Source organism: Netta rufina, assembly GCF_964035555.1.
Source record: "Netta rufina genome assembly, chromosome: 16".
Taxonomy (NCBI): domain Eukaryota; kingdom Metazoa; phylum Chordata; class Aves; order Anseriformes; family Anatidae; genus Netta; species Netta rufina.
In genome coordinates this window covers 10,760,668-10,904,846 of record NC_140140.1, presented here as the reverse complement: position 1 = coordinate 10,904,846, position 144,179 = coordinate 10,760,668, and the positions used below count along the sequence as shown (strand labels likewise).

Genomic DNA, 144,179 nt, shown 5'->3' with positions numbered 1-144,179 from the left:
TGGCTTAAGTGTTTACAACCACAGCTACAGCTTTTTTCCTTTTTTCTTATTTTAAGTTAAAAAGAATCTGTATGAGAAGCAGAGACATGCACTTCAAGGATTTGTGAGAACCTGTTAGCATACCATATTGCCTGGTGACTCTCCTCACAGCAGAACGCGTGAGCAACAAGAATGACTTCTGAATCATGTAATTTACATTTTGTTCACCCACATTTGCAAAATATTGCAAAATAGCTTTGTTTAGCGCTCTTATATAACTGCTAAAAAACAAAGAATGCACTGCTTCGGTGTTACATTTCATCAGATTTCTGCCTACAATGACCACTGTACATATTCTTGCATGTCTATGAAGCTAGAAAGACTCTACCACTATTTACAAAGAACAGTAAAAGCCTCATGTGAAAGGAAAATTTTTAATTGCTAACTGTCAATGTGAATATGGGTCTACACCCCTCTTACCTTTGACCAATCATAACTGGAAGCATATGCAAATATATTCCCATTATGGTTGAAACAACAAGCAGATATTGGCTGGTCAAGTTGTTCTGATGTTTTTAGCTTTGTTCGTGCATCTTTATCCCAGAAGCTGAATCTACCATCAGATCCCACTGTTGCAAGAGTACCATGGACAGGGTGAAATGCTATCCCGTTTACCTGCAGAATCATACAAAATACCACGTAAAGCACCACACACATACACAGATGATCGGAACACTCACAACATGTGCTAAATCCTGCAAGTAAATACAACTACAGATAGTCTTATCTTTTTAAAGTGTTTCAACAGATATGAATCAGAATCAGATATTTCTTGAAACAAGACACTGAAGCAACAAGGAAAGAATCTTTATTGCAGTACCTAAAACTTCAATGGATATTTCATAATATACTAAGGATTGGTTCAAAATCATCAAAATTAACAAGTGTGGTCTCCACCAAGATTACACAATAAGTAGCTGATTTAGCTTCTGTTTTAAAGGAATTGCAAAAGTTTCTCTTTCCTGTTCAAGTATGATCATGACTGCACTTTAAGCATTAAGTCTAAGATAACTTTACACAAAATAAAAGTTGATGGAGAACAAATTCATAGCAGGTTTTACATTAAAAACATATGCTACCCTACCGATACATGCTCAGTGCTTACCGCATAGATATCCTGAGGTGCTGACGTGTTTGTTCCATTGGAGCGATGACATTTGAAAGTGAAATTATCTTTTGCACTGAAAATAAAAAAGTGAAGTATTTTTATATTCTTCATTGTAAATTGAGTAACGAATAAAGGATAATTTAAAAAGCAATACTCACGGATTTGGGGGGTTGATATAATGAATAGCTACTCTTCCTTCAATACTTCCAAGGGCAAATCCGGTAGGTTTATTCACTTTGTCTTTAAAAATAGCAACACAGCGATGCTAAATTTGAGAAAGAAAGTATTTCAGAAACTTGAGGGACAGATTTTCTGAATGCTGTTTTGCATAGGGACACAAAACACTATATACAATAATGAAAAGTAAAGCACAAACAGAAAAAGTCAAGAGAAGTGAGTCTAATTCTACTCAGAAATCAGGCCGTATTATTTACATTTCTGAATCCTTATAGAGATCAGCTATAGAAATTTCCTCATGAGAAAAAAAAAGTCTATATACTTAGCAACTCAAGTGAAGAAAAGATCTAAAACATTACGAATACTAAATGACCCAAACTTAAAACCTACAAACATCTATTTCTATGTTTCATTAGAATACCAGATATTAACGGAATGTAATCAATCCCACCTTCGTGGAATACAATTGCCATTGTACTTGGAGGCTATAACCACTTGCAAAATTTCAAACCACCAGTAAGCAACAAAACTATGAGTTGTAAAACAGACTCAATAGCAGGTTGTCTTCCAAACCCTCTAACTCTTGCAAAGGCCCTGCACAGAACAGGTCTGCAGGACATGACAAGGCTCAATTTTAATGCTGTGCACATGAGTATATAAATTTATTTACATCTGCAATAATTTTGTAATTCGTAGGCAAAATGTAAATTTGTATTAAATAATTTTGCATTTATCTAATGAATGTTTCAGAAATTATTTGTACTTCACATACAATAGATATCAATAAAGATCAATGAAGGAAGAAGGAAAGAGGTCATCTCAAAACACTTGTTGAACTCAGGGGTCTTGCATGAAACTCATTACACACCATGCAGTCCCACCATAAGACGCAAACGGACTCAAAGGTGTAGGCATTGGTATTTTATTTTAATATACCACCATAATAGAAGTCAAAGTAGGCCATGTGCCCTACTAAGATGAAGGATGCCATCTTTGAAACAGCTTTTTACCACAACCAGGAAGTTCAGAACGTCAGTCTGTATAAATACACTTGTAATAAATATAATCATTTACCTGGTGTTTAAGAGGCGATTCTATTCTTCTAAATTCAGATGGTTGGTTCTCTAACTGATAAACTATCAAACCCCTTTCAGCAGTGGCCACAGCAGCCATAGGATGAACCTAGGTAAGATTATAAAACAGGTTGGAAGAGAGGCAGTTGTGTTCACAGCATGACAGAAAACTCATGACAAAGAGTTTATTTTTTTGCCGAAATCCCTGAAGAATTTAAAGGAATCAGACTATTTTCAGGGCAGGTGGGAGGTGAAGTGTTCACACGTAGGCTTATTTTGTAACAAAACGCATCAGTTCTTCCCTACCACTGAGAACCATATCAAGAATCTTCTAATTATTAGATGACTTTTCCAATACAAATTGCAACAGTGGTACACAACCTCATCCACAACCATCGGTAGGTCAGTTCTAGTGGTGACTTGTCTTTGTGATGTTAAAAAGATTCCAAGCGTACTTTGTGTAATGCAAGTACCTGTTTTCCAGGGGCTTGATCAAGAACATCAACATATGTTTTATCATCAAGTTTACAACGAGATCAAATGATAAGTCTGCATATAGTGCTAACCTACAGAAGGCTCAAAGACTGCCAGACAACCTACTGATGCCAGTTTTACTCTATTTCATGGCTTACCACATCTGCACAGTAACATCTTTCAGGGAGCTGCAGTGTCATCATAGGTGTTGGTGAGCGGGTATCCCAGAACTGATGGAAATAAAAAACAAACAAGTTTAGGCTTGGAGTTGAGGATACACCATGCAAACTACTTTAGAAACGAGAAGGTAAGTGTTACCAAGTTGTTTCATTCCTGTCAATAGTCAGAGAGAGTACTGCAACTCTCTGTGAAGTAAGCTTATTTCATTTACCTGCCTTTTGTATCAGTGTGTTTAACAAAATATTTTCACTTTAGACTAATATTTTCATAAGCAGATTATTAGCGTGCTTTATTTGTTCACGTAAAAATCACACCTTCAAAGTTTTATCCCAGCTTCCTGTCATCACACAGCTGTAATTTGGTGCTTTAATCCAGTGGATAGTCTTCACAGGAGCGTCATGCTGAAAAAGAAAAAAAGATAAAATAAACATACTAAGGTAACAGCTCGCATTTCTTGTTTGTGTTCCTCATATTTTTACGTGTATTTACACTTTTTAAACCATTCAAGAAAAACAATTATTTTAGTCACAGCAGTTAGGATAAAGGTTGCAGGTCGTGACCTTACTGTGTTCTTTAGTGTTGCAAAATCATCCACAGAGGAAAAAAAATGAGTCCTGAAGCAAAGAACTGCAAACAAGTCAGCGATACAGTCAAAGCAGAAATACAAGCTACAAAAAGAAGAGTTTTCTACTTATTTATGGAGTACATTACCAACCATGCTAAGGAAAAAGCTTTTGTTGTGTTTTTTCCCCCCCCTCTTCTTATAATGAATACATAAGAGAGGCCTACGTTAACTACACTAACAAGATTTTTAAATCAAGGATAAGATATCAGCAAAAAGCTGGTATTTGTGAAAGTAAATTTAACAGCATTTTATTATTTTCTTTACCCTAAAAATTTTAAGTGGAAAAAGGAAGGCTAAACCAATCTATAATGTAATCAGGAGATAAATGATAGCAGGTACTAGGCACCTAAAACAATGCAAGAAAATTGAAAAAACATGTAGGCTCAGACTACGTAATTAGCATGCAGCAAGGTGACTTACCAATGTCACCGCAGTGATGGAAAGAGATCTCAGGTAGAGGAGGAGGAACAGCTGCACAGGCTACTCAAATCACTTTGATTGCTTATCTCCCTATCCATAACCACTTCAGTAGCTCAACAAAACAAAAGGCATTCTACAATCTCTTTCTCATATAGCAGCATCTACTTTGTAAGCGCTAAACATTATCTTAATTAACTAAGAAACATAGCTTTTAATAAAAACAGAGAAGAGAAAAAAATTATATCGATTAGCTTGGGACTTACTTGTGCAATCTGAATAGCTTGATTACTATTGAGATCCCACATTTTGGCAGTTTTATCACAGGAAGCAGTAAATACTTTACTTCCATCCTGAAAAACAAGAAATAGCACAAGAGATTAAATATATCTGCATCATGCAATACCTACCAGAAAACTGTCAAGTCCTATTCTAATACGATAACATTAATGTGACATACACAGGGATTGTAAGACAAAAGAAACATAACGGAAACTTCTTTACAATATGCCAAAACAGTTCAAAACAAACTTCAAAACAGGTATTTCTTCATGCTTGGTACCTACAGAGCAGTAACAAAGATAAGGTACAATGCAAAAATAATGCAAAAAATATTCAGTATGTAGTTAGAAAGCTTTTTTGGGGGAGATCCTTGATTTTGTTACTGCTTTTTTTTTTTCCCCCTTGTACTTTGAAACTTTATGTAAACAGTCCTGATAAAACTTTTAAACATTTTGCTGGTCCAGTCCTGACTAGTCAATTTCAGACTGTGTACTTTTGCTGTAAATATACTCCTGCAGAATTCCATGGGTTTGTTAAAATCTTATAAAAAAAACACATTCCATATTGTGAAAAATACACATTCAATGAAAACTCAGCTTGAAATACAAGGTTCTTCACTCAAGGCCTTTTCTAAATTCTGTTTTAAACCAAACAAGAAAGCTGTGCTAGCTATTACCTAGCTTTAAATAACTCCTTAAACACTTTTACCTGTCTCATCTCCCACATCGATCTATTCTATTACAACATGCTTAGCACACATTAACAGTAACATAAGTGTATACAATAACCAGAGGATGCATCACACATGGCATTTACATCTCTGGAAACCACATGCCAACTTATTTAGGTTTATAGTTAACATTGATGGTCTATTTTCAAATAGGGACATACATCGCTCCAGCAGCCATCTAGTACAGGCCCTGTGTGCATCTGCTGAGCCTTTGGAATTGTCTGTCCGTTATCCTGAACCTCCCAGCAGCGAACCTGGAACAGGAGACACAGATAGAGATGTAACATATTAGTACTATCAATTTCTCATCTTAAAGATGCCAGCCTTAGCTTATTATACGATTACAAACACCAAACTCTTTTTTGAACCAACTGAAACCTTGTCTCCTCTATGTTCACCTAAAGACCTTCACCTAAACAGGCATCCACACTCAGCCCCACAATTCCACCTCTGAAGCACCTTATGCGCCTCAAGTAACACCTCGCAGTGCTCTCCTGTGGAACCCCTTAACTGCCAGCTGCAAGCTGCCAATTGCAGGGTACCACCCAACAGACCAAACAGAACAGTTAAAAGCTGCACTCAATTCCTGTTTTCCCCTCCCTGTTTGTGCCAATTGGGATCAAACACTTGGATCCAAACAGAAATTTCAGCAAGGCTGAAATTAGGAGCTTGAATATAGGAGCTTGATTTTTTTGGAGACTATCCTGTCAAACAAGCTAAGATTCACCATTGCATGCATCGCTCTTCCACTGGGCAAATTATAACTATGTCAATCTAATTCTATAAGAAAATGAAGCTGAAAAAGTAAGAAAAAAGCAAACAATGAAGTAATAAAAACCTAATAGGAATAACATTAATTACATATTCTGAGCAGAACTTTAAAACCATAGGCAGAGGAACAACTTATATGAATATCACAACGCAGTCTCTCAGATAAAGCTGCTACGTCAAAATTTGTAATGCCTAGGCATTAAGAAACAAATCTTGCAACTGCAAAGAGAAAGATTTTCAGTTCCCCTAACATAAGTCTTTAGGGCCACATTTTGCACTTTAGGCACAAATGCTTTCACTTTACTCATCTGTAGGCCTCACTGCGAGTACTTACATCATTTGCCCACGACCCTGCTATTAGGAAGTTCCCCGGCAGTGTCGGCGGACTGAACGCTAAACAAGATATGCTGTCATCAGGCGGAGATGTGACTTCAATATCCTGCAAAGCACAGGAGACAAAATAAAATTAGCCATACTTGAAGACAGTGTCACTGAGCTCCTGTGGCTCCTCCGGGATGAGCTGGGTCGCACTGCTGCGACACACCACGCAGGAGGGTTCATGCTCGTACCTTCATCGGGTTATGGTTATCCGCGGTGGTACTGCCAAACATGCTGGTACCTCCAGTCCCGAACCCCGAGGTTGATCCGAAAAGACTCATCCTTGCTCTGCAAACGACAAAACGTCCCCCTGAGCCCCACAGGGCACCCCTCACACCGCGTCCCACCACAGCCACCACGCAGAGCACACCCCGGCCAGTAGGCAGCCAAATATACAAAACCACGGCAAATTCCAAAGCAGAAAAAAGCCATTTCTGGCTGCAGCCGAGTCCCCAACACCCCCCACCCCCCGGCAGCCCCCAGCCCGCAGCCCCCCTGCGGGGCTCGGCCTACGCCGCGGCCGGCGGGGCGGGCAGGAGGCCCCGCGGGCGGGGCACCGCCATGTCGCGGCCGTCCCGTTGCCCCGCGGCCGTTCGGGGGCCCCCCCGTTAGCCCCGGTCCCCGTCAGCCCCTGCCCCAGGGCCGTTGCCGGGGCTCGGGGCGCTGCCCGCGCTCACCGAGGGGCCGCTCCCGGGCCGGGCCAGGCCGCGCTGAGCCGCGCAGGCGCCGCGGACAGCGGGGAGGTGGCGGCGCCTGCGCCCGGGCCGGGCTTGGGGGCGGGCAGCGGGGCCCCGCTGAGGGGGCTCGGGGCTGAGGGGTTGGGGGTGGTTGTGGCACCTGGAGCGAGTGGTAGCGGGTGGGGAAGCCCGACACGTTTAAATGGGAGTTAGGCGGTGGTAGAACATTTCTCTGAGGGGTGTGGAAACTCGCTGTCATGAAAACAGCCTGATATAAGGCCGGGTGTAGAATCACAGAATCATTACGGTTGGAAAAAGCCCTCCAAGATCACCTGGTGCAGCCATCCCCCTACCACCAGTGTCACCCACCAAACCCTGTCCCCAAGCACCACGTCCAACCTTTCCCTGAACGCCCCCAGGGACGGTGACCCCAGCACCTCCCTGAACAACCCGTGCCAATGCCTGACTGCTCTTTCTGAGCAGAAATGTCTCCTCATTTCCAACCCGAACTTCCCCTGGCACAACTTGAGGCCATTCCCTCTGGTCCTATCGCTAGTTATCTGTGAGAAGAGATCAACCCCCAGCTCCCCCCAACTTCTTTTAAGGTTCTCCCCTGAGCCTCCTCTTCTCCAGACTAAACAACCCCAGTTCCCAGTTCTGCTGGTGTATTACTTGTGGATCGAGATTATTTGTGCACCCAGACACTGGAAGTTGCTAGTAGGCAGTAACACTGCTACAGTGCAGAAAATAAAAAGGAATTCGAGTTCCTTTTGATTTGGATACTGGTGGAGCAGGAGTAAAATATAAAGTCTACTGAAAATATTATTCGATGACTCTGTGGATCAGTTTTAGAAATATTTTCTGTGTACTCAGTTTGGTTTCTTCATGTAAAATACATTATACGCTTTAATCACTGCAGTTTCCGGCTTCTTTTTACTGTTTTAGGGCCAACTTTAAAAAAAAAAAATGAACAAGGGATTTTGTTATGATGTGCATCATTAACAGGGTTGTTTATTAAATTCTTAATCAGTAACATCTGCTTGCTTACTTGTTCATTGAAAACAAATAGCAATTTGGTTGCAGAAACATTTATAACTGCTAGAGATATGCAGTAACGAAGAACGATCTCTGACTTTTAGGTTTGAGTTTACAGTGAACACAAAATACCACAGCGCTGTACTTAAAATTATTTTCAGGAGACATTTACCAAAAAATTGTTAACAAAGCCTTTTACTCTTCAAAAATTAAAAAGACTGTACAGCATCATTTTCTGCTTTAAAAGAATAGATAACCATAATCTATCTGTAGTGATAAACTGAACAAGAAGCAGTCAAGAAAGTATTATCAAGAAAAACAGTTAATTGGCAAACAAGCATTCATAACCATCCACCAAATTGCAATTTGTTTGGTAAATAGACTCTGGAAAGATAATCTGATGAAAGAGAAGTTAAAGCTTGAATTTCAGCCTTCATTTTAGATGCTGCCATAATTTCCAGCTAAAAAAAAAAAAAAAAGAACAAAATGCGTGATGCTGTAACCACCTCATCTTATTATTTAAATAAGAATTACACTTGTTGGATGTGCATATAGAGCTACAAAGTTAGTATTACTGGAAATGGTGCTGCAAACTCCCTGCCACTGAGCTGAGATTATTGTATGCTCATGTATATACCTCACAGTAACACAAACAAATAACTTATAAGGTGAGTATAAACAGCAAGTGGAAGGTACACAATACCTTTTCTTCCTTTCTAATCATTTAACACAATAGGTGATTTAAAAGTTACAGGCAAGATCAGAGGACAAGTACAGGATAAGAAATTGTTTTAAGTGTTCCCCTATTTCTAAGTATGTAATATATTCTGCAATATTTAAAATAACATTAAAATCCCATGTACAGCTTATGATCATCAGATGACTAATAGCAAGAAGGCTAACAAAGCTGCCAGTCCTGGCCTGTGAACAATTGAGCCCCAGTGATTCAGAGAGACAGTGGACATGAATTTATCAATCTTGCTGCCGTTTAGTGCTGCAAAACCTTTCTGCTACACTAAGAGCTTATAAAAATAAAGAAAAACAGGATTGCAGATGACAGGATTTGTTTTGTGGGGAGAAAGAAACAAGAAACAATAGGTTTGTACATGCCTCTTTCTTCCACATTGGCTGACAAGCAATGTAAGGTCTCTTTTGTATACTTGCTAACTTATTTTGATCTTGCTTTGTAAGTGGAATCAGGACATCTTTGCATATATTTAATCTGAAAAGTAAATAATGTTGTTAAATTTTCTCTTATATTTCAGAAATACCAATTCCAACTTACTTCTTTATAATAAGCCAAAAATAATGTATGAAAACAATAATGGGTGTCAGTTGTTTGTTTGTACATTAAGTCAGATTGTATTTACTATCTATGAAATAGAAGAAGAATACTTCTGTTTCTTTTGGGTAATAACTAACCTCTTCAGATCAGATGGAAGGAGACCAAGCCACTTTACAGATGGAACAGTGAGATGATGGGCCTCAAAAGACATTGACTGAAACAAGAAGAGTCAACTACAACATTCAGTGACTTTTAGTTTAAGTCATTTGAGATATATGCCTTCCTAGATCACAAATTTTATTGCAGAGGTGGTTAGTGGTTTTTTTTTTTTTTTTTTTTTTTTTTTTTTTTTTTTTTTTAATTATCAGAATGTTACATGAGAAAATGGTGCAGCTGGAGTTTACCATATCCCCTTACTGAAAACAGATTCTCCTTTAAGGCTTGCGCTATTCAGCCACAAGAGATTGTAGCCTGAATAGGTTTTGATTTTTGTTTGTTTGTTTTTCACAGTCAGTATGAGTCTCCCAAACAAAACTGAAGCCAGGAGAAGCAATGACAATTACAACTGGAAATTTCTGATATTTTCTGCTGGAAAGTATCACATTATATAAAAATAGCCCAAACATAAGGGCATCTGACCCAGTATCATGGCTACAGTAACATCTAAAGGAAAACTGTAAAAACAAATATGCAATAAATGATACTTCTCAGAATGCTATTCCTACTCCTAGCAGTTTGTGACTCCAACGTTCTGAGCCAGAAGTGGTGTTATAGTATTTAGTAGTGTTTGATTTTGTCTGATTGCTTTTAGAATCCATGAAAACTTCTGAAACCTATAGCACACTACAGCAGAGTGGACTAGATGATTTTAGAGGTCTTCTCCAACCTAAATGATTCCGTGATTCTGTGATTTAAATTACATGTTGTACAAAGGAATACTTCCACTGTTGGTAATGGAATTGGCATATTTGAGTTTCAGTTTGATACATGTGTTACTCTGCAATTGAACAAAATAAACTTTTAAAGGAACCTGAGGATTTAGTTTAATCCTTGAAGATGGTGTTCTCTTAGTTTACATGCATTTCTAAGGTTAAAAGCCTGACGGGTCACCTGAACACTTGGGAATTCTGGCTCCCTGTATGTCCTCGAGGCATACATTATGACATATATTTGACTTTGTACATAATTGTCTGACTAGTTTCCAAAGGGTTTTTATGTGTTTTGCTCTGTGTGTGAGTTTTTATGTTTGTTTGTTTTTAACTTTGGATGTTTTCTCCATTGGTCTCCCAAACAGTTCACACATCTGCTCCTACTCTCTGCCCTCCCCTTAGTCTGCCTGCCTTTCATGTTGTTTTCTGTACCTCATCTTTTAGCAATGTATTACAATATGTGTTCTTATTCCCTTTGCTTCTTCCTCCATAATGTTCCACACTAAAACATGTATTCGTAACTTCTCACCCCAAAACAAAATCTTTACCAAGACAACAAGATTTTATGGAGAATCAAGCAGTTCACCCATCTCACAAGTTATGTTCTTTTCATTCAGCCTTCATTTGTCTTCTAAGGCAGAAACAAAAGAAAATGAAGAACACTTTTCTATTTGGACTTCCTGAAAACTACCTGTACAGCAGGAAAAAACTGTGAAACATGGTTAAATGAAACACCTAACATTATTATCCAGTTTCTTTTTGTTGCAGAAAGAAGCTGTTTCTGCAGATACAGAAGGCCTAAAAACTGTGTCTGTGCTGAAACAAAATGCCAAAGGTAGTAACTACTCTAACTCATACTACATTCAAGCTTCAAGGCAGGACTAAAAAATAATATATTTTGAAATGGAAAAATTATACTCACCACAGATCCATATTTATAGATGCACATTATTTCTATACCTAGGTTGGAGAATATAAAATATCAAATGTCTGTTTATCACCACGCTTAAGAAGACTACATTAAGAATTCACTTTTATGGCATAACAGTTATGACATTATGATTAGTGAAGTTCTTTATGGTTTAAAATTATTTTTAGTGTATGTCAAAATAATCAGAATTTGATGTATCATCTATTCATTCATCTTTATGTAGTAAAATGTTTCACACTGTCCACACATAGTCATTTCAGAAGCAAGGATAATCAGCTCTCATACACGTTGTCCAACATCGGGCAGGAAGATTGTCCTTTTTTTTTTTTTTTTTTTTCATTAATCCTGTGTAATCCATATCTCTTAACACTATTGCTTTATAGCAAAATTATAGCAATTACTTTCTTAAAGTTCCTGATAAAAATCTCATGCACTTCAGCTTGGTCTAAATTTCAGTTATGAGATGTTTAAGAGCTTGAAAAAAAAACAACAACCCACCCAGCTGTGTATTCAGGCTTTGTTAAAACACTGTGTGTACTTTACTTATTTCATACTTAAAACATATTTTACATGTAAGCAATTCCATTAATTGTCAGCAGCACAGACTTTGATATTTTGTGAAATAAAACTATGCCTATCAGATTTATTTCCTGATTCGATAACTTATTTTTCTTTTTAAACTGTGCTGCTCTGCTCAAAATTTTCTGCAATAAAAACAAAAGGAAAAAAAAAACAGTACATTTAGTAACATTTACCAGATATTTACTAACATTTACCAGATATTTGAATAGTGCAAATATGCATTAATTAATGCAGTTTTTCGATGTATACTGAAGAGTACCACCAATTCTTGTTTTTAGCTTAAAATTCAGCTATTTATCTTGAACTACAGACACCAGAGACTGTGGTTTAAAGCATACCAGCTACAACTCTAAGTTTTTTCACCATTGCTGTTTTCTCCGTAAGTATTTCTTCACAACAAAGGGCTCAGTCGGTATCCTAAACATCTCTAATTTTTAACTGGTTGAACCAAGAAATAATTTACATAAAGTTGCATTTCAAAGAGTATTTACAAAACCAAGTATATGCTATCAAGCTGTTCTGCAGTTGAATCATCAGAACAAGGTTTTGAAGCTTATTTCACACAGCAGCAACAACATATAAGCTTCAGGAAGTCTGACCCATCTTAACTTCCCCTCAGCATGGCCACAGAAAAATAAAGACAAAAAATAAAGACAAACAGTATTCCACGATATGCTCAATCTGGTCATGTTGCCTCTCAGACAGTGGGAATGAAACAGTGCAAAATAATCCAGATTTCATGCCACATTCCCACTTCTTATGGGAAAAAAAAAGAAAGAAAAAAAAAAAAGGGCAAAGTTCTGCCACTGTGATATTTCTGATATGGCAGAGTGAAAATTAAAAAGCGTTTACTTTTCAGTAACAAAGGAAGTTCCAGATTAGTCTATGTCTAGGATTTGCATTTCAGTTTTTGGGCAGATGATCTTCAAAACATATAGATAGCCTGTGGGCTATTCTTTGATACAAGTAACTTACAGATAAATTCTGCAAATTTTGATAAGTTAAGACTGACCATTGAGTCTGCAGTTCACAGCTGTTCATGTTCTCAGTAGAAAACAAACAAACAACCCCACCAAAACTATGAGATGTGAAGTACTTCCAGTATGTCCAATACAGCAATATCCAGGTAACTATTTTGAGATGAGTCCTCATATCTTTAGCATTCTCATTTGCCAGCACAGCCTCAATTTTAAGATTAATTTTGTTCCTGCCGGCATACAACTCGTAGTTTCTAGATTTCACTGCATAAACTATTGACATCATGAGTGCTGAATTATTAATATAAGACTATATAAACTACTTTAAAAATAAATAAAAGACTCACTTTGTTCAAAAATACAATTTTCTTCATATCTGTCAACCCTATGAATCATACATTTCCAAAAATTCTGTTTTATACCAAACCAAGCAATGTTTATGGAAGTTCCTGTTATTTCTTTTGGTTTTACAAAAGGAGCAGTTTAACCAACTTCTAGAACTCTTATCAGAGCTACATTTTTGAAAGTATTTATCTAGGACCTCCTGAGACTTTAAATAGTAGTCAGGTGCATAACTCTTATTAAAATCAGTGGAATTGTACAATGGGTCATAAAATTCCACGATGCTTATTCTCATTTCTAGACCCACAGGTCTTGTGAAAATCTAGTTCTAATATTCTAGTTCTAATTGTATAAAAATATTTTTTAGGTACAAAGCAAGATTTTATTAAGACCTCAGAGCACAGCAAATCATCACAGACAGTAAGAGTACATTGAGTGGGAATCAGGCCAGTACTGATGTCTCAGTTAAAATTCTGCACTCCTCGACATATTCTGCATAAATCAGAAACTTTCTGTTTGTGTTGGATTACCCACTCTATGCCGTAAGTACCTTCCCATAAAAGTGAGAAACTAGATTCTAAATAAATTTTGCTTTCTTTTTATGTTACTGAACCTCTACAGATTTACCATGTGGATCAGCATCCATAAGGGTGAAAACAGGAATTTGAAATGTATCCCACAGCTTTCTGACCAAAAGGCGTGTATTCAGATCTGGTATGCCTCTTCCCTAAGGAAATAAAATAAAGCAGACAGTTTTAAATTAATTAAAACAACATCTGGCTACATATGTGTTTACATTTGCCATTTAAAACAAGCAAACAAAATGCTTGCAGGAATATTTTTCCAGCAGCTATCTCACAGGGAAAATGGTACACTCTTATTTTCTCTCTGTGGGAAGGGAAGAACGAACAAGGGTTTGGGAGCAGCACTGCAGATGTCCTGGATTATAGGCCCTGTAGAAGTATCATACATTTCTCTGTGTAAGCTCTGGGAGTTGACACACAGATGTACTCCGGTATCTGTATAAGCTGGCATAAAAAGAAAAAGGCCACTTTTTTCTTCCCAAAAATACTTAAGGCACTAAAGAAACAATATAAAAAAAGTTCTTGATATGACTGACTATAACGGGTAGCTGATACATATATAGTTTTTTGCATAGTGTAAAGCCTTCTCTATTCTGATGTCTAAGAAGATGATATAAAATGTAAGTTGCATACCGTAATCATTATACATGGGGACAATTTAATGCAGAAGTCATCATCCAGGAGTCTCTGAAAAGTTGCATCTTTTTCTACGATTAATATAAATTTGGCATGTGAGTTTAAATCTTTTATGTTAAGGCTACCCGCATGTAAAATGATCCATTGCACCAATTAATTCAAATTGAATGCTCTAAAATACATACTCTGGAGCCAAAAGCAGTATTCGTGACTCAATTTCAGAGCCAGCAAGCAGAGAAAAAATTACCAGAACATTGTTTAACTTGGAATACTCTTTGTTTTTACTTTATATTTTCAGTCTACAATGAGAGTTTTAGCTCAAAGGATACTTTTAATTCCTTGAACATTAGATGGCACAGTGATTGCCTAAAACAACAAAAATTAAATTAATCATTTATAATCGAGAAACTGATACATTTTAAAATAACAACATTAGGTAATGAAGAACACAATTACATCCTAAAACAACCATTCATCTTCTTATATACAAGATCGATCTTGACATTTTCGCTGCTTTATAAGCGCATTCAACCATTTATATCCTGTTCTATTGTATGGTCTTATAGAAGTCCTCCTGTTACAACAAGATGCTTTTCAAAAGCATGTTTGTGCTACTGTCACCGAAGATTGTTCATCATATGGGCATTACAGAGATAACAATGTCTTGATTCATTTTTTTTTTTATCTTTTTTTTAGCCAAAAGAAAAGTCATCTTGATTCAAAAACTGAAAATTTAATACAGGTTTAAAACATTTAGGCATTCTTTTTGGAAGACCATTTAATCCTTTCTTTTATTAACCTATAACCTGTTTTTATAACTATCTTGGAGCAACAGTTTTAAGACACAGTGATGTTTACTTTACACCTCATATTAGGATTGGCTCAATCTGGCAAGCATATGGATGAGAAAAAGGAACTGGAAGAAGAACTTGGCAAAAAAGTATGTATACATTGAAGTGTGTGGTCTGCTTTTACTCCTGACTGCTAAATCACCTCCGGTGCCAGTGTGGAACAACTCAACAAATAAAACTATGAAGAGCTGTAGAAGAGTATTAATAACAGGGGTCTTTATGCTTTACTTAAGACAAAGTATAATAGGCAGCTAAGGTCGTCTTTCCATTTTGGAAAATCACCAGTTTAGGCTTACAATGAATAGATTTTCCAGTAAATCATGACAACAGTCAGCAAGTCTAAGTTCTGCTCCTGCTTTCATAATCTTTTCATCTATGGGAAATCTTATAGGACCAGATTAGTTGAATCTCATCTCCTCAAAACACTTCTGGCTCTTGACTACTTATCAAACTGTGGGTATAGACTTCTCTTTAGCTCACTACTGCCTTTGATAACCTCTCCCCAAGTCCACACCATATATACAGACCTGTCCTCTTTACATCTGTTTCCTTCTCCTTCACATACCCTAGACAGTTTCCGCAGCTCTCATTCGTGTTCTTTACCTAGCACACAGCGAGAGGGACCATAAGCCGTACCTGGGTTAGAGTGAGGCAGATGGGGACTCACTGGCTGGTAGCTGCATAGGTAGCACGATTACAGGTCTGTATAATAAATGTATATAGCACACTGAGCTACAAGAAGTGCAGTCCACAAAGGTAGATGGTGATCTATGTAAGTTCCTTCCAACTGAAACTATTCTATTTATTCTAATTACTGTTATTGTTATATAATACATACTGTTGCACCACAGGTACAATTCACTTTTGTACCATCTTCCTCAGTATAACTTAAATTACCAGCAACAAAACCTTTAGTTGTAGACAGCTGGAAAAAAAAATAATAAGTTGTATACAGTAAATTGTAAGTTATATGCTTTTATTTTACTGCATTACACAGGCAAAACAAGAAACGTGGGGAGGAAGAGGTTAGGGGTGGGGGGGGAGAGGAACAACATAGTAAGTAGTTATCAGCTAAGACCAACCTTTTAAAAACCAAAGCAACATTGCTGTCATCATGTATATAAAGGTGTATTTACAATAAGTTATGTTAGCAACTGCATTTATGGATACAAAAGAATTCTTGTAAGCATGAAATAAAAGTAAATCCAAACCTTACACCTCTGACTCACCTGAAATTTTCACTTAAACCACAAGTTAGCAAATCATTCAAGTATAAACTGTGAAACAGATGTCTTGTAGTCTATGAATTTTCTCTGAAGAAAGGAACCTTTTGAGTGTTCAAAACCTAATAAGGTTTCATTTGCACAAATAACACTTTCTATTTTAACTACATATTTCCTAATAATCACTTTTTTCTTGATATTTCAGCTTTCAGTATGATCTATATGATTCGGAAATAACGACAGAATCAAAACATTAATAATAAGCCACTTACTATATGTAGACTTCTCCGCGGTATCTTAAGCATACAAGAAATGTCATTGATTATATTGTCCACAACACTCTGGCTACCAAACAGTTGTGTATCTGAGTAATATATATCCCTATCAAGACAAAATATGTATTTGTAATTATAATACTGAAGTAGTCAGCTTATGAGAACAGAGAACAACATTTTACTGAGGGCATAGATAATAAAATCAGTGTATAGCATTTCACATAGAGAAATCTGTTATCCTAAAGGTATATATCCTAGTGGCTGTTTGTTTTTCACAGTGGCATTCTTAAAATAAAACTTTATCTGAAATTATAGAATTGCACTGTTACCTTTTAGTTGCATAAGTATTGTTCTGCACCATCTTGTAGATCATAGATAATATTTTGAGCATCAGAGCTGAAAAAATACACTTCAAAAATTTTAATCATATCAATTTTCAGAAATGCACATACTATAATATTTGTTTATATTGACCCATATTTGTGTCTCAAAACATAAAACACTGAAACATGAATACAATTTGTGCATGCATTGTAACATGCTGTGAAAATACAGAGAGGTTGTGCTAACAGACTCAATAATTTCTAGCATAATTAGAAAAAAAAAATGATGGAGTTAAATTAGGGAATATATGCCTTGTTATCAAGGCCAAGAAATTAATTGACAGATTAAGAAAAATAAATTAGCTTATTGTCCATATTCCAAGATCACTCTACCAGTTAACTTTTTGAAGAATGGTTATATTTTTATATGACAACCTTGTGTATATGCCTCCAGCTGGTATTCAGTCAGGGAGTGTAGAAACTATAATAACTTTGTATTGATTTCACTGTCACCCCATAAGTTAATAGAGAAAAGCTGAAGCGCTGGTCATAATTGCAAGTTTTATTAGTCTTACACTTCTAAAGCACAAGACAAAAATTATTTGTTTTACAAAGTTTCAAACTAAAATACAAGAAAAAAAAAGTTAAGAATTCTGAATTTGAACTTTTGTTGGTTTTTTTTTTTTTTTTTTTAACTTACCAAACTTTGTTGCTGATCTAGGGCAGTCACTTCTGATTTGTTTTGTAGTACAATACGGTACCATCTGTAGACCTACAGAATCTTTAAATCTGATACATTGCAAAATACAGTAAAACTGTAAACTTGTGAATTGAGGATATGTAAATTACTCTAATCAAGATAATTCAGACTAAGACCGCTTTCCTAAAATCATATCTGCTAGCTCTATTTTCAAACTGAGTACAGACTACTAACAAACGAATACATAACACGGGAAGAAATGTGATTCATTGCTAGTATACAAGTCAAATTTAACATAGTAACTTTCTGGTGTAGAATGTATGAGAAAGTGTAATTATTTAATATTACAATAATATGATCTGATTATTATCAAAATAATTAGATTTCATTTTTGGAACTTTTGGAAAGAAAAATGGGGGGCATCCTATTCTCTAAACAGTTCATTTGTCTAAATGAGCTCCACCATTTAATTTTTAAACATTTCATACCGGAAGGTAGGTATGAAGAATCACTTGTTTTCTTAACAACAGCTCATTTTAGTATCTTATTTTAATGACAGTCCTGTCTATAACGCATTGTTTTTCATTTTAGATTTCTGTACATACTTTTAAAAAGTATCGATGGTTAAATGAGCATTAGTTTATACAAAACCACATAACATTTCTAAATTTTTCTGTCTAAGGTTTTGCTCCATGCATCCTTTGGGTGGCAGAACACCACAGCGCTGTGTAAGGCACAGCAGCAGCAAACAGTACAGTGTAGCATCTGCCTTTCTGCTTCAAAGCAACTTTCTTGCCTTTGTGCTGCAACATTGAAAACGTGTGTGTGCCTTGTTCCCTACACTGTAACTGCACCGAATGAAACTTTGCGGGATTGCTCTGTTAGGGTAAATAAGGAACACTTCACTTTAGAAACGTTATATTTAAGATCAGTTTGACTCACACAGATAGCTCAGAAAGAAAACCTTAACCTAGCTGTATATCAGATACAGATTTTTTGTATATCAGATTTTTCCTAGTACTGCATTTATCCCAACAGAACAGTTTTCTGTAAAATCTTTCCACCTATGAAAACTGTATTTATTTATGTATTTATTTTAACATAAATTTGCTCAATGGAAACCAATTGTACTGCTTTAGGCCTGGTATTCTCACTGATTGACCTCATTCTCAGGTAAATATCTCTATGTTTACAAGGAACGTTTCAAACATGAAATCATTCTCTCATTTCCACAAGCTCCTGCCCTGCAGATTCCAGTTGTGCAGATTAGGAATGGAAATGCTGCCTAAATAAGGAAAAATAAGCCCCACTAATTATCTTTTCTACCATTCCTGTTACACTGGGGGGAGGGGTGCTTTTTATTTTTATTTGCTTACTTATTTTTATTTTAACCTCCTCAGAAATCCTGTTGTATTAAACAAGTATGCACATCATTTTGTAATGGAATGAATAAGTAAGTTTACATTTCTCCACCATAAATAATGTTTCAGGTTTTTAAATTTGATTGATGAATCTTATTTTTAACATACTGTGATGTTTTAATATGAACATTTTTCCCCCTATGTATTCTGATGGCAAATAACATCTCACATTTGTTTTTCTACCCTGGAATGCCATTTTTCCCAAGACTGCCAAAAATTGCTAAGTTTTGTTACAGTTTTTGATTTTTACAGACATCTGAGTGAAACACTTTTTGTCAAGCTACCAGGATAGAAACGACTAAATTCACTAGCATTTCAGTTAACTGATTACCTTCGGGCCCTTCAGGTTCTCTGATTGACAGAAATTTATTGTTCTCATTAAATGAGTATTTCACCAAAGTGTAATGCTTGGAAGGTTTGCTGTGCTTTTGCAATTTGAATGTTTGTAATGTGCCCACTTACAAGCACCTCTGCAATCTTATTGATCTAAATATCCTTTAACCCAATGATGCCCAAAACCATTACAAGACAAGAAATAGATTTGTTTCTTCCTTTATCATTTTGCTTCCATATTATAGAAAGCAATTACTTTCTTGGTTTCAGGTATTTTCAGCTGAAATGAGTGCCTTGGAAAAATACTGTTGCACAGGCAACTTCTATAGATCTGTGTTATAAAGGACAGGTTGTTTTCCTCTGATCCTGTCTAGGTAAACTGGCATGAGATATGAAATTTAGATAACAATTCAGAAACTTGTTTTACTTTATTTGGCTAGTCATGGACTTGGAAAAGTACACGGACACAACATGAAGGTAAGAGAACAGTATCTTCTCTGAAGAATACAGAGAGGATAACTTCATCACTGTCATTTGAAGAAATAAGATACCATGAAGAAAAGCAGAGAAAAAGAAAATGGGAAGCACAGAAAGTTGATTGGAAAACGAAATTGCTAGCAATTGTTTCCAGCCTAAAATATTTTTATTTTTTTAATCAAATGAAATGTATTATTTCTGTTTTCTACCGTATCCAGAAAATTAATGTATATAGGACCTATTTCCTTTCTGACCCTTTTACAGAAGTTTTACATTCCCCTTTATGTTAATGGTCTGCTGTTATTTGACTAAATGCACAGTGCCTGTCTGTGCAGATTGAGTACTAAACACCACTTTTTATTCGTCCATTATTTTTTTAAGAAGCCAAATTATATATTGACTCTAATACTTACAGAACTACATAAGATTAACTTTTCTAGACATTATACAATCAAATTTATATTAATGACATTTATAATAACATAAGGCAGGACTTTAAACTATATAAAACTTACTCAATATTCCTCCAATCTGATCTCCTAGTCACTGTGAGAACAGGTGCTTGTTTTTTGGACAAGCTTTCAAATACATCTTGAATAACATTTTCAATTGCTTCAAGAACTTCAGAACTGAAAGAAAGAAAATTAGTGATACAATTTATATTATTAAATATAGTTCTATTTTACATTCTGATCATCTATTGCCATCCTTACAGAATTCATTTAACTCAAAACTGCTTTAAGAATATATTTGTTTCAAAAATATGGAGATCAAAAATGCTTGCTTTTGAATTTTCTTTTCCTTAGCTTCCCAAACATATTTGATTTTCTATTCTGGATGCATGACTGAGAACACAATTAAAAGTACATTTCTATTTAATCCTTAAACCATCAAATTTTTCACCAGATGAACTTTTAGACCAAGTGGCTGCTTCATGACTAATGATTAATGTTTTACTTTACATGATGTAATATTGGCTTTGGCTATGATTTGAGCTAAGTTGTTTTTAAATGCTGTAAATTTAAAAAATGTTCAACAGTACAAATACATCCTGTTGCACCATTGCACATTAACCTTTTGATCTGTTGCCCTAAACAAACTGTTAATGGTTTTAATTATACGAAGGTTCCATCTCAACAGATGCACTGTAAAAAGCATAAAATCTGTATCTTTCACCTAAAAAGACAAAGTAACCTTGCAAGCAGATCCCTTACATCAAAACTGTAGGCTGGTCTCAGTGTTATGACAGATGCTTTTTATTTTCATAAGCAATCTGATGCCAATATTTCAGCTGTCCTTAAAATTACAGCTGTACTATATTCCCTTGTAAATGTAAGTAGGAATTAAAAGAGTAGGAAAAAAAAATATTTTAGTTCAAAGATTTATCAGCAAAGTCTAATTTTGTTTTTAAGTAATATATTAAGAAAAGATGAGTCAATACCAGTGCAGACCACACCAAATGAATTATCCTAGTGTTACAAAATCAGCAAGAATAATTTTTTAAACCTAGCTATGAGTCTCCTTAAACAATAATGAGGTGTCATGAAAGCTCTCTTCTATCAGCTGACTACACTTCTTCCATTCTGTAGCTCAGCTTCCACTTACTATTTGTTCTCCAAAAAAAAAAAAAAAAAATCCAGTTTTAGCAGAACAATTTCTAGAAAGTATTAACCTTTTCTTTTAAAACATTATTCATAGTAGTATCTGTATACTGAATGAAACTACTAGTATTCCTAACATTTTTGTCCAATAAGATTAAATTGTTCAATGAACACAATGAAAGATATTTTTCTGTATTCAGATGAATAATCGCAAACACAGAGAGATTCCCTGACTCTCAGACTCACAGTCTGTTCCTTCAACTTAAAATCCTACATATTACTGCCATATCCAAAATAGACATTCTATTAAGTAGAGAGGAAATGGTCTGCTGGTGAGCTAAATGCATAATACAGCAAAGGGTAAGAATAAAATTGATAAGCAAAGCTGACTACAGTACAGGTCAACTCAACAAAAATTAGAGTTGAGGTTAACAAAAATATGCAGAGGCAGATGGCTGAAAGAATGGCTAGGCTGCTAGGAAATCTGAACTATGTCATTGTTTTGATACTGTCTTAAAATTCATACACATTTCAAAGTTCACTACAGAATATGAAAGTCGAGGTTGCTGTTCCCATCAAAGTTTCCTCATTTCTTGGCCAACAGAAGCTGTAAATGTGACAAAGTGGGCAAAGGACAGCAATTTTCTTTGTACCCCTTGCTGATATTTCATCTCCTTTTGCAGAGATTAATTGAATTTTAATAAGCAAACACGCAATACTGGCCAATTATGCCTACTTAAAATACACTCTGGTTTAGCTAATGGTGAAATCTGAGCTGAGAAGGGCAGGCCCTGTATATCTCATAGGGTTTCTCTGCTCTTTTCTCACAGGTTGCAGCATGAATGGATGCTAGTTTCTTTATAGCACAGGAAACACAGGAAAACATCTTCAACATTAATAGCATAAATTACTAATTTTATAGAACCTGTAGAGAGCAAGAATAATAAAAATACACAAGAGAAACAGCTACAAATAAAGTCTGCAACGTAATAAACCAATACACTCCAAACTGTAAATGGCTAGAACCATTTCCCATACCCTGCCACAAAGACCAAGAACTGTCCAAGTCATATTATTATTACTGTCATCCTTTTGCTCTTAAAATACTTCTAAGATGTCCCCTGTCTCTTTTAGCCTCAGGGGCTGACACTGTGCATGGGAGCAGTCTTTTTTTGTTAGTGACATTCAATGTGTTTGTTTTATCATCCTTTTCGGCATTTCCATCTGTACCTACAGACTTTTTGAGAAGTCTGAAGAAAGAGAGATGGTGCTGGCACAGCACGAAAGCTGCTTCTCCCTGGTGTTTTTGTAGTGGGTGCATTTTTCACTTTTGCACAAGTACTACCAACTGAACTACCACCACAGAAAGATGGCACAAACACTGCTTTTCACAACATTTACCTAGGGACATGGCTCCTATGAGCAGATACACTTGTTTCCCCGAGGCCAGCTTCATTCCCTGCTGGCGCCTCAGAGGAGCACACACTATGGTCCTCTGTGGCACCTGACGCAGACCAGCCCAACCTCCCTGGGGGGGACGAAGCCATTTTAAAGAAGGGACCAAAGAGACCGATGGATTAGGAAAGTCTATTCTGGCCACTGGACCTAAAACTCATTCTTTGAGGTCAAATTGAAGGGCCAGCTGGTCAGGACAAAAAGAACATGGCAGTATAAATTAGTCAAAAAACATCTTTTCCTGGCCAACTGAGGGCTTTTCCCGCCCTTGCTAAGGGCCGGGAGTGGCCACGCCCGCCCACGCTGACGAGGGAATCTTCCCGCCCTTCCTGGCTGACCAATGGCTTTTCCCGCCCTTCCCAGCTGACCAATGCCCTTTCCCGCTCGATTTGACAGACAGCAGCTGGCCCTGCCTTTCCTAACGGCTGGGGTCCTTTTCCCGCCCTTCCTGACTGACTGCCACAGCCTGAACCCCAAAATGGTGCCGGGGCCGCTGTGGGGCAGGTGTCTAAGCACAACACCTGTGGCACCCAAATGTTTGAGGCCAGTGGGATAAATCTGGTCAGACTGGCCAGAAAGTGGCTGAATGGCTCATCAATACTTTTTTTGTCCTTTCTGGAAAAAAAAAAAAAAAAGAAAAAGAAAAAGTGTTTTTTTTTCTTCCCTCCGTATCAATTGTCTCTTTCTGATTGTTCTCATTAGCTGGAAGAAGTCTGAAAAAGCTGAACACCCCAATACCAGGCTGAAAAAATCATTTCCCTTCCTCTAAATGGAATTCGACTTCTAATGAGATTGAATATTTAGTATTATTTTTATAATTTGCCTTCAGCATTTGGAAGATTTAGAATAGACTTGGGATATATTTTCTCCATACACTGTTATAAACTTGTGTTCAGAACAAACACTCAACCTGAAATTCTAAGTGTTGTGAATCACTGGTTTCTGAGGAAGTTGAGATTTAAGACAAAACTTGTTGAATGCTCTAAGACTTTTGGCCAAACAAGGACATTAGTGATTCATGTGGAGTCCTCAGCCAGAGGGCATCGTTTCAAAATCGACAATACAAAGCGAGAGATAAACTGTGAATTTGAAAAGAAATCCCACATGCAATTATTATCTTGGTGCACTTCATGCCAGTTTTCTTTAGGTGTTTGCCTACAAAAATTCTAGTCTCCTTCTCATCGGAAATTTTTGTAGGCATTGTTTAAAGTTTAAAGAGAAAACACAATACTTCTTGGGAGACCTGAGGGTCCGAGGCATGCAGCAGTGCGAGACCAGCTCCCATCCGATGGCCGAAGCCTACAGCCTTACTTTTGCTGTTATTTTACACCAAAGACTATTCTCAAATCCTAAGTATGTCATAGCAACTGACTGCCTGAAAGCAGTCATTCTGTATGAGCAGTAACTTAGGAGTTAAATATCTTAAAGACTTGTTCTTTCCAGAGAAAATTTTAATAAGCCCACCCCTGATAGCATTGTCTTTTACCCAGAGCAGTCAGTAACGCTGGAAGCTGTGCTGTATCTAGCTCACCAACAGCACTTCTAAAGGTGCGATGCTTAGGCCTGTTGTTAGCAAGTTAGATGACATAGTGCATAAAATGTTGAAGACGGCATGTTTCTTCTTCTGTTCCATTTCTTCTCTGGTACTGACAAGAGTAAGCAGTCCAACTCCAGCTTGAGTAGATAATTTAAAAATTATGCATTGATTTATTTGAGGAAAGCCTCAGGCTATGTAGATACGAATACAAGGTGCTTCAATTAACAGAGGCAAGCAAAAGAAAGGGGAATTAATAAATTGAATTTTTCATTTCTTTCATGTTAGATCTTTGGCCTTTAGGTACCTTGAGATCACTCCGGAAATATTTGTGTAAAAACTTTGTAGCTCTTTCCAACAATTCAACATCAAAATCAGATTTTTGTTTGATATAGGACTGACAACATTATATCCTGCCCCTAGCAAGAGTTTGCAAACAAAATTATATATATCAACTTGAGAGAAGCTAATTTAATGCCTTGCCCCTTTTCAAAGCAGCAAACAGCAAAAAAAGCCAGACCAAAATGCTCAGTGCTTATGCCAGAGTTAACAAAGGAGAGAATAAAAAATATACAAATATACAAATATATACAAACATATACATAAATGTATATACATTTTTATATATGTATAAGTAAACACATAAACTAGTATCAAGAATATGTCCAATGTATGAACAACAATCAGTAAATGAACTAGCAGGTTCATTTCCTAAAGCCCTCTTTATTTATTTATTTCTCCTTTATAAACTTTGCTTTATTTTAAAAAATGCTTTTCAATTGCAAATACTGACTGCTTTTTTATATGAATTAGAGGGAGAATGACTAGGAAAACAAATACGAAAGCATTGTTAAATGTTAAGACAGAAAGAAAAATGTGAAAAATCAGTACAATGAATGCAGTTTCAACTGCGATGTCTTGCTCCTACAAAGCTGTGCAGTAGAGGGCACCACAGATGGCATACAGAAGATTACCACTTGAAAGCTGTTAAATCCTGCAGAATAATTTCACGTCTTTGATAAAACAGATATGATAAGTAATGAAACATTTTCAGATTTGTTTTAAAAGACAGACTATTACCAGTAATCCCCTTAGGATTGCCTCCTGTTATAAATGTATGCTCTTATCAGAATACTTTTGAAAAAACCTGTGCTGTGAAATTGTATGAGATGTCTAATGCCAACTTCTAAGTACGTTTTTAACTGTTGAAGAGGAGCCTATCTGGATCAAAAGCTGTTGTAATCATTACATACTGCATAATAAAAGAGCTATATAGTACAAAAAATGTGTGTTTATTTAGTGCCAACTTATTAAATAGCTTGATTCTGACTTTCTATATATAAAGCACTGCATCAGCAGAACAAATATTATATAAAATATATAGAACCATAGCATGCTATTTTCTTTTCTTCACAGCATGCCTTATCAAAAGATTTTTCCTCTTTTCATGTGTAGTTCATATCTTACATTAAGTTTACATGATCGCCATGCAAGTATTTCTCGCCAAATGGTCTGTCCTTAATTGTTTTAGTGGACTGGCAGGCATACCAGTGGACCTGATAGGTTTATTTTCAATTAATGTCAAATCCTGTCTTTCACTCATGTTTAAAAGAAGACCAATCTCTCCAAATTGTAGTGATTGTAAGCAGAAGTATTTGGGCCAGCTAGAAGTGTTAAGGAGATAGATGGAAGCTTAAAAACTACAGTGAGAACAGGAAAAACAAAATCCCCACCAGCCATTTAAGAGCTTCTTGGGAGTATGCCTACTATGTTCCAGCAAGCTTCAGTTTCTTTCCGGCTCCCTTGGCTGTGATCTGGACAATTGCTGGAAGGACAGACATTTTGTGAGCCAGCAGATTTTACTGTGAATAAGTTAGGATGAAACAGGAGCCAGATCTATCACCTGCCAGTTACATGAAAAATTACTGATCTTTCTCAAATGAGCAAAGCCCAGAGGAGGAACAAAAAAAGAAAGAAAGAAAAAGAAAAAAAAAAAAATATATATATATATATAGTCATTCTCTGCTAACAGCCAACAACTTCAAATGGGATATCTCCTTTTAACTAACGTTTGGTTAAATAAGTAAATAAATAATAAAAATAATTAAAAAAAAAAAAAAACACAAACGTTTACATATTTTCAGTTTACCTAGCTCTGGAGGGAGAAACACCTGCAAAATCCTTATTGCAAAATATTTATTTATTTATAATTCTCTGAAAGAGATCCAAGTCACAATCATGAGAGGAAGTGCTTTTTTTGTTACCATCCCTTTTTGTTGTTGTTATTGTTTTATCTCTCAGACAGAAATCAACACTAACAGGCTTTTCTTAAAAGCAAAAGTAACTTTCATTTAATCTCTGTTACTGTGAATTTCAAATCCAACATTTTCTAGTTCTCTTAGGGGCAATAACGTATTTTGGGTGGCAGGACAAGACAGGTTTTTGAGGCAAAGAAACACAAAGTGAAATAAATGAAAATATGTCTTTTCATAATTTAGTACCGTAAGAGTTTCATTGACAATAATTAAGCTGCAAACAGAATTAGTTGTCTGAACATTCAAAGACACAAACTTTATGTGCTGAGAAGTTTGAGCTTGCCCCATACTATCACAGCCACAATTTCTCAATCCTAAACTGGTCTCACACTAAGATAGGGCACCCCTGAAGCCTCCTGAATCCTTAGGGATTCTTTCTCCCTCTGTAGTCCAAATTACTATATCAACTTCTCACCCCTGCAGCAATTTTAAAAAAGGAACTGCATGCTGTAGGCGCGTACCCTCCCTGGAAAAATTAAATAATAATAAAAAAAATCAGCTGCAGCAGCTTTAAGGCTTGGAAAAGTTACATGAAAATGAGAATAGGATTTTATAATGAGAAGTTGGGTGTTCCACTACTTTTATTATTCTTTTGAAGAGCATGTTGTGAAGGAATATAAAGAGAGAAGATATTTTGAAACATCCAAGCCTCTATGGAAGTGACTCAGCTGAAAATAGAACAAAGATTGCCTTGCTGTTGAATAACCTACACGTCTCTCACATACAAATAATAAATATAATAGCAGGCAAAATGTTAAACTCTTTATCTGCTGTATTCTGTATCAAAATCCCATGACAGCTGAATAATAAAAGAATCAGGCAAATAAATGGCACCACCCTTTACATCAACTACCTGTCTATTTCTAAAAGAGATAAATGCCTAAGATTTGCCTATTGCCACATTTTCCATTGCTAGGAATGGGAATCAAATGAGAACGTGGGCTGAAGTTTCTACATAACAGCTAAATAAATAAATAGAGTTGAACGGCTGGGGGACTGTGAGTAACCTACAGCCAATTCCCTCCACTCTATTTGCAATTGCTAGTAATCAGCTGCCACTATTGTCCACACGGTAAGAATCTGACAAGAGCCACTTGTCAACAGTGGTAAGTTTTCAGGTAGCTACATATCATGGAAGTGGTAATAGCATCTAATGAATTGATTTGTAAACATCTCTATACTTGTAAAATTCCAAATCTGGTTTAACTGAACATTGAATAAACATGTTATTAGGAAAAATTCTGATGATTAGAAAAATGTGTTAAAGGGGAAATATGATGAAACAAACAAATGAAAGACATTTGTGTTAAAACGTAACTGGAAAGCAAGAATGTCTTCCATTCCATGTTGATGTGACAGCTTGGACATAATGGTCAATAGAACACATTCTCGGAAACAGCTGCACCATTTCCTCTGGTTTTGAAAAAGGTAAAACGTCTTGTTTATTTTTTATTTTCCTTTTGTTGGCAAAATCCTAGAGAGCATAAAAACTCAGGTGTGATTTTGTTCCTCAAACCCAAAAATGCCAGCTGCTGTACATTAAAAATACTTGAGCCAAAATCTGTTCTTTCATTTATGTGAATGCTACACCACTGCTGTCCCGTCCCCAGATTTATGCCAACAGGTAAAACTTGGGATGGACTTTAGACCTTCATTATTAACTAATAACGCCTGGGGAAAATGAAGTAAGAGGGTGACGTAGGAGCCTATTCTGACACTGTGCACTGTGGGCCATATAAATATCAAAAAGGGTGGGGCAGCTGATTAACAGACTTCTGCTTCATTTTTGGAAGCCTAGATTAAAATCAGCTTTATGTCACCATTTAAAATGCATTTGGAGATTTTAATTAAGTTATTAATGTTAATTAGTAACACAGAAATGCCAGGGGCACTGTGATGCAACTTTGGATAAATGGCAACCTTTGCTTTGGAGGGTACTAAGGCTCAGTAAAATTGTACCAAATAAAAAAATAGCATAGATGTCTTGTCTGTTTTCTGTTTGTTTGTTTTTTACTGGAGGAGAGAAGAAAACTCATGATTCAAATATAAACAGGAATCTAACCAAAACATGCTTTACTGGGATGTTGTATAAGCAATTCTGAATGCACTAAGATTAACTGGACTTTCATGAAGACTTCTCTGCACTTTTTTCTTGGATAATTTTTTAGCCCATTCAAACATTTTGTGAAGTCTTTCTATATATTTGTAGACAACTCTTTTCTCTGGGGAAACTCAGACATGGATGTCACTGCTATAAGCCATCTTCTGTATTTGGGGATGGAGGAAGGTATGACATCTTGCTTTGTTTTGCTTCGATTCCCTGCTGTTGGCAATGAAAACTAAACTACTAACCATCTAACCATCTTGAGCCTGGCTTGAGGGATCTTCTTCCAGGCAACTTTCTGGCTTCTTTTAGGACCAGGTTCTAGAAAGTACTGAGCCAGGAGAGCCCTGAGGACATCCTGCAGCCAAAAATGTATACAGCTCGCAGTTACAAGAAGGTGTTAATGAAATGTTTCATAAATAAAACTTCAGAATCTGTGCACAAAAATACAAACTTCTGTAATATAAAGCTCTCCCTGGCTGATCCCAAAGGGAGTTCAGTGCTTAAAGAATAGAATAGAACAAATTTATACTATTCTCTAAAGACAAGATCTTCTGGCACAAACAAGAGTTTGGAGCTGTGGACTAAGGGGTTTTTCTACACTGGAAAATTGACTGGAATTGCTATTGCAGAATAAGCTATTCTGCAACAGCTTACTGTCTGACCAGTGACTTTTCCAGACTAGAATATCCACACAGGGAGCTATTATGGAACAGTTTATTCAGAAATAGCTATTGTGGTTAGTCTTCCTGCACAGATAAATGCACAGTATCCATGCATATCTATAGTAAGAAAAAAAAAATAGGGGGGAGGGGAGGAGGAGAATAGTATTTAATTATTATTATTATCTATTACAGAATAATACCCAAAGTCTGAAATATAATATGTGGCAAAATGGTAGACAAGGAACTTTCGGTCAGATCCTGATGCAATTAAGATCCGTTATTGAATTTGCTAACATAAGATATATTATTATAACTTACTACAATCATTTACTTACATGCTAAGAACATCTCTACATCTGCAAGCCTACATCCATTACAGGATGTTGCATCAGCCTAACTAAATAATTAAAAACATACCTAATTAAGTCAGGGAAAAATATTAACAAAATATATTTGTTGTAGTCTCTGATTGAAAGAACTCACATCTCAGTCATCTGTCTTTTAATAACATCAACATACAATGTTAGACAGAAATATACAACAGTTTCAAACCTCTGTGATAGCCAAGCTTTTTGGTGGTAGCCCATTAATTTGAATAAATAAATAGCAAATAGCCACATGCTGTCAGCAGTACCTCATCCAGGGACTAGGAAAAAATTCCTGTCTGCACCCTAGGCATAGGTGGATGACAGGTGGGTCAAGCACTTGTTACCAGAGACAGAGTTCCTTTCTTAAAAAAAATGGTGCAGTGTTAATTTATTATTTCACTATTTTTCTGCATGTCCTCCCCTCTGAAATGTTAAAGGGTCTCTCATGCTTTGTGCTGGAATGCTTCCATACTGCATTCATTCACTGGGAGTTTTGAGTACCAGGAATGTGACATTGGACCCTACCATGTCAAGTGAAAATTAATTGCTAAATAAAGGATGTTGCTGAACATACTATCATCTATCCATTAGTTTTAAGATAACAATATTTAAAGATTTCTTTACGAATTAAGCTAAAGATTTTCTTTCAGCCTTTTAATAGAGTTTGATGCTTCACCAGAAGGAAAACTAACCTTAAAGTCAACCAGTCTAGATTCTTCCTTGGTGTGGAGAGCTGGATGAGATCATATCCTCAGCAAAATTATAGAATGCTAAGAAGGGAATCAGGAGTGCCAATTCCTAACTCTCATTTTAACGACAGGGTGCTTCAAATTAGTGATGTAATGTAAGCAAATAATAGATGTTGCTGAACAGCTGCTATTACACTCTGTTGGCTCTTCTCTCAGAGATTCAAATAGGAGAGAACTGGTCCTTTAAATTTTAAGTACTTTGATTTTCTAGATTTTCACCCATATTATGATGGCCAACACATCAAAATCTTCATTTTGATTAAAAAAAAAATAATAAAATTCTTCCATTAAAAATTAATTGACTTTTATAGAACAAATTTATTATATAAAAACTAAATATTTTGAAATTGAAATTTACCTCCAGAAAACTGTATTTGCTGAAATATATGCACAATGGATATCACAAAATGTAAGGACAGTAGTTAGAAAAACAAACTGATGTGTCTTTTTGACATGCACACAAAAATGATTTGCGTATGTACTGGGATTACTGACACCCTGTTGAAATGTTGTAAGAATTTACAACAGTTGTAAGGGCTGTGCTGACGGCACGTTTTCTGGAAATTGTGGGCCTGCTCCTGGGAACTGATGGGAATCCCACTGTCTCCTCGCCCTGAAAGAATGAATGGCCACAGGAACAATTTTGTATAATCTCCCTGGGGAGGTAAAAAAGCTGTGGCAAAAGGATTCCCAGGGAGTCCTGGGAAAGAAGAAATGAGGTTTCATTCTGGGCCAGCAACCCATTACAAGATTATTACCTAAATCCTTTCATGTCACTGTTGCACTGGAAAGTACCAAAAGAGTGGCAAGGAGGAAGAAAACAATAAATGGGAAGTCAAATTAGACAAATCTTGGGCTACAGTTTGGAAGAAATAGGACCAAAGAAAGAGCAGAATAGGAGAAATTAGCTAAGAATCAGAAGGATTTATGGAAGAAAATACCTTTTTTTTTTTTCTTCTCTTCCCAACTGGAATGTATTTTAACAAACTAGAGGATGACCTTCAAACTCAGAGACTCTAGGTCCAAAAGATGACTGGCTGAAATGTTTTCCTAACACTCTGTGCCCTCCTCTTGATTTTGGTAGCGGGCCTCCCTCAGAAACGTGCTTCACATTCGTATTGTACATATTCTCCTTGTGTGGAGGGAGAAATAACACACCACAAACTAAAGAGGTCACTGTACTTGTGACAGATTTAGTCAGTAGTAATGTATAAGAGTAAAAAAAAAAATCATTTACATGATACAAAAGACAACATTTACAGATTCTCATCAATTTCCACTCCCAGTGGAAAACATCTAATTTCAAAAATTAGATGTTGCCTGCTTCACAAGGTAAGCTCTTGCAGAATATATAATAATGATCCTAATCCATGTTAGTTTTCCATTATGATGGGGCGACAGTAACAGACCATTTTTCCTGCATTACACAACATTTAGTCTTTTACTGGAGACCTAAACCAAGAAAACTTTTACTTTGAAAAGATGTATTTGTTTCAGTGTTTTATGACACACTTATAATAAATATATTAAGCAATACACTGAGGTCAGACATGCTGAAACACTGCAATAAAAATACTTTTATGATGAGTGTCTGAGAAATTATCAATAACTTTTCAAGTCTTCATAACTGTGAAATCAGTAAATGGACTTGAGACATTTGAGAAACATTTCTGTGAGCACAACTGCATATTTTAAAAAATAAAATCTGTGCTGTAAGTTTTGCCAGCAGCCTTTCTAGGTAAGATTCTTGCCTATAAATTCACGGAGGCAGAATGACGCTAATGAGATGGAAAGTTCATCTCTGTGCTCCCTTCACTCTCTGGCAAGACCAGCAATAGCATATCTACAGTGAGCTATACCAGATATTTACAGTCCCCAGGGCACAGATGCAGAAGTTATTCAGCCATGGAAAAACCTGTCACACTCTCCTTTTTTTTCCTACTCGTGCCCCTTATCTGTGTGCTGCTAACAGAGTGCCTGGCTGGCAGTCAGAGAGGTGCTGGCCAAGTGCCCCTCGGTAGGCAGTGTTGTGTGACGGCACCAGGAGCGATGGCCATACAGCGCCGCGTGGGTGGGCTCAGCTGAAATTAGAAAACAATGCTACGTGCTTTTTGGGTGTTCCTTGTGGGGAGGGGAGGAACAAAACCTCAGCAACTACAAAAACAACACCTCAGTAAAATTGCAATTGAAGAACCTAATATATAATAATATTTTTTTTTAAATGGCATCTTCTGGTTTCTTACTCTTTCAGATATCTCCTAGCTTCAATATTATACCAATTGCACTACTACGCACATTTTATTATACATGTCTGCAACATACATATGTTACCTGTATGCTACATTTTTCATTAAATTTCTTCATATTCAACTGCTGGTTGACAGAATACTGTTTTGGCAAGGAATTAATTTTTTTTTGTTCCAGCGAAAAATAGAAATGCTTAATCTGGAATATAATATGGGCTGTCATCTCATAAAAAAATTATAGATAGCAAATAAAAATTAGCTTTTCATAATTAACTAACTTGTTTGGGAACCATTGCACCACTTTGTCCAAAGGCATAAAGAAAAAAGTTTGAAAGAAAAGAATAACAATTGAAAGGAAACTGCAAAAATCCATCAGCCCAAACAACGCGAATATACAAATGAACAAGCAGCAGTTACTTGAATAATGAAGACCGGTTATTTTTTGTATTTATTACAGGCACTTTCAGGTATTTATTGCATCAGCTGTGATTTTTATCTGATCACCCGTTTAGAAGACCATATTGGAACATGTGCACTAGAATAAAGGGGTTAATTCTGATCATTAAAACTGCAGATATTCTATATAACACACTTTGTGGCACCAAGAAGTTTTCACCTTTACCTTGGGTTTTTTAACCTATGAGCATTTTTAAGATGGCTCTCACTAATTTTAGAGCTTCCCAAACCCTGTAACAACCACTCAGCTTTTCAGCACTTGGTGAGAAAATTTATTTTCTTCTTTTGTATTTTTTCAATTTTCACTGATGTGTGGTTAGTATTTTCAATACAGGTTCTCCATCTGAGAAGCACAAAATGTCTACATCATGGGTGATGCAGTGACCTCTACAATGCAAAAACCTGAGGTATGGACTCACCTACTGGCAAACTGAGGATTTCTGACCATTTGATTGCTGTGTCCACAGAAAATTTGCAATAGTAAAGAAAAAGTAAAATTACTGGAGTTATACGGACAGTGGTTCATGCTTTATTAGAGCAACTACTGTTTGAAACTTTTTTTTTTTTTTTTTTAAAGGCATCTCTGGGAGTTCAATCCCATTATACTCAATTCATCAGTTTTAATCTAATTTAATAATGTCTCTGTGTTTCAACATCTTGCTAAAAGGATTCATGAACGGCTACATATGTTCTCTTGATGAGAGGAGCTTTTGTACGAGCTTTTCAGAGCAGTCAGCAACTAAATCCATGAAACATCTACCGTGTTTCCCTGGACAGCTCTAAAGTGGAAGAGCAGGAGAGCAAACACCACAGCACTTTGCAGTCCTGTTTGACCACCAAGGGCTGAATTAGCTCCTGCTTTCTTTTCTTAAATTTTTATTAAGAATAAAAGAAGTATCATACTCATTAATCCAAAGTTCGCCTAGTCTAATGTTCTGCTTCCAACAGCAAGCAATACTTGGCATCACGAGAGCAGCATAAATGTGCAGCGATGCTTTCCCAGCACACTTTCCTGGCGTCCTGTTTATTACTAAAAGGTTCTGGAACCTGGGGTGATGACTTTGTATTCAGAGACTATTTTCTTCTATGAATTTGTACATACATGCACATGTCTAACATGCAAAATGCCCTTTGACAAGGAGTTCCATAGATTAACTACTCACTGCTGAAGACGTCTCCTTTTGTTTGCCTTAAACCTAGAATCTGTGCGTCTCTTTTGATGCTCCTTCCTATGTTGAAAGACAGTGAAGGATCAATGACACCTACTGCCACTGATCAGGTAGGAGAGGGGAACACAGTGCTAAGGATGTCTGCAGCATGATGCCTGGTGCAGAAAGTATTAGCAGGAAAATAGGTAGGGAACAAATGCACAAGAAGAAGAGTGGAAATCACAAATGAAATGAAAGCAGCAGGTGAGAATTCCACATAAAGCCATCTTTCTTGTCTTGGGTAATACAGATACCAAGATTCAGAAGCAATTTTGGCCTTCTGAACAAGGCTGGAAGCTACACACGCCCTCTATTCCTTTCTTCCCCCATAAATGTCAGTTCTACAATCAAATGAAAAAAAAAAAAGTTTTAAATTCCTTAACATTTGGGCACACACATGCAGGCTTCACCTCCCTTCTACTCCCTGCAGTCCCACTGATGTCAGCCCAGGGGAAGCTGAGGTCATAGTTTGGCTCCAAGGAAACCCAAAGCACAGAAGTACCTCGGGGAGATCAACCATCTTTTCTTGCCACCGGAGGGAACTTTTTTTGCCCTAGCTTGAAAAAGAACTTGGATGTGATTGAGATAAAATAGATCGTGGAGAATTTGATCTACATGTAAATGTCTCCAGATATTTAATCAATGGGGAAGCAGTGGAACAGGTTTGGGCAGCCTACCTTTGATGACCTGTTCCGATAAAACCTGGCTGGACTATAGAAGTCATTCAATATCCATTCTTGCTGACGCTTCTCATGGCCAGCTAGCTATGTGGAACACAGCTTCTTGATTTTATTAGACTTTAGCTTCCCACCCTCATGCAGGTTTTTGCACTAGGATATAAGAAAGCAATCTGAAAGGAACATTGAAGTTTTACCTATATATACATATAGGTAAAATATATATATATATATATATAAATATATATATATACACACACACATTATGTACCCAGATGGGGATGGAGAGGAGGAGAGTACGTAAGAAATATTGGCTACAAGTCCTACTATATGCATAGACATGAAATCTTGGCTGCCCACTGTATGAGCTAAAATGTTGGATAGTAACAGTGCTCCAGAAAAGATTGAACCCTGGGGCTTACTGCTAGGCAATGATGGATTTAATTAGCAGGGTGTGTCTAGAGGGAACGAAGGAGATTCTTCTTGGGACATGCCTACACTTGAAACTGTGTGTGTTTTTTATGCATCTCTGTTAAATGGTTTGCAAAATCTATTGTATGATAAATGCACACACACCACACCATGATGTTCTTATTTTCTGTCACTGCAGTTCTTCATGCAATAACAGCATCCCTTGAAGGAGCTTAGTTTAATTTCTTGTCTTGTTCAAACTCCTTTGGTGTTTTGTGCTATTTCCTACATATTCAGTTGTGAATAATTTCCCACCTTTTCAATTACAAATAGAATAAAATCTGGCAGATTAGTGTGCAACTGTGTATCTGAAACAAAAATACCCAGTGAAAATTGTAATGCTGTTTTTGCCTCTGATCAACAGACTACATTGAATTTCCACTTACAGGATTCTGTCAGTCAATAGATCTGTGGAATCTTAGAGGAAAGACAATTTTACAGAAGTTTGGTTTCAGGGAACGAATTTACACTAAGAGATTCAGTCTCTTAATTTAAAAGATTTACTGTTCATGGTCCACTTAGCAGTTTTAATTCTTTAATTTGTAGAAGGCTGTGCTAGGAAATAATTTAATAAAATTGCCAAGAGGACAGGGATGTGCATACTAAGTTTGCATGCAGACAGGATTTAATGAGCTATGCTGGGAGCTGTGACTCTTACAGACCTCAGATCTCTCAACATTTATGCATTAGTTGCTATGCCTGTGAAATGGAAATAGAGCACTTGGTTAATCTCACATAACCATCGTTAGTATGGGCACCGATGGAATGTGCAGTTTGTAAGTGCACTGCTAGTGTTACGTGTGTAACTAAATCAAAGAAAGCAGGATTAGATTTCATGGATGGGAAACGCTGCATTAACAAGAGCCTTTTTCACATGTCTTTATCTTCTGACAAAAGACAAGGAAATTACTATTAAATGCATTATATTATATTACAGGAGAAAAAAATGGCCATCTTTATATTTCGCTGAGAGGAGGAAAACGGCATTGAGCTATATTATGTACAAAAATGTTTGCATATTGAGAGTGATGCTGTACCCAGCTTGTGTCCTAGTGTGGGAATTTCGTTTTGCAAAAGAACTGCAGGAATTGTTCTGTGAGGAGTACATAAGCCTACAGACCCCCCTGCCTTTCCCAGGAGCTCTTGCTGCTTAGCTTACTCTTTCTGGCTGTGAAATCTGAAAAGAGTTCACAGTGGAGCAACAGGATCAGGCTTCCCCTCTCACCTTTTGTTTCAAAAAAAAAAAAAAAAAAAAAAAAAGAAAAGAGTTTGGTCAGGTCCCCTAAAACTACTCCAGACTGAATTAGACCACAAAAATAAATAAATAAAATGACACACAAAATGTACACTCAAAATAAATGTAAAAACGTCATCTTCCCAACTCCTGTAGCTAAATCTTTTAGAGTTGCCATTTACAACTAAATATATTCAAATATCTTTAAGACCTAATACAGATGATACTGCCACAACCATTTGCTATTACTTAAAAAGTCTTTACAGGTCTGATTTCAGCTTCCACTGAAAAGTGGTGTAAGGAAGCAGCGCCCACGGATGCACAGACATGCACACAAGCACATATTTCATCCAACCCACCACGACCAGCTCCAGGTCACCCTGATTAACACTTTTCACATAAACACACTTTTTCTTACTTGAAATGTTAATGCCTGCTTAGTGCAAGGTGAAAGTCTATCCAACGATAGAATCCCTTAAGAGTGTTAATTAAACAGGACAATAATAATCCACTGGTGATTTATAGTGAGGTGGATTACTAGACCATAGTGGTTGGTCTGATAGGCATTTATTGCCTACTTAACCATTTAAGTATAACAAAAAAAATCATTGTGGTACAAAAGGTGATGAATGTTTCTGCTAAAACAGTCCATTAAGATGATTCATTAACATTACAAAGAGGTCTGCAGCCTGTGTGCCACTTGGAGCCTGTAAAAGTCTGGGAAAGTGAGAGACATTACCATAGGAAATGCTTTATGCTAAACGTGCGCTGATAGAATCTAAAGTCCACTTTCTGCAGATAACATCGCGTTTTACATTTTGCACTACAAGGTCTAAGGCTGCTTTGTACTTCTCATTTCTACAGCCAGAGAATGTATCTTCCTAACAGAGAAGTGCGGGAGGAGAGGAGTAATAAAAGTCACAATGCTCTGGCATACATTTGAGTCTTTCATACTCCCCTTTGAACTGATGTTACTGGAATGCCGAATCGCTGGTTACACCACTGAGGAATGACTGAGAGCCATGAGTTATAGTCACAATGGCTACAACTTTATTAAATGCACACCAAATAAAGCTAGCATAATGATCTTTTCGGGTCAAATAACAACAGATTCCTGCTGTGTAGCAGCAGGGAGGTATACCACGTACAACCGATACATGGAACTGTAGAAGGGTTAAATCAGAGTGAGAACATATCTAAAAATGCCAAAACTAAGATCTCAATACTTTCCTAACAAATTATTCCCAGAAAAGTGGACCTAATGAAGCTTGATCCCTTATGGATTTATGTCACAACTCTCACACCTCCCTATCCCAACAACCCCAGCTGTCCCCATGCCTTCTACCACAGTCACACTGCAACACCCCAAGCCTCCCTCAGCCTTCCCGACTCTCCCCCACACCAAGAACATTTATTTTTCACTGAGGACTACCCCGGCATGCCCTGGCATCCCTCCCCTAGCCATCTCCAGACTGTTTTGATTTGGCAGCTCAATAAAACAGTGCATTTGCTAAGGAGTATCAGAGTAATCTGCAAATTAGTTAAATCATTTGCTGTTGTCAACCACAATGAAGAATTGCTAAATTCTCCCTTCTTCTCAATGGGAATATTAATAAGAATTCCTTCCTCTGCTTAGGTGCTAATTCCTGCAGTACTGGTAAGGACAGTATCTCTGAAGCATCTGTGTAACCTGTGACAAACGTGTCAGCATGCTGGAAACTGGGTCAGACAAATAACACGATTGTGCAAGTAGTTTCCCTAGGGAACCAGACTGAGAGGCTTGATAGGATCTCCACTGACCAGAAGTCAGTAGAATCTTGTTTGTGTGTTTCATCTAAAGTAGAGCATCACCCAGAGCTTCCTAAATTACAGGAAGTGCGCACAGCACCTGTTCAGACTACCTGAGGTAGCTCCAAACAAGCTCGACCAGGTTCTGGGAGCAGGACAAGGCACTTGCACCAGAGCTAATAAATTTTGCTTCCAGGTAGGTAATTGGCCTACTTTATTTCTCTGTAGGTGAATTGGCACAGCTATACTACATCCTGGTCTGGAGACAGCTTATATGGTTTTGCTGTCACTGCATGGTATTTGTTTTCACTTATTGACACGTGAATTGTTCAGAAGAGAGTGTTAAAAGCAAAACATTAAGGGTACTGAGCCTGTACATGGGAACGGAGCTGAGAGGCAGATGTAATATCAAATGCTGTTACCCCCAACATGGTTTAATGATTTAACTGCTTGGGGAATTGGGTAAACCACATTTAATATCTGATGCAAACTATATTTCCACTTTGTTCTTCTAGGAAAACAAGACATTGACTGCATACATGATCTGCAATAACGCTTTATTACAAGGCATGCCAAAGTTTGTTGACTTCATCTACAGTAATGGGACAACTGTTTTCATTAACCCTGTAATAATCTTTCTAATAACCATCTGCAGAAATGGTAAATTCTTTAAAATTAACTATGCTGATTAATGAATTGAGAGCGCTGAGGCACGGAGAGAGCGTGCTGTTGAAATGCAGGCTCTCCACCTTGATGCACGCCTTTTGATTCCTGAGACACTTTCAAGTCCCAGTTCTTAGTCAATAATGCCCAAGGGTGCACAGCGCTAGGTAAGTGCATTGACGGTCGGATCAGGCTGGCCTGTAAGAAAGACCGCAGGAAGGAAGGAATATGAAATAGTGGGAGGTTGGCAGGAGCAGAGGCTAAACCAGAAAGAGAAGCTGAACACGTGTGTCCAGTGGAACCTGGTAAGATTCAGAGTGGGACTGGGAGCAAGGTGAAAGGTCTAGATTGCAAGATCCATGTCTGCAAAGCTAAGGAGAAGAACTGAAATTTCACCCCAATACATTTTCTGTCTTGTCCCCTGCCCAATTCAGCTTAGTTTCAGTATTAGCTGAGAGACAATTATCAACATCTTTTTATATTTTGTTCTACATATTCCTTATGAATTTATGTATTTCCCTACAACCAAATAGCGTGGTGTTGAAGTCACACCTACAACGTACAAGACTCCAACTAAGCTCTTTTTCAATCCACTTCAGAGCCCAAATTTGTCTGACAAAAATAATGTTGAAAACATTATGTCAAATGTCTGCTCCAAATCCCATAAAGCACTGCTTGGATACGGCCCAAGTAAATACCCTAGCCACTGGATGTTGGCTATTCTGGGATGTCTCATTCTTTCTATTCATGTTTTGTTTTTTAAATCATTCTGTGACAAATCTAAAACAAATGTCAAAACCGTTAATTTTAATTTTTATTTTTTACATACTAGATTTTTTTTTGTTTTGTTTCTGGACAACCCTAATTCTCAGTGCACCACCCTTAACTCTTCGATTAATTTTTGTCTCTTATAACTTCATCCAAATTGCTGGCCTTTAGATGAGAGACATTTCCCTTTTGCATAGGCAAAAATAATTTGATTTGTTCTTTCTATATTCTCCCATATCAATGTTTTAAAATGTGTGTTTTACTAGGTTTTGGGGCCCATGAACTGCTTTTACAGGGATCCAAAAAGGTAAAGAAGACAGATGGCTTTGATATGACAAAGAATTGGCTGCCTCCAAAGTCCGCAGATCAGAAAATTTTAAAGATCACTGTTTTATACTGATATATCTGTGTCTTATTGTTGTTATTATAAGGTAGAAAGCTTGCAATAAGCATTTATATGCAGTGAAATAAACAGCAACTAACAATATTAAAATCTAAGAGAATCACAAGGTAGCACAAAAGGCAGTATCACTGTTTAAGAATACTTTGGCTCAGAAGATTTATGTATAACCATAGTCATCACATTCAAGAGAAAGCAATTTTGCATCAAAGTTAATACGAAGCCTGTGTTGTTACTTTTATCCTCATCATTATCCTAATGCAATCACATGAAAACTAGGAAAAAAATCTACTTTGAGGCTGTTGTTCTCCATAATTAACAATTATGACATATCTAATATGACCCTTAAACATTACCGTTTCTAATAAAATCATTAAATAAAATCTGTTTTACATGACATTGAAAACAGAAATCCTTATGTTCATTTATTCCAATAAATTAATTCCTACAAGCTTCTGCTGATGAATTCAGAAAACAAGGTGTTTTTTTTTTTTTTCAGCCCCTCCACCTGGCATTTTCAACTAGAAAGTCTGCGAGCTAAAGGCAGCAAATTTTAGTTGGATACAGTTAGCCCTTTTCCAGATTTTTTCAGTAAAAGCAATCCTTAAATGCATATTTTTGTGGAAAGATGTGATGAAATTAATACTGTGCAGTCGTGCTATCAAATTAATTAGCATATTTAGTGCTGAAAATGCAATCTCCATCACTCGGTACAATGTCTACGTGCATAGACAGAAGAATAAAATTGTATTCACGGAATAGATCTGCACATACTTGTGGACCTGTGCTATGCTGCAGTGAAAACCAATCCTTTTCACAAAAAGTCAGGTCAAGCCTCAGTTGTTCTTCCTCAGAATTGTCCTTTAACAGAAATATTATCTCTGTCCCTAGTGCACTGACACCGCATGCAGGGGAGGGATGAATTAGACTCTGTATTTTATTAGCTCCCTCGATGTCCAAACTGCTCTTCCATACATACCAAATATAGTAAGCAGTAAGCGCTCCGCGTTTTGTTCTTGCCTCAAGGCTGAGAACAATTCTGTACAACTTGTAAACCCTCTCAATTCATTTTACATCCCCATTTCTCCTATTAGGCTTTCTAGCAGCATCTTTCACAAAGATCCTTTTGTTTCTACTGGAAATTTCTTAAAGATTTCTTTGACATTTCTCTTTCTTTCAGTATCCTGTCACAGGGCACTGGACCTTCATCCTGCTCCTACCCAGATCCTTCCTCTTTCCCAGGCACGCTGAAACCTTCCATCCCAACCTCCTGTGAAGGAAGAGTGGGGTCACTGTGCCCACCCACAGAGAGAAGCCCAAAGCTGCAACCATCCGAGCACTTCCAAAACAAAAATCACAGGGCACTCCCAGCCCTCCACAGCACTGTGGACACTTGAGGGTGTTCTGGAACTTGTAGGATGAACTTCTCTATGATTTAGCCTTTACTCAGAATATGCTGTTCTTGTCTTAACGTATGTTCTCCCTTCTCCTTCCGTGGTCTCTTCCTATCCAACTGATGCAGTAGCCCATGCATTGTTAGAAATATCCCTAGTAAATCAGATGCCAGAACACAAATTCCAGCTTCTTCCAGAAGAAACTGACATTTCTATTTGAAAATGTAATCAATATAATTCCCAAATCATGGGCTCTTGCTGTCTGACCTATCAACACTTCCCAATTACATACAATGAAGATGCTCTGTAAATAGGTTTTTGTTTAAATGGAAGGTCTTCCATGCTATTGTTCTGATGCATTCAGGACACAGAAATAGGGACAGAACTAATCAGGAAATGATTCATAATCTCCATAGCCTTCAACTACATGAAGATGCACTCTATGCTACAGTCATTTATATGGAGCATCTGACAGTTACCTACATAAAAGAACAAAAGTTTTGTTTTTTAGTGGTTTCAGTCTTTCACCGTAGCTCCAATTGCTCTAGACATTAAGCAACAGAAACCTCTCCCCTGCTCAGAGCTCATGACAAGCACACATCATTCCCAAAGATAATTTTTACCCCCAGAAAAATGAAAGGATCTTACTGGAGCATACAAACCTTAATTTCTTTGGACTTTATGTTTTTATTTTCATATGAGATTAGCAGGGAAATTAACTAGCCTCCTCCTCCAAAATAATGATGATGATAATAACAATAATAATAATAATAAATCTTTTGTATGGAGTTCATAAGAATACTTTATAGCCCCTTGATTTAAGTAAACAAACAAACAAACAAACTGTTTCCTTCTGCTCTTTTCCAGACAATCCAAATATTTAATAGTCTTTATAGGATGCTAATTGTGGAAATTCATGCTTTTAAATTATTATTTTTGGGTGTCTCGGACAACAAAAACAACAGATTCTCTCTTGTGGTCAGACCACCAAAGCGGAGCAAAGTGCAGTAACTCTCTGAGAGTTTCTGCCCCATGTTCTGCTCTGCTTGTCCTTTTGAAAGGGGTCTCAATGAAGAGCCTTGTTGAGACCTCCGCTGGTGCCACTGTTTATAGAGGGGGTCATTAGGAACAGTTTAGTCGGAACAAAAGGGGTTTTGTTTCTATTGTCCTGCTTGCAGTTTGACGATGTCTTAACTGAAAAATTATCTTAATAGTCTAACAGTATATACGTGCCTATGGAGCTCATGCAACCGTAGAAAAGGCTTCGGATGAATGCTGAAAGGATGCACTTTACAAAGTAAACTGGGGGCATGCTAAGCACCGCCTAGTAAGCAAAAAGGTTTCTGACTGAAAACCTAGAAGTCCCAATCTCAGAAAAGTAAACTGTAATAGCGATAGACGTACAACTGAAGTCTCTGCCACAAAAAGATCAGCAGTAATATCAACTGCTCGGTGTACTGGAACAACCCAGTTAGATCCTCTGCTGGTGTAAATAAGCACACTTCTGTTTTCTCAAATGGTGCTATGCCAATTTACACCAGCAGAGGAAACAGTCTCTTCATATTATTTTAAAATCCTCCAGCATAAACTTCTGATGGATGATTTTCTGCCGCTAAAGCCCTGGGAGATTGCTTCCTGCTCCTCACACCGCGCAGAGCTGGGGCAGAACAGTGAACGGAGTTTGGTGCTCACAGCAGTGCAGAGACACCCCTACAAAGCATCACAAATACAAAGGAAGTTATTTTAGGGGCAGAATCAGAGACAAAAAAAATGCACATTGTACCTCTGCAGCCCAATGCGGCTCCGAATTGGCAGCACAGATTTCCAATCTGAGTGGCTCTAAGACGTATTCAAAATAAACTACTAAAATAATTGTTCCTATGGAAATGAAATAAATAAAAGTAGAAACCAAGACCAAATTAAGATAACGTTGGACCAGATTCTGTTTCCTGCTTATTTAAATGCAGGAGTGAGATAAGGCTCAACAGAAGAAAAATTGTGGGGTGCAGCTGTTGTGTGTAATCTTGGTTTCCTCCTGACCTGTAAAATCCAGCCTCCAAAAACCTCTCTGCTCCAGCAACAGAAGTTTTATGATTCAGGGGCATGGTACATATGGTTTAGCATACACACCCCAATTTTCCATGCAACCTCCCCTGCTAGGATTACTAATACTTGTGGCATGAGTAGTTTGTACAGCAGCTGTGCAAGGGTTATGCAAGCATTTATGTACACATTGGAATAAAAGCAAAAAATAATGGTTCTTTTGAGGTATTACTCTGCACCTGCCTGGAGAGAAAAAGTAAAGCCATCCAAATTTGTCTCATTGCATTTTACAGGTCAGAATCAGCTCTTATTGTTCACTTTGGAAACAATGAGTAGATTTTACATGCTTTTAGTTCATAGCTGATTGAAAAATAAATAAATGTCCATAGTGAAAACAAACAGCAGAGAACTAAAAATACTCTTGAAGAAATAAATATATGTTAATAAGAAGAATCCTGATAATCTGACGATGGGCTGTTGAAGCAAAGACCACCCTTTCTCCTAAGAAAACATTACAACTAGGCAGACTTTCAGAGCCCCATTTCCAAGGCGCTGCAGCACGGCTTAAGCCTGCTCCTAACCCTATGACACACGAGGATATCCTCAGCAAAGGCTTCCACAAATCCAAGCCTAGGGTTTCAGATGTTCCTATTACATTGCTACCAGTGAAGGAAATACCTGGGTTTATGCCCAAAGCTTTGACCAAATCAAGTGCACGCAGAATATTTTAATAGTGCAAAATTAAATTCAATTTTGTTTGCATGACTTTGGCAATATGCAGACCTGAAAGCGGTCCTATGTCAAACAATATTCACATGTATCTCTATGCTACAGAAATATAGTACTTACATATGTATAAAAACATTATTGAAGTATACTGTTGGATGCACACATATACATGTTCAGACCAATATACAAACAGCTGCATACAAACATATATAAAATATAATTTAGGCCTATTAAACGCATACAAACTCTACATAGATGTGTGACAAATATTATACTACAAATGTTTCGATGTTACAAACTTAATTCTTATATTCTCTGAAGTAAATAATAATAGAAGAACCTCCATGGAGATGTAGTTTTGTGAGGCAAAGAACTCTGAAGTACTGAACTTTGTCCACCTTACGCAGCTGTTGAATTCAGCATCAGTCCCATTTCATAAATACAAAGCTATTTTAGTTATCACTACTGTCTCCAGAGGTAGTAATGTCCCCTCACACCCAGAAACACAGGTTTCATTTCCGACTCTCCTCTGTTCAGTAGCAGTGAGGATCCATACCTGATTTTTACACCATAATCACTACAGTCCGACCCAGCACAGTGCAACCCCAATCTGTTTAAATTCCTGGATTAGAGGTAATACAATGGCTTACCCATAATGCGATTACTTTCATCTTGGTGAATATGCTCTCAGCTATAACACTGAGGAGATGAATAGAAACTTTTGATAAGGATAATCCAATATGGCGCAATTAAAGATGCAAGCTAATTATGCATTCTTATACAAATAATAATGCTATTATTTTTGTTATATAAGTGTTTTGCATGTGCAGGGCCCAGAGGAACAATTCAAAATTCCCCAAACACATGCTATTTTAGTGGGAACATTTGGAAGAAGAAAAAAGTTTGCTATAATTTAGGGCTCACACTTTGTTCAAGACAAATGAGAGAAGATGCAAAACAGAATGGGAAAGAAACATGTTAAAAGTTAAAAAGAGGACATCAAAGTAGGAAGGCAAGGAGCTTGAAACTGATTCAGCAGAAATGAGGAAAAAATGCTTTATGTCCGATTTCTGAAAACAATCACGAAATGAGCTGGTGAGCAGAACCTATACTTTTTAGAGCCCATATGTTAAACCTGAATGCAAATGGCCCACTTCTGCCGCTGGCACATTGCCTAATATGAGCACACGATGATATCAGCGCATACAAATTCATCAAGCACATACCTGCACATTTCATGTCTTAAAACCAGCCTCTTTATCTCCTAAAGGGATACTTCCAAGTATACTGGCTTCTACACAAACAAAAACAATGGCAGCAGTTGGTACAAAAATCAGATAAGAGCACACACGCAATGCTCAAAGAGATCAAAAAGTTACTCAATTCGTAATGCGGCTCGCACAGAACCTCAAGAAAGAGAGGGAGTTTGTTTTTACAGAAATTATCTGAAGCAGCAAGTGCCAACGACCAGGGATTACTTCATCAGAAGCATTTACTTTTCCTTCTCAAGAAGAGCAGGAAGAAGATGAGCAGAGAAGAGCAAGAGGAAAAACTGGTTTCTTAATTGATCCAGGAAGGAGGAGGAAGAAGGCAATGGCACAGGGGTGCCAATATTTCAGCAGCCCACATGGAACCGACCCTGAGGGAAGCAGGACGGAGCTCACACAGCGGGAATAAAGGAGGGAAGAGGACGTTGTCCACGAGAAAGACAATCCAGTTTGTACCTTTCTTGTTTGAAAGGTATTTGAAATTCAAGCCCAGATCTGAGGAGTGAAGCACTGCAGTTTGAGCTACACCATCTTTATTGTATGCAGCAGAATAAATGCTGCTTTGTTGTGCCCCAAAGCAAGCTGAAGTCAATAGCCGTGAACCTCACATTCACAAAAAATGATTCTTTAACAAATTCCCTTTCTCATCTCACACTCACAGACGGTGTTTGTGTTGTGCCTTTTTAAGCATATATGCAAGGAGTACCCCCCCCCCATTGCACACCACCGTGTGTTTGTTTAGTGCTGCGCTTGGTGCGATAGAATCATAGAAAATACAGCTAGAAGGGATTATCAGCTATCCCTATGAAAGCAGAGGATACAGTTTTAGCATTTCCCCATCTTTAAAGAACATATCCTGCATTAAATCAGGAACCATCTAATCTTGGACAAAACCAGCTCACTTCAGCAAGAAGGAAATAGATTCAAACATAATTTTTTCAATAAATATGTCAAATCAAGAGGTTTCAAGGCTTACATTTCTCCCTCTGCTCTTTCTTCAATGCCACATATTGTGTTATCACCCTAAGGTGTTGAGCCAGTATGTGAACCTCTAGAACTGTATTTTTCTTTTTTTACCCCTCTCAAAGAGCAATGGCATTTCAAAGCACAACACTGACCTGAAGCTTTATCAATTTAAAAAATGTGTGCTACCAGCACTTTGGGTGTAAGTAATTCTGCAAGCAGGGACACCTGCTCTCGTGTCCACTGCTCCAATCTCCAAGGAGATTTTTTGATCTCCTTGTCCATGCCAAAGGCAAGTCTCCTTGCCCCGCTGCGTGACCAAGGACCAACACTCAAAACCCAGAAGAACCAACTGCCTACAAGGAACAAAAAGAAAGTGAAATCAAGTTATCTGCAGCTGAAAGGCAAAGGGATGCTGAATCATCTCCCTGCCCTTCCACAACCGGTTTAAGCCAATCTAAGGCAGCCCAGCCCAGACACCCTCTCCTTGCCCCCAGCTGTGCATTCCTGTGGCCTCCCGGGTTCCAGTGCAATCCCATATGCAGTCAGTCAGATCAAGCAGCTGATCCAGCAGAAAATTAACTCAGAGAAAAAAAAAATAAGAAATGGTTTAAGAAAGATTATTTTAAAAAACAGAACCAGCTTCCTAACCTGTGTGCAGATGCAAGTGTCAGTATCAGGTCCAGGCTGGGATGGAAGGAGGAAAAGGCATCATTCTCAGCTGGAGCTTGGATTTAGATCAGGCTAAATTGGTCAAAAACCACACCCTAGGCAAGAGAGAAATTTAGGCAAATACCTGCCTGGCTAAGAGCAGGTTAGTGCTGCTCCTCAGGAAGTACAGAAGATGTTAGAGTTTGATGTTAGCTGAGCATCCAAAACACTGCTGCTTGGGTTTGGGGTTGCCATTAACGGGGAGCAAAGGGAAGGCAGCCACAGGGGTGTTGTGAGCCCCCCTGTTAGCACCTCCAAGTGCTCTCGTGTTATCTAATGTGGCTGTGGCTGCACAGCCTCTCTCCTCCCACCATCCCCCTGGCTTGGTTCATTCCTAAACATGTCTTAGGACCGAGCTGGGAGTTTAATGCTGGTTCCACCACTATTTCAATAGCTCTGTGAGTCATTTCAATGTCATCCCTCAGTTTCCCTGTCATTAAGAGGTGCACATGGACGCACACAAACACTCTAAATCATTCAGTGTGTTTCCCATGCACCTCTGGACTAGTTACCTGACGTTTATGCAAGGAATCTAATCATAATGAGCTAAGAGAAGGGTTGAATTTTATTTTTTCAGAATAGATGCAGGATCTGGTGCTGGATATTACTGGATATTTCTCACCTGAAAACACCAGATGAACAATCTATCAAATAAACAACAACGCTGACCTCCTTTTTCCTTTGACCCTCTTCTTCCTCCTTTGCCTAAGGAATGAATCTTAATGTTGGCATAAACTTACTGCATATGCATGGTTCCTGAAATTACCTTGGGCTGGATTTGGTGTCATAGATAAACCCTTCCATCCTGCTTTCCCCTTGCTTTCCAAGTAAGATTTGGGAAGCAGCAGCCTACATTTCTTATCTGAGATTGTTATTTACTGCTGCAGTAGACATCTACCCAGACTAAACAGGGCGGGGACTCCATTATTGTAGATGTTTTATGCACCGAGTTAAAATAAGACAAAAATACACATGGTGAAATCACTGCTTTAGAAAGTTGACAAGTTTCAAAGCACTTTGCCACAAAGCTGTGTGCCAGGCAGCAGCAGAACAGGGGATGGCGACAGCAGGGTAATGCAGATGTGTACGGTACCCCTGTGCAGGTTGATGGGTCCAAACCACGTAAATGCTGCTGGTTTCATGATGCTTAAATGATGATCCCCCTCAGCCCTGGGTTTCTAACCCTTCCCCAGTAACTCTCCTCGCTTCCAGTTGGAAAAAGTGGCCGGGGCTGTGTGCGCGCAGCCACACGCGTCTGTGTGCACAGGAACATCTCCATCACCGCGTCTGAAACACTTTGCTCTTGGGTTTGTCCTGGCCAGACTCTCTGCGACCGTACTCCAGAAAGAAAGAAAAAAGAAAAAAAAAAAAGAAAAAAAAAAAAAGAGGGGTGTGTGCGTGCGGTGTGGGCACAGTGGCGATGTGCTCGCCCCTTCCCTGCGCCCTCCCGGTGTGTCCTCCCCTTAGTGCCATTCCCCGCAACGCACCCACCGGGGGCCGGCTCCCTTTTTCCCCCCCGAGCCGCCAGCCTCGGCGACCCTCCCGACAAAGCAACCTGATGGGCTGTTCCTCCTCTAGGCAGCGCCGGGGATTTTCCTCTCCCCGGCGCTTTGCAGCGGGCTAGAGAGCGCCTGGCTGCCCCAGCCTGCTCCTCCCACCAGAGCCACCCTCCCGCTGCCTCTCCGCCGAGCACCACTGCGCGCACGGCCACAGCTCGCCGCTGCCGCCCTCCCTCCCCTCCTCTCCTCTCTTTCCCTCTCCTCTCCGCTCCGTCCCATGGGCCGGGACCACCGGGCAGCCCCCTGTGGGCCATGAGCCGGCTGCGGAGCCTCCCGGGGGGCCGCCGGCCGCCGCAGTGAGCATCCGCCCGGCACCGTGCTCCGGCCCCCGGCGGCGCGCATGGTGGAGGGCAGCGCCCCTCGGCGGGGCAGCCCCGAGCCCCCCGAGCCCCCCGCGGCTCCCCGGGGCCGCCGGCCAGCAGCGATGCGGGCGGCGGGGCGCGGGCAGCCCGCCTCCTGGCTCCTGGTGCTGGGCGCCGCCGCCCCCGCGCTCTGGCTGCGCTGCGTCCTGGCCGACTTCACGGTGGACAACGAGGTGCACTCCAGCTTCATCCACCGCCGGCTGCGCGGCCCCGAGCGCCGCGAGATGCAGCGGGAGATCCTCTCCATCCTCGGCCTGCCGCACCGCCCGCGGCCCCACCTCCACGGCAAGCACAACTCGGCCCCCATGTTCATGCTGGACCTCTACAATGCCATGGCCGGCGAGGAGGGGGCGGCGGGGGCCGCGGCCGAGGAGGGAGAGGGCTTCTCCTACCCCTACAAGCCCATCTTCAGCACCCAGGGGCCGCCCCTGGCCAGCCTGCAGGACAGCAACTTCCTCACCGAGGCTGACATGGTCATGAGCTTCGTCAACTTGGGTGAGTGCCTGCCCTCGGCGAGGCTGAACGCGGGGGGGACCGGGCGGGGGGAGGCCAGTGCAGAGCCCCAGACACGGGTGGGAGGCACAGGTGGCCCGCTGAGGCCGGAGGGAGCCGCTGGCACAGGGCGAGGACAGGCAGGTAGCAGCCCTCATACAGGCGACGTCTTGGTGAGGCTGAGCAGCGGTGCGCAGAGCGCCCCGTCCTTCCACCTTGGTGCTCGGACAGCCACCGGGCTCACCGCGCTCCACCCCGCGCACTGACACGCCACGTTCCTTTGTTGTCCTCTCCCTTCGAGAGTTACGTGCCGCACCTCAGAAATGGAATTTGCAGGTATGAGCTGAACGGGACAATTAGCGGGGCCGTTCCGCATCCCGCACTGCCAAGGAAGATGCCAAAGCCAGGCAGGAGAGCAGGGTACGGCACTGCTCGTGGCCCTGGGGACACGGAGCCACCGGGGCTGCCCAGGTGCTTGGCACCCCGTGGTGTCCTGGTGTAGCCTTCCCCGAGCTGAAGGGGCCGAGCTGCTTGCACGTGTTCTCCTAACGGCTCAAGAGGGATTCCACAGTAAATCCTTATTTACTCTTGCAGCTTTTTTCTGTTGACCCCGGTTTATGCAGCTAACTTGCCTCTTTTCACAAGCACATGTGGATGGGTTTATGCAAATGATACAAAAGTTGGCATGCTTTGTATGCGGCTCGCTAGGCCTCTCTAATTGGATGCCACGGCCCAATCTGATTTCTATTTGCTTGCTGTAGATTGCACACCCGTTTGGACTGACTTGGCCGGATTTGAGTAAAACACTGTCAGGATGAGTGTTCTATTTTAAATATATAATTATAGACCCTGGTTCACTCTATCCATTTTTAGACCTCATCATGCGCAGCTCTGAAACCACCACGCGTACAGATTGGGTGCCTGCAAGTTCAAGACAGAACGTGAATAGTATTTGCAAAACAAGATCAGCTCAAACTTTGCCCCAAACCAAGAGGAGAGCAAGAGGAGCGCACCTCTAGCATGTAACCCGCCAGGCACCACAGGCACCCCCCTCATCGATAAATCCATTACCGCCTTTGTGGATGTCGCTGTTCTGACACCTTGGCTGTCTGGAGCTTCCGAGGCAGCACACATTAAACCACCATCCCTCTAATCCCCGTGCGTTGACTAACTGAAAACTGTCAGTAGCTGCAAAGGCTCCGTGACACGCGTCAGTAATTACTGGCCACGGTAGCCATCCCAGCACGGTTCTTGCGTGATACGGAGACGGCACCGTGCGAGAGCTCTATTTTGCGCAAGCTGCACCTCCTTATTACATGCCATAAGCTTCACAGCAGGAACCCGATTTACATTTGGCCCGGGGACTGCGGTCTTGGAGAGTGCTGATACTTTCCATTTACAATTATCGTGTTTGCCTAATCACTGCTAGATACTTAAGCTGATCGGCAATGATACATTTAAATTATCAAATATTTGAGCAGCCAAAAGTACAAATGGCAGTCAAATATTTGACTTTGGAGATAAGAGTGATCTTGCAGACATTGTTGCCTGTGGTCCTTGGGTCCTACACGATGTACACCCGGAGTGCAGGGAGAGTTCCTGACACAAGACAAAGGACTGGAAGGAACTACGGTGAAATTCACGCTTCTGTGAATTTCAGTAGAGTGGAGCATTTGTGAAACGTACCTGGTGGGAGGAAGCTTAGCTCTGGGGAAGCAGCCGTGCCCCTCCTGTGTGGAACTATTTCACTGCAGACCTTTCATTGCTAAAATTGCAGCGCTCCAGTCCCACACCTCCTACGCAAGGAGAAGCCTTCCTGCAGCCTGTGGGAGTTTTACATACAAGGAGTTAATGTTCAGGTCCCAAATTACTTTGAATACAAAGGGTTTGTGATTAGAGTGGAATTGATCCATAAGCTGTGAAGTAAAAATTACATTATTGGATGTGTCTAAGTGAGAACGTTTTATGGAGCAGGTTGTACCTGTACAAACTGTTCACACTCAAAGTCCCGATGTGATGTGATGATGGTAGTGGATAGATGAATTTCGACCTGTCGGGCTTTGTAGTTAGCTTAGAAACCTGAAAGCGTTATTTCAGATACTTAATTACCATTTTACTTACTCATTCTCAGCATGGTCAGAGAGTAGAAAGCACAGGCAAAACCCAATAGTTTTACAAAAGACAGGTGGAATTATTACCAGCAAGGCGCATTTCAGAGGTTTATCTGTACTGTTTTGTTCCCTTGTCAACAGTGCATGCCAGGACGAGTTTAAAAAGGACAGAGATCTATAACAGCTTTCTTCATCACCGTGCACACCTTTCATCCCATTATAGTCATCGGTCTTTCATCTTTATAGGACAAAGACAGGCTTGTTTATGGACATTTTAATGAGTTAGACCAGCCACTCACTCCCATACATAGTAAAATGCAACACCTGCTTCTATATGTGCAGCTTTCTGTGCCATTCAGGGAAAATAAGAAGATCTATTATAGGATCGATATTTTTCTGGGGACTTTCTGCAATGATCCCTTTTACACCAGAACTGAGTTGCTAAATGAGACTGTTGTAAGCTGTGTCCTAGTTTTGTAAGAGATACTCCGCGAGCACGACGTTTCACAGGTAGGCTTTTATTACCATAGGAGAGCCATCACAATGAGGAAGTGGCACAGCATAATAAACTTTCATCTCAGTAATGGAGGAAGTAAAAACGAGTAAAGAAATAATATAGAAATTTCAATAAACTAAACATGTTATTCCAGGCTTCCAAATGCTAATCTATATGCATTTTTTTTTTCTTTATTCATAATCCCTACCTACTTGTACAGCTTTAGAGGAAAAAAATACAAAAATAAATATTTACATTGAAAGATTTAATGCACTACATAGTACCAAAAAAAAAAAAAAAGAAAAAAGAAAAAAAAAACACAAAAAATACCCACAAAAAACTCCAACCCAACAACAAAAAAGTACACAGTGATTTCTATGGAGATTCTGTGTATATTTATTCCAAAGAATTTATAGTGAGTATTGGTAGGGAGGAACCCAAATACAGGTGCTCCATTTCAGGGTTATGTTGCAGGGAGCTTTGTACTAAGCTTGTAATATCACTGTAAAATCCTGACAATTAATTAGATTTAGATTTATAACCAGTTAATTCACAGGCTACGTTTCGTCTTAACTTACACCTGTGCTAAGATGGATGAGGAATGGATTTGTGTCAAGAATGAAGTTACATGTAAATTAAAAGAGAATTTAGCCACAGTGGTCTGACGAAGCTAGTCAGTTAATTACCGTCTAATTTTATAAAATTTATTACTCTAATTTCATTAGCTGGAATTCCACTTCAGACCCTGTCCAAATAAAGTTTACAAACTGATCCATTTTAAGCACTGAAAAGACACAAAACATTTTTTGCACGAGTTTAAATTTCAAGTTTATAAACAGCAGCTAAGGAGTAAACATCCTCCACATTACTTAGACCCTCTCGTCTAAAAATAATTGAGTTGTCCTTATGTGGGTAATCTTGACTTGGTAAACAGACTTGCTTAGAATATTTTTTTAAAAGAGTCGGCACAAGTGATATGCAATTTGTTAATTTGTCTCATGGTTGATTATAAAATGAACAACATTGTTTAATCCTGGCAAAAAATGGGGGGGGGGGGGGGCGAGGGAGGGGAATTAGTCATTCTTGGAAGGAGCACATGAAAGTGGCTTTTGTTAATGTAAATCAAGAAGCTGAAGAGCCCCCAAGTTTCCTTTTATTTCATACCATCTGGCTATCCTTTTTGTTGACAAGTGTTTGGCATAGAGAACCATCTCTTTGCCCTTTAATAACAGGCTTTAACACTGTAGGGTATTAGAAAAAGATTCTATAACAGTTAAAAAATTTCCTTCGGGGAATACTTTATAAAGTGAGCACGGGCTGCAGGCATTTGCAGCTGTAACCTGGCTTGTGTTAAAATTTGGAAGGGGCTGCCTTGCATTCCAGCTCACTACAGGCCTTCATTGGTGTACAGCCAAAGGTTAATATAGATGTCACACAGTTTTTCTTTGGAGAGCCTCAGATATAAGAGTACGCGTACAGCTGTGTTTTTAGTAACCCTTTCATAATCACTTCTTTTAAACCTCATTTTCCTGCTTATATAAATCAAAGATTTTCAAGGATATTTGACCTGGATTTGAACTTATTTGATCTTCACATATTTCCCACTTGAAACAAAGCAGATTAAATGCTAGCCCTGAATGCCTGGTCATGATCACATGGGTCTGTCCATACATTAGGCCAAGCCCTCGGCTTTTTCTTTCTCCTCCACCTAGTGCTGTTACCGGCTCTCAAGCCCGAACAGGTACACCCTGTAATTGTTTTAGACAGTGTGGATGTATACGGCGCTTGGTGGTACAAGAACGGCTACGGTAGAAAGCCTGCAGCAAGCAGCACTTAGGGACTGCCCTGACTGCAGCACAGAACAGGTATTCCCTCAGTGTCCGGCCAGTTGTAGGGAGAAATTCCTTCCTTTCCAAATCGCCGGGTGCAAAATGATAAAACAGCAGCAGCGAGCGATGTACCTGCATCCCACGGCTGCGGTGGTAGCAAAGAAGGTGTCAGCCAAGGACAGAGGTAGCCAAGGACAGATGTCCTCGTGCAAGGAAAAAAATAATGCATGGGAATTGTCCCCCTCTGCTCGCTCACCTTTGTAGGTGTCTGCCAGAGGAGCAGGGGCTCCGCACAGCTCCCTCACAGGCTCTCCTGGGGAGGCGAGGCCCCCACCAGCATCTGTGGCCTGAAAGCCAAAGCACGGCGGCTTGTAGAGTGCTTTGAAGGAGACGGGCCTTGATGGCCAAGTCTTGTGATGCTTGTAACAGGAGCTGGGCACAAGTGAAGCGTGCAGGACCCGCTCCTCTCCGAGCACCCGGCCCCGTTTGCCGTCGGTCTTGGTTGCGTGCCCGCGTGTGCGTCCCCACCGCTCCTTTTGCAAAGGAGGTTTAGTGGCCCCTGGGCAGGCAGCACGAAGCCAGGCGTTATGTTTTCTTCTGTAAATAAGCTTGAAACGCTTTTTCGAGTAGGGGGGAGCGATGTGGGAGGGAAGGTTACACAAGTGGTTGGAAACATTAATTAAAAACAAGATTATAACTATTAAAGCCTAGTCGGGGCTGTTGACAGGCTCCTTTTAAATAGGACACTGCTATGTTTTAGTTTAATACATTCTGGCAGTGTCACCGGGGTTAAGGCTAATACTGGGATGTGTGGATCCTGTCATGTTATTGTCAGGAGGAATGCAGGGATTAGGTTTAAAAGTGGCGGTGGGTGAGTGGTGCAGCTGTGTATACTTATTATAAAAGATTTAAGTCCCACTGGTAAAATCAATATATTAAATTGCAAGAGCCTCTGTTTTTAATTAGTTTAAATCAAATATACTGTTAGTGCCATTATGGCTTCAATCCTTGGACCAAGTGAGGAAATGCTAATATTTACACAGAAACTGTTAATTTGTGGTTAAAATGATAACAAATTTAGTTTTACACATCTAAATTGTTCTAACTTGATGAATACCAGTGAGAAGTTGCAATGATGGATGAAGTCATCTGAGCAAGAGCACAAGTAAGCAAATTTTGATAGCGGGCCAGATAAAGAGACTACCTGTTAATATCAAGCATTAAGAGACCATGGTATTTTAAGCCCCTTCCAGTAGTAGTCATCCTCTCTGAGGCCTGCATCAAAATATCCACTTGGAATTAATTACATAGATATAGAAGCTTTTATATAAAAATATATTTCTTCTCTAAAGGGAAGGAACTTCTAAGGAAAGCAGTGAGCTTTTGGAATTAGTTTCAGGGTTAAGATCCTCATTCTACAAATGTTTGAAATAAATGGGACTACTCACTAGGACTAATCACATGGATAAAGCTTTGCACATGCACATGTTTGGGAAATGGAAACCCAAGAGAAAATTCTTGGCTAGGTCTTCATTTGGTGTAAATTGTCGAATTTCTACTGAAGCTGGCCCTACGGTCTCATTTATACAACTGTGTGTCCAAAGTAATTCCAATAAACTCCCTCTTGATTTACACTAGCACAATTGAGAACAGAATTGGGCCAAAGAAATGCCCCTGTGTTGAAATAATGAGCACGCGGTAGTTTCTGCTACAGCTTCAAACAGTTTTCTCTCCTAATCTTGAAATTGTTTTTGAGGGAGGTTTTCTTTACTGCAAACAATCAAAACACGAGCGAGCTCCTATTAGTCACTGCTTATCATTATTAGCCGAACCCTTGTTGTTGAACTACAGCTGAATTCCCATCTATGCAACAAACAGAATTTAGCAAATAATGTTTGACAAAAATGTGAAACTGATATTTCTTAATACAAGACATATTTCATGTGGAGAAATTTCAGCGATGAAAGATTCCTGGTATCAAAATATCTGAATCACAGTACAAATAAACAGTGTGTTGTAAAGACTGCGGGGCCGAATTCCATGCTGGAGTAATTCCATTGAAGGCAATGGAGCTGTGCCAGGAGATAAACTGCCATCTAGATTTTTTTTGGTGTACATGTGAAAACCAGAAGTGTTTAAGATTTTGTCAGTAAACATCTTTGCTAAGAGAAAGCTGCAGGTAGCAAAATTCAAGCCAACTCTTATTCAAGTATCTCTTTTTGAAATCCTTATTTTGTTGATGAAACCAATTTGCTGTGGCCCCGCTTATTTGGGTATACACTGTACAGTCCCATTATTTATACATGGTCCCGATTTACAGCAGGTTACATATAAGAGCTCATACGTGCAAGCCTGCAGGATCCGGCCCCGCAGTAATGTGCCATGCAGGCTCTTTTAAACATTTGTGTCGACTGCATGTTGGAGTCAGTGAAAATCCTTTAGTGATCCAGATCGAGTGGATTGAATTAATGGCAACTTTGAGACTACAAGTTTTAGTGTAATTGCTTTATTGTTTTGGAACCAAGATGCTTACAATCCGGTTCCTGTGCAAACATGTTTAACGTGTGTTAATGTGTTTCAAAACCAGACCCTCTCCGCAAAATTCTGCTTTTCATTAATTGACATCAGTAGCATGGTACAGTATTTCAAAGCACTGGCCAAATATAAACTGTGTTTCTAATTTCCTTACTTTCCTGTGTTTGGAATGCCAATGTTAATTTGTTCCCATGGAAGAGTGAGAGCTGCCAACCACAGTTTTATATAAATGGCTTTACAGTGCAGGGCTGCCAACATTAAATGATACTTAGGAATTTTCATGACATTTTGTATTTAATTCTTGTGTATGTGAGAGAAATAGAGAGAGATATATGGGATGTTGAACAACTGCACAAACACTGATGATCAAGGCAAATGCTTGCAGTAATTTATCCTTTGCTTAGCTATTACTTCACGCTTCTTCTCATTTAAGTTTTCTTTTTTTTTTTTTTTTTTTTTAATAGTCTATCAGATATTACATAGCATTTTCCCTGTGCCTAGAAAAAAACTATTTTGCAGTGAATTTTGTTGCTAACTATCCAGATAGCTCTATGGTTCCTCCCACCTCCCACAATGCTAGTTATTTATTAATAGATTAGCAGAAGGGCTTTTGTTTATGTTGTTCTTCTCACCATTATGCACTAGATTGTAAGAATGTGCTATTACTCAGCATGAGAAAGCGGGGAAGTAAAAAAAGCTCCCACAACTATGTACAGGAGGATTAAATGATTTTGATTTAAATTGCCAATATTTTTGTCTAAAAGAACAGGCACAGCTAGATAAAATCAATTGATTTCTTAAAGAAATTCAAGCATAATCATAGTTTCTTCAGTGGTATGTGGTGTCTTCATACATGAAACAAACGCAAAGTTCCATTTAACAAATTAATTTTAAACTGACGGTGAAAACAAGGTCTGTTTATGTACTTCTCTTTTCATTCCTGGAAGATATTCAAAATACAAATTGTTCATGTTTCAGTAGACTCCTGTTAATGAGCGCTATGGTTTATCTCCCAATTTTCCCATTTTATTGGAACAGGTGCAGTGTCTGCCATCTGTGCCAGTGCTGTGCTATACCAACAAACAAAGTGTTGTTTTGGTTCACTGGATTTAAAAGTCTCCTGAGAGTAAAGAAATGAAAGAGAAAGAATTTAGAAAGTGCCTAGTGAAGGAAAGGCACTTCAAGTAATGTGCTTTGTCACTCAAGTCTTTCCGTAAATTACCTTAAACTATTTCTAAACTGTTTGAAAAATTTTATCCGTAGAGTGTTAAGTTTCTGTTGCATCTTGGAGGTCACACGCTATTCTTTATCATCTTTATCTTTCTGCAATAGCTTCCAATCTAGACTCTTCTGTTATCAGGGTGAATTAAATTTTACAGGAGTAAAAATTCTGCCATGTCTTAAAGTGGAAGAACTGTAAACTTTCAAATTTTGTCTGTTTCTGATTCTGCCTTATTTAAAAGATACTGCAAATAACCCAAGTTTAAAGAAGATTATGTTGTAATTAGACAGACAAACTCATAATTATTTAAGGGCTAAAACAACAACAACCCTTTCAGGTTCATTTTGACAGTGTTTATCCAGTGTATCTGGAAAGGCTTACAATTAAAGTGCCTGAAGGGTGGGGATGAGATTTTTCAGCATGCAGTCAGTACTATCAGGTCCACCTGGCCTGGGAAACTATGCAGGCTTTGTAGTAGAGAAAATCCTTTAACTTAGATCTTCATGGCAAGCTCTTAAAAGCTACCTTCCTTTTAAAAAAGAAACAACAACAACAACAAAAAAAAAAAGGATGGGAGGGGAGAGAGGGCACTGCTTCCCTCTAAATAATAATTAAAACGAGCCAGTGCCTTGTGAGGCTATTTATGATGAGGGCACAAAATCATGTTGATCAGGCTGATAATGTTGTGGTGCACCATGTTTTAAAGTTTTGCCTGTTGTGCACAAGTGCCTTTCAAGTGAGCAAAAAGTTTCCTCTCATTAGGCTGCAGCCTCCCAGCGTGCGATGCTGGTCTGAATTACACCTCCACGAGGAGCCCCTGATGGCATCAGCTGGAGCAGGCTGGCACAAGGCCACCGCAGCAGTGAAGTCACCGCAATTGACACCATCTGAGGATCTGGCACGATGTCTTCACCAGGTTTTGTAAATCTGGTCGAGCTTTGACTCTTACTGGGGCCACCGCGCCAGATTCTGCCTTCAGCCACCTCGCTTTGTTGGCACTGCTGCAGCTGCCTCGGTCCTCTGATTTTACCAATTGTTCTTTCCACAGTATAGTGGCAGTAAAACTTTTTAAAAGAGACCAAAAGAACCCTGGGAGATCTACTAAAAAATACTCATAAAATAATACAGCATCGGTAGTTGGGGGCTGTAATTCAGACGGAGAGAGAAGCCTCTTTCCGGGTGAGGGCTGGGAGCAGGGCTGGCAGCATTTCCCTATTCATCTACCTGAAACCCCCACTGGCTTAAGGAGTCTTTTGGCACCCCGAAGGAAAGCAAGTTCAGGTTTATCGGTTAAATGGAAGCCCCAAAAAAATATGATAATTAAGAAATTTTGAATTCTGGTGCTTACCAGTTAGCGGTGTTCAAATGCTTTTGTACCAACATGCGAACAACAATTTATTTACACCAGCCAAGTGCCTACAATACCACGAACAACAATTGTTCACCACGACCCACGATCAATTCCCAACAATACCTGTTCTGTCTGCTGGTAGATGCTGGCAATCTGCTCCTTCCCTGGTTTTCAGGGTTAAAACTTATTGCTTCTAACATTCAAAATATTCTGAGCGTTTTTATCTCACTACTTTTATTTGTTTATTACTGTGCAGTATTTATAATCCCACAGGGACTTTTCAGAGTTTTATAAAGAGTTCTGCACATCCCTTTTGCTGAAGGTTGTGTGGCACTATAAACAACATGCTGAGTGTAAGTTCCCCTTTCTGACCATAGCCTTAAAAAATCCAGCATTCATTAAGAGAAAGGAGGGGATTTTTTTTTTTTTCTATTTAAGAAAAAGAAATAAGGGGAAAAAAAAAAAAGAAGTAACTTTAGCCTCATGATCTGCTAGCTACATAAAGCAGTAAATGTTCAGTTGAGACAGGGAAAAACCAGAACTGCTGGAGATTGGTTGTTTCCTTTTGGAGGAAACAATAAATGTGCCCACTTGTATTTTAACAACATTACTACTGGGCCCCCTAATTACACAAATATACTTGTAATAAACTGCAGAAGAGAAGAGCTAAAAAAGAATCACTCAGCACAGGACTTGCTCTTCAACTCAGAAAGAAGCTTTTAGGAACCAGTCTTTAAACCTTGGGCCGAATCAGAAGATTAAGATATTTCAGCACTCCACGATGAGTCATTTGTCTTCTAAGACAGGTGAAAAGGAGAAGGTAATTGGACATGTGGTGCAAAACCTCTCTTGCTGGTGTGAACACAGCTTTGACCTGTGCCTACAACAGTTCCTGCAACTCGGTGGCACACATTATAATCAAATTACAAGAATATTGGACTCTGTAGCCCCAGATCTCTGACCATTACGCCCCATTAAAACCTAACACAGGGGACACAGAAGTACATGAGAGAATTCAGAAACGTGCTCAAGTAAACTCCAAATATTTCTTTAGAAAACAGTAACTGTCACTGTGCTCGTTAGTCCACAACCATACCATGAGAGTTGTTTCACTGAAAATATGGCAGAGTGGGGGAAAACCATAAATCAGCGTGTCTGATGGTCTGAAAGTTTTTCCTCCCCATATTGGCAGCTGTAGTCCAGCACAAAAACAGTGACTGGTGGGCAGGAGACTGAACTGGAGAAGAGTGATCTGTGTGCCTGCTTCTTGGGAGACACTTTCTTAAATGCCACACTCTCATCTCTGTGCTATTTTTAAGAATTGCACTCAACAGGATGGGAACTGTGTTGTCCTCATTCATACCAAAGCGATATGAAGACGTGTGTTACGACAGCTGATCTTTTACCCCAGAACTGCAATTGCAAAATTGTGTTCAAAGACAAAAAAAAAAAAAAAAGATCACTACAAAACAAAACAGCAAATGCTGTTGTTAGGGGCTGACTCAGGAGGCCTGCATGGCCCAGCCCTAGCGGGAGGCTCAGCATCAGGAATCCAGCACCGCGCTACACGAGTGTGGTATGCAGGGCTAGGTGCTGCTGATGGCACTCACGGTGTTATCTCGTAAAAAAATTCCTCTTGTATAATACAGATGGTGGGTGGGAATTAAACGGAAGATAAATCTCCTAACCCCCAGATGATTTTATGCCTGGAGCGCTGGCCACCAACGTTTGTAGCAGAAAGGAGACACGCACACATTCTCTACATGTGCATTTCTGTCTTCTGAGCACAGTTCTGAAATAACAAACTGGCCATCACTCGAGGACAGGAGCACGTTACATCTACCAGCAGAACTATACGTGGATGTCATCCACTTACAGACCTTTAATATTCATGGTTCTTAGGCCCATGTACCACATTATTAAAAGACTAAGCAATCCCCTGGCTGTTTCTCGATAAAATTGTCTTGCACAGAAACCTTCCTAGAAAGCCAGAAGGCCATGTGCATAAGCTGTGAGTCCCACTGCAGCCAACAAGACAGGGAGCTGCTGTGCCGTGTCGAGTAGGAAGGATTGGTTCACTGTTGGGCAATGACCTTGTCCCCAGTTCCCATGTTTCAAAAGCAGGAAAATGCTGCAGTGCCCCACCTGCCTTGGCAGCACATAGGAAACATGATGATCTTAAAGAAAAACGTGAAATGCGTCATGAAGCCCCACACTCTGGAATATCTTTTTAAGCAGTAACTGACATCTCTGAGCATTATTTTCCAAAACGTTTCCTCCCATGCCCATAAACACTGTATTTCTATCGCACAATCCTGGCTTACAAACTCTGCTCATATCCCCAGACCTTCCATATGCAGAACACCTGAAAAATATACAACAGAGGCAACAGCATGGGCGCAAGAGAAGAGCTGTGCTCTGGCAGAGTTTTCCCCTCCAGGGCACGTGGACCTTTCTCCTGAATAGTTTTTGCCCCCATCACAGACAGCAGCTCTCCTCTCCCAACACTTGCCCGCCCAAGAAATGCACAGACGTTTGTTATTGCACAGGCAAGCTCCAAAGGTCCTGCCCATCGCGGTCTTACGGCACGGCACAGATTGTGTACATTCCACGTCAAAATTGTGCTGATTGCAATCGAAGGCTGAGATACTTATCTGATGGTCGAACGCCTGATATCTGCTGGTTATTTTGTAGTATCCTACAAACTCCTTTCTCAACAAAACCAGAATCTGGGATTTAAGCTAAGAAATCCAGCAAGCCATATGCTTTCAAACCTGGAAGACTGGTTCCTGGATTATTTTCTTTTACCAGAGTAAGCCACAAAAAAGGCTCGGTTCCCAGCACATTCAGCTTTCACCGTGTTCCTCCCGGGAAGCCCGCGCAGGTGTAGACCCAAACTTTGGAATATTTGGGGAGCTGCTGGTATTGTTGCGGCAATACATTACTAAAGAAAGATTAATTAGATTTACGTTATTTATTTGGGCAGCTGTTCAGTAGATAAAAGGAGGCCTGATGCAAATGAAATGAATAAGCACTAAGAGGCCAATTTGCAGTCGTTTCTCTGCTTGTGTCCCTTATCACAGCCAGCGAAGAAGCGGGCACATTCCTTTGACAAAAATGAGGCATTTGAAGATTCCATCAGCTGAACTTTCTCTTTCAAGTGCTGCCAGTAGATGCACAATGTATACATGTGCTTTTAAAAGACTTTTATTTTGAACTCAAGATGTGAATCTATGGTATTAAGAAAAGCAGAACAATCCTTTATTTAGCTGCACCTGCACCTTAATGCCTAATGAGTTTAGTCTGATGGAATCCAGACCTCAGGAAGGATTATAAATTCTCATTTGATTTCATTTACTTCTAAAATACCTTAAACCAGCTGTACCAGTCTAGAATCCAGTCCTTCTTTCTATATCAGTTTTGCAAATGTTGTTGAATCTTTTGCTGTATTAAGTAACCTTATGCTCCATAATAACACACCAATAGTAATAAGGACCAGAAGGCAACTCGAAAAAATCATGTAGTGGAAAGATAATTAGCAGCAATAGAAGCTTGAAAAGCATTGGTTTACAAGCACTACTTTTTATAAAGTTCTTCTTGCTCTGGAAGCAAAACTTGGAAAAGAATTGAAACTAAGCTAGCAGTCAATATCCTCTTTCTCTGGCCTGTCCTGGCAAACGGTGGGTGCACATGTTCCTCCATGTGCTAGCGGAACCTCGGCCATTTCTGTCTGCTTTGTGCAAACGCATCAGGGATGCTTGGGCACTGATCTTCCCGAGATTACTGACTCAAGCTATTTATTATGAACAGTATCTAATTTATCAAATACATCTGAAGTGTTCTTAGTTTGCCCCAGTGTCATTACTGGAATGCAAGAGCATAACATGCTGCTGTCGCATCTCTGCAAGATCAAATCACGGCATCAAAGAATCATTATATCATTTTTGTTTTTCTTTGCATGTTCTATGCACGTGCCTTCCTGCAGACCAAGGTGCCCATGCTGCAGCCTCCCAGCTTCCTGCAGAGAGGCTCACACCTCTCTGAGAGAGAGGCACGCACCCTCAGAAGAGCAGGACACTTTGAGCGCTGCTGCCCTCGTGCTCCCAGGCTGAGCACTCTGCCAGGCTGCCGGGCACCAGCAAGCTGCCTTCCCTTTCCTGAGCTTACCTTAAAGCTGGTTGAAACACATCATGTTTCTTTGCTTCCCCCTAAACTGAAATTCAGTCACAGCTGAAGAACTGCTTCACACTTGGAATCTATCAAGAACGACCTTTTTATTTCACAATTTGCATTTCAACCCCAACAGCCCATTTTAGGTTTCCCTGCAGTAGTCTCCTGTGCTGCCTCTTATCTTCCCTGGCTGAACGCAGACGATTTCTGCCCAGATCTGTTCAGCCGCTTGTCTCTCCTTCCTTGGGCCCGGGGATTTGTTTCCATTTGCTCAGTGCTGTGTGTACAAGCAGACAGAGCCGACTGCTGGTTTTTGCATCAGTGACTTTTTGAGAGGCCCCCAGCCTCCGAGCAGATTACAGGAAGCACCTTGAGCCCCATTTGTCTGCTGCCTGGACTGGGGGATTATTTTCCTCAGCGAACCATATTGTCATTAACTTTTCTCCCTCATCGTGCTCTGCAGCCCCCTCCCTGCTGAGACACCCGTCGCCCTGCTTGCTTCTCCAGCCCAATGCTGCCCTGTCCCACGCTGTGGCTGCCACCATCCTGCCCCTGGTCTGCGGTTCCTCCCCGTCCTCCCCAGGTTGCCACTATCTCCTTGACCCTTGGATGTGCTGGCAAAATGTGTGACTTGGAGCTCACACCTAACGCTGGCGCAGCTTCCTGCTGAGGTTAGCCTCACCAGATACATCTCATGGATTTCACAGCACCATGAAAGCAGCCGTGCTGTCCCCTGAATTACAAAGAGAAAGAAAGAGGTATAATGTAGCAGTCAGCTGTATTCGAAGAAGGAAAAGAAAGATATATTTGTACATCTCCACAAACCTCTGATAGCCATATCCAGAGGACTCAGGATTTAGGGGATGCATTAGCAGTGCATGTCTGCTCTTTATTCATTACTGCATGCCATGCATTACAGTGCAGCCAAAGACAAGAAGGCAGGAGTAATGATGAGTTTTTGCCTCTCCCTTTGCTCACTGCTCAGTTTGGCTGCAGGAACATTTCTAGAGGAGGGTGCAGAGAAGTGCTAAGATTGCCTTTGGTAGGCAGCAAACTTGGCAGCTGCCTCTCCCGGGCAGTGCAGGGTGCCTGCAGGAAGCTGCAGGAGTCCCTGGCTCAGGGCTGCTGCCGGGTGCATCCCCAGCTGTGCACAGGGGAGCAACGGTCCCAGGCTGCTGCAGGCTGGCATGGCTAAATAGCAGTTTCAGTTAACCATGCTCCTACTGATGGCATGAGAACTTGAGACGTTTTGAGATGGCCACAGCACTGCTCAGCTGGGAGGACACAGGAGGAGCCAGGCTCTGCAGCATCACTGCAGTCCCCAGCTCACCCCCTGGCTCTCTGGATAAATGCCACCCCTAAGGTGCTGAGAATGGCAAGATGCTGGATGCAAAGCCCCAGCTCAGCACTGTCCTGGATCCCCGCTTCCCAGTGTAGGGAGGAAAGAAACAAGAAGGTTTGAGATACTCAGGAGATGAAGGTAGAAGTAGATGTAGTCTGTCTAAAGAAACATCTTCATTCCCATTTCTTCCTTTCTTCTCTCAGCCCCCCCTTTTCTCTCTTCTGTCATGTACCCCCAGTCCTGTACAAATACTGTTACAGCAGCTGCTGACTGATTGCAGCACTGCATGCTGCTGTGTTTGCCTGCTAAGGATGTAAATAAGGAATTCCAAAGAAATGCAACTCTTCCCTGCTCATTTGACTTTGCTTTCCCCAGATACAAGTTCAGAGGCTGCACGCTCAGCATCAGGATTCACACCATGGTCAGTCTGTTTACTATTAGGAGAGTTCTGTGTTCACAGCACAGTCCCATGTGTAAATTTTTCACAATACCTTTCATCTAGTCTGGCTCTGATTTCAGCAGAGAAACCACAGCGTAAACGGGTTCTGATCAGGGTATGCTCAGAAAAGAAAAGAGATTACCTGTGCCTAACCTGCCCAGATATTTCATGGGTCTTCTTCAAGCAGAAATAGCTTCACCACCCAGCATTGCCTCTCAGTGCCTAAGACATCTCCAAACGCAGAGGGCAGCACACATACTTTTCCCTGTCCATCTCCTCCCAGTTATTATCTTTCCCCTTTGCCATCTACCATCCCAAGGAATTTTAAATGAAGAGTCTCCTGGGTGCCCCACAGGGTCACAGCAGCATCCTTTCACCCCACCGTGCTCCCTGGCAGCAGGGCTCCCCAGAGAGCAGGTGGCTCAGCATCGTTCCCCGAGCTCTGCCAGAAGCCACTACGATGCCAAACCTAACATCAGAAGAACCTCAGAAAGGGCCCAGCATTTTGTTAGAGAAACTCCAATCTCTGCTCTGAGCCGTCTTTGCTAGCTGAAGTTCAGCTTAGTCAGGAAGAACTTGCTGCTGCTTCGGAGATAATTAAACCCATCTTCCCTCAACCCGCTGTTTGTACACGCACAATGATACCATTGTTCGGAGTCATGCAACACATATGCTGACATTAAAGTGTTTAATCTTGTAGTACAGTATTCCATTATTTTTTGGACATCTGTACATGATAGAAAGGGTACGTATTAAGGGATTTGTTGACAAAGAAATGGCTAATGCTGATACATGTGTGGACTGAAAGGATCTTTCCAAGTTATGTTCAGCAATAGGGAGACTGCTCCTTCCCAGGCCCGAAGCCTGGCACAGATGTGATATGCACTGCTGCTATTACCACTTCTGAATTTATAACAAGGAGTCAGTGTTTAGAAGAATTTTGGAAGCTCCCTGCTGGGTTTGTGGCTAGGTGGTCTTGCTGGCAACACCACCTTCATGCTGAAAGCTAAAAAAATGAAGTGATGGTTAAAGGAAGAATATTAACTCCAGAGGGCTTTTTTCCCCCTCTCAGGGCAAAAATGTTGACCCTGGATTGCTCTGCAGCCGTGAGCCCAGAAGAATTTTGAATCCCCCTGTTTCTAACCTCTGGGACTGGGGATCAGGATTTATGGAGCCTGGTTTTCATCCCGTTTGAAATTAATGCACTAGTTCTGCTTGACACCAGCGGACAGGCCAGGGCTTTGCTCTGCCACGTACTGAATTTCCCCTGCACCAAGGAAGCTCATCACCTTCACCTCCCTTTGCCCAGGTATAAAACGGGTGCATGAGCACCAAGCATCTGGGGGCGAGTTACCCAAACCAGTTCCCTCTGCTGAGCATCGCCCTGGTCCTGAGCAGCCCCTCCTGAGCCAGGCAGGTGGGGATGAGACCATCAGGACAAGGCTTTGGCAGGTGAGCCCAGAGCCACGCAACTGCCTGGGGGTCTCGGGCCAGAGGCTGAAGGACAGAGTGCCCCTGGCTCTGCATCCTCCCCCTTGGGCTGTTCACACGGCCTTTGCCCCCACCTGAGCCACCCATCAAAACGTGCAAGATCTGGCTCCCAGCAGCGTTATTGCACAGCCAGATGAGGGCTCCCCTGTAAGTGTAAATAAGCTCTCCAAATACTGTATTTAACACTCTTAAAAAATAAAAAATCTCATCAGTTACATACAGCCCAGGACATTTGCCGTACTCCATCCATAGGGCTCCCAATTTATGATCTTCAGCTATTTCTCCAAGCATTTCTTTAACTGCTGCTTCAGCTGCCTAATGTCAGCATGTAAATCTTTTAGCTGAGAGAATGAAGCAAATGAAAACCAATCACAGAGCTTCACATTCCCAAATTCTTGCCATTATAAATTTACTACAACTGCCCCTGTAGCTCTTACTGTCAAGCACAATGAGGAGGGAAACATGGGCCTTAGCAGGCTGTGGCTTGGCATGACATTATTGCAGTCTTTATTATACTCCCTCTCCTCCTTAGAAAAATATAGGGACTGACCTTGCACTTCTTGCTCAATCAGGAGTCCCGCTGGGCCCAGTAGGCCCTTTCAGCTGCAGAGACCGCTGGATCCTTCCCCTAATTGCTTTCCTCCTTCTTGAACCTCACCAACATAAGGAGAAAAGGCCTATATTTCATAAATGACATGATTTTATCCACCAATTTAGAGACAAAGGAGTGCAATTTATAGAGGGAACATTTAATCCCTGTTAATTAGGATCCCATCAAGAGCTCTCACATTTGGCATCCTGAAAATTTACAGCACAGTTTCACAACCGCGGCGGGCCCGGAGCCGAAGGGAGAGCCCTGCCCTGCCTCCTGCTGCCGCCTCTCCAGGCCAGGTGAGGACGGGACCCAGCTCAAAGCCCCTCTGGGGAAGGGAAAAATACTTTCCAGCTGAGTCCACTTTGCAGGCGATGCACAGATGGGAGCTGGCCATCCCTTTGAAAGCAGTAATGTATGTAGGCTGCAAATGTTTGTGGATCCCTGGCTGAGCTGGTGGTCCCCGGGCAGCTGGTCTGGGAATCCCATGCTCTATGCAGAAAGGAGGCAAGAAAGTTTATGAAGTTTTGGTTTAGGATCTCTAGGGCCGGTTGTGGGAGGAATTAAAGGTAATTTTTCTGGAATTCAAACAAGATTTTGCGCTGCTGGATGTGTAAATCAGCATAATCTGCCTTTTTTTTTTTTTTTTTTTTTTTTTTTGTGAAAACTAGTATTTTATGAAAGCTAGTGGCCAAAATCCACAGGTTGACTGGACCAACCAGCCAGCCCTCAGCCATCTCTGCAGAAGCTGCTCATTTTCTGTAGCTCCGCAGCTATCAGAGGAAAGGGAGACAAAGACTTCCCTATCCACTAACCTCACCTACTTGACTCCTTCAGTCCCTGGGGTCAGACAGGCACAGGTAGACTCTTAAAACGTGTTAGACATCACTCCTGGAGCGTGGCAGAAATTTTTTTTTGGCATTCAAATTTCTGGTGGGTTTCACAGGCAACCACTCATGCCTCTGCAGTCGAGTCTCCCACGTGGCTGAGAGGCTGAGGTGAGGGGGTGTTGTCTTTTGGAATCTATTTTCCTTTGACTTATCTTTCGGTCTCAGGAATTCAGGACCTTTAATCTATTTGAAATTAAAGTTCTTTACAAATCCCTTCTGGCCTTTTTGGGGAGTGAAGAAGTTAAAGACACCCTACTACACATTCCTTTTGGTGCTTTTTTTTTTCATTGTAAATTAGAAACAAGTAGTGTTCCAACTTCTGTGATCGCTAGAATAAATGAGACAACTACTCAAAGCATCTTGTAAAAAACCTAACACATTATCAGGTGAAAGTGTTAACAGGAAATTTTAAATTTTTACCTGTTTAAATATTCAAAATATATTCTAAATACATCCTCCATATGTGCCAAGGGGAAGAAGGCATAGAATTACCAAAGCTTTCACAATTTGGCAGCCTGAGCACAAGATCTGTTCATCTGGTGTTTACTTTGCTTGTGAAAAAGAAATTTTTTACATCTGCAGAAAACAAGAATGTAAAAATACTTAGGTAAGTAGACTGACAGAAGTAAGGCCTCCTGCAAAACCTATTGAAATTAGTGGAAATATTCCTGTTGACTTCCCTGGGGGGTTGGTTTAGCTCTTTTAACGCTTCTGTAATAATTATTTTTAACAGTCATTCCTGGAAAATTATTGCTGTGATTCACTGGTTCTTTGCTTGATACATGGAGTTAATGACTGACACTGTGCTACTGTGCTTGGGACAGAGACTGAAAAACCGTACTGTTTCTTTGGTATGTGTAGGCAGAAATAACAGCTATTGCAGGCTACATCTCAACATAATCATGGCTGTCATGTATCACGCTTTGAGTACCATCAATCCGTGTTACAAAACCAGTGGCCTAACCAGTGTTTACAGAATTAGCTGGGATCAGCTTTCCACTTACCAGTAGTGATTTACAAAGAAGCTGAGAATAGCTGGGGCTCTTATTTCCAGTCTCAACATATTTTGCTGTGAAAATGACCAAAAATAGGATCAGTTCAAGTTTCCCAGCTCTCTGCTGATGTATCATTTGCTTTAGAAGTTTGGGTACCCTGGGGTATTATATCAGGGTCACAAGCTTTTTTGTCCAATATTACTTTTTTGGTACTGGTGTCAACTGAATTGCCACAAGTTCTAGATGTCAACCATTACAACTTTTCATCTCTGTATCTCAATGTTTTCAAGTTTTGTATCTGAAAAGAGTACACGTCAAAACAAATGCCAAGGATTTGTTGACATTTTATCTTCAGCTTTCCCATATGTTTGGATCTGATACTTGGGTACGTTACACCTGCACGCATGTATCCATCGTGTTTTCTTTTAATCATCCCAGTTGTTGCACAACCATGCCACCCGGCCTCCTCTTGCATCACTACAATGCCACAACAGAGTTGGTTGGGAGAAACAAAAGACTTCAGAGAGCTCGGAGCCCTATCTGTATCAGATAGATGGCTGCAGCCTGTGCAGCACTCAGATCATGGGCAGATAGTCAAGGCTGGACTTTCAAAGATGCCAAGCTTCCTTGCCTATTTGCAACACAGGTGTGGCAAATTTACTGACAACCACTAACTGAAGATACGTGCTTGTTTTGTTCACATCACCTTAACTGTCCTTCACACTTTTCTTGTTTTATTTTCTCAAGAATCTGCTGTCCACCTCCATGGAGCTCTCAGGCTCCATCATCTTGGCCTTTCCTTTCCCACAGGACTACGCCCAAGGGAGTGTCTGATGATCCCCACCTGGAGTAGCTACAATTGTCTGCCACACTTGCCATGCTGCTCTTGACCCAAGAGTTATTTTACACCAACAGATTTTGAGATGTGTGTGAAATGAGCTCATAATTTGTCTACAGAGGTTGTGCTTCCAAAATAGAGACCACGTCTAGAAATGAGAAGAGGTTTGCATTTACACATGCATCACTTGTGGATGGATTATTTCGTTAGGGGGCGAGATCCACTGTTTTCCCACAGCTAAGGCACGCCGTCTGTTTCATAGCAGAATTATTTTTCAAGGGTGTTCTTCCTTTTCATATTTTACGCCCTTTGATTGCACATCCAGAGCCTTGGCTTCCTCTCCAAGCAGCTGCCTTGCCAAGGCATTTGAATTGTGACAGTTTCTGAGCTGGAATTTCCAACATTTCAAATTAGGAACTGGGCTAAAACTGTTCACCAAAAGCCTTGGGGTTGTAGTGATTTGTAAGAACTGTGAGCTTAGGACAAACACAAGTTCACGTTCTTTGAGCTATTAAGTATACTCAGCAAACAATCACACTGTGTTTTGACTAAGTGAGCATTTAACACACGATGGCTGACAAACAGCTGAGATTAAGTTCATCAAAAATGACCAAAAGCTTCTTGATATGGTTGGTTATGACAATAAGGATCACGATTTTACAGACCTAACGGAGAAACTGCAGCCACATTCAGAGAGCTGTAGCAATTCCCTTGATTGTTTCACAGAACACTTGAAATACCATTCCCCTCTTTAAACGCCCCCCAACCCTATTCAAACTCCTCAGGTAATTAATTGGAAACAACCCTGTTGCAGAATTGTCAAAGGTCTGACTAACACCCATCAAACCCAGGAAACTCGGACTCCTTGAGCACTCCCCTGCTTACCTCATGCTGTTGTGCTTAAGGTATTACTGGGGACTACAAAAAGTGCACGATCATATATACTGTACCATATGTTCACAAATACCAAAGCACAGCAGCATGAATTAAGGATAGGATTTCAGTCCTCATAATGAAGAGTCTTGCTTTTATGAGTTCAAGTCAGACCCTTAACATTATTTTAACATAGATTTTGGTGTTTAATTATGTAATAAGATTTACTGCAGTCATCTAACAGATGTTGATTCAGGGTCAGTGTTTCTCATAAATTAGTTCTGAAAGGATTTGTTACTTCTGGGTCAGCAGATAGGACCAGAGTGCAAAGAAAAAGGGGAAAAACAATAAACACTGAGTTGAAGGGTTTCTTGGGATTCTTTCTTCAGTTACATATCCACATATTTTCATGATCTTAATGACTATAGCCACAGGAATGTTTGCTTTAACACTAAAGATGGCTCAGCCCAAAACCCTATATCCAAACATCTGCAAAGCATGGGAAAGTTCAAACTCTGGGGCTTTTTATTTTATGACCCCGACCATTAATTTCTCACACTAATATGACACATTTTTCTGGTGCTCTGCAGTGGGAATTGCTGTGAACTCTTAGCAGCACCCAAAAAAGTTTCATCTTCATGTGTCTGTTGTCAGACTTTGTGCGAAGTGTATACACCAGCACTGACTGATTATTTGTATGTATGTAGCACTGAAAGGGTGCACCCACCTTCCTATAAAAATTCAGCCTTCCCACGTCTTTGGAAGCAAATCTTGCTGTACATCCTACAGTTTGACCTATCTGTAATCCACCCTGCTGATGATGTTATCCATAACATAATTAAAAACACACAACATCATATTCATTCTTCTATAGTTGTGGTTAAAAGAGATATTGCATATTAAAATATTTTTCCATTCCTCTGTAATTTAGGTGCAAACAAATTCCTTTGAGACTGAAATCATACTCTTTGTATCTTTTTCTGCTGAGAGTATTTTGAAGGGAAGGGATTGAGGCATATTTAATAGGGTTGCTAGCACTTACAGGGCAGTTTGAGCCTGCCAAGTGTGTTACAAAAGCTGGTGACTACTCACAATTCTCACACCTCAGGGTATGAGAGAGTGAGCAATCTTCCTGAGGCTGCACTAGATGTTATAGCTGGAGGTGGAACAATAACTCCGTTCACTCAGTGCACGCAAAGACTGCCCAAACTATAAAACCATTTGCTGAACTTAATCGCCTCTGTCTTGGAAAGTTTAGGGGTTTCATACCTAAAAAACTCCTCTAAGACGAATCCCAGCTATTAGTAAGAGCACTGAGGTATTTCCCTGAGCAGCAATCATACAGTGGCAAACTGCGAGCCCTGGACTGCTTGCAGAACTGCTGCTCGAGAGAAGGAAGAGCCCGCAGCCAGCTGCCGACCGCCGGCCAGCAAAGCCGGGCTGGGCTCACTCCGTGCGAGCGGCCGGACACGGCCCCGCTCCCGGGGACTCCCCGCGCTCCGTCCCTGCCACCAGGGAGCCCCCCGAGGTAAATTTGTGCCGTGCAGTGCCATAAATTTAAATAGCACTTCCCAGTCTCAGGCTGAAACTCCTCTTTTTCAGGAGTAATTCCATTTAAGTCAATGGATTTACACAATGGATTTACTGCTGCCAGAAGAGAATCAGGCCTGTAGAAAGACGCGCATTCTTTGCCAAGAAAACCTCAGAGCTAACTACTTGAATTGTGCAGTCGAGCTGCAGGGAGGTCAAGTGGACAGACAACAGGACCAGGACACGCGGGAAGGCCCTGGTTCAAACCTCGGCCCTCTGAACGCCATGCGGCGTGACCTCTGGCGAGTCCATGCATCCCCTTGTACCTCTGTTTCCCCATTTTCCTTTGTCTGACTTGTCTGTTTAATTTGGAATTTGTTCGAAGAAGGGCACTGCACTTTGTGTGTTCAGATGGGGCACTGACACCTCTCCTCCCCTTGCTGCAGCTTGCTAGGGGACAAGCTCGAGGTCTTTGTCTCCTCACCACGGTGCCCCTCTGCTCCACCACCACCAGCAGTGCTGCACGAGCCCATCAGCCATACATCAGCGGCAGGCAGATCCATCAGGGGCACAACACGCCATCCCAGTGCTGTCTAGGGAGGAATCTGGCACTTCTTGCTATTTCAAACTCACTGTTGGTACATGGAAGGAGGCACTTTGAACATTTGCTTCACAGCCTGGATTGGTAAAGATGCCTCAGAACAGCAGCTCCAACCCTTGGAGTGGTACTGAGAATCTGTAATGACTTCAGCTGGCACCAAATGTGGGTCAGCAGCGTGAAAGGCCCCAAGGACTGGAATTTGCATGTGTGTATACGTGGGTGCGGGTATGGGTGCGTGTGTTGTGCTCAGAAGCAGAGTCAAGTCACGAGCCAGCACTGCTCCAAAGCCCCCTCTGTTCCTTTTGGCCCCTTCCAACAGCAGCCCAGCCTTATCGGTGGCAAATGTCCAGAGTCACTTGTCAAACATGGAGCTGCCAAAAATCATTAAAACGCAACAGTCACTCACACCCTGTGCCAGCCAGCTGTAAAACTGTTTCGAAGGCAGCCTAGTAAACACCTCTATACTTCTAGTGGCCTAGATAGAGGCTTTGTGTCCTGTGTGCTTTAACGAACCGAACGGCAGCACGAGATGCTGCAATCAGATATTCTTGCCCTTTGCTGTTGTGGCAACTCGCAAGCTTGTTTGATGGTGAGGGGAAAGGGAACAAAGCAGGTGGCTAATGGGCTGTTTTTCTGTTTCAGTGGAGCATGACAGAGAGTTTCACCATCAGCGCTGCCACTACCGAGAGTTCAGGTTTGATCTCTCCAGAATCCCAGAGGGGGAAGCAGTGACAGCCGCCGAGTTCAGGATATATAAGGATTACATCCGCGAACGCTTCGATAATGAAACGTTCCAGATTAGTGTCTACCAGGTCCTCCAGGAGCACCCGGGAAGGTGAGTGACCCTCAGGGAAATCCTGATGCGAGCACAGCAGGTGCCTTCAAGGGCTTATGCTCAACATTTTCACAAATACCGCTGCCACTGGCAGAAGGGGCTTTAGGCACAGGGGCTGTCCTGTGAAATCTCAGTCGATGCTAACACAGCTGCTGCATGTGCTCATCCACTATGGCAAGGGGTGAAGGTGTGAAGGTGCCCAGGAGCCTCGAGGTGCCCCAAGAGCACCCAGCAGCTGAGGAGCGAGCGAGGGGCAGGGGCTGTGCTGGGTGCTAGTGCGGGAGGAGGCCACAGGCTCCAAGTACTTGAACATTTCTGGCAGACATTGCCTCTTCCTCCTGCTGCTTATGGATCCTGAGGTGGCAAAACCACATCTGAATGCTTCCTTTCTAGTTGGAGCTTAATTACTAGCCCTTATTACCAAAGGCATTTGAGCTCCCTAATTAACAAGGACAGATGACACCATGCTCTTTATATTGACTGATTGTTTTGTGTGTGCACAACTACAAGATGAGCTATTAAATCCATTCCAGGGAATTATTAATGTATGCCAAACTCCCTGACAAATCCTCCAGGGAACTTGAATAAGAACATATGTTTAATTTTCTCATCTGTTCTTGGTTCCAATTAATCAGCAATCCCAAACCGCTTATCAAAGGCACTTAGTTTCATTTGCACATTTCTTCTAAATACAAAGCCTACCAAAAGCGAGACTGCATTTATTTACATGAAAAGTATTTACAATCACATGCTAGTCAGAAGTTATTCTCTAGGACTACTAAATATGAGGCAATAATACTACAGACCTAATTTAAGTTTATGAAAAGAGAAACACTAGGGATTTAAAAGGGGGAAAGTCCAAAAGGGTAAGAAACAATAGTGTAATCAGGATTCCGGCTTTATAGTTTTAAAAGAGGTAATAAAAAGGCAAAAAAATATATAGTTTTGCATTTTTGGTCCATTAAAATGTGATAGGAAACCTTATCAACAGTTCTAAATGGTGAGACTTCCTACCAGCTTTGTTGTATGGTAAAAGTATTTAAACACTGGCATGTGGGTCAAAACTCGTGTTTCTCTCAACATTTCTAATGACAATTATTTACAAGGTTTGAGGGACTACGCTACTATTAATCTATTTTTATTAAACAATGATAACTCAAGCATTTTAACTAGAGTTTCTTAAAGGAGAAGGCAACAAGCCACAAGCACGCATAGGACCTGTTCGATCCTGCCTTCTACAAGCATTTAAGTTCTTTCCATCTTCAGCTCTCACGGACACAAAGGCCTCCTTTTGCTATATCTCATCAGTAAGTTATATAGATAACAGCTTGCGGGGATACCTTCTCACTCACGGGAAAAGCAGAAAAAGGATATGTGTTGGCAGATGCCCAGTGTGCCAGGACAGTAGGGAGAAACATATCCTTAGAGCAAATGTCCTTCCTCACCACACGAATGGATGCCAGGGAAGTTCTCCTTCAGAGTCTGATTAGTGAGGTGCCGGCAAGGAAATTTACTGACAGAGTTAGGATGAGATTCAGCTCCTTAGTTTTAAGATGATACATCCACAGATTTGTTACAAGGATCTATAGAGAGGGCTGCGAGGTACCTCCTGGGTGGGTCCTGTGTCTACAACTGCATGGAGCAGCCTTTCTGTAAGCTGTCTCCTTCATGAGCTCTTATTCCTAAAGGAAAAAATGCATGCAAAGGGCAGGCATATACATGAACTGCTGGGTGGAAGAGGTGAGGAATACTGCTAATTATACAGATGTTCCAGCTACAAGATTAGATGCAGTTTTACTGCATCACATTCACCACAGGAACAGCTTTTTTTTTTTTTTTTTCTTTTTTTATGAGTGTTCATGCATATTCACCCTCTGCATACATTTTGGCACAGGCGCTGTTGAGTTTTGAACAGTTTGTACTGAAAAAAAAAAAAATACTCCTGTTGGTTTGGATTGACCAAAGGTAAAAATATTGTCACTAGCATTTGTAAAAATATTTGCTCTTTTTCTGCATTTTTCCACTGACATTTTCCAACCAGCTCTGTCACAGACCAGTCATCCAAGTTAGTGTGTCATTGGGCAAGTGGAGAAAGAAAACAAACTCTCTCCAGTGTTGATCAAAAAACACCCATTCACTTTGATGCTTCCTTGGCTGTTTGTCTCGTCCCGAGCAGGCTGGAAAGTCAGACCCATCCGACGTTGCTAGCAACAAGAGCAAAACAAAGCCAAGCCCTCCCCCTGCACCGCGAGAAACCTTTGCTCACATTTTGCTTTGTCGGTGCCTTCCCCTAGAGCACGGCAGGTACGATGGCCAACGAAATAACAGATGGGTTTCCTTCTCCCCCTGCTCTCTGATGATAAAACAGCAGTGGCATCTCCCAGCAGGTTACTGGAACTGCCTTCCAGGGCCTGAGACACCAGATATTCCCCAACCCTGTGGTCGCCCACAAAGCACACCTTGTGCTTGAGCACACCAACGTCTACAAGTGCACCGCCAGCCTCCCCACAGCAACAGTGGGATCAGGTCACCTCCTGCACCACACGGCGACACACAGCAGGGGCCAGGATAGCTCCTGGGTCCCCCAAACAGCACAGCATCCACCTGAAAAGAAAGCTGTGGCTGACTGGAGATCTTTTCCTTGAGGATGAAGGGAGCACTGGCTGTGCTGGAGGCTTCATTTCCAGCTAAGCCTCAGATAAGCCTCCAGTTCTGAGGGCGTGCTGGTGTGCCCTCGATTCAGATAAGCCAGGAGCAGCAGCAGCTCAGCAATTCAGTACTTGTGGTACGAGTTCAGGCAGGCTGGCAGGTAGCTAACCAGCAACATCTCTGCTTGCTGCTTACCGTGGGTGAAAAACACAGGCATAAGACTTTCCAGACAGACACTGCTGAAGCTGTGCCCCTCAATAACAGGGCTGTTGGATCACAGGATGGGTGCTGCCACCCATCTGCCTGCACAGCCGTGGGCAGACACGTGTCTAACCACCGCGGCAGCAAGAACAAGAGCACAGCTCCGTCCTCTGTAGCACACTGGACACCCCTCTGGACTTTGACTAAGAAATTATCTGAAGATGTAAATACAGGTGTTTTTAAGAAAGCAGACTAAACAATCAAATACTCTTTCTGCACTTTCCAAATCTCCGAACGCATTGCAAGGCAAGCTTTTCAAACTGACAACTTCTCGGTTACAAAAAAGCATGCACAGCATTCTTTAGGCACAAAGCACCAGTTATTCACTTTAAGCAAACAAGTACATTCATGAACAAAAATGTTCCTAATATCATAACCACTGTGAAAACAGCTGAAGTTTTGACTAAAATAACATGTCTCGAAGCCTTCACACACACAACCTAAGGTCCAGTGACTCATGTCCACCTTCTCTTTGGTCACTGTGGTTCCCTCACCCAAAAGCTTGGGAAAGAGCTTTGTAAGGCCACCAGCTGGGTTGAGAAGGGAGCTGAGCAGTGGGACATTGAGTCCCTGCTTGCAGTAAGGAGCCCTGCAGTGGGGAGTACAGGTTGCCACCACGGAGCTGTGTGCTGGCCAAGCCCCCATCTCCTCCTGCCTGGGTGCTGCTGGAGCACAAAGCTGCTCCAAGCTGCACCCTTCCTCTCCAGAGCGAGGGAGCGCACACCACGGGGCATGGGGCTTGCTGCAAGGTGTGAAGGTCATTTGTCTCAGGCACCGAAGTGGGAAACATGTTTAAAAAAGGCTTGTGGAGAGGAGTCTAAGAAAAATGAGACAACAAGCTCAACACCAGAGCTTGGTCCCGCCCATATGTCTGCACCTTCTGCAGCTGAAATACCTCATCCCAGAATTTCAGCTCCAGTTTCAGTGGACCCAGCACTCTCACTGTGGAGTAAATCCCAACCCCTTTGAAGTCCATGGGAGTTTTGTTACTGGTCAGAATAAAGCCAGGTACTTGACCAGCCTTTGGTAATTGTAATGGAGTTGCTACATGTTCACTTTGTGCCCATTATGGATTTCACAGGCTTCAAAGGCAGTGACTGATGTGGATGCTCATGTTACCAGCCCTACAGAAAAATAAGATCTTGCACCATGCATTCCTGGGTTTGACTTGCAGCTGGAATGCTTTAGTTTGTGTTTCAAACTACGCCACTTCTGCACCCAGACCAAACCTGAGCCCCTCTCCAGACCCTCTTCCCTTGTTCATTGGGGTCTGTTTCCATGTTGTGGATTGAAACATGTAATTCTAGTAACTAAGAAAGGCTTAGGCCCACCCAACAGGCAAAGCAGATGTGTCCTCTTTTTGGAGCTTTGTAAAGTAACCCGTGTGATTGTTCCCAGGGTGGTACAGTGCAGAAAGATACAGTTTGTTTTAACGTTGTGCCCCAGCACCATAACCATATCCACAAGCACTCTAACAGCATCTAGAAACGTACTGACAATAGTTTTTATTAATTTTTATTACTTGTCTGCACGTAGGTTGGTAACTGTTCTCATCCTGATATGCTCTCGGGCACAGCAGCAGGGAACTAGAGCATGGAAGCCCTGCAGCCCCCCAGGAGCAGCGCTGCATTCAGTTACCTCTTTCAGACCATTCCTCAAAGCCACTGCAAAAACGTCTGACAAGTCTTGAAGTCACTCAGCTTGGCATGACTCTTCACAGGCACTCAGGTAGCTGCAAGGAAGCATTTTACATACCCCTGCGGGCTCCTCCTCAGCTAAGGGATGCTCTAACGACCAGCAACTCAATACAGAAACATCTGCACAGAGTGTCAGGGATACGTACATAGCCTCATTTCTCTCAGCACAGCTTTTACAAAAGGCTTCCTACTTAGGAAACACGCTGCATCTCTCTGCAACAAGCTCTCCCATTGCCACTTTTAATCAGTCTTTGAATCCTAGGTGATGACCTCAAACACTACACAGCAAGGGAAGCACAGCTACTGGGGACAGATGAGACAGAAATAAGAATAAGAGGAAATTTTAAAGTGAATTTAATTTCTCCCAAGCTTCAACCGAATTCACACAGATCATCATCTGTGTAATTTACACCATCATCACAGTTTTCAGGCCACCTCCAGCAGTCTGTGCCTTCACCTGGAGGACCCCCGGGCTGGGCTCGCTGGCAGCTCGGGGGGGAGAGAGGGGTCCGAGGCACAGGGAAGGGGAGGTGTGGGAGGAGGGCTGCATCGGGGCCGCGTACACAGGGTGTTGCAAACGTGCCAGGGAGAGGCCCAGGGAGATCCTGGGGCCCTCTCGGAGTAGGAAAGTCTGAAAAATATTTTCCTAAGCTTGTCTTTGGACAGCTGCAGCCAACTTTAAGTAATGACACCAAGCAAAGTGGAATCTGGATGCTGCAGTTTTTTAATCCAAACAGATGTCTTCCAACCCGAGACCTCCTCTCCCCTTCCCAGGATGCTCTTTCTGCCTTCTCCTCCCTCCACCTGCTCAAACCTGGACGCGAATTGCCCACAGCCCCCCTGCCACCTCTATCTTTGGGCAACCTTGCAGTTAATTTGCCAGCTTGCATCGTGCCTGTGGCCCAAACAGCTCCTCTAAGGTTATAATACCAGTCAAGAGGATAGGATTATGCTCCTGTGGTTTACAAGCTGAGTCAGTAAGACATTTAACATATCTGTGCCTCCAGTATTTCCCACTTTAAAACGGACGTGGGAGGATTGACCCATATTTGTAAAGCAATTCAAGTCTACTGCTGCAAGGTGTCACAATATGGTTATTGTTTAAAACACTGCTAGATCTGTAATTCCTCAAACTAGCAGGTAGGGATTAGAGCTGCGCAGCGGCCAGACAGCCTCGGTGTGCTCTTTGGGCCAGCAGATGCCTGAAAGGCAGACAGGGGACAGCAGGACCTGCTGGCAGTGCCCTAGGCTGGCTGCTGCCAGGACACGGACAGGAGAGCCACCAAGGCTCTGAGGTGCTCGCAGCCCCGAGTGCCAGCACATCGCAGCCATCAGCTCGTTTTGCAATGTAAGGAGAGCTGCCAAGAGTCACCTTGTCTTCTGCTGCCTGTGCTTCTTCCCATTTATTTTTATCCCATTTGGAAGTGCTCGCTAGTGTTTACTACCACTTGTCAACCAGCAGCTTGAAATAACAGAGCTGACAAGGGGGCTGGGGAAAGCGAGGGAAGAAAACAGACACAAAAGCAGGTGCTGCTTGCTAAGAGGGCTATGCTGCAGAACTACAGACCTTAGAGCATTATAGGTTTTAATTGCAGAGTTTCATCTACTGTTCTCCCTTGCTATCGCAGAACTGATGACTCTCAATTTCAGTCTCTCTCTCTCAAGGTTCCCACCAGGTCAGGTGGCTAGCAGAGATGCTGCACTTTTTATTTAGCATTTATGGCTACAAACCAGAGCATATCCAAGAGGCTAAAAAATACCCCAGCGAAAAGCAAAGAGCCCATACTTGCTATTTTCATGAAACTGCCTGGTTGTTAATCATTTCTCTTAGAACTTCAGGGGTTACGACACAGCAACTCTCTTCCTCACTCTTCCCTTTCAGAATGCTTTCACTTGCCTTTTCTTTATTTTGCCTCCTCTTATTTCTCCGCTCATTGCCACAAACCTCACTTTTTCCAGTCCTTTTCTCTTCCACTGATCACCCTTCCTTAGCCCCCTCATGCCACCAGCTCTCCCTGTCCCTGCTCACACCGAGCCCTTTAGCAGCTTCAGCCCTTCCACATCCACAGCTCCAGCTGCTTTCCAGACACGATCTCACGTGCATTGTCCCTGGCCAACCTCACGCTGCAATCCTTGTTATACAACCTTCAGTCCAGAAAATACTGAGTTATTAAAGGAAATTTTATAGACCACATAGCAACTATATGACCTGTAGCAAACTTCCAGCAGTGCTTTCTACCAGGAGGTGCATCTCCTTTCTGGTGTCCGGCACCAGACACCACTGAAGCCATCAGCAGACAAGTGCCAACCTCCCCTCCTCAGCTCAGGCTGCTGCAGCAACAGCCTGTTGCTTGAGAAAACTGATCTGAAAGCCCTGAGTTTTATCATCACTAAAAGCTCTGACACTCCCACTGATCTAAGTACTTTGAATGCTGAGCCATTTTGATGTGGTCTCAACAAAACATACTTGTGGTCTGGATCCAGACTTCATCATTTATGTAACTCTAATCTAGACATTAACGTTTCCATGTCCCAGCTTAATTTTCTGTAAAATGAGGATCGTGTTCCTTTCCATATCCTCGGTTTGGTAGAAGGCTCAGTACAGTTTGTCACATGCTCTGAAGTTCTTAAATGAAGGGACTGAAAGAACAAGGAACCAAAGTGGTTCCCTGCCTCCTGATTGTAAAGCCACCGCTGACATTGCTCCAAGAACACTCTCAATATGAACACAGTCACTAGGTAAGGTACTCGTGGTTGAGATGTGCGCTGGGAACCTCTTCCCTTTGTGCTTAGATATCTGTCTCAAATCTAAATCCCAAACCAGCCATATCAGCTAGACTAGCACTAACTCTCGTAACAACTCATTAGACAGGAGCCCTCAGAACAAATTTTGTGTAAGGCTAAGCAGAATAACATCTCTTAGCTCTGCTCATTATGACTTATCCAGCAATGATGGCTGTAGGGCTTGCTGTCTGTTAGCTAGTGATTCAATGTTGTTTTGCCGTAAGTCTTTGGGGAGCAGGGCATTTCGCTTCATGGGAGGTTGCTCTTTTTGAGAGAGCGGGAGGTTTCTTTTCATTGGAACAGGCACCGCAACCTCAGGAGCCTCAGATGCTCTGCCTGCAACACCAGTCAGGTTTTGCATCCCAACCCTGGCCGCTGCTGGTGGGCCGGAGTGGAAACTGCACATCCAGGAGTGCTTGAACCTCTCCAGGGAGCATCTGACACGAGGCCTTTTTGGGTCCAAATGTTCCGAGTGTGTGTGGGAAGGACATTTCCCTTTAGTGGGTCCTTTTGATCTCTCTCACTTCGGGCTTCCCCTCCAGGCCTATTGTTTGCACATTGCTGTAACTACAGGAAAACAAACGCATTATACAATTTCCCAGCCTGACTCACCCTGGTACTTGATGCCTCATGTTGTCTGGTTACCCCGATTGCATCATGTCAGCATGGGAAGCTTAAAGGCTGGTTTTTCTGAGTAATAACGCTGCAGTTGAGCAGTAGCTAAAAAAAAAAAAAATAAGTTATCATTATTGCTATTATCTTCAACCTGCAAACTACAAGGGAGAAAAACCAAGCAAGCCAAGTCCCTGTTAACTGAACGTTGTGTGAATCATGAGTTCCAGTCAGGGGCCATGCTTAAATGATGCAGTATGTGAATATAAAAGCCCTTTACTTCTGGAAACTTGGACTCAGCCATTGGAACGGGCCAATCCGTACTACTCCCTCGTCCCCAGCTCCCCTGGGACGTGTTTTGTTCCGCGTGCTGTAAACAGGGAAGGGCGGGAGGTGTCTGTGCGGCTGCGTCATGTGCTGCGGGCACACAGCCATCGCTCCTGGGTGGGGATGAAACCCCAGGAAATCTGCCCCCCCGGCTTGTGCTCAAGCATCATACCTTCCTGTAAGGACCGCACACATGGAGGGAGGGGTGATCTGCACCGTTTGTCTTCAGCTGTCCTGGGGGCACCCAGTGGAGCTGAGTAAATCCCAGCACCTGGGCTGAGCCTCTCCATCGCCTGCACCACGGCCCCTTCCTGAGCCATGGCTGCCCAAATATCCACCAAATTACTCCTCATAGAACCCCTCAAGCTGGCAAGGAGGTGTTACAGCAAGGTCAGTTCTGATGTAGGGCTTCTTCCACAGACCAAAACTTTATTTAGAGGAAAGCAAAATGCTTTCATTTAAAAATGAATTGCTGGGGAAACGACAGATCCTCCTTTTACACATGCTTGATGATGTGCTCACGTGCTCTGAAGGAACTAATTTCAGAAGTTTAATTTCTTGTAAGCCCACACAGAGCTAGAGGCAGTGACACTTACTAGCTCAGAGAGGAAAGCCATCATTTCTTACATGCCCTGGCCCACAAAGGTTGAAAGTATAGATAGCAAAAATCATCGCAATAAAACTCTGCTTCTGTTTTGAGTCAGCTCTGTGGGACAAAAGCCTCTAATTTCTTGGTATCTCACAGGGAAAATGATCACTAAAATCTGAGAGACAAAAGCCCTATGCTGACAGCTCTTCTGGGATTCAATTCGGATTGCTTGATATTCTGTGCAAAGAAGAGGCACTGCATAAACAAAGTTAAAAATGTTACTTTTATAGTTATAGTTATATTAGTTATATATAGTTATATTAGTTATATATAGTTATTTGCACTGACAAATCAATAGTGACAAAATTAGCGAGGCCTTCTTGAAGCTTTGAGGATACGATTAAAGGGTTTTCCAAGGATATTTGGAAAGGGTTATTCCAAGGATATTTCTTCACTCAAAATGATATAATTACACTTAAACAAGTTATCATGTTTGTGCACTACAAGTACAGAAGCAGCTCTTACGGGGCTTGTCTGGACACTTCCACCGGGTTTCTTTGTTCTTCTGAAGTTGTTGCCTTTTTTTTTTTTTTTTTTTTTTTTTTTAATAAAAGAAGTGCGCCACCATCCAATTCTGTTACTACTTCCATCAAGTTTTACCTCTTTCTTAACTTCTGATAAGAGAAGGCTCCTTCCCTTACAGAACCCATGTTTTCTCAAATTTTCATTTTACAGAAATTTGCCAGGAAATATTTTGTAAATCCAGAATGATTTCACCCTTTTTAAATGCAAGAAATCCTCTCTATTCCCGATCTTTCTCAGCTTCTGTTTTCATTTCTCCAACCAGAATAATCCAGCAGTGGCCTTTTAAAGATGTAAGCAACAAATTGAAAGGAAATTGCCACCCAACATTATGCAGACCTGTGACTGTGCAGAGGGTTATTGCCTCAATCAATTATCTGTAACCTCAGACGAACGAATTTAAAAAACCATTACATATGTTAATATATGCACAACAGTGTTCCAGCTGGCTTGCACCAGTGCTACAATTATGCGTAAAAGTCAGGAAATTATGTGTGGAAAGGATAATGAGCAGCATTGTCTGCCCAATTACTAAGTTTGCATATGCAAACAATAATTTTGCAAATCTGTGCCTGGCAAGCATTTCTTCTGAAGTTGCATCAGCAGCTCTAAGGTTAACTGCAGCAGCAAAGTAATCCAAAACCACCTCAACTCTGCTTCAACCCATCCTCCCTTTTTTAAAGAGAGAAGAAAAGCACTTCATATGAAGGTGATTAGGTAGGAAAGCACGCCAGCCCAGCTTCAGCATCGTGCCTGTTCCTGAACGGCCGACCGAGCGTGTTGCTTAATGCGGGCATGTCAATGTTGGAGAGACCCCAGTGGAAAGCCCAGGTAACAAGAAATTGCACTTTTTTTTTTTTTTTTTCAGGGACTCAGATTTGTTCCTGCTCGACTCTCGAACAATCTGGGCAGCAGAAGAAGGGTGGCTGGTATTTGACATTACTGCAACCAGTAATCACTGGGTGGTGAATCCACAGCACAATCTTGGCCTGCAGCTATCTGTGGAAAGCATAGACGGTGAGTTTCAGACAGCAACGTCAAGGAGTCTCCGTTTCGGGTAGATGATCTCAACCAGGGGAAGCCTTAAGCATTCAGTTTTCTTTTCTTTGAATAGGATTTCGTGAGTATGTTTTTCCTGAATTTGCTTAAGGCACAAATAACGATTAGAAAATAAAGTCTGTAGACATATTTCAGGTTAAGGATGTACTCAAATGCTTTATTTGGGGATCTGTTATGCAGTCATGTCAGCATTAGCTGTGTACACATCCCCATCACAGGGTGTATAGGCTGCTGGCGGCAGAGCACAACAGGACCACTCCTGTGTTTCTCCAGCCATGCTCCCTGTGCCTACCGCTTCAGATTTTTCTGAGTGAGACAATTCCAGTTTAGGAGAGAGGAGGAAACTTTGATATGTGTAGAAAGACAAAGCTGAGTGATGTAAAAGGCTGGCATCAACTGGCACAGAAGTACTTTCAGATTCAGAAAATATTTAGGAACCATTTTCGTTTCCTCCCTAGCAGTAGAAATTCATTCTCCAGATACACATCTATGATAACGTTTACTATTGCTTTTTATGAACATTTCCAGTGGGTAGTACTTTGTGAAGCAATTTTGAAACAGGCAAACTAACAGCCATCACACCGAAGGGCGATTTTACTCTTGTGAGACCTGTGCACTGCAAGGTGCCCAGGGTTTGTTTTAACCTGCCCTCTCAGGGCTGCTGCATTCACAGATCATTCAGAGACACAAAGCAGGAGCTTCTTCATGGAAGTTACCAGTCCCCACCCTAATGACAGATGCCTTTTGCCATCTTTGCACAAAGATTCAGATTCAGGCTGGTTTACGAGATAATCTTAACTCTTCAAGCTAAAGTAGTAAGGAAAACGAACAGCCAGGACAAGCTTAACCTGTTTTCAAACACTTGTCCTTGCTTTTAGCTTTCACTTTGCCTCCTAAAGGAAATAGTTGGGATTACAGACACTGTGTCCATAGTCATGGCACATCCAATTCTGGTTCACACAGAGGAAAACCAAGACCCAGGCTGGAGTCCACAGGAAAGCACTAGCTGGAAGTAGGCTTAATATCTCTTAAACACTACAGATAATACAGCATCACTCTCACACTCTTCTACTCATAAAACCTTATCACTCCCTCCTCCCCAGTCCTCAGCTAGTGATTTTACAGCAAAGGTCAATCCCTTTTTTCAGCATTGAGGAAGCCAGCTATTCATTTATATGCTACGGATTTCAGCCAAGGCTTGTCAGGGTCCTGCACATGGGGAAATGCTGCAACCACACAGCCCCAGGAACTGCTCTGCCGGAGCAACCACAAGTGGGCTCTTTTAAAAGCATACAGCCCGATCTATCATGGGGAGAGCCTTCAAAGCTGGAAATTCTCGGTTTCAGTAATAATGGCATTCTCATTTGTATAGGACTCGGTGAAAATTGGGACTGTAGTTTATGTTCCTGAAAAATCCAGCTGTATTTGTAAACACGTTCAAAACAACGTAAAAAGTAACTTGTTGCTTTCTCAAAAGAGATTAACAAAATGCTTAAATCAGCCTGTCGCTGAAGTTAGGAAAGCCAACTCCAGCATTTAAAAAGTAAATACAGAGATACAGGGCCTGATTGTCTGCCTGGCTTCTGTGACTGAGTCCCCTGGCAGCACACCTTTGCTCTCGCATTTCTCTACCATACACGTGAATATTTCTTTCTATTTTGAATGGCAAGGACATGTCCTTCCTTGCTCCCCAAGTTTCTTTTTGGATTTAGACCAACTGCATGCTAACGAGAAAACTGCTTTTACACCTGGACTTCATATGAAAATCATATGCTGCAAACACAGCAGGACTTTGATGCAACACTATATGCTTGGACAACCCCCAGTGCTTTAAGTGAATTGTAAAAAAGATCTTTCCTTTGTAGCTGTCCTACATACAAAGATCTCCAACCATGAAGCCAGTACAGTCTTAAAAAAAAAAAAAAAAAAAAAAAAAAGCCATACTGTCCAGATGAAATTATACAAAAGAAATTAACTGGTCTTCCTTTACAGTCTTGCCAAATAAGTCTATCAACATGTATAACTAGGGTGGAATCACAGGGGAGGTTTTTGCTCATAGAAAATGGGGATCAGCTCAAGCTGCAAGCAAAAAAACATCTGGGTGAGTCAGTAGCCTGCAGCGAGCTCTCAACCCAGTACGCCTTGCTCAGCAGCCGCACATGGGAACAGCAAGCACCCTCTTGGGTTTACTTAGTTTATTGCCTGAGATCCCATATATGACAGTTTCAAAAAAGCAGCTTCATAAAAGCAGATAAGGCTGCGCCCTCTGGTTCAAGAGCACAGCTGTAGTTCTTTTGGGACAAGCTTATCATTGTCTAATGGGGACTATATACATGTCCTTGTGTTAAACCTCACTTTCTGGATGTGTAGGAAGGTTAGAACCAAGGAGTGCATTTTTCCCACCTTTATACAGAGTACTGCATGCCTATTTTCCCCTAAGGAAGCATCATACTGATCCTGAACACAGTGGTGTTAAATGAGGAATTCATCGGTCAGATGAACTTACTGCCATGCTAATGAAAATCCACTAAACAAACCCGTGTGAAGTTGGGTCCCCTTGCTGCATACCGCTGACCAAATCTCCAGAGACACAGCAAAGGTGAAATAACTTTCTCTGGAAAAACCACAGCCAGAGATGTACTTGGAAGGGTAAACAACTCAGAGAAGCAAAAGGCTTCTTTGAGGGGGCAAGAAAAGCCATAGGAACCGTACTCAGTGAGCTCCTTCAGCTGAGCTTGTTTTCAGGAAATAAGGCTTCGATCTGGCAAAGCCCGAGCACAAGTGGAACTACTTACATATTCAGCATTAGCTACTTGCTTAAGCACTTTGTGGGCTCAGCCTCAAATGTTTCAAATGAAAACTGTTTGGACAAGTTTCCAGCAAGGAGCTTCAGCTGAAGAAGTTGCTGTATGTCCACATAGAAACCTACATACACAAATTTCTGCACTTGCTCATTTAGCTTGAGCTTTCCTGGTGCCCCTTCCCAATATTTGTTTTGCTTTATCTGGTTTGCACGGCCTGGCCCCGCTCCCCTGCCCATGGCACGCTGTGGGACCTGGTCACACCAGGCAGTCCCATAAAACCCTCTCCTGAGCCTGTTCTTTCCACAAATCCCAAATATTGCAGCTTGGCACTTGCTCATGGGGCTGCGGGCTTTTAGAAAACTGGGGAATGGACTGCAGCTGAGGCTGCTCCACTTCTTGGCCTAGACCTTTGACCACAGCCCCTTTTTCTGGGGCCCGTCACATTTACCAACCTTTGGCCATATGCAAGAGCTAAGATGCAAACATTTCCCTAAATACAGTATTTTTTAAATCTGTCACAGGCCACTCCCTTGGCATTTACTTTGTTCATTTTAAAAACAGGAGTTGTAGAAAATTACCTACATTATTTATTACATTAAATATTTCAGGTTACCAGGTTCTTTTTACACCGTAGTCCGAAGCCAGCAAGGTAAGGAGATTTTTTTAGGAACTCTCAAGTCCCTCAGCTGCTCTTCATGGTCAGGTGCCTTTCAGGGCTTCTCTCAGAAACTGCCGGCCATCCTTTGGCTTATTTGATTCGTGACTGACAAGGTCCAGCTCTGTCCTTAGCAAAAAGGATCACAAGAACTACTGATGTAACTTAACTTCAGTCCTCAGTAGAACTGGAGATCTGGATATCCCCCTTCCATTTCACAGCAGCACCCAGACACTCTTGGAGAGAACAGGGAGAAATGTTCAATATTGTGCTGCCACCTGCTCCTCGCGTCTTTTGTGAACAACGATTTCATTCTACAGCAAAACCACCTAATGAACTTTCAGCAAAAATAAAATTAATTTAGAAGTCCGGGATGAAGGAAGCACACATGGCCATCAATGGTTTTGAAATGAGGTTATGGGGTACAGTAGTGGTGAGACACAGCAATAAGTGTGACATCTTCTGATATCTGAACTATTTGCTCCTCTCAGCTGCAGTGTATCTGGAACTCTGACAACATTTCATATAAGGCATTTTTATTTTAAGTTAATAACCTTCCAGTGGGAATTTAGTGTTCCTATGGGCTCAGTTTTATGGTTCCTTTTACAGGCTCACTTCAAATTATAGGCTGGTGAACTTAAAGAAACCCCTCTAAAGAATGCAGGAAAAGTTAATGCTAAGCGGATTTAGGGTAAAATAATTATATGTAGGAGCATTTTATTTAACTTTTACATGCAGATATAAAATGAAGTTAGCTGTGCTAAGCTGCTCTTGTCAGAAGCAGCTTTGCCGATTAAGTCCAGGCCCTTGGTGGCTACGGACGTGCCTAGGAATCATCGTTATGGACCAGACAGCAGCTCTTCTCCTTGGGGTATTCACCGGGCCTGCTGAAAATGGGAACTTACCACAATCCTGCTTAACTCTGTTTTATTTTTAAGGGCAAAGCATCAACCCCAAACTGGCAGGTCTCATTGGGAGGCACGGCCCGCAGAACAAGCAGCCATTCACAGTAGCCTTCTTCAAAGCCACCGAGGTTCATCTCCGCAGCATTCGCTCCACGGGAGGGAAGCAAAGGAGCCAGAATCGATCCAAAACACCAAAGAACCAGGAAGCTTTCCGGGTGTCCAACATCGCAGGTACAGGGAGGTTTGTTGGGTCGGTGTTTGTAGGTGTGGGATAACGCTCCGCTGGACTTGACACTAGATGGGAACAGTTTTGCCCATTCTCAACGCTGTTTGTTGTCTCTTTGGTCTACCACTTGTTTTCTGTTGCTGGTCTGAAACTACTTGATATTAGGGATTATTCCAAAAAAATTAGAAAAATATTTTTTCTTTGAAACAGCGTTCAACTGAAGGATATCCTAATCCAATTAAAAAAAAAAAAAAAAAGCCATCTAAACAATCTCCCATATAAATTCTTATCATGAAATTTAAGATAATTACTTTAAAACAAATAAGTGATCATTACAATAAGGTATTTCAGCGGATCTGAATCAAAATGCTGTACATTTTCAAGAGGATGCAATTTTAAATTGAGCCCCAAAAGTTTAGTAATTCCAGAAGTTTTGCCTGGAAGAGGAAAGCGCATTCCTTGCTCAGGATAGCTGCAGCCATTCTGGGGGAAGCTGCATGTCCTAGTATGGAAGAAAAGCTCCAGGCATTTAAAATAGAAACGTGGCTTAATTATGAGACACCTCAGAGTAGCAGGCCCTCAGTGACCTCCCCAAAAGGAGCCGCAGCATGGGACGAGCTCCTTTGAGGGCAGTGGCAAATTCCAGCTCCGCTCCTCCAGCATTTTGCTGGATGGAAAGAGCTTGCAAGAGAGGGAAGGAGATGGACCCCAGGCACAAGGTGTGACATCAGGCTATATGGCCAGGATGAACACAACGTTAGAACTACACTGACAGCTGTGGGTGCTCAGATCCACAATTCAGACCCGTGCTTTGTTCTTTGGCCTCACCACAAAGCACTGTCACCGGCTGTACTCTGGTTACAGCTGCACAAAGAGGTTTTGTATTAGTTTCGTGTCACCACATTGCCTTTGTAGGCATGAAGGTGCAATTGTCATGCACAGTTCAGAATGCAGAAAAGAGTTAAAGGTTGCTGTTCCCCATTGCTCCTCGCACAAGTTCTCCTTAATACAGCAGGCAATCCTCTGAGATACCTGGGTTTTGCCAACATGAGGTCAAAGGAAGCAGGGAGGGAGGGGGTGTTCCCAGGGTGTCTTTGGATTTTTGCACTTTATATTTTATGACTAAAGCATGAGAAACTGAAAATGACGAAAAGAAAGCAGCAAGCACAACAGCTGAGCAGCGCCGCCTGCTCCCTGTTGGGTGCTGCTGAGGGCTGGGGGCAGCCCGTGCTGACAGCCCCGCTCCCCGCAGAGAACAGCAGCAGTGACCAGCGGCAGGCCTGCAAGAAGCACGAGCTCTACGTCAGCTTCAGGGACCTGGGGTGGCAGGTAAGGGCTCTGCGTCACTGGTGCCAGCTGGGCTGCAAGTCCCTTGGCAGGCTGCTAGAGATCAAGCCAGTATGTGGATTTCCCTCCCCTGCAGGAAAAAAATGCATATTGCCTTTAGCATGCTTAAGAAGTGCTTCTGCAAAGTCGGGGTGTACGAGTACTTTAGAATCACAGAATCATTAAGGTTGGAAAAGACCTCCAAGATTATCTGGTCCAACCATCCCCCTACCACCAGTGTCACCCACTGAACCCTGTCCCTAAGCACCGTGTCCAACCTTTCCCTGAACACCCCCAGGGAGGCGATGCCACCCGATGAAGAGCAGCTCCTTTAGAGGTGTGTAGGACAGCGCTAGAGAGGCCAGTGTGCCAGATTTTTGTTTTGCAAGTTCCTGTAATTGTATGCAGACATATGAACTGATAGATTTATGTGTCATTCTACTCTGTGTTTCACTGCACAATATTTCTGTCTTTCTCCACAATCTAATGTCTTCAATTAATCAAGGACTGGATCATCGCTCCAGAGGGCTATGCTGCGTATTACTGTGAAGGAGAATGTGCTTTCCCCTTGAATTCGTACATGAATGCTACAAATCATGCCATTGTGCAGACACTGGTAGGTGTCACGGAGCTTGTGGTACAGTTATTTCTGCTAGGTGCTACTCAGCAATAAGTTTATACCAAAAAGGATCCCTGAGCTAACACGAGAAGGAAGGTCTGCATTAGCTCTTTAAGATGCCTGCAGCATCTGGCTAAACATGTCTAGCCAAGTGGCCTGAATTAATAGTTGGCTAGGAATTACCCTCTCTTTGCTGCAAGCATTGACATGCTCTCTCTAGTTTAAAGGGGCCCTGTGATAGGCATCTTAATGGTGGTACAGTCCCACTGCACGGGAGGGAAGCGCAGGATGTGAGACCCATTATCAGCATCTCCTGGAAAAACTCCGTAAGGACCCGCACCATGTGCTGCCGCCAGAAGTGGATTTGGGGGCAGGCTGAGGAAGGGGTCAGTGAATCCCGAAATTCCACAGCCCAGCTGCTCTGTGGGTGTATTTGTTTTATGAAATTGTGCAAAGACGTCCAGATGGGAGCCCCGAGCCAGCGCGTCCACATGACAGCGCCGGCGCTTTGGGAGACCCTTGGTGGCCCCAGCTGCCTCGGCGAAGCCAAGGCACTGCAGTAGCTGGCAGGGCCAGGGGACACGCCAGTCCCCAGCACCCTGGTGGGGCAGCAGCCGCAGCTGTCCTGCTCGGGCACCCTCCTGGCACAGCCCCGGTCCCCTGCCCAGGTCCGTAGGGCACAAGGAGGCTCACTCTGCTTTTTCACCCACATCCCATGCCCTGTACACATCTAAGGATAGCACTGCAGAAAGCATTAAGGAAGCTAGAAGCATCTACATATCCAAGGGAAGAAAATTCATAGTATTTTCTCCTGGAGGATTGGTTTTTAGTCGCTTTCCCCCCTCTCCTCAGAGGTCCTGCAGCCGGGGACCCAAGAGCCCTTGGTGCGGGCCGGGTCTCGGTGCTGCCAGCTCCAGGGACTGGGCCCCATGCCCAGCACCCATGGGGTTGCTCACAAAATCTCGTTCACATGTCCCGCAGAGTTTATCGTAACTGGTATGCTTCTGCAGAACTCTGACTGCTCTGACAAATGGGAATCTTCTAATGAAAACCTGCTTCACTGAAAGATTTCCAACTAGATCTGACTTGGGTGCGTGCGTCAGCCTCCATACATGCAGGGGACATCTCAAGACATTTGTACACAAAGCCAGGTGTTCAAAACATGTTTGAGTGAGCGGGCTGCCTGGGAAAGAGAAACTTTGGGGGAGGAGAAAGGAAAATACATCTTAACGTGCTTCTGCTTTAATTCCCCAGGTTCACTTTATAAACCCAGAGACTGTGCCGAAACCCTGCTGTGCTCCTACCCAACTCAATGCCATCTCAGTGCTCTACTTTGATGACAGCTCCAACGTTATCTTAAAAAAGTACAGGAACATGGTGGTACGAGCATGTGGCTGTCATTAGGTTTGTAAAAGAAAGAAAAAAATGGAAGAAAAAAGTGATTTGTAAAGAGTGGGTTTTGTACGGATCGCTGGGGGAGGGGAAAAGGTTAGCACTGCAGCAGCGGGCTTAAAAAAATCCCAAACAGTTTTTAGGACTGGGCTTCTGAAAGTTCAGACAATGGAACAGTTTCTGCATCTAAGTGGCATTTGAACACATTTTGTTTTAGTTTATTACAGACAATGAGCTTGTAAACTGAAACAAGCCAGACAAACCATTTAAAACCAAATCTGCCTACAAAATTGGCTCCTACAGTACATACTTCTGCAAACGACTCTTTCAGAAATTGCAAACACACCAGTGTTGATTATGAATTAAAAGCTAATAATCTATCCAAGGTGAGAACGTGCTGTGACTATTAAACATCTGTAGTTCCTGTAACACACAGTTTGCAATAAAATAAGTGAGCAAAAGATACCTGGATGGAACAGGTATTTTGTTAGAGAATTGTTACTTCCATTCCTCTGCTTCAATTTCATCAGCAGAAGCAAAGATTAATTAGATGCAAGTTCCAGTTTTAAACTGCAGTAGCAAAAGCTATATCTGGATTGATTCAAGTTCGAAGGCCAAATCAGTCTAAGAGAAAATAAAGAATTTTCTAACTGGCAAGCAAAAGAAATGAAGAAAATAACTCCCAAGAGCAAGACTTTTGGGGTATACTTTTTTTTTTTTTTGTCAACACGGGAAAATTTCCTCTAGCAACCAGAAAGAATTTGAATTTGCTATGAACTTGAAACAGGAAAGCAGCACAATGTTAAGAAACATTTTGGGATTAAACCTAGTGCTAGCTGGGGTATCCTAAGCAGTTACAGAGTTGTGAAAGAGAGATAAAGATCCTGCTCCTGTTTGGAAAATATCCATTGACTTCAACGACAGAACAAGTTCCAACACTTTTACAAAAATGCGGAGGCTGGCGTACAGAAGGTGCTGTAAGCTGGGACATACACCCAGCACCACGCCAACCCAGCTAGAAACCTGACAGGAAACCTTACTTCCCAAGGCCACTGATTATGATACTGAGACACTGCTCTATTATTGGTTTCAACTCTAAAAAAATGAAAATTAAAAATCACTTTCACTAGCCACATCTACAAGATGAAACCAGGGGTAAGAAAACATCCCCTCAAGGCTCTTCTTTTTCTTTCTTTAAAGTCACGGGTTACACAAACATCACACCTATGTAATTACAACTCCATTAAAGTTGTTGCGATAAGACCAGAGAGGAGCAGTAACCAGTCGCAAACCGATCCAAAGCTTTATCATACATTGAGATAACAAAAGCAGGACTGGCACAAACTTCACCAGGGAGATAAAAAAAAAAAAAAAAGAAAATTCTGTCCTACTAAAGGCCAGGTCCTCAGCATACTCAGCTCTAAATCCCAAACTTCAAAAAGCTGAACCTCCAACAGATAGGTCCAGAACATAATAAATGCAAAGCTGAACCTCCAACAGTTGGGTCCAGAACATAATAAATGCTTGGATTTGGGTTTCTCTGCACACCAAGGGGGCAGGGCGATGCAGCCACAGTGTGAACTTGGCCCCGGATTGCTCTGTAGAGCAAAAAGATTATTCGCTATGAAATAAATTGGAAACTTGTTTCTGGTTGTCTAATTCTAATCGCATTCAAGTCAATTGGTGTTTTCCCAGCAGTTTTCCTGGCAGCAGGATTAGGCTTATGGGAAAGTGGACGTCTCCCCATGGTATTGGTAGCTTTTGGACTGCCAGGCGTGCCCTGCTTCCAAACCAGGCAACTCAAACACCTGCAGGACCCGCAGCACACACTCTGCAAGCCCAACTCCAGCAAGCTCCCTACCTGGCACGAGGTGAGATTTGGCCAAATAGTTACAGCAAACGCAGGACAAGAGCTGATGCCAAAGAGCATCTCTCCCAGCAGCCTACAGACGAGACCTCTCCAGCAAACTGCCACATCAAAACCGCCCCCAGGGCATCTCTAATGTAGAGCGAGGCATTGGCATCGCACAGATCAGAAGTGCCTTTTGCCATACGCATACACAGCAGTGCTTCTGTAAGGCTCCTAAAGGAAGTTAAGGTGCTGCCTGCGAAGTGCGAAGCTAATCGGGCCTCAACTTCCACTATTTAGTAGACAAGGGTTAGTTTTTCTTGCGGGTGTTTCAGTGTTGGTGGTCACTGCGTCGGTGTATTGCATTTTTAACTTGGACCACGTATCTTGCTGTATAGGATTCATATATTAAATATTATGTGGGGATTGTTTGTTTTGGTTTTGCCTTTTTTTTTTTTTTTTACATAATAGGATTTCTGTTGCTAGGCTCAACATCAGCTTCACTGTTTGTACATTTTTATGTAAATAGTTGTCACAAAAGCGGAAGAAGAATTATTTATTTCCATCTCTGAATTCCTTTTCAATCACATCCAGGAAAAATGATTCTCAGTTCCTAAGAACATTTGTTTCCTTATTTAAGAAGATATTTATTAACAGTTGGCAAAAATGCATACACATTTCTGGTTCTTTTCATAGAGCAGTTGTCAGAAGCCTTTTGTACAAACTAGTAAAATAAATCATTGCAATTTTACAAAAGATATCCCAACAACACTGTGTATCTGTGTGGTTATTCTCCCTTTACTCAAAGAACCTTTTTGGCCGGACAACATTTCACCTGGATCCTCTGTTTTCACGTAGATCAACCCCTCCGTACTGGCAAAATCAGCCCGTCGCTGTTTGGTGCGGCGCCTCCAGTCCAAACACAACAGAGGAAAGAATATGAGAAAATATGAATATGTTTTGCAGCCTGCACTGCAAAGATCCGTGATTGAATTATAGTGCAGCTGTCAGCAGCTGTTTCAAAGAAGCAGGGGGTAAATTAGTTCTGTTTACTGCTAACATAGTTCAGAGATTTAGTCATCCCAATAAAATTTAGAGGCACAAGAAAGGAAAGAAGAAACTCCAAAGGAACATCAGCCAAGAAGCTGACATTTTCTAATTTAGATTGTTTTAGCATATTTTAGAGATGCTGCTGGCATGAGGTTTCCTACTGTGGATACCACACTGCATTGCTATGGAGGCAGCTGAAAAAAATAATGGTCTAAATCCCTGTATTAACTAAACATTACATCTTCGGGGCATAACAGCAATTTTTGGGTTCTTGTTTACTTTGAACTGTGAGCAGAGTTGTGCCAATTTACATAGATGTATTTGCTGATCCAGCGACTTAAATCATCAGCTTTCTGAAGCTGCACTGCCATCTTTCACAAGTGATTACAGATCGTAAGGAAATGTTTGATGCGCTGATCCAAAGTCCAGCAAAGTGTCAGTGGAAAGGCCTTATTGACCTAACTGAAGTCTGTCCAGACTCTGTATGTCTAGACTAGTTTTAGGAGGAGGGCCTTCTGGTATTTCTCAGTATGGACCAAATCCTCCACATTTAAGCCCATTTTAAGTCAGAGGTGGTTCCAGCAAGGGGAAGAAAAAATAAGAAATCATTGCGCCTTACAGCACCGGTCTTAGTTACTATAGAGCAGCCAAGAGCAGCTTTACCACCGACTTCAACACATCCAGCCTTACATCGTGAAATACCAGTTGGTTTCCAGCTCTGCCACAAACACACACAATTTGCTGGATAGGCTCCGTAGCAGCTTTCCCAGCCCGGGAGCCAAGACTCTGTTCCCAAGTTCCTCGCAGCCTCCCGTCAGTCCGCAGCGCTACTGTGGCTTTGTCTTCATCTACTGTTTTGGAAGAGGAATTCTTGACATGAATACGTACGCAGCCATAAACGGGCAGGGCCATAAAACTGGAGTGAGCCAGCTTCAGAACTGCTAGATTTATCTGAGTAATGACATTTTAAAGCACATTTATAACATTTCATAGATCAGTTATTTTAACTTCTTTCGGGCCAAACTTTGAGGATGTTATGTTTGCTTAATTGAGCTGTTTTAATTCTGTTCCAGTGCTGACAATAGGACCCTTGGTCCTTACACGGGAAACTGCCTCTGCTGCTGCCAAGGTTCATATAATAAAAGATAATGATTTAAGTGAGCTTTAGTGTAATCTTAAGATTCCTGATTTTTTATGGAAGTGTCAGCTGTAAAGCCTAAATACAGAGAGAGCAGGGCTAGCACAAGCAGAGCTCAGTGGTGGTGCCAAGGACCACGGGATTTCCTCTACAGCTCCGTTCAATCCATTCAGCCCTGCCAACGATGGGAACAGAAACTTCTGCATGAAGTAAAACCAAAGGGATCATCTTTTGAGTTCAGAATTCGCATCCTCTGTAGGTTTCCGTCCAAATACCCTGCTTGCTGACTTCCACTGCTGCCGCAAACACATTACTCACTGTATTCAGCCTTCCTTTGCAGAGAAATTCTACCCAATTAAAGTAAAAGGAGCCTGTTTGAAGTTTTTATTTATCAGGTAATGATTGACAAGAGCTTGAGGCAAAAACTAGGACCACTTTATACTACAGTCATTCATTACCCCAGCACAAAAGCAACATGGGTTATTACGGCCTCTTTGAGTTACTCTGTTTTAAATAAAAATATCTATTCCCTTCTGCTTAATGCAGAATTCATATTCCTAAGTCAGAAGTTCATGATAACACATTTAACGTGCTGGTTTGTTTCCCAACATGCACACTATTGTTTCCCCAGGGTCTGTTGGCTGACCAGGCAGTAGGAGAGGACTGAATTTTAACATTTTGAGATTTATTGTGACACTGTGATGTTTGCCACCTGATGGTTGGATTCATTCCATCAATGAAGAAAGTGTAGTCTTTAGACAGCTGAAGTTTGGACTTACATTTATCAGCTTCTCTTCCAGAGAAAAGTACAGTGGAAATTAGGGGAGAAAAAGGAACTTCAGTCTCAGTCCCACAAACCCTTAGAAACATAGCTTTACACTTTAACTTTAGAGCATTTTGCCTAGTTAAGCATTTAACCATTTGCAGGATAAAGCCCTACAGAGGGCTGCTTGAATTAACCTCACCCCCCCCAAAATTGGCTTTGCTTGTCTGCAATAAAACCCAATCCCAGGCAGTCAGCAGTAATTTGGGGAATGGAGCATTTGTGTCTGGGGCTGGGGGGTGAGTGGTTGTATTCACAGCAACATCCACGTAATTAGAAACATGCACTTAGCCTTTCTGAACTGGGAGCTGAAGGGACTCCAGAGTTAACAGCTCTGGGCTACTGATAACTTGGGCCTAATGGTCTTATTTTAGGTGGCTCTTAAGAGAAAAAGGAAGGGGTGCCTGGACCTCAGACCTGTCATGCTTCAGTGTGTCAGCACCTGTAGCTCACGCCCAGAACTTGAGGCTGATGCTAAATTCCCAAGTCAGCACATTGAGGTTTGGGAAGTTACTGCAGTTGCAGGGTACAAAAAGCCCCATTAGAAGCATCAAGAGCCTTTTGTCCCTGTTCCTGCCCCTCACCTCCATTGCACAAGCTCTCCATGAAGGCCTGGGGCAGGCGACAGCCCCGGTAGTGGCCAGACACCAGCAGTGACACCAGCAGCGTGACCTTTGCCTTGGCTAATGAAGGCAAACTGCTCCGGGCTGCTGGATTTACTCCAGCGTTATTTGTCGCTGCTGTGTCAGGTGCCTCATATGAAATACATGGAAGCAAGGTTCAGTGTCTGGATTCTGTTATGAAGGGTCAGAGCTCAAAGATATCTTTTCTCAAGTCCCAACAATTTAAGCCATTTTGTTCAGCGTTTGTAACAAGCTGTAGACAAGAGCAGAGAGGTCGCTGGCTCTACATCTGTCTCACTTGTACAGAAGCACTAGTCAGCCTCTCAAAGAAGATATTTGGACAATTGCTTAATGAGAACAAATTCCTCATCACAGCTTCCATTTTTGATTATACTGTGCATACAAGAAGGCAGCACAAATGAACATGCTCCACTACCCCAAAACAGACAAATGAAGAGTTCTGTTCCCCATTTCTTTATTCATTTCTCAGTGATCTGCTGGCAACACTGACCAGTACTTAGATCCTGAAGCTAAAAATCTAGCTCTTAAATGCAGTGAATTGCACAGTTTGTTCTTCCTTAGCAGGGAACCACCTGGCTGGACTTCAGTTTCAGGACTTCGTTACTCCAAGATCTTGTTTTATGAAACCTCAGGGCTAGATCTCTGAGCAGACAGCAAGCAGAGGTGGGACCAGACTTTTGTGAGAAGTGCACAGCTGCTCACGTTGTGAGTGTACAAACAGCCAGTAAAGTCTCACGGGGTCCTACTGCAAACCTGGCCAGTGGTCTTGGGGAGAAAAAGCCACAACACTCATGGAGGTTGGGCCACTGTTGACTTGGAGGAATTTGAATCAAGCAATCTTCTTCCTAACAGAAGGACAGAAATCCCCCTCCCCTTTTTCTTTCTTTTTTTTTTTTTTTTTTTTAAATTGAAGTAATACACAAGCAATTTCAAGTTCAGCCCATCAGTTGTTTTGGTTTCACATGACTACTGAGAAATCAACTGTAAAAAGCTGGTGCAGCAATATACACACATACCATGCGCAGAACGTGGACTATAAATACTGGCAGGGAGTCTGGTTTAAGAAGCTGCAGTTAACGTTGTGTCAGAACAGCCCCTGGAACCCCCATTTCCAGAGATTTATATTGCAGGGGGTGGGGAGGGAATAAATCCAATTTTGCTGGAACATTGCCTACAACTTCTCAGCCATAAAACCTTTATTTATGGCTGCTACACAGCATGAAGGATTCAATTTGTCCTTTGTTATGAATTTCAGTGGATCATATAACTGTTTATTTCCAGATATTTTTTTAAAACTTTGCATTTTGGGGTTGCAGAAAAACAAAGCTCTTCATAGGCCATACCAGTGGGGATGTGCTCCGACCACACTCAATAGAGCCAGTACAGTGTGGTCCCAACGTCCAACAATTCCTACTGGGTCCACAGGTGAGAGAAGCAGTAATGGACTTTCCTGAGGTCAGTGTGCTTGGGGATGAAGACTAGGCTCTAGACTGAAGTACCCCGGCCCAAACCTCCTCTGCTTTGCTTGGTGGTTCTTGTTGCTGAGTCACAATCATTTCAGTCCTTAGTCAGGTACGGCAGCCAGCTCCCCTCCAAGAGCTGCTGCAATACCTGCAGCACCGCAGGAATAGGTGGAAAGCAGAACCAATCCAAGGCATAAACTGTATCAGCTCTTCCCAGCTTTGTGATGTTTCCTGCTTCTAGTAGCAGCTGAGAGCAAGATGCTCAATAAAAAAAACATTGCAACCAGGGCAAGCTGTGCATCTTCAGAGACACACGGCACTCGACAGCCTGGTTCCTCTGCAGTAGCAGTGTGGAGTCACAGTGACAGTCCTATTAATTAGCACTTGCAAAACACCATCTTCAAAGCCGTTTCATCAGTATAGTTAAAAAGGAGGACGACTGTGTTTTACATTAACCTATTCCATGTTTCTCACATGGCTCAAGAACAAGCCTTGAGAAACCTGTTGTTTGGGCAAAGAGCCTCAAGTTAGAAGAGATGGAGACTTCCTCCTGGGAGATGCATGAGGCTAACAGCAAGTTAAACACATAGGTCAATGCTTCTGTTCTCCAGATGGGAGTGACAGTCTTTGATGAAGCAGATCTGCTTTTCTGCTGCAGCACCTCTCAGGCTGTAAGGAAATGGAAAACATCCCCACCAACACTGCAGGATACTGGAGCTGCTTTCGCTTCATTTCCAGACCATGTGCCAGACATACTCCGGTGTCTTCTCACTTGCATCCTCCTTCCCTTTCTGAAAAGGAGTAGAAGACCAGGGAAATATCAACATGGTGGTTTACCTACCTCCTCTTGAAATACCCTCAGAGTAGATGGAGAGCTGAGCAGGCCAGGAGAATTGTTGCCATTGAGGTCAGTCCCTGGCTGATCTGCCAAGCACAGGACTGATATTCTGTGGCTCCTTGCAAGCCACAACTAATCACCCAAGACACCCCTCTTCTGTGAATATTGGGAAGTGTATTGTACTGTGTGGCTGCAGAGCAGAGGACCAGACTCCGGGGAGGCAGCCACTTTCCAGCACTTGCAAATAAGCAAGCTTCAACCCTTCTGATGTTTGTTTCTCCAGCACTAACATCGAGTCATCTTCCTGAACTGACAAATTTTCCAGCTCTTGGCCTGCTTTGCCAAGACCTCACCGCTGCTGTGCTTTGAATACCTTTGCAGTCATATACATGTTTACTTGTTTTGTTTGTTTTTAATAAGTGCATACATATAATTAAGAAAAGTAGGGTAGCTTGACTTAGTAGTCAAGCTAAGAATCTTATCCGAAGAACTGGAGTTGAACTCCACACTAGGTTTGGGAAAGGGCTTCACCACCTACAATAGCATAAAGCAAAGCCCAAAACCAGAAAATTGGAGGGGAAAAAAAAAAAAGCATACTCTCCTATTGCCAGATAACATATTTCTGTGAATCAAACTGGAGATGCAACTGCCCTGTATTACAAGTACATGCAAAGGTGGAACATAACCAACATCTCTGCTGTGCCTCCAAAATACCTTCCACAATGCTTCCATGCATACATTATCTACAGGTGTCACAGACACAAGCAATTTGGCCCTCACCCGTCCTGCTGCCACCTGGGCTTTGACAATCCTGTTTGATGCTTCCTGCTTCTGAAGCCAGGTGACAACAATATTTAGTTTGATTCAGCTTTGGCTTTCAAATCTCTGTGAAGTAGCAGAAAACCTACAGATAAGGCTGTCACCAAAACATGTTAGTACCTGTTCACACACCAATTCTGAATTCAGCTAGATTTCAGTAAGAAGTTATTGCATTACCAGAAATATGCTATTTCCCATGTACACTAGAGACACAAACATCCTGGACATGAAGTGCTGAGTATTGAGCAGTTCTTTCCTGCAATTTCAATACATTATCCAGTCACAGAGTATCAAAGACTGCACCTACTGCTTAAAACTTTAAAAAAGTGATTTGGGAAGATGTATTGTTGGTATGACAGTTGTTACCTCAAGAGTTATTTCTAGGCTCAGGATCCCCCAGTTTTGTCAGCCCCTACTCAAAAGCATACAGGCTGACTGCACAAAGGCATGGCAAATCTTCCCAGCCCTGTACCTTGCCTCTGAGGGGAGGGCAGGATCGAACAGTTTGCCACACGTCTAACAAGCACACACCAATTTGAAGAGGGTTCTGGGTCAGGGGCTGAGCAGGTTTTCACATTAGAATATTTGTGACAAAACTTACAATGAACATCTGCTCCTCCCACCCTCCTCTACATACGAGGAATCTTCTGAGGAAAAATAGCTCAATCCGCACACAAAAATATTGAGCTACAGATCTTCCCTCTTTAGTCAAACTGAGGAGGGACCTTTTCTGTACAGTGATGACTGATAAGCACCGTGCCCTATACTTTAAGTCTTCCTTGCTGGTGCCTACCTTAATTGCCGCTTCCCATTTGCTTTGGCCTCTTCTCAAAGCAAGCAGCACATAATTGTGCACCAAGGGAGATGTCTGCCTCTGATCTGTCTGACCAGTTTCTCCCAGCAGTAATTCAGCAGTGTCTCCATCAGTAGTAGGCTTAACCAGCAAATGAGAGCAGCTTTAGGGTTCAGCCATTTCCAGAAACAGAAGAAATTTCTCTGTTCAATAGGATTTTGTCATATTTGGCTGCTAAAACTGTTGTTTGCTGTGAGTTGTAGGCCAAAATGAAGATCAATTTTTTTCTTGAAGTTGTTGCCTTGTACTCATTGAGGCTCTCTCATCCTTATGAGAAAGCTGCCCAAATCCCTAACTCGTAGGGAGCAACAGAACAACCCAGAGTTTGGCCGGGCACAGGCAGCTCATCCCTGCGGGGACCACCCGTCCTGCACACCACAGCACCAACCCATGGGTTTCTCACTGTGCCTTGAGCTCTTTTGCCGCTATCCAGTGCGTCTAGCTCCAGGGAAAAGCCCAGCATATTCAGAACCACTCAGCAATTTAAGGAGCCTTTGCTGGCACACACTCAAATCCCAAAGCTGCCTGGCCATACAGCCAGCCCGCGCCCACAGCCGCCTACCAGGCTCCCCCTCTGCCCCTTCCTTTTCCTTCCCTGTTGATTTGATTGCATTAACATGAAGAGTAACAGAAAGTTTGTGGCAATGGGACTGGATTTTCTCAGTCAAGTCCACTTAAATACATCTAGAATACTGTATCTATATATAGGCTGGTGGATATATAGCTACATTAGAGGAAAAGCCCTGTACTTCTGCAAGCCGCAAGGCCACGAGGATAGATTATCTGAATTACTGTCATTACCAAAATTGCTAGCTAAAGAAGAAACTTCCAAGGGGAATGCATTGCTCTAGCAGTTTGACTATAGGAACCACTGTAATTACTCAAAGTATTTTAAATTGTGCCAGTACAAACAAGATCTGGAAACGGAAAATACCGTGCTAGTCACTGCATCTGGAAACTAATGGTTGGCATGGAAATGCATGGAACTGGTTACTCACGCTGAGCAGTGGGCAACAGTGAAGTCACGTCCACCACCGCTCCCTACTACCTTTGACTACAGGCAAAGGTTATTTCCACAGGCTCACCCACACTTCTGGCAGCCTCCAAAAGCAAGTCCTGCTTCTCGCAGGCTGGGCTGGCATCGCTGCAAGAGGAACCTTGGCTCATAACATCCCTGAGTGCCAAGAAAGGGGCAATGTGAAAAGACCGCAGGACAACACAAGCCACACCAGCCCTGCTCCATGCAGTCAGTAGGTGTCCTCCACCCTGCTAGACAGCCCGTACAGAAAGGCCCAGCTCACCCTGAGATGTAGCGGATTCCTGGCAAGGACCAGTTCTCAGACTCATGGTGACTCACATCCCACAGAGCTCACCCATGTAGAATATTTTTGATTGCCTCTAAAAGCTTTGAGAAGAACCTTCTTCCTAATGAAAATGTATATATCTGACAAGTTTTTGCGATTCCTGCAGGAAGCCCAAAGCCAACATTGTCACAAGCACCTACCTGGAGCTAATGCTGTCATTCTCACAACACCAAAGCAACATTTAAGTCATACCATGCCCAAAGTGGCATTTCAGTGAGTCTATTCGGATTAACAAGTTTTAAGAACTCTTTACTAAGAACGTTCTCCTGAGAGAAGAGTTTGTAATTGAGATTTTTCCATTAAAGAAAAATAATAGATCTTTTCTTTACAGCAACCTCCAGCTTCAGAACAAGTTCCCCCTGTATCCATCTGCTCATACACACCTGAGGTTTAAAAGGCAAGAACAGCCTTTCCCTCCAGCCTCTCTAGAAGGAAATAGTTGAGAGAGCGAAGCAGAGAGGGACACAACAGTTTTGTCTATTTACACCACACCTAGCACACTACAGCCCTGACACATGAGCAGACATTTCCTTCCCCAGCCCTGCTGGCCTGGCTGCAGGTGCACATGCCAACGGGACTATTGTGCCTTCATGGCTGAGCTCCTCATTTCGCAATGTCCTGAGGACTCATCTCCAAACACAATCAGCCTGGAGAGTGGCCGTCCTTATCTATCACAGAGCAGCTGTTGTGGACTTCTGTCTACAAGATCAAAGGAAAGCTTATTCCCATAAAAGAGCATTACTCAGAAAGCTGGAATCGTCTCGCTCCAGGATCAAGCTCAGCACATCCCGCCCAGGGTTGGGGCGCAGAGCAGCACTATTGCTCCAGCCAGAACTGCAGGCTGAGCTCTGCTGTCCCAAGGACAAGAGCAAATAAGCTCTCAAAGGCAGAACATCAGCTGCCAGCTTCTACTCTTGGCTTACATGTTGTCTGTTGCAAGTGGTGCTCTTAGCCTCCTGCAAGGATAAAGCAAAACTCACTCTGCCTTGAAGGACATGCTCGTACTCCAATGGCCAAACTTGAAAGTCCAGGACTCTGTTGTCTGCTGAGTGAGAAGAGGTTGCAGGAGCATTCCCTACTCTGCTGTGATCCCCTGTAATTTTCTGTGTAGTGCTCAACCAGTGGGCAGAGCAGAAAGAGCAGCAGAAGAAAGCACAAGACACAGATTTCTGCCAGCTACAACAAGCGAGGCAAATACCTAGCTTGCACGTGTACACAGCCAGCCCTGATGGCCAGACACAACCAAGAAGGTGAAACCATAAGAAGCCAAGCAATTGAATAATAATTTAAGTGATAAACAATATTAGGCAAAGGACACACACAGAAACTCCTCTGACAGGTTTAAGCTACAGGCCAGTCTGTGATCAGCCCCAACACCCTGACCCCTTATAGCTGTATCTCATAGAAGAGGCTGTTTGCCTGCTGCATCCTACATAGGATAGCAGCAAGGACATGTCTTCCCCAAGAATTCCTGCACACTGGACTCTTTCAGGCCCTGCTTTTTGGCCCTTCACCCCCCACTGCCACATTTCTCAGTTGTTCATAATTACTCCACCACATTACTTAAGAATACAAGAGATAAAGCTTACCTTTCCAGTACCATATTTCAGCTTTTCCATTTCTGCCCCACAAACACTGCCCAGAGGTTGTACCAGCTTCATCCTTCCAGCAAAAGGCACGCTCACATCTTCCCAAAGTCACCAAAGTCCCAGAGGCCATTTTTCACCCCCTCAAGCAGAGCCTTGCTCTCTCCAAGCAGACCTCTACCACTGAGCTCTCAGCTCAACTCAGCTTCTCAACAAAAAGCTTGAAATGCTGCAACTCCTCTTTGAGATCTTCTGAATTTCACCTCATTTGGCAATAATTTACCCATCAGGTTTTCTCAATCAGAAGGCATCGTTTTCTTTCCCCCAGGTGGTACAGCTTAGGAACAGAGGGCTCTGCACCTGCGCTTGCCAAGGCCCAGCCCCAAAGAGCTCACCAACAAAGCAATCATCTGTGTGCTGAGTGCATGCTGGTGTCCACCTTCACCTAACCATACTGTGCTTTTACACAATGGCCACAAGAAGACACCCAAGTGCCTGGACCCACTGTGGGGACCGGGAGGCACCCACCTCCATCCTGCTGTCCTCTCCCAGGCCACCAGCAGGAGAGGCAGGAGGCCAGGCATGCCTCCATGGGGGCCTGGGCTGCTTGCAGGTGGCAGGTGGACAAAAACTGCAAAAACTGCAGAAACGGGGAAGGAGCAGTTGTTGGATCTGCAGGAGTGCCTAGGTCTAGGTTTAGGTCAGCCCATCCTTGGACAAGCAACACAATTAACAACCTGACCAGCTGTGCTCACCTGAGAGCGCACGTTTCTGCAGGGCAGGGGCCTTCCTGGCTCCTTCCTGGGTTTGTTTCCAACACATCTCAGCAGTGCTTTAGAGTCATTTGTAAGGTAGCTTGGGATGATTCCAGTGAAATCAATGGGCACTGGAGAGCCAGCCCGGTGTAAAAAAGGTGGATTTTTCATGTCCCATGACTGGTTTGTAACACGGACAGCTCCCAGGATGGCCCTCTCTCAGGCCTGTCTGGCAAACCGGAGGGGCCCACGTCTGGAGAGGGGTGGGAGTCCTGCCCACGCATGCAGGAGGAGATGCGTGGTCTCACATGCCCAAGGCCTCACACAAGGATGTTTGGTAGAGTCGCAGAAACCTTTTCCCCCTTGCACATTATTTGAAAAGGCGATTGGAGGCTGCGCTATCTTTCCCCCAGTCCCATATCAGCCTCCCAAGCACTTCCGCGTCTTCCTCTAAAAGCAGAGCTTGTGTGATTAGCATTACTTTAATGTGGTCTTTGTTATTTTTGCATCTGGGTTCCACATTTAGGAATTCAGCACTTTGTGATGCAGCCTGGATAGAGTGACAGCAGTCTGAACTGCTTAACTGGTTGTTTACCAGTTCCCGTTTTCTGCATACAGATTTCCTTGCAGTTAGGTTGAGATGCAGAGCTTCCCACACCCCAGTGAGGCTATGTTTTAACATTGAATTCGTGAGCGTAAGGATTGCATTGAAGCACACGATGTCACAATGCAGCGTTTACTGTATCTTAAGCAATTAACACGATGAGGTATCTAAAAGGCTGCTACAGAAAAGGTCCCTACATTGAGCTTTGATATCTGCTATGTTCACTTCTGTACACTAAACAAGACAGAACTCAGAATGATGTGAAAGGAGCTGGATCTGGGGTTTGATCTCTATTTCTCATTATCTTCTGCATAACTTTGGACAGGAGGCATCACCCACCAGTGCCTCAATTTTCCTGTCTGTAAAAGGAGGGCAGTGACACATTTTAGTTTTGCAGTTGTGGCAGGACTTTTCAAGGAACCTATACAATGAAATGGGCTGTGAAGCATGCAAAGCCCTGGCACTGCTTGCAGGAGGGCACACTTTATGCCGAGGGACCTGGCCAGGGGTAAGCCCCCCAGTGAGCAGCCCAGCACCAAGGGGCTGCAGGACCTGTCCCATTCAGCTGCCCCGCAGCAGGGACTGGACTGCCTGGAGTGGGTCACCTCCAGAGCAGTAACAAATAGGAAAACACATAGCAGGTCAGAATTTGGGAAGTATTTGGCCATCACCCACATACATGTATGCTCACACAGGCAATTAAAATGCTTTCTCCCTGTTACTCTGTTGAATGGGAAACGTCTCCTCTCCAGAATTTTGGGATGTGTCACGTCAGCCTGGTGGACAGGCAGATCTGCCAGTTGAGGATTTTATAGTCCCATCAGGAGAAGAAGGGAGTAAGCTGATCCCATGGCTATGGAGAAATAATTATGAGTTTTTGTTGAGTAAGATTTGGGAAACAAAAAAGCAGAAATTGCAGAGTGTCTTAATTGAAACAAATTTCATATTTTCCATTTGATCAATAATTGTCTTTTTCTCTACTGAAAAACACCTCTTAATTTTTTCAAAAATCTATAAAAAGGGGTATTGTATAAGTGAAGTACAGATACCAGGCATGGGGAAGAATGATTTTAGGTTTAACTTTTGTCAAAATTTGAAGGAAAGATGTGTAAAGAATTTTAAAAACATACTCGTTTTTATCAGAAATTTATGTTAAAATGTAGTTGCCATTTTTCAGCCTGTCTTCCAAAAACCATAAATTTGAAATTTCACAGAAATTCTTTCCAGAAGCCAAATTTAAGTGTAGGTCTAACACAACAAATACAAGGTGAGGGGAAGGGGCTGCTTGCAGGAGGGAGCACAGCAGGATGGCAGGAGCAGCTTCTGCTGATGGCAAGGGATAAAGCAGATAACTTAAACTCGTGTCAGTGGAAAAACAAAGCTCTTGTTCAGCTGACTTTAGGGATGGAGGAAGATTTTGACTCATTCCTTAACTGTTTAAGGGATTTATTCATTCATAGAAAACAGCAGGTCTGCATGGGTCAGCGAGTAAGGAAACAGGGGTATCCCTGCCAGCTGCAGGCGGTGAGGCTGGCAGCAGGCACAGCTCTAACTGATTTAGCTGCAGCACACCGAAAGAGCCGACTATCCAGCAAAATTAAGAACAAAGAGGTCTAAAGAGGCTGTCGAGTGGAGCCGGAGAGATCTGAGGATCCAGTGGGACTTTTCTGTCACTCCTTTTTGCGTCTGCATGACAGTGATCCGGGACAGACCTAAATCATCCTCCTGGTTTCCTACTGCCTTGTACTTGTTCCTGAGTTCACATTTCTCAAAGAAAGTTGATGCTGCTTTGAAAGCTTGCCTTGTTTTCTCTAATTCAATCCGGAAAACATTCATATTAATACCAACAGATACCGCCCACACGCAAATCAGAAAAATTAAAGGGCATTGCAAAAGTGACTGTTTCCAGTGGTCAGATTAGCTGCAGACGGAAGCAATTCGAGATGCATTAAAACTAACAGGCTGTAATTGTCCAGAGGCATTGTCTCACAGTGCAACACTTCTCTTTGGCTCTTCAGAGATATTTCTTGGAATTTTTTCAAACGCTCTTCTGCTTGAAATATACGCTGCGTTTCAGATCTTTCCTTTCCATGTCACAGGAGAACGAGCTAAAAGTTCATCAACAGCCTATGGCAACATCTCAGTGGAGAAAGTTGAAGTCATTTCTTAATGCCATTTCTTATTAGCTATCATTATTGTGTAAATGTTGCGAGTACCAGAGAGCAGGAGGTCTGCTGTTAATCATTACAAACCTTGGTTTCTCTCTGCCTTAGCAGTTAATCCTTCAGAATCATTTTGTTTCTTTAAAATATACAGAAAATGGGCTTCTCCCAGAGCCTTGGGTGTCCTGGTGAATAGTTGCAGGAACTTAGTTCTCAACCAGCTTTCTTCAGTTAGTTAGTTAGCTGGTTGGATCCTCTATTTAAAGATAAGTTCCATCCCACCCTTCTGCAATCTGGTTATGATTACTGGTTACTGCCACCCGCAGACTGATAAACTTATAACAGCTGCATTGCAGGAAATCACCTCCAATTCAACCCTGATGTTGTATGGATGTCTTTAGTTAGCTTAAATAGGCTTTTAACATTCATTTTTTTTGTGTGCAAAACACCTATCATTAATTTTGACTCGAGAGATCAAACAGTTAACAATGTGTTGATCCTAGCTTACTTTCAAGTGATGTATTGTATCATTTCTGAGAGTTATGAGGGGTTGATATTTTCTTTTACTAATGCATCAAAGTCGATAAGTGAATGGGGCAAACCCGCGTCCTGGGAAAGGAAGCTATTAACAGCTCCGCTCGGAAGGTTCTGAGGGCCACATTGCGTCATAGCCCTCGAGTTTATTGAATGTTAACTCTTTTTTTTTTCCTTAACCAAAGGAAATGAGTTTCTATAATCCTCTGCTTTGAGCTGCATCCTCAGTGGGGTAATGAAAAATGACCTACGCCATTTGATAGCACACTACTTTGCACACAATAGATCTTCACAAGAGCAAGCACAACGCAACCCCAGCTTTTGCTTTTTCTTCTTGCTGAAACGCACAATGAATTTATTTATTGCTGATCTAAAAGGCACCAGAACAGAACGGGCACAGCAGGAGAATCACCCGAGTTTAACTTGGCATAGTAAGAAAGCAGTCCCAGAGAAAATGACCAATGTGCAGACCTGGGAGAGCAGAACATTTTTATAAGGAGGATCTTGAAACGGTGGGTTCATGTACACACAGAGAGCGAGGCAAATTGGTTCCAAGAACAAGGCATCTGCTTCCTTGAAAACTTTTTTTTTTTTTTTTTGGCAGAATTTGTATGCAAGTTGGGCATGTTGAGTGATTTATGGGGCCATTAAACATACACTAAATCAATCTCTATTAGGAAAAAAAAAGTGCCATGTACTTAAAAAAGGCCCTGGAGCTAGATTTCTGAACCCAAGGTCTGATGTTGCAAGGCAAATGGTCATTGGTAATTTGGGAGATGTAACATGAACTCAGTCAGTCAATTCGGATATGATAGTTTTTAATGTTCCATGAATCTAGCAAAATGTGTATCCAATTAACTACTACTAAAGGACCTTATTTATAAAATAATACTTTTGCGGTCAGGTTGCGCTTTTTCCATTCATTTCTGTACACAGTTCAGGTTGCAGATTGTGTGTGTATGATTAATAAAGACAAACATCAGTTTTGTGCTGGCCACTACTGGCACCATGGGGGGGAGAGGGAGGGCAGAGCAGTGAAAAATCAGTTTTGTCCCCATTATCATGGTTTAAGACTGAGAACTGAGATAGGAGAAGGGTCTCCTGCTGGAACCAGGCAGTGAGAACTAAAGGAAGAGGTTGTCCTTTAACAAGGGAACTCTCTACTGGGAAGATATAAGTGCTGGAAACACTGAACTGTCCAAAACCTCAGCTGTTTACTTAGTGCTGTTTTGGAGCTGAAAAAAATTGGTAGGTGGTACAAATGTATCCTTCAGTCCATAGGAAAAACATCCTCCTTTGAAAACATATCCAAGTTATTTAAAGGGCATGTGCAAAATGTATGCATCCCAAATAGTTCATTTTCCAATGTAATTTCATTTTAAGCCCCTGCAGTGGGCAGGCATTCACAACTTCAGGCAAAAGGAGGTTTTATGAACTCCTCTATGAATTGCCTATGCAAACAAGCATAACATTCAAACAGAAGCAGGCCAAAAGCATTTTGTGAATAGAGCATTAAGGTATTTTCTTTTAACACGGTTAGGGTTGGAAAATCTCTAGCAAAGCCCTACAGCTTGTCAGAGAAAATTCTCATATGTATAAGTATATACACTTCTGTGTGTGTATACGGAGCAATGTGTAACGTTTCTGACAGTACAAGATGAGATGGTGGAAACTGAGGAATGCTTTGCAAATCCAACGGCATTTCTTGCCCAAGCTGTTTTCCAGTTCCAGCTGTTCTCTAGTATTGTACTCAGTTACATTATTTTCTGATTTCAAACCAAAAATATTCCAAGTGTGAAGTGTCTGAGTTTCAAAATGGGAAAACAACTTGAAAAAAAAGGCAGCAAAACAATGTGCTTGGTAAAAACAGAGGCACTGGGAGGTAAGTTTTGAACCCATACATAGCTATAGATTCAAGAGTAGTGACAGCTAAAGACAATTAATATAACAAGGAAGTCTAAAAGAAGTGATTATCTTAGCAACACAATTTAATTACAAGGGAAACAGGTCAATGCAGGACTTCTCCTTAGTATAAGCAAGCAGATGATATAGCTTCTTTTCCAGTATTTTGACAATCAAGTGCATGTTCATTAGAAGCACATTTCTAAAAATTACTTACTGGGAGAAGAAAATTTTCTCCAAAGGGTGCTCTCTAAAGACTGATAAACTGCAACAGTATCAAGGTTTGATTTTTTTTGTTTGTTTGTTTTGTTTTTTAAAGGACACCCGGGAGATGCATTAGTGAATTACAGGGATGTGCAGGAAGGTACTCCAAAAACTAGTTGACATTTGCAGCAGCAGAGTGATGGATACAGAAAGAGGGCAAACCACAGGAGAAAACTTGAGGCTGAGAGACGTCTTGAGGAAATCTAGAGAAAACACCAAATTTGCAGGCACTTCTCAGAGCTGAGTGAGAAGCCAGATTCAATTGGATCTTCTCAGAAAGTTTAAATTGTCCCAGGATGCCCACCCTCACCTCTCACCACTTCATCCCGATGCTGGCCTGCCCCCCTCCTGCCCTCTGGCCAGCCTCAGGGGACCAGAGAGACCCCAGCTGGAGCAGGGAGAGCTGTTGTGTGAACGGGGTGCCAGGACGTGCCTTGCCTTCCCGGGCACTCACACATGGATAGGGCAAGGACGGTGCTGTGCACCCTTGGCTCACCACCAGCAGCACCGGCTGCGTGAGCTAATGGTCATTAGAGCGAGCAGAGCCCCAGGAGCCTTTGCTATTTAAAGGGAATTGAAAATAATTGAAAAGAAGACACTTGTCTGGAAACTGTTCCTTGTCAGCTTCGCTTCCTACACAAAGGAGGCTCCAGGGAACACGGCACGTACATCTGCCTCTGTCTTCCCAAGAGCTCCTCTCTTTTCAACCTGCTGCTTAGCATTTACCACATCCAACTGTGGGGATTTTCAAGAGCTAAACAAGAGAGCTGGTCAGGCACCTCAGGAGTGCTCCTGGCTTGCTGACCAGGGCAATGCCCTTAGGGCAAGGCAGGCAGTGCTGCAGGCATTGCTCACAGCTGACGCGTGCTGGGGGACAGCAGCCCAAGGAGATGCAGTGCCCTTAGCTCAGGGACTTGCAGCTGCTGCCCTACATCTATCGCTGCCGGGGCTCTTTGCACCCAAGCTTTCCTGCCACTGCAGTCCAGGCAGGAACTATCCCAGGATTTTCACTAAACCAGTTTCTTTCCTCTGCTGCCTGCACAGCTGGTAAAATATCCAGAACCTGCCCTGCACATCCTCCTTGGCATTTCTTCCTCTTTTCCATTTGCATTAGAAAAAAAAATATATATATATATTTTTTTTCACAGCAGATGGATAACCAAAACAAACAGAAGCAACTGCCTTCCTCCTCCTTCCTGGAACCCTCCAGGCAGCTTAGAGGTAGAATGTGCTTTCTAATTTCATTGACAGCACTGCTGATATATAGGGTAATTTTATCTTAACAACCTGTAACAAAGGATAAGACAGTAGTCATCTTACATTCCAGACAGTAGGAGATGTTTACTCATTCTCCCTGCAGACTCTGTCATCATTCATCTAGACTTTATTAGGATGCCAGGAAATGGGAAACCTATAATTTAAGAAATGTATCACACAGGGAAACTTCTTGTGTTTGGTAAATAAAAGGTAACTGGGGATGTGAGATTAATTTGTTTTTAAAAAAAGTGTTCTCACCAGTTTTCCTGTTCCTTCCCAAAATTCTGCCTTGAATTAAACTTTTTACAGGGTGTGATACTGAGGAAAAACATCACTGGACACCTCAAAAAAGACCGGGATGTGTCCTCCTGACCCCAGCACTGGGCACACGCCTCTGCTCTGGGATCCTGTGCTTGGCAGGCCGCAGGCTGTGCTTGCAACAGTGCTTCTGAGCACGAACGTGTCTTTTGGCAGGGATTTTTTTTTGTCTTTATCTTCAGAGGTATCGCATCATCCAGGATAGCAACATGCTCTGAGCAATTGCCTTTCTCGGGGCCGAGAAGAGGGAAAAGCAGAAGAAAGCACATTTTTTGTGGCAAACATTCTTACGGGGTTTTGCTTCTTTAGCAAGTTTCACATGAGCATTTATTCCTGTTTACGTAGCTTGACGTGAATGCCTGGCTTTGATTTGAGGACAAACTGCCCCATAAACCCTTGAATGTCTGAATTTAACCTTCACCTTTCCCCCCTAACCTTCACTCTTGCTTTTCCCTTCATAATTGGTGACATTCTCACAGCCAAATTTAATAAAATACATGCTACTGAGAGTGAACTTGATTATGAGCACAGACTGAGGCAGGGAGGGATGATGTCAATGCAAGGGGGGAAAATCCCTTCTAAAATCAGGTGCTAAGAGGGAAATTCTGCTGGTTAAGAACATACTTCTCAGTGGTCAGAAAACCATTAGAAAATGGACAAATCTGGTCCTGACTCCTCCCTCACACGAGGTAAACATCCGAGTTCATCAAAAACCAAGTGCTTTAAGTGCCGTTGCTTATGGATCACAGTTCCTATCAAGCCATCAATCCACGCTGATGGCAGTGTTGTTTCAGGAGATGATCAGCAGCTCCCTAGGCACAGCATGCTCATCCTGAAAGGAAGCAGTCACCAATTTTGGATATCCATCAAAGGAACATTTTTGCTTTAAGTTGAGCTTCAGAGTCCCTACCCTCCAGTTGTCAGCCAGCAGCATGGCTTTCTCTGGCATACTTCTGACAGCTGCCACTGCAGTTGTGTGGGCTGCATAGACTTCACTTGTGCTTAGATTTGGCCATGTGGTTTCGAAGCTTCTCACCCTACAGCAATCTCCCAAAGAGTGTGGTCTTTGTCATCTTCTAAGTAGCCATTAAAATGAGAGTTGAAGTCAAGGTCACGTTGTACCACAAGCCTTTGAAGAGCTTCTTTGCGTGCTATGTAAAGCAAACCCAAAAGCCCACTGATACACTTACTGGGTCAAATTCATCTCTGCTGCAAACTCCACCTAATCCAGTAGTCATCGGAGGGCTGAATGTGGTCAGCTCTGCACTTATTAAAGGACAGATAAAGACCTTTCACATTTGGATAGATCTGATCATATCTGCTGAATTGCCAGGCACAGAAGAGACACTGTTGTTTTTTTTCCCTTTGCACTTATACATAAGGTTCATGTGGATATGGACTGCATCACTGGCTGCTTGCTGGAGGCGTTAGGGGATGGAGGTAATTTATCCTGTGTATTTGTCCCCGAAAGGAAATTTAGTTTATAAGTGCAGACATCATGGGGTAGGATGAGAAGGAGGAGGTAACCAAGAGGATAAGCAGCATGATTTTAATGAAAGGAAAGAGAAAAATTTGCAAGCTTAAACTAGCGCAATTTCCAAACTCAGATGGATGCCACCATGCTGACACAGCCTCAGACTTTGTGAAGTTTTTCCCCCATCCTATTTGTGGTGAGCTCTGATACCCTGTTAAATATACCCAAAGCCTGCAAAAGAATCATTGGAGGCATCTGATCTAGGGGAAAATTTCCTCATAATAACACTCATTAGATATGTGGAGAAACCACATCTCAAGTTGCCTTCCTGCCTCTGAACATTAAAAACATAAATTTTGGAGCTAAAATTCACTGCCTCTGTGGGCCTTAGCGCATAAAGGGATGGGCGAATTCTAGCACCCGAGTTCCAGCAGAGAAGCCTTTGGTAAGCGTGTTAGGTTAATAATCCCCAGGATCCCCTTTTTCTCAAGGTCTGTGAATTCACACTTGGTGGCTTAGACACGGCTCTGTAACTGGTGGCTGATTTATCACCCTTCAAGTGATGAACTGGAGCACTGACATCCCCTCCTTAAATAGTACTAGTGGTCACTGCCTTGTAAGAGAGATAGCTCTTAATCTAAATTAAACATGGTTTTGTACACTTATGCTGACAGTTAGACCAAGACACAGGAGACCACAGGAGGGGAAAGCTGCATTTATACCTCTCTCCTCCTCGCAGAGCCACCACGGGGCAGGACCAGAGCAATAAATGCACTGGTTTATTCCTGTGCAAGGCAAAATGCCTTGCACTGAGCCACTGCAGGGCATCAAATGGCCTAGGAAAAGGAAAATACTTCCCCATCTTCAGCAGGGTTAAGAGTGGGCTATCCTTTACATTCCTCAGATTAAGCAGGGGGACCTCAACCACCAGCCCAGACGGGAGATCAGGCAGGAGCATCTTCTGCCCACTCCCTTGCAATGAATGTAAAAACCCCACAAAGGTGCAATGAACAGGCCCTGAGGACACAACAGCACAGGTTTTGTCCCTCTGGCCCTTATCAGGGTGATGCTCTCTTGCATTTCCTCCACTGTTTGGCTGCTCTCCAGCCTGTGAAGTTTAACAACAGGAGCGTTTTCATCCCCTCACTGCAAACAGCTGCAAAGGAAAACAAACTTGGTATCTGACTGGAAAGATCTCTTTAGAAGTACCTGATGCCACCTAAACCTGAGACTCACAGCAGGTTCTTCTATGAAATCTGACCAGGTTTGGGTCTCAGTGTTGACCAGATATGTCACACTCAACATTTGCTAGCTATGGAAATGTCATTGGCCTGAATATTTCAGGATTTACTGCTCTCCAGTGTCACCTTTCTCCCCTTTTATTGCTCAGCCATAATCTTAAATTCAGCTGAAAACAAAGAGCTGCCTGTAGACAGCTAATCCCAAAGACAGAGCTTTGTGTGAAACTTGGAGGGAAGAAAAGAAAAGAAAAGAAAAGAAAAGAAGAAAAAAAAAAAAAAAGAAAGAAATCACTGAGAAGGATTGGCAGGAAACACAAATATTTTTGGCTAATTTTTCCTAGTATTCTTCAGCCCTGGCTAAAGGCTGAATTAAACAGCTCCTCATTTGCCCTGGCCCACTCCCACACCACATATTCATCAAAGCAGATAATTCAGCAAACAAAAGAAATTGAAAACACAAGCCGCGGTGGAAAGTCCTGTGCTTTACCCACTGCAGGTGCAGGAGGCGGCAGTCAGGGCTGGGCAGGAGGCTTTCACTCTGCGCACGCAAGGATTATCCACCAGCTCAGTGCTGAAATCCAGGTCTGATAATGCTGGAGTAATGCTAACAATTACGCGGCAAAGCCAGCCTGTAACCCAAATCCTATTTGCACTCAGAGAGTGCTTGTTGTGCCAAGGTGCTGGGTTTGGACCTGCCCGGGGACGCTGCAAAGTCCCCACTGCCTCAGGTGTCCCCTGCGCACTGGGGACCTGCTCCTGCAGGGCCATGTCTTGGATCAGGGGTGATTCAAGTCCCAGCTGCTCAGCAGTTTGCAGAATTACCAGCTGGGTTGATTTACACAGGCTCTGACCCAAGTCCTTCTCAGACTGATGCACCCTAAGTAGGGGACTTTCCACTAGGGGCAGTTTTATGGCTCTGATTATTGGAGCATCCTGAAAAGCACTTGCTGCTTTCCAGCTGTGTCTCCTTCCCAAAGGTACAGGGAGAAAGGGTGATGCTTTTTAAGGTTGAAATTAGCTCCTGAACCATTTCTGCATTTCACGTAGTAGCAAAAGCAAAGCACTGGAGATACTGAGATTATCCCTGAACAGAGACCACGCTGCGCACATGAAATCAGAGACCTTCATTTCAGCTTGGGAACCACATCAAACGAAGAATTTCTCCACAGAAGAGCGCACAGTGTATTCCTCCTGGCTGTACTGCACTGCCTTCCAGCACTGCTGCCCACCTACTCCAGGAAATTAAAATGAGAAAGACCCAGAAAACAAGTCAAAACAGATGGAAGTTAGATAAATATATAAACAACACTTGTATCTCCTGTTATATTACTACAGCGTGCATACATACACAAAAATGGTTTTATTTTTCGTTCACGTTTTAATCAGCATTGTGGATGCTGACTGGAAAGCAGAGTTGCCCTCAGGCAACCCATTTTACCTCACAGGATATATACGAGCTCTGTGCATGCACATGCTGCAGAGAGACACTTTCCAAAGCAGGAATCCCCCATTTGCCAAGCACAAGTCGCAGCCTCCTGGACCCCAGAGAAACTTATAGACCTGGTCTGGGATTACTCCAGTCCCCTTTTGATGCTTAGAGCTCAATTTTCAGATTACTGTCCAGGACAGCTTGTGAAACCAAAGAAGAGATGACCAAGGCTTTATTGGGAGCCTTTCTGCTCACTGTGAACTGCAGGACGTTGTTTTACAGTCCGTGCTGCTTTGATATATGACACATGCTGCTGTGTGGGTGCTTACCTGCTAAAACTCTTTTGATTTGTCCCTTTTCTTTCTTGTCTGCATATGGTTTGTGTCTGTGTATACTTTGCTAATCTCTTGTGGCAGACGAAGTAGACAAACTGTTTTGGACCATGCTGTTTTTGGTATACTGTTCCTTATTGGTACCTCGCAGTGAAAAGAATCCAAATTATATCTGAAAAAATATATTCCCTGCCTTATAGGTAGAATTGATTCTTTCAGAACTAAAAATATTAATACACAACATACTCTGCAGATGCTATACTTGAACAAAGCACTTCCAATTGTCCTAGTGATGAGAGAGTAAATAATGAGCGAGCTATTACGACATCTATCTGAAGATATCAAAGCAATAAGCCAAGATTAAAAACTGAGGCAGAATCTGCAAGTTGTATAGCATTAAGTCAATAACATGAAATGAACATTCACAATCACAGCAGAACATCTCAACAGCCTTCAAAGGATAAAGATTGGCAGCTCTGTGCTGAAGACAAGGAGTTAAGATGCAGTGGCAGGACCTTGAAAACCACCACCTTACCCGGCAGGCAGCTAAGCTGTGCTCGTTTATAGCCCCTGAGAATGAACAGCAATCAAAACACTTTGGCAATGTTAGGTGGTAGAGGAAACAGGAAAAGATGCTAAGCATTGCTTTTGTGATTTGCCCATCACCCTGCCTTTCCTCAGCAGCTTTTCCTGGGGATGGGAAGCTCTGCCTGCTGCCCTGTGGCTGCGAGAGGCACAGCAGCAGCACGTGTGGCTTGAGCAGAGAAATATCATTGCTCTTTGAGGGCGGCTTTAGCCTCACTGAAGGGATCACCCTTACCTCCATACAAGAACCAACATGCAGAGGTTTAGGCACCTCATACCCATCCCTGTCCAGGCAGGACTGCAAGGACCAGAGATGATCTCTAGCACCACTGCACAGCTTTTCAGGACTGCGAGCAGCTCAGAGCACAGACTATCTCTGATGGAGACCAGATAACAGCTAATTAAACCTTAATGAAGCTCTGCCCTCAGCTGTAGAGACTGCAGCTGCTGTGGGTTAATGCGGGAGCAGGGAAGGAGGCTGTCAAACTCTCCTGCTGGGGCACGGAGGTGCTGGGGGTGGCTGGGGAAACATTGCCCAGCCCTGGTATATTTTTTCTGCAGCTTTATTCACCTGAGCAGGATGGTGCAAAGCCTGGTGCTGCACATCAGGGAACAGCTCACATAGGCCCCTGCTGTGGCTGGGAGCACGGAGCCCCAGCTGCAGGGCGTCCCTGTGTCCCCATGCATGCAGTGGCAGCCTGGCACAGCCCTGTACATCTGGGGACAGCTTACCCCAGCACCACTGGAACAGAGCTGCTAAGCCCTGGCCTCAGGAAATCCAGATTTCCAGGAATAAGTCCCTCTTTTGTCTTAAAGGCTAGGCCTTCCCAACAGTTTAAACCAAGAGGACCACATAATCCTGTTTTTCTGTATGTTCGTAACCCAGGGACAATGTGTAATCCCACTGCAATCACTTCAGAACTCTTGGAGGAGCACCAAGAGATGCTGTTATTGTTGTCACCAGCAGAATAACTGGTGAGCAGCGTCCCAAGGGGCCAAATAAGAAGGGAAGGATCAAACCCCCTCACACAGCTCCCACTGGTTCCTCCTTACGTCACCTTTTGTGTCAGAAAGGCAAGAGATCAAAACACTTATTCCTATAAGTGTTTTGATCTCCTGTTGTTGTGAGATCTCCCCCATGGTGCAAATCTTTAGCTCCTTTGAACTTTTCAAAGCTACACTTGCTTTTTCTGGTTGCCAGAGCTAGACCTAGCATTGGAGGCAGCATTCCTGGGGCATCAGGATGAACATTTCCCTACTTGGGGATGAGAAATCCTTTACCAAATGCCTTAACAAATTGAATTGGGTCCAACAGTTCTTACCTCATGGAGACATCGTGAAGTGGAATAATTTCACCCTGCTCACAAAGTTAGGGCTGCCTGTACTTGCTGCCATCAGAAGCGTGGCTGCTACAGACACACTCTCTGAGGGCAACCCCAAATTCAGTGACACTTGTTGTGTGCGGGTGTCCCCCTGCTCCCTGCCTCTCCCTGTGCCACCCCACACAGGTCCCTCTGGCCAGCCCTTGTCACTTGTCTTGAGATCTCCAGGCACCTGCGGGAGGGCAGCAGGGAATTAGTGCCTCTGCCGGAGCAAGGAGCCTGCAGGGAGAATCCAGCACCCTGCGAAAGCCTGGAGCAGAGCAGAAGAGCCGGGGAGCCTTGCCCTCAAGCCCCCACCCTCAGCAGCGCCCAGACACCGCCTGTATTTGCCCACCTCCTGCTCCCAGCACGGCGCCGTGTCGGGAAGCCAGCCCCGTTCTCGCCTTGGGCTGCGTGGGGATGGGGCTGCTGACCTCTGCCGGTGGAAGGAAAGGAAAGGAAAGGAAAGGAAAGGAAAGGAAAGGAAAGGAAAGGAAAGGAAAGGAAAGGAAAGGAAAGGAAAGGAAAGGAAAGGAAAGGAAAGGAAAGGAAAGGAAAGGAAAGGAAAGGAAAGGAAAGGAAAGGAAAGGAAAGGAAAGGAAAGGAAAGGAGAAATATCAAGAAAAGGTCTTGATATTTCAAGAGAGGGGTGAGAAAAGGAGAGTGTCAGAGCTTAGAAATAGGGACAAATCAAGGCCAAAACAGCTCTCTGTTGCCCCTGTTGTACCAATCCCTCCTGCTCCCTCTTCCCCCCAGCTTCCACATGCTTCACTCAGCAAACTTAAAAAAAAAAAAGAAACACAGTCAGGATTGTCTTTAAAAGTGCTCACTAAGCTCCTCGGTGAGCCAGGTCTGTTTGCACTAGCAGGTTTCTGTAAATTATTCTATAAGAACAAAGCCACCCCAAACATTTGTAGTCTTGCGTGGTGCAGACAAGGAACAGGAGGCTGACGATGGCAGTGCCATGCAGCTGAGAGCAAACCAGCTGCCCAGGATCAGCCCTGCTCTTGGGAAGCAAAACCCCATGAAGGCACAGACACTAACAGCAGCTCTGTTACCCTCTGATAACCTGATATCCTCTGATATCTCTGATATCCTCTCGCTCCTGCAAGAGCCCACAGGTACGGAGCTCTGGGCAGAGTTGCAAACAGTGGTGGAAGCACCTGCCTGCCCCGAACCCTGCCTGGGGCACAAGGCCCAGACAACCACCTCTTGGCCAGGGGAGAACCTGCAGAAGCAGTGCCAGGCTGCCAGGCTTTAGCCGAGTGTTTGTTACTTGTCTTCTAAGAACACTTTCCAGCTACTCCACGCTGGCAGCCCAAGTCACCTTCAGCAATATTTCTGTGCTGTGCACACCGCTGGGGTGGAGACTGTGCCTGTGCGTCCTGGAGGGGAGCTGCGTGTGCCGGTTAGATCACATAGAAATGCTTAATTAATTTGGCATACGGCGTGTCCCCTGCAATAACAGAGGGTAGCCAGGAACAATTATGGAACCAGCAACTTAGCTAGCCCCTCTATTAGTGGTCCTGCTTTAATTAAATATAATTACATTTTATATGCATGCATTTAAATGTGTGCCTGTAGCCTGCCTAACTTTTGCCATCGTACTCACACAATTTCTGAACTCATTTAGGGTACAAAACTGGCCCACGGGCCCTCTCTTTTAGGCTGCTTGTCTCTCCAGCTTTTCACGTGTACCTGCAGACCACACCTGGACGCCAGCTTTACCTGCTGCAAGCACTGATGTTGGTAGGGAGACTGGGGGGAGCAAGCAGGGCTCGCTTTGGGACCTCACCCCGTACGCCAGGGTTGTGCGACCTGTAGCTGGGACGACCCTAGAGAGGGGCAAGGCCTTCCCAAATAGGTTCAAGCCTTAAATAAGCGCCGCGCGGTTTTTCCGCAGGCTGCAGGCTGCGATAGAAGCGGGGAAGGGGCCGCAGGTCCCCGCGCTGCGGGCAGGGGGAGCTCACGGTGCGCTGGTGGCGACCGCTTGGCTCCGAGCGCAGCTCCTCCGTGCTCGGCACCGCGCGGGGTTTGCGATGAAATAACGCAGCCCTGCTGCAGCACGGACAGTGCCCGGCACCCTCAGGAGCTGCAAAAGCCGGAGTAAATCCAAGCAAAGGCGGCTTAGCCCGGCGTAGGTACGCGCCGAGCCCTCGCATGCCCCGTGCGTGCTGAGTGCCGGTGTTTGGGGAGCAGCTCCCGGCCCCCTGCCCACCGGGGGCTCCTTTTGGTGTGTCCTTTGCAAGGTGGTGATGAGCAGAGCCCCGGTGGGCTCACAGCAGTAGGACTGGCCAGCTCGCTTTGCTCCGTCTTTCCCAATGAAATGGGCACGAGCTGGCTATGAACTGCACGGCCACGGGACCACGGGCATCTGTGGTTTGCTCTTTGCTTTGTGTGTCAGAATAAAGTGAAAATTTGATTTCAGAGATGAGCAGTGTGAACCATTCCTTGGCACAGAGGAATACCTGCACTCTGACACTGCCTCTGTGACATCTGTGGGGTTACAGGAGGATTCTCTGCTGGTTTTTCTCTTCACCTACTTTACCAAGGGCGTCTGGATAGTGCTTTGAGACAAACATGGTCTTGTTCACTCAGCAGTAGCTCCGTGGGGTTGGCAGGTATGTCAGGCAAGTACTTGAGAAGATTCATACAAGCTACTCCTGAGTTAATGAAATAATAGCACGAGGATCAGTTATCTCGCTCCTTTCCAAACACATCCTTCAGAAGAATAACTGCTGCGGTGCTGATCCAGCATTTCCAAAATATTAACATTCCTATTTTAGCATCACAGAAGCTTAATTGCTGAGCAAGTATAAACAAGGAGTTCCAGTTACAAAATTCTCTCAAACGCATAGGAACCATCTTCATTTTTTTTAATTACATTTTATTGCCCTCATTTTGAAAATGCCCAAAGACAGCGGCTCCCACCATGAAGCTCTACATCGCAGAGCACTATGAGGAGCGTTGGGCGATGGTCTTGATGAGATGAGATCTCGAGCAGATCTCTGATCTGCTGCATGACAGCCCGGGATAAATCTTTGCTGTTTCGCACATTTGCAGTATCTCACCACAACACAACAGCCTAACCCGTACTCAGATTTTCGGCACAAAAAATGTCTTCACTTGCTCATTTCTCAAGTCTATCTCAGTTTTCAACCCTGAGCCAACGCAAGCCCACCCCACCCAGTCCCAGAACACACAAGGATTATTCCGAGCCTGGGGCAGAGGAAAGAGCTGAATGTGCTCGGAGTCCCAGGCACAAGTGCGAGCCATGCTGGCCGTGCTCTGTGCCCACAGGACTGCAACACCAGCACCATGGTGGGGCCACGTGTGCAGGAACGAGTCCCTGCACCCGCCTCTGCTCGGTGGCAGCTGTATCTCAGCTCTGCTATCAGGAGTTTTTGGTTTCCCACTGTGCTGCATGGCAGGGGCTGAAAGGGGATTTTGTTTCCCATCCAAGTGTGAACAAGTCAGTTCCCTTGGCCCAGTGATTCAGTGTTCCCCAGAGGTGTGGTGGTGTGATGCCCGAGAAGCTTCAGGCTGCCACCACTGGGTATGGCAGCCCAGCTACCCCTGCCACCGCTCAGCACCGTGACCTGCATGAGGGGGGCATCCTGGCAGCGTTTCTGTGTAACCACATGCCTGGCAGGGGAGAGAAAGGGGCCAAATCTTGGCAGCAGCCATGGTACGGCCATCTGCACCAAGGCTGTGGACCGTCCCATTCCCTCCATCCTCCACAAATGCCCCCAGCCCCAGCAAAAACCACCATGAAGCCCTTTCCTCCCAGTCATGCTGGGCTTCTCCTCCACCTCTTTCACATACCAAGGTGAGTTTTCCCTCCTCATTTCCAAACCTCTGCCTACCTTGGTGAGCCTTTCCCTTTCCCTCCTATCCTGGTTTCACCCCCGCCTGCTTCTGCTGCCTCCGCCACCCGTGCTGTACTTCTCCCTGTTTTCACACTACTCCCGTTGCCTGGGATAACCTTCTTATCAAAACGCAACAAGCTGTCTCCAGCTCCTTTACAAACCATATGAGTATCCACCTGTTCCCTTGACAGTAACCATATGCCTCTCTGTATTTGTTCTGGAGCGTGGGAGGCTGCTTTGCGCGATTTGGGCAAGATCCAGCTCCTACTGAAATCAAGGAAAAAACTTCCCACTGATTCCATGGCACTTGTACCAAAGCCTCAGCCTGTAAATTTAATGGGACGCTTTCCACACATTTCATTCCTGCAGTGCATCACACACATTTAGGACTCTATTCAATTAGCCAGTAACGATTATCGCTTAATTACGATGATACAACACCAGCCGAAGAGATAACACTGCTGTTACCATCTCTGAAGGGCAGCACCAAATTGTGTATATAAAAGCCCCTTTATATGGCAGCATGTAAAATCCAGCATGCAAGGAATTACAGGCACCTAATGACAGAGACTCCAGCTGGGGACGAGTCTCCCAAGTCTAGCTCTCCTTGGTGATCTGAGTGCAGAAGCTATCTCATTATCAAAAGAAATCTGTCAACACTATTTGTGCGGAATCATAAACATAATAAATCCTGCCAGCTCCTCTGTGAACTGGCTATTTATTGCATCCATCTCTGAGGCTTTTTGATACTGGAGCTGGAGGCTGCAAATATAAATACTGTAATGATGTGTTGCATATGCCGCAGCTTAATTTACTAGGTTGGATTTGAGGCTTCGTTTCAGAAGACCCTCAGCATCTTGCCTCCAGGCCCCCTGCACAGCCCAAGAGATAACACAATGACCCCACAAACCACAGCCAGCCTCCCTTGCACTCGTGTGAGCCGAAATGACCGGGTGTGTGTGTGAGCACAGACAGGGCAGGCACCTCCCCAGGCAGAGCTGAACCAGCACCAGGGGTGAAGACCAAAAACCCAACCCAGAGCCACCTCCAGGCCATTCATCCAAGCCACCTGAGCAGGGAGGCTGTGCAAAACAGGTCCCACCCTCACTGCCTGTTACTGGTGGTGGCCGGAGACTTCACAGCGTGCCTCCCAGTCAGCCTGCAGTGCAGGATGCACAGCCAGGCCCTCACCTTCACCCTGTCAACCTGGCAGCTGATTTGAGGTACTGCTTGTATCTCTTAGCTGGAACGCAGGATCGATCAGACAGGACACAGTGCACCTCTACTTGTGGGGCAGTAGATCCCAATGCTGGCCCTGTATTTCTGTTATACCTTTCTTTGTAGAAGATTCTGCATGAAAAATCATCCCTCAAACACCTAAAAATTTCAGCAGCAACAGAAATACTAGTTCTCTGGTTCTAGTGAGAAAGTCAAACACATTCACTCTGGTTTTATCTGAAAGGCTCTCCTTCCTCCCTCCCTCCTTTCCCCACAGTTTTTTTCCTGCCACCCCTAACCTGAATAAAACAAGTTATAACACCTAGCTGACGTATCACAGAAGCAACCTTTCTGGTTATGCTTCATGCAAGAACAACACTGCCTCTGTTCTTATTTGAAGTGGCCTTTGCCTCAGAGGCACCAATTTTGGTGACACATTCAGGAGTGAGACCCATGCTGTAGGAGGGCGGGAACGAGGTGCTGCTGGCGGCCATAGCCCAAGTTCACGCTGCAGCATCTCAGCAAGGACCTCACCCACTTCCCAAGGAGCTCTTTTTTCTGCCATGCTCTCCTCTTCCTTATCACAGAGAGTACTTCTTTCTTGGCTAGCTGTTGTCCTAATTTCCATTTTGGCTTTGTTTCCTTCCTCTCTGACACACTGCTGTTAGCCAGGGGACTGCCTCTAATTTGTATTGCACTCACCAAGGTGCATGTCAGAATATTTGTGCCACCATGCAAACAGAAGACAGCATCGCCACGTATCATAATGCCTGCAGGAACGACCTTGTATGAAGACTTCTGTGAAGTATAAAAGTATCACATCTACTTACATGCATCCAACAGTAAGCTACATGTCAGCCAAAGGAACTGAGGATGATGCGAGCTGAATTTGTCCTTATATCCCTTTTTCAGAAAAGCAGGGTGTGTTTGAGAAACCTGAAAGAAGAACACAGAATTTCAACAAACAGTTTTTGGGACTCAGTCTGCATCCTTCCTGAAGCAGTATTTTTTTTTTTAATGAGAAATCCTTCTTTGCTTTTGCCACTGCTGCCTGGCACCTTCCCTGCTTGAAAACTAAGGATGGATTTCAGCAAAGCAGAGGGAGATAACATGAATAAGGCATGAGGTTTTCATGTTGCCCAGTTTTCTTTAAAGTCACTCATGAGTTTGGGGGCTCAGTTTGACACACCTTAAAGAACCTGTGTGTGGAAGGTGAAGAGAGGTTACACTGGTTTTGATAAGATAAGGATTGCTTGAACTTCTGCTGCAGCTGGAATAAAACCTGACAACACATTTAAACATTTAGTTAATTTACATGAAAAAAAAAATAAGCAAAGCAAAAGTCCACATCATTGTATTTTTTTCCTTAGGCAGGAAGGAGAATCAAAACTTCCAACCAAAGCAAGCAGTGCTGAAGTTTAGCTACATGATACTTAAACCTTCATCTCCAATAGCCAGAGATGCCTGCACTTCTATGCCTAAAAAGCACAGACTGGTTGGGAGAAATGCCGGCTGGACGGTACGTGGTGCACAACTGGCTTGTGCATCGAGGCTGAATAAACAATTATTGACTCGGCTTGTGCAGCGCATTCAAGGGACGTTATTAACTGCACCAGAAAAATCAGTCAGGCAGATTCATATGCAGGGCTGAGTTTTTCTCGGAATCTGTCCCGCTCCCTATCCCATTCAGCACAGCAAAAACTGCCAAACTTTGCAGTTATTCAGTTTATACATATGTATGTAAAAACATATGCATATAAACCTCCTCTCTAGCTGTAATAAAGCGGTTAAGCAGAATTTAAGCCATTACTGTAACTTTTCAGTTTCCCTAGAAGATCTGAAATGGGATGTATAGCACCTCAAATGTGATTTTCATTACTACTGAGTCGAATATGGCATCCAGGTTATTCCTAAAACAAAACAAATTAGAGATTTATCTCAAATAATTGGTGTAATTGGTAACTTATTTACTTTCTCTGGCAATTTCCAAGTCACAAGAGCACGGTCTCTATTTTTCCTTTTTATAGATCTATTTATTACATTCCAATCTACATTGGATCTTCCTGAAAGTTCAAAATATTAGATCTAAAATAATGAGTCTCCCAAAGATTTTCTGTAATCAGTTCAATCCTGCCTGTGGCCGGAGCAGAGGACTGGGAGCCAGGAATTCTTAAAGTCTACATCAGAGCTCTGCCAGTAATTTGCTGAATTAAAATTAGTTCAAATCTTTCAAGTTGTGCTTAATTTAGAGTCCCAACAGCATTGAGCTGCCTTTATGGAAGACCCTAAGGATGAAACTGAGCCCCATATGAACAAGGACAGATTTTGCCACTGCCCTGACTGGGATGAGGATTTTACCTAGTCTGGAGGTGTTCTGCTTTGTGAACAATGAGGAGGATGCTCTCTGCCAGCTCCTGAAATGCCTTCAGCCATGCTGAGATACCCCAGGATGCTGAGCTTCGTTTTGGGGGCTCAAAAATGAACCGGTACTCCTCTGCACCTTTGTAAAGCCTATATTTGTAAAATACTGGAAAAGCTTTTCATTTTGTTAAATGCCCACAAACTGTTGATGTATTTACCATTTTTTTTAAATAATAGAAATGAATTATGTACAAAAGTAGAAGGTTTCACAGACTAATTGGCCTTTTGGTACCAGATTTTCACCTTACATGAAGTCCCTGTTGTTTGGTCACACAGGGCACACCTTGGTTCCTCTCACCTTCACAGCTTTCTAACCTCCTTCCCGTTGCTGTTTCCCTACGTTCTTCCCACAAATACAGTCAAAGTTCTGGTCCTGGATTCAGACCACGTGAAGAAACATCAGCTCCAAGAACAATTTTTAAAGATAGAAGTGTCTTCCCCAGTCCAAAGACAGGCCTGTGAGGGCAGGCCAGGCGTACTGTAATGTTGGCAACCAGACACCATGCCCACGAAGGGCAGAAGAGATGCGTCCTCCTGCTCCTGCCCCAGAAAACTTGCATGGCATCTAAACCTTACAGCCTAAGCTCGGGCTTAGGATTCATCCGGTGCCTCTAAGTAAGATGTCAATGTCACTCTGTCAACAAATCTAAAAGCAAAGTCCCCTGCAGACCTGTAACATCAAAACAGCAGACAAACGCCTGAGACAGATTATGCATGAATACAGTGACAAGTCCGCAGCCGCTGCGTTGTCCAACTCTGTCTATTCCCAGTGTCTGAGGATGGGTGGCAAAGAGAATGCATTTAACAAGAAGGAAAAGACATTAAACATCAAACATCCCTTTGCTTCTGACAATTAATTGAGAAGAAAACCTCATAATCAGTTGCAGATTTGTCTCCCTGTAGCTAGCGTGACTCTGCTCAATTATCACGCTGCAGTCCGGAGCGAGGAGCTTGGTTCTCAGCTTTGTAGTCCATGGGGACAGGGAGGCAGCGGGCAGAGCTGAAAGGTTAAAGGTGGCAGGGGAAGGGCGCCGAGGGTGTTGCTGTCTCTGTGTTAGCCATAAATAATAGAAACCAGTGTGGTCTTCAGCTTACAGTCCAGTTTGAAACCCATGCTGTATCAGGGGCTGTCAGCAAGGTGCTGGGAATTACGTGCACAGAAAGCTGCCCTGATCCGAGAGAGGTCCATGCCTGCAGGGAGCTCTCTGTTGATAAGCAAAGATGTCTCAAGGACACTGCACAGTGAAGATGCTGCCCCTGCTTTCCATTCCTTCTGCAGCCCTAGTGCCAATCAGTGCCTGTCAGTCTCCCATGGACAACAGCCCCGTATGAAAAAGTCACAGACATTTACTGGTGGCCTTTGCCGTGTCAGGGGAAAATGACCCCAGCCCTGCCAGCCCCTCATCTCTACCTCTCTTACCAGCTGAATTTGCAAAGACTTATTTCCAGTCTAGCTCGGCTGATTTGGGATGGGATGTTTGGGGCAGCCATCAGATCCTCAGAAGGATGCGCTGCTCTCTGCCGGGGAGGAAGGCTGGGGCACACTCTTCTCCCCTGAGCACAGCCAGGGTCACTCTTATAGGGCAAATCGCCCGCAATTCAGTTGTGCCTTACACCGTGCAGCAGAAGCATTGAGGAAACTATGAAGTGCTGTTGAAGTTAAAGCTGGTTGATTCTCTCATATTAACAGAAAAAGCAACTCCTGCAGCTGCAGTCTTGGCCACTCCCCTGTTACAGCAGAGACCAAGCACAGCCCTGATTGCCTTAACACCGTGATGTAAAATGGGTAAAACAAACCAACCGCTCGGAGATACTTAGACCTCATCTACGTTTGCCCCTGGAGTAAAATAAAAGCATCAGTACTCTGACCTTCCTCCCACGTGAGCTTGTTTCTTTACGCTCCAGAATTAAGCCGCTGAACAAGGGGTCCCTGGCGCACGCAGACATTGACAGCGTTGGAAGGGGTTCAGGAGAGCTCTGGACCTGGGCCGAGGAGCAGTGGGAACCAGCGGTGCCGACCTCTTCCAGGGCAGATTCTGAAAAGAGCTGGCTGGAGCCCAAGCAAGAGAAGAAAGGCAGATGTGCCCTGGCCTCCCTGACACTCTGGGTCTTCCTGCAGTCTGGGGGGTTACATTCGCTCCCACCTGAAAGCAAAACAGCCTTAAAAGTGAGCGTGTGAGTGTGCTAATCTCTTAGGACAGCACATGCATAAAAGCAAGTGTTTATATAAATGATACCCCTCACGTCAGGCTGAATTTAATCATCAAAGGAGAAAAAGCACATTTTGTTTGGTCTTTTACTAGTCAAAAATGGCTGGTATTTAATAAGCCCTGGAGCCAGATCTCAGTAGGACAGGCTTTTTATGGGCCAGAGGCACCTACCATCCCGTCCCTCTCCACACACAGCCACTGACCTATGTCCAGCTGATTTGAATTTACTTCCTAAATCCGATGCTTCTCCCAGTTAGATCAAAAAAAAAAAAAAAAGGAGAGAGACAGAGACATGGCATTTCTAGACCACAGTTCTTGGTGTCACTACACATTACTGATAATTTAGGAATGCTACAGAACATCTCAAGTTTAAAGTACTTTCATGGTTCCAGTGGAGAGCTAAAACAGATGGGGTTTCAGTGTGACCTTTCAACCTACCAAACACTGTTGACCCAGATTATAGTTCAACAAAGCTGCTCTCGGATTCATGTTACATTTTGGGAGAAACACCAGGGTTACAGTGAGAAGGGATGGGCTGCTCGGGGGCAGCTCGGATGGCTGGCTCCGAGAGCTGCTGGCTGGGGCTGGCACCTCTGCCCTGCTCCTCGCCTTTATGCCAAAGGAGGTGCTCAGTGCTCGCAGAGAGCCCCCTGAGCTGTCATAAAATGCTGGGAAAGGAATGCAGGGATGGGAAGAATAACAGCTGGGAGATTTCACTGAGTAATCAAGGAGAGGGTCAAAAATTAGCAAGCAGGGAGGGGTGCTCCAGCCGAAAAGGCGTTTTTTCCAAGCTCAGGCTTCCCGCTAGAAAGCAGGAGCTGCGGACTTGTGGTGGTGTTGAAGAGAGGCCAGGTTTTATCGCAGAGGGGGCTGCGTTTCAGCAGAGGGTGAAGAGATTGCTACAGCCTAGGCAGCTTGGCGGCGGGGCCGGCCAGCCCGAACAATGTGCCCACCCAGGCTGGGTCACGGCGAGCCCAGCTCGGCTGTCTGAGCCCAGCCGGTTGGGAACTGGAGCAGGACCATAAACCGCCCAGTGCTGTGGCATCCTATTGAAATGGATGAAGTTCCTGTCAATGTGCTATTATTTTAGACATTACAGCACTAAAAATAGCGCTTGTATTTTTTTAGCAAGCTTGTTGTTTTCAGGAGCTCTGAAAATATAAAGGGTTCCATAAGTGCTAAGAACAAGCTTGTGAAATAGTCTCACTGGAATACAAAACCACTTGAAAATACTGTTTGTTACATTTCCCTATGAACCCAACAATAGACTGCATGGACTGTTTTGCTCAGACACTGAATTTATTTTACTATAAGAAAATATAGGGGAACCCCTCCCCCCCCCAAAACCTAACTAGTTTTTCTCTATTCCAGGCAGCAGCCAGACTCTGGACTCTCACAAAGTGTTTCCGAAATGCTATCACCATGCCAAAAGTTTCTTCCATCTCTTTGTCCGCCAAAATAAAACGTTCCTGCTCCAAACCTTAATTATCTCTGCTTGTAACAACAAAACCAGAAAAACAGCTCTCACGTCCTTCCAGTGGAGATCAGCTGTATGAGAAGGACCGGGCTCATCTTAATCCCGGTAAGACTTACACATGTCCTAATTGTGAAACCCGTACAGCATTTTTCAGAGCGGCTTTTTGCAACTGCTGCCCACGTCTATCACTGCTTGTTGGAGCCCTGCTGGAGCCTTTGCCCCCCGAGCTGCCAGCACTGCAGCCACCGGTGGGGGCAGCTCCAATCCTCCCCAGTCCAGCACGAGGCCGTCAAGTAAAACCTTTGGTACCCGGTGGGGAATTTCCCAACACATCATCCCAGGAGCCCTCGATGCCGAACAAGTAGGAGCTTATCACCGTGTCACTGTTCTGTAACTGAAATGGGATGATGATGTGCTGGTAGCTGGCCAACATTTTGTGTTGCAACATTTTCCAGATTACAGCAGACGATAAAGGTGCTGCGCTTAATGAGTTTTGTCAACTCAGTTATCGCTTTCGCATCGCACGAAGCAAGTTTGGGGCTAGACTTAGCAGCTCTGCAGCCCCTTTCATCCCAAAATTTCAAAGTGATTTGTCCGCATTAATCACATCTCAAAGCTGCCTTGTGAAATATCTGTTTGGGCTCCGTAAGAGCACTGGGGCTGGCTTCAGACACCGTGGATGAAGGTGTGGAGGGGTAGCGGCTGCCCAGCGAGCAGCAGCCGGTGTGGCACATTGCTTCCCTGCACTATGCTCAGCCACCCAAGATCCGTGGGGCGAGGGCACTCCCAGGCACTTTACTATTACTGTCTGTAACACCGCTGGATGGATTTTTCTTCCCTGAATTTAGAACCCTCCTAAACTCTTAGCCCTCTCCATGTCTCCTAGCAGGGAGTTTAAATACAGAGCCTGTTAAAAAGACTCTGCTTTTCCTGCCTCTGACTCTGCCTTCTCCTCACTTCCTTTGGTTTGCTGCTTTGTTGGAAGAGGCATCCCCTGCTCACCTTCCCCACACCACCCAGGCTTTGGAGACATCTATCCCTTCTAAGTCCTACCTTTTCAAAACAGAAAGGCCAGACACAGTTGCATTTAAATATCCAATTGCTATATATGTGCCAAACTGCCACTGAAACCAAAGCTAAGGGAATGTAAAATCCTCGGGGAATGACCCAAAAGGGTTTGCCATCCGGCACGTGCAATGTCAGAAAGCACTCCTCCCAGCTCCCTCTCTCCTGCCCTGACCAATAGGACCTGCACAGAAATGAGATGTTATGCAGTAAGCAACAAGCCTTTCCCGTTGTGCGATGGGAATTACCGAGGCTGACTCTACCTGCCAGATGTATTCCTTCCCTAGGCGTACGCTGCCCTGGTGGCAGGGGACGTGAGAGAACGGGGAGAGGCAGAGATTAGCATTCAAAACTAAGTTTTATATTTAGATGACTATGAATACATACATGTACTCTTTCCTCATCTTCTCACACCGCTTATTTTCTGTTTTTAATTACTTTAAAAACTCTAATTTTGAAAGATTATTATTTCTTTAATCAAATTTTTGCCTGCACCCCAAACGCAGGCTTAATGTTACAGCTATGACTGCAAGTCCAAAGGAGACAGATTTTCTGTCCCCACCCATGAAGAACAGTTGATTCATTTAAAACTGTGCCAAGGCCATATGCAGATCTTCCTAATAGGAGCAGCTGCTGGACTCACAGCCCAGGGGATAAACACAAGTTGTGTTCACGCCGCTGCCCCAACCCATGTCCCCAGAATCACATTCAGGTGGATGAAATCGCAGCCACTGTGAGCTCGCTGCAGCCACAGAGGTAATTATAAAGGAGAGCTGAAGCCCGTGTACGCCAGGGATGCAGCTCAGGCAGCAGGAGTGCAGCCTGTAGAGGAAAATGTGGAGGAAAATGTGCCTGGGCTCTCCTGCAGCAAACTGGCATTGTCCTCGGGCAGCCGTGCCAGTCTGCAGCACATTAGGGTTTGGCCCATGTTTGCTGTTGAGAAAACAACCTTCCATCTGGATTTCATCCTCCTAAACCCCGTGTGTATATTTTATTTGTGTATATTCTGTAACTGACAGAATGTTTTATACAATTTTAGGATAGGCACTAGGATGATACCTGGGAAAACAGCTCTTTTGTGTTAAATGGAAACGACATCCTTTCTGCTTTGCTCTTTTGAAGCTTGTCTGACAAATATCTGGATGAATCTAAGTCAGGGAAAGACCAAGTCAGCACTGCTGAAGAAAGGGAGAACCTGGAGGAACTGAAGGTCCCCCTCTCACTGTCCTCTCCAGGAGCCCAACCTCCCTGCTGCTGCCCACCAAACGCCAGGCCACAGGTCTGGCTTCTCACTTTTAAACAGTAACAGAAATCCTCTTAAATCCGAGCTCCTTTGGTGGAAATCAAACATCCCTGCTTAGTGGTACGATGTCAGGTGGCTGGGACTAACTATGCTTTGTCCCCTAGAAAGCATATAAAATCAAGGCATATCACTACACTACTTCTTTTCTGCTTCTTTCTCATCCCCAGTCTTGATCAGCTATCCATGCTTTTTGTTGCCTAAAACCTAGATTTCCATAACATGTTTTGCTGTGGACAGTTTATCCTTTTATTTATTTTTTTTTATAACAGAAACTGCAGCCAGATCAGGCTCCAGTGCCCCCTAATCTGTTGTTTGTTTACATAGCCCATGAAGGAAAGAGTCCAACAGCAGAACGTGTCTGAGAGCATCACACGTAGTACCCGTTTCACATCCCCAGAACATCACACACTGCCTCTCTGGGGAACCCGCACCTCCAGGAGATGGGGTTGCCAATCACAGTCATGGTCCACAGCTTCCCAGATTGGGTCAAACTCCAGTGACCCGGTCTGCATCGAACCTGGAGCTGTTCTGGAAACAGTTTTCCCCTCTAGCAATGAAAAAAAAAAAAAAAAAAAAAAAAAGAAAAAGAAAAAAACAAGAGAGAGAGATTTTCCTGTGAGTTTTAAGACTCCAGAATTATTTCAAGGAGCAGCATTTCAAACCAATGACGATGTGCCATCTGGTTAGAGTAAGGTTGAATTTCTTGGAAAAGAAACAAACTCCTTTTCAGCTGCGGAGAACCCAAACCAAAACAGAAACATCCCTCCTTTTCTTTTCTCCTTGTGTCATGTAAATTTGTGGAGGAATATTATCAAAGTGAGACACACTGTGTGAAGTCGTGTTATGTATACTGTTCACAATGGATAATTTATTTTGGGTTAATTGCTCCTGTCCAAGACCCATCACTGTCTGAGTCAGATGCTTTTGATTGTGTAATGGTTTGGGAACCTATGTCCGCAGGGCAGAGATCCCCTTTTGGAGCATGTATTTCTCCCTGTACAGCTCTCTCATGTCTTAAGGAGGTTAAGGTGGCAGAAGGCTAACAACCCAAAAAGCTCCACTAAGAAATCTGAATATACCAGGTGAAAATATGGTATTCAGCTTAATTCAGTTAATGATCCCAGAAGTGCTACTTGTGTGCTATCAGTGAATACATCAGGCAGACGACCGACTGTCTGTTGGAGGGCTGTTTTTCACAGAAGGACAATTGACAGAGGAAAAAAAAACTTGTTCTGAAGCTGTTTTGCATCTGATCGGTGCTTATAGTAGAAACATTGGTGAGAAAGAGGAGGAAGCACGGAGAAGGTAATTCTCACCCCCCTAATTTTCAGAGCCAGTCCCAGCCAGGACAATGGCTCAGACGCCCCACTCTGGTGCTGCTCTACAGCCATCCTGCAGCAGAGGAGCTATGCACAAACCTCCCCACGGGGTGATCTGCTCTCACAAGGGCTGGCTGCAGCACTTGCCCGCACACTTTACATCACTAAAATACTACAAAGGGATTCCAAATTCTTGCCCAAAGTTGAGGTTGAACTTAACGTTCCACTTTGGGTGCAATTTTCAAACCCCTCAAATGCTTGAGAAGAGAACAAACATTCACACGTGTTTGTTTTTGTTTTTTTCCTTAAAATTCCTTCCTTCCTTTCATTTGAGGACTCTTTTGACCATCACTCCAGACTTCATCTGAGCCTCAGGGCTGCAAAAAGTTTTGCCCAGTTTCAGACTTTGCAATAAGTGTTTTGCTTAGATTTACATTCAACCTCAGAAGATGCAAACCATTTCTACGGCTAATTTAATGAAGGATGATCAGTCAAAGAAATCCTCTTCCCACCTCGAGAAATAACATTATTTAAATGGAAGAAAACTGTTCCTAATTAATGATGGAGTATGAAACATATACAATTTACAATTTTGACACTGGGGAGAAACTCTGCTGCATTGTTCCAGCAAGATGATCAATGACATCAAAATACGAGTCTCAGAAGCTTGAATTGTTCTAGACTGCAATGGAGAAAAATAAAATGGCTCCACCTACTCACCAGTGAAAAAATGTATCTCCTGAAAAAGTCCACCAATTTTCAGTCATTCTGGACTTTATGCAATATCTTGTGGCTTTTTCTGGTGCTGTTTTTATGATGTTGACAATCAAATCTCCAAGTGACATCAATACTGGTGGGACAAAAAAGGAAACAAAATGAAACGGTTAGAGCATAGACATTCTGGAAACTCAAAGCAAATAATAAAACACTGGAAAAAATCATAGTGGATCTTAATTAAGAGTCTGCCTTTATTGTAGCAAAGGCAAATCATTAACAGCTTGTGTTTAAATTTCTATCGGTATTTCCTTTCCAAACAGTCAAGGAGCGTAGCTAACAAAATACGCCGTGTGGCCATGCACCAGATAATCATCAGCTTAATTGGACCAAAGTGCTTTAACATCTTCTAGCTTGATACCAACAAAAGTCCACCAAAAAATAGCCACATAATTCACCATCTAAACTTCAGCTCTTCCCTGAGCATGAATCACAGGATCCTATAATTGCTCCCCAGTGGCAAAACCACAAGCATGGAAGCAAATGAACCATGATAAGAGTCTCTCATATTAAAAGCATCATAAAAGCCCAAACACAAAGCCTAGTGAGAAGTGCCCTTCTCCACATGGCACAGCTTTGAGCAGGCTGAATTCACCCCCCCGGGTGCAGCCTGTGCTCTTCTGCGCACTGGAATTCGGTCGCTTCGTGACTATATTCCAGACATGGAATTAACACTTCTGAAAGCTTTTAGGGATCAAAGGTTGCCCCCTTCGCAAGTTTTTTCATACCGAGGACATGATGAAGCAGTCTGGCTCTAGTTGGAAAAATAGTTCAGATGACACTCGGAGGGGTTGTGGTAAGAGGCGGTGGCTGGGGAGCCGGGACCAAGGTCGGCTTCAGCCTGGCAGCACGGTCTCCCAACGCGGCCACTGCAGAAGAATCCTCTGCTCTCCATCCATGGGGAACAGGGTCTGCTGCTAACACTCCTCAGGGGTCTTACAGATGGAGCCCCACGTACAGAAAGAGCTCCTGCTTGCCCTGGAGTTAACTTGGACTACAAACATTATGCAGAGCAATGGGATGCTTGCTAACTGGCACGTAGTCCTCCACCAGAAGCGAGCCAGAGTCGCAGCTCAGAGGCAACCTGCCTTCCCTGGGGGAACCGAAGGGCAGCACCCTCCCTGGGAGTGACAGAAAGTCAGCCCCTAAGCCATGCAGACAGACAATGATTGTAGTTTAGTTTAGTTTTTATAGGTGACACATCCAGAGCTAAGGGTAGTGTCTCAGTCCCTGTGACAAAATGGGATTGTTGCTGCTCTGTCGCTGCTGGTGATGGCGAAGAGAGCTGTGCTGCCGCTGGCTCCAGCTGGTGGGGGTGTTACACATCCCATTTCCATCCCTTCACAGTGGGAACCCAGCACTGTATTTGCAAGACCCTAACTGACTGAGCTACCCAAGCTCTGTTTTCAGTGGGCTTTCAGGTGTTTCGAAGACCCTTTTGACAATGTGTGCCTAATTCCTTCAGGCACTATCAAAAACACCGTCTTTCCTGGGGATGGCTGACTAAACAGAAGTTTCAACAATCATGTCATAAATATCTCAAGACAAGCCTGTTGATTCAGTGAAATGTGTGGTTGGCTCCTATTGTAAATGCATTCACAGAAAACCTCACAGTCCGCTGCCACTTGGGATTAGTTGTGAGCAAAAATGAGAAACGTTTGGGGGCTTTTTTAATAACATTTTGATACATTACAAAGTGGCTTTTCTTTTAATTTTATACCACATCGTTTGAGATGACATGAAGCAACATAATTTGTCAAGACAAGATATATAAAAATAAATAAATAAGAAGGGATTAGAAGGAGAGGCGGTTCTGAAAGTTTGTTAGTTGGAAAAGGCTCTAATTTAAATCAGAAATGTCTGGATTAGATTATTCTGACAAGCTAAAAGGAGGCAAAATTGTGCTACACATTTATGAAGCTAAAAGGACATGGAGGGAAAGCGACGTCTTCTGACTGAGCGGGTAGCTCTCCAATCCAGCTGCCTCTGGGTTTGAGTCCAGATCTGATAAAGGCTGGTAGCCCTGAGCAAGCCACGGGTCTACAAAACTTCAGATCCATGGGTGAGCCAGGCCATGAACCAGACATGTTCAAATCAGTAACCATCAGAGGGCAGAGGACATCAATTTTACATTTAAGATGATCTTTTTACTGAATAAAATCCTAGACTTTGGCAGACAAATCCAGTTATCGACCACTTCTAGGAAAGGGGAAAGTCTTCCCACTCGGCAAACCTCCCCAGCGTGACGTGCAAAGCCCCAGCAGTGACGGGGCAGAGATCCTCCCGACCAAACACAAACCAGCCTCGCTGCAGCCAGCCGGTCAACCAGAAATCAAATGAACCCAAGCAGAGCTTTAAATTCTAGCAAAGAACAAAGTCAAACATTTCCAGCTGCAGAAGGGGAGATCCGGCTTATCTGATAGCTAAGGGAGCACAACCAAAGTGTAAAGTCCCAGGTCCCCAGCTGAGGGCTGCAGAGCAGAGGCTGACCCAGAACCCTCCACCCCTCTGCTGTACCAGCTGAGATGTTTGGCAGAGTGCTAGGCTAGTATCCTGACCCTTTTTTTTCCTGAAACTTTCCTAAATTTCACCATCATGTGTGGAAGTAGCACTGTAACAGATATTTTCCAAGTGCACATTTCTAAAAATCAGCATTTCCCCCGGGAGCCTTTTTTAAAATAAAACGAATTATAATATGGAGCTTGTGGAGCACTTTGAAGAAAAACAGTATTATTAAAACAATACTGTCCTAATTCCAATAATTACTATAATAAAACTAAAAGGATTATATGATTATATTCACATTATGGTATTACCTTATGTCTCAAAGGATCCAGCGTGAATTTCAAAAAGAAATTATTACAAAAGTTCAATCATTTCTTAGCAGCTCTACTAACCCCCTTGGGCTAGGTGTCAGAGGAAAAAAAAAAAAAAAAAAAAAAAAAAAACTCTTTAACTTTCCAAAGCCATGAAAGTTTAAAGACCCAGCTTGTCAGAATGACACCCTCCTTACACATGTATAATCTGTGCTTACGGATAAATGGCAGCGGGATCCTGGCACTGGCATTTTAACTAGGTGAATATAAATACCACCACACCAAAAAGCAGCCCTGTGCTGTGCACAAAAGCAAATTTAACCTCTCAGACAGCACATGAGAAAATTCAGTCCTAACTGTTCTCCCAGTCAGGATTTTTCTTTCTAAGCACTCATGTGAAAATCTTCTGCACGATCAAGTTCCTGGGTTTTTCTTTACTTCTGAGGCAGAAAGAATAAGTCCCTCTTGCTGATACTTTAATCTCAGTTCTTTAAAATCCAGATAGGGTGAGCATGAGGTTCAGCCTCCTGCTCCATGCCCTTCAGCTCCTGCAATGCCTCGCCTTACAGCTTGCTTACAGATATATTTCAATTGGCAATATTCAAAATTTCCAAATGGAAAATAGCTGCTGGTATGTGAAGATGGCCAAATTGCAGGACAATTTTATTCCCACCAGTCATTGCCATGCAGTGTGAAATTACAGCTCGTATTACTCCATACCATGGCTTGCAGAAATTTGGACCAAAACTTTAAAAATATTAATGTGTATGCAAATGCAGTCTTGCACATAAATCAAGCACACACAGTTAATCTGGTGCTTTGGCTTTATGAAATGATAGATCAAAGCAGAACAAATGAGAAGATGGAGCCCAAATTAACACATTAACTGAAACAGAGCACTCTCAGATCCTGGAAACCACGCTCCGTCTGGGTGTCACATATCCGATTACATTCCTCATAACTCAAATGACAGAACAGACTGAGAGAAGAGAGGATGCCTATTCCTACTCATCACCAGCTACTCACAGTAATTTTTTTCAGAGTACTAATAATTATCCTTAAAGAAGAACAATTAAAATCCAGTGTAATTGGAAGTCTGGTTATGATTATGGATGAGTCAAACTGCTTTGGAAAACGAACACAGAACTGTTTGGAGCTCCATTGGTATTTTATTAATCATGTCATTAAAATGGATACATAAAGTGGGTGCAGCTATACAGTGGGATCTTCAAAAGCTCTCACTAGCCGCACTCTGCTCCTGGTAAAGTTGGTAGAAGTTTTATTCCTTGAGTTTAATGGGAGCAGAGTTATGCCAGAACCAAGTGTTTTTTATAACATCCCACCCATCTCGTTCGGAGGCAGCCCTTTCTTTCTGGTGATCCCATAATCCTGAAAGAATCTTCCTGTCCCAACAGCAGCCCTGGGCCTGGAGGTGCTACAAGGCCTCAAGCCTGGGGATGCGGGGCAGGAGAGATCTTCCCATCTTCCTCCCGTCTATCAGGGACGAGACCCGATAGCAGCTGGGGCTCTGTGTCACAGAGGGAGGACTCAGCTTGAGCCTGGATGCTGAGCCTGCTGCTGGGGGTAGAGCACATGGGACTTGGCCTTACGGAGCTGAAGAGTAATGCAGCAATTTGGAGCAGATGGTTAGCATCAGAGAGCTGTTTAAAGAAACAGTGTTGAGAGTAGAGAGCTGAAAAATAACATAACAGGAGATTTATTTGTGGTCGCCAGTTCAGGGCTGTCTAAGAAACATCAGCAGTGGCTGGCACTGTCAATTCATCACAGATAACATGGAACCTTGAACCAAATAGATTTTGGCTTTTTGTTTTGCAAAACCAAAACCTAATCTGATAAGAGTGGGTCTAAACAAAGCAAAAACCTCTTACACTGTCCTCCGAGATGGCTCCCTCGGGCACCAGAACTCCAAAGCAGGTTGTTAAGAAAAAACAGGAATGTACCGCAAAATGCAGGACTTCAGGGACAAAGCTTTCCAGTGTTTCGCTTCTGAATCATTTTGTCAACATTGGAAATTTGGACTGAATCGTGTTGGAAAAATGGGCAATCATTCATAGAAAGCAAAGGTAAAGAACAAGGCTTAGCTCTCTGCTCTGCCCAGCTCTGAAGAAACCTCTCAGATGCACGCACAACCCGCTGCAGCTAAGCAAGTGATCCCAGCAGGCTAGAAGAGGCACACTACCAGCAGAAGTTCTTAACAGCATAAATATCTTGAAAAACATGAGTTTAAAGTAGATTCTGCCATTTGTTTTTGTTCCAAATTGCACCTACCCAGAATTAAAGCAATCATACAAATCTCTAAAAAGGCAGCAAAAGATCTCAAACTCCAAACAATACACTAAAAAGTGCTGCTAAAATTAAAAGAAGGATTCCCTGAATAAGATGATATAAGATCTTAATTTTCATTCTGTAATTAAAAAAAAATCTACTCATAATCCCCTTGAAAAGTGATCCCCTTGGAATGAATTGTCTTAATGCTTTACATCTGAAGGAAGCAAGGTAAGACAGTGCTATACTGCATTTTCTTCTATCTGAGGGAAGCTGGAAATAATCTAGAGAAAAGATTATTTCCAACTTTCCAGCTCTTTTTCTATAATTAACAGGATGTAAGACATAACAAACAGAGGCTGAAGAAAACCACAAACTCTCCATATGGGGTTCAGTTCCTGTTTACTAGTATCCTGTTTACAGCATAGGCTTTGATGGTCAGATAATCAGGCCTCTCATGTTCCCAGAATGACCACACTTATTCTGTACTTATTTAAGACTGGGAAGACTTTTTAATAAAAAAATATGTCGAGGAAACAAAGCAGAGAGAGATTATAACAATATGCATCGCTACGGAAATACCAGACTCATTGTTATAGAATACAAAATTACCAAATACCCTTTTGTGTGAAAATAGCAGGGCGATGTGAATTGTTAGTTCAAATGGAGGCAAGGAACAAAGTCCTTTTCCTCCTGCCACCATCCTCGTCCATGTCGGGGTCATCTAACGCCCAGGTGGAGAAAGCAGAGATGCCCATTTCCCAGAGCATCCTGGCCTGGGGCATGCAGTGTTGCCAGAAGCCAGGGGCTCAGCAGGGGCAGGAGGCAGGTGCTGCTTGCCAGCCCTCACACCTCAGCTCCATGACAAGGATGCAGGAGGAGGACAAGGAGGCTCAGCTGTGGGCTGGGCTGCTGCTCTTTGCTCCGGTATTGTCTTTAACCCAGAAGGCCAGTTCAGATCCGCAAATCACAGATAAATCTGAGCGGCACCAGAGCAAGCAAAACCCAACCATTTTTATACATGGCAAAATCAATTCCTGCCTTGTCGCACGCCGTTCTGTTTTTCTACCCAGAGGTGTAAAGCTTGGTGAAATCTGGTTGCAATGAAGACAGCAGAAAGTGCACGCAGGACTTTTCTGTTTCTACTGTCCTTGCATCTAACGCTGCTTCCCAGGCAGCAATTGCATCCTACCTGGGGGGAACACAACTTTTTGATAGCCATTTATCAAAATGCTGAAAAGCTCGACTTGCACTTTGCCAGGGGCAGCCCCGTGCTGAGCTACAGGAGGAGGACTCAGTCCTGCCAGACTGCAGCAGGATGAGTCTGGGCAGGGGGCTGCATCCCACAGCACAGGACACAGGGGTGCATTGCTCCCTTGGCACCACTTCCCTGCACCATGGGCTCTGTGCCTGGCTTGAGCACCTATCTGGGACCAAATGAGACTTTGGAAGTTATTTCATAACTGCCTCGATGCATCAGAGGAGAACACACAGCTCTAAAAGACAATTCTTATCTTCTTGGCATGGGAGACTAAAATAAAGGATTCAAAACAGCAGTCTGTAGGGAGAAGGAGCCATAAGGTAATTCTTCAGGGAGCTAGAGAATAAAAGAAGTATTTATTTACTCAAAAATATCTTAAAGACTAAAAAGTTGCTGCCCACATCTCTGAGACAGTGAGGGCTTTTTGCTTGCGACTGCAACAAAATGCTATCAGGGGAGTTTGCAGAAGGAATGGCAAAATCCCATGAGCTGCATTTTTGGGGCTTTTTATGCCCCAGATAATAAAAATTTTGCAATATCAATTACTCTTGTGATATTCACATGCCCTCAGACACAAAGTTTGCCATTGGAGTCAGTTGCTTTCCAGTTTTGACCTGAACTGAAGCCACAGCTGTATGGACACATTCTGAATTTGGGAAAGCCTCAGAAACCTGGAGTCAGTGTAACAGGGGATCAGCAAAACTGCTATGATGTCAGCTTCTGTTGCCATCTTCACAGAAAAGCATATTCCCTTCTTTACAAGGAGTTTCTTCTCCTTTCTTTGGAACAGCCAAATTTTAGAAATTTTATTCTATTTGGCACAGGCCAATTTTTCATCATTGTAGGATGTGTTTTTGGTTGCTGTTGTTATGAATTTAACACCATTAATTTCATTGTTAATTTCTTGCAACATTGCTGGTGATGTGTAAAGTGTACAGAATGTACAAAAATAGGAGTTTATTCTTTTTTTCCACTTGAGAGGAGAGTTCAGGAGTGGAGAGGCCTGCTGTAGAAGACCTTCCTATTTTTATTTCTTCTTTAGAACTTCTGCTATGAGAACAGTGATTTAGAGAAGTTACACTTAGCAATCAAAATTTTCTCATTACTTTGTAGCTGTACGTGCTAAGAAAGCTTGCAAGTATTTAAGTAAATAAAATTAAGAATGATTGCTAGATAGTCATTGAGATAACATATTGTATAACCGCTTTTATCTGTAACAGAACCAAGGAATCATTATAAATAAAACTGCTGAAATTATGCATTGCAAATAAATAAGTTTGTTTATTTAGATTTTGCTTGTAATTCTTTCATAAATACCTCTTCATTTTGCTTTTGAATCTGTTCAGTGTTAGAAATGGTTTGCATCCAAAGCCATGTTGCTATACCAGATTTACTGATGTCATATGCTGACTTTATACGTGGAATTTTTAAGGACAGCTCATCAGCAAGTCAATGGAGTTGCATGATTTACATCACCTGACTGTCTAGCCCCTATATAGCTCTGTCTGCATCAGCTAAAATCAGGTGACACTTATAGGTTGTCATGCTTTCTCCTGACTACAAACACTGATTTTTTTTGTTTTCCTCCCCAAAGAGCATCGCTCATATCTCACGAAAGAAGAGGAAAGTCCCTGTGACTCACATAGAACCACCTTCATTAGCGTAGTTTGGGAAGGCATCTTGGTCAAGATATGCTTCCTCGGGGAGATGGTCTGCTGGGAAAAGGGCCAACATCTGAAAATTTCTTGGAAAAGATAAAAAACAGATGGAAACTTTTTCAACGCTATTGTTTTTGTGTGTAAATTATTTTAGTGCTCCTGAAGAGGGTGAGATTAAGAAGTTTAGAACATAGTTAATTAACAGCAGTAATCTTTGTATAGTTTGCACCATAAATATACCTGGCCTCTAACAGAAGAGCAAACAAGCTGTTTGAAGGGGTATCATGGGAGTGAAAGATTTCAATCTCATTTAGCCTGAGGTTTATCTGAAGAACTCCATTTGGCCAAGGTCTCCTCTCAGTCTCCTGATTCATACCAGTATAAATGAGGAAAAAATCTGGCCCAAAAATTTTATCAGGTTTAATATCATCATAATTACAAGCAGCCCATTTCTCTCAGTAATTATACCACAGAGATGGAAGTTTAACCCTATCCTTACTCCAAGGTGTTCCCCTCCGAGGTGATGCCTGTGGCACATTCTTATTCAATCGTGCTTCTGAATGGCTGCACCCCATATTCTGTGCACAAAATATGACTTTCAGGCACACTATGGACATCCCATTTGGAGCACAGCCCTTCCAGTAGGGATAAAGTGTAATAATTTTTCAGTAACTTAATAAGGCTGGATTCAAACCCATAACTGAGAGGCAGCAAGCTCCATAACCAAATAACATTCCCAAGAGCCATTCAGCCTGCAGGAAAACCGTTTCAGTCCATGCAACTCATTCCTAACCATAAGAAAGTCTTAATGATGTGTTGTTGGTCGGACTCCGCCATCGGCTCAGCGCAGTTTGCCCGATATGTCAGATGCTCACAGATATAATTTCATCAACTGCTTGGCTCAAGGGAACTCGCTACCTTGTGGAAGGAGCCCAGCACCACATTCATTAGTCAGTCGTGGCTCACAAAACCCTAATGAGGCCACTATTGTTCATCAAGGTGAAATGACTCACTTGACACTTCGGCAAAGACAACAACAGATCTACCAGCAGAGTCCTGCCTCCCCACCCGTGTCACAGCCAGATAAAGATGCTTGCTGCTCCACAAACACTGCTGCTGAGACACTTGTTATCAGTCGTTAAGACAAGGCTACGAGCTGTTGTGAAAATATG

At 42.7% G+C, this 144,179-nt stretch overlaps 3 protein-coding genes across 5 annotated transcripts in view; 1 reads left to right on the top strand and 2 right to left on the bottom strand.

Annotated features, from left to right (window-relative positions):
• Nucleotides 1-6,978, bottom strand: part of RAE1 (ribonucleic acid export 1) — a gene marked incomplete at its 3' end in the record, with an annotated part of 9,275 nt that extends 2,297 nt beyond the window's left edge. For all 3 annotated transcript variants that reach the window (XM_084296847.1, XM_084296849.1, XM_084296848.1), the window contains exons 1-11: nucleotides 6,932-6,978; nucleotides 6,446-6,542; nucleotides 6,211-6,315; nucleotides 5,267-5,359; nucleotides 4,360-4,446; nucleotides 3,366-3,452; nucleotides 3,030-3,101; nucleotides 2,399-2,506; nucleotides 1,306-1,412; nucleotides 1,145-1,220; nucleotides 460-654 (exon numbers count right to left, since the gene is read on the bottom strand). In XM_084296847.1, the coding sequence (XP_084152973.1) occupies nucleotides 460-654; nucleotides 1,145-1,220; nucleotides 1,306-1,412; nucleotides 2,399-2,506; nucleotides 3,030-3,101; nucleotides 3,366-3,452; nucleotides 4,360-4,446; nucleotides 5,267-5,359; nucleotides 6,211-6,315; nucleotides 6,446-6,535 (1,020 nt within the window). In that variant the 5' untranslated portion in view covers nucleotides 6,536-6,542; nucleotides 6,932-6,978. The remainder of the gene's footprint in view (nucleotides 1-459; nucleotides 655-1,144; nucleotides 1,221-1,305; nucleotides 1,413-2,398; nucleotides 2,507-3,029; nucleotides 3,102-3,365; nucleotides 3,453-4,359; nucleotides 4,447-5,266; nucleotides 5,360-6,210; nucleotides 6,316-6,445; nucleotides 6,543-6,931) is intronic.
• A 1,329-nt stretch (nucleotides 6,979-8,307) lies between these two features.
• Nucleotides 8,308-24,092, bottom strand: SPO11 (SPO11 initiator of meiotic double strand breaks; the record flags this gene model as incomplete). Its single annotated transcript, XM_084296949.1, has 14 exons — nucleotides 8,308-8,427; nucleotides 9,077-9,188; nucleotides 9,389-9,465; nucleotides 11,103-11,140; nucleotides 13,640-13,739; nucleotides 14,230-14,339; nucleotides 14,562-14,598; nucleotides 15,922-16,008; nucleotides 16,579-16,687; nucleotides 16,911-16,977; nucleotides 17,605-17,693; nucleotides 20,351-20,464; nucleotides 22,838-22,964; nucleotides 23,996-24,092. The coding sequence occupies 14 exons, from the start codon at nucleotides 24,090-24,092 to the stop codon at nucleotides 8,308-8,310; spliced, it is 1,284 nt and encodes a 427-aa protein (XP_084153075.1).
• Nucleotides 24,093-49,544: 25,452 nt separating this feature from the next.
• BMP7 (bone morphogenetic protein 7) lies at nucleotides 49,545-92,697 on the top strand (the record flags this gene model as incomplete). Its single annotated transcript, XM_084296445.1, has 7 exons — nucleotides 49,545-50,061; nucleotides 74,006-74,198; nucleotides 84,568-84,716; nucleotides 89,156-89,353; nucleotides 90,601-90,677; nucleotides 91,180-91,290; nucleotides 92,548-92,697. The coding sequence occupies 7 exons, from the start codon at nucleotides 49,545-49,547 to the stop codon at nucleotides 92,695-92,697; spliced, it is 1,395 nt and encodes a 464-aa protein (XP_084152571.1).
• Nucleotides 92,698-144,179: the final 51,482 nt, after the last annotated feature.